The sequence below is a fragment of the Carica papaya genome, chromosome 6 (genome assembly GCF_054855325.1).
Source record: "Carica papaya isolate Zhongbai chromosome 6, ASM5485532v1, whole genome shotgun sequence".
Taxonomy (NCBI): Eukaryota; Viridiplantae; Streptophyta; class Magnoliopsida; order Brassicales; family Caricaceae; genus Carica; species Carica papaya.
This window is the reverse complement of record NC_142314.1, coordinates 18,004,534-18,126,229: the sequence shown is the minus strand read 5'-3', so window position 1 is coordinate 18,126,229 and position 121,696 is coordinate 18,004,534. Positions and strand designations below refer to the sequence as shown.

Here is a 121,696-nt window from a genome sequence, read left to right as displayed (position 1 = left end):
TTGATCACTTATGTACAATTCGAGCTTTTTTAAATGAGCTTATGTACAAAATTTGGATTATTTTTGGCTATGTATTTTTAAACTCTTATCTGACTCTTCGAATCAAAGGAGGATGGAGGCAAAAAAAGCTCTCCTCGTTAGAGTGATGTATTGGAATGTAGTTTAATTAAGCCTTCTTAAAAATATAAACGTTTTTAAGGAGTTATATCAGATTTCATGAAAATTGAATTAGATTTTATGAAAAATCGGTGAATAATGAGAGAGATTGATGAAACTAAAGAGTAAAATAAATGTTCCTTGGGAAACTTCGAGAGAAAGAAGATGAGGAAAAACTGAGATAGCTTGAGTTTAGAAATTTTGGTAAATGATGATCTAATATTAGTTGAGAGAACTTCGAATATTTATGCACAAGATTTACCTTATGAAAAATTATGAAACAGACCTTATATTTGAAAGCGATTACAATTTTCACTCAATATCTATGAGAAATTGCATAATCTAATAGCCCTTGTCAAGTTGGACAGTACAAATTTTGAATTCCCAGCTTGATTGTAGCACTTTGAAATTGAGAAGTAGCAAGAGGCTTGGTAAATCAATCTGCTAATTGATGAGTGGAAGAAACAGGCATGGGGTGAAGAAAGCCATCACTGGTCTTTTGATTAACCACATGAGAGTCTATTTCAAGCTGAGTACACTCGTGGAAGATTTGATTCTCAACTATTTTTATAGCTGATAAATTATCATAATACAACAAACTTTTTTTATATGGGAAAACTTGAAGATCATCGAGTAAGTGTTGCAACCATTATAACTCACAAGTAACATTAGCAAGTGCATGGTATTCAGTTTTCAAAGAAGAACGAGAAATAATCTACTACTTATTTGTCGTCCAAAAAATGAGGGTCTCACTTAGGAAGACATAAAACCCAGTAAGTAATTTACGAGAGTTTGCACAAGAAGTCCAGTTTGAATCACTACACGCTTTTAATTGAAACAAATTCTTAGTATGATAGAAAGGGCCTTGATCAGGTGCCTTTTAAATATCTTAATATCTTGTGTCCAGAATGAATATGAGTAGGTGTATTAAGAAATTGAGATAACTGTTGTACATGAAAACTGAATATTGGTAAGATATAGCAGCTTACTAACCAATTGTCTATATGTAATGACATCAACACCAGCAGACCCATCATCTCTAGTTAGCTTGATGGATGAAGCCACATGAGTTGCAGCTAGTTTACATCCCAGAAAACTTATATTCCTCAATAAGACCAAAATATACTTTCTTTCATATAGATTAAGGCTTGCAAATGAACGAGTTACTTCGAGGCCTATAAAGAACTTTAAATCACCCAAATCTTTTATTGCGAATGCCTTATAAACATATTTTTTAACAGAATCAATCCGAGACATACTATTACTAGAAAGAATGACATCATCAACATAAACAAAGAGACTAATAAAGTTTGAATCAGATTGTTTGATAAACAACGATGAATTTGAATATGTTTGTACAAAACCTTTACTTTTTTATCTCATAGTAACCTTAAAATTTCCACTGCTTATTAGCTTGTTTTAGTCCATACAAGCTTTTCTTTAGTTCACACACCTGATTTTCTTTAGTAGTTTGAAAACCAGGTAGTAATGTCATATAAACTTCTTTATATTGATTACCATGGAGGAAAGAATTATTGATGTTAAGTTGTTAGAGGAACCATCCTTAGGCAGCTGCAACAACAAACAAAGTCTTAATTGTGGTTAACATAGCAACTGATGAAAATGTTGATAGATAATCAATTCCCAATTGTAGCATATAACTCTTAGCCACTAGTTGGGCTATGTATCTTTCTATAGAACCATCAGCCTTTATTTTATCTAATAAATCTACTTGCATCCAATAGGTTTTTTATTGGTAGGTAATTAAATCCCAAGTTTGATTCTCTTTGAGTGCCTTTATTTCAGTTTGCATTGCTTCTTTCCATCATGGCAAAATGAATGGCCTAGTTATATGTTTAAGAGTCAGGTAATTTGATAAATGTGTTATCTACATGCCTACAAAAATCAAACATCTCAAGTGAATTGACTATATGGTTAGTAGCATCGAAATAAGTAATCCAATTTATTTAATTTGACACTGAAAAAAGGAAGAAAAATATTACATGGTTCAAATGTAGGCTAAAAATTGACTGCAAGAGTATTATCTTGTGGAATGCTTGTTAAAGGTGTTAAAGGTTGAAAATAATGCTAGTAATTTGTCATATTGATCTTTGGTAAAGGAAAAGAGCAAGTCGTTTGAAATATTACTTTGAGAATTGAATCTCATAGAGCACTCAGGCGTTTACGAGTTACTGTTAGATGTCTGAGAGCTTGCTTGATTGATGTTTGATACATTTCTTGGCTTAGCCTTGTAACCTAGTGGATAACCAAATTTCTTATAACATTTATCTATTGATGGCCAACGAATCCATAATGTGTACAAGTCGATCGTTTATTTGTAACTCCTCTATTATTCTTCTTATTTCCACCACAATTATATGTATTTGTCACTCTTTGCTATTGACCAAAATTTTTATTGATATACTTACTTGACTCATATTATATAGACACTCCTGTATTGAGATTTTTACTCATGTTCTAACACCATTTTAAAGACTTTATTAAGAGGAAGTAATGGCTCAATGAGTAAAATTTGAGATTTCACTATAATAAATGACTTATTTAGTCTTTTGAGGAATTGAATTATCCTATCTTCTCTTGATATTTTATGTTTATACATGTTACATTACATGCACACTTTATCTGATACTCACATGAACACACAAGTCTCAAATTTTAGAGCTCGTCCCATAATATTTTCATCTGAATTATGATTAAATGTGTGTCTTGCTTCAGTGAATAAATTTTATCTTGAAGGTATGAGATTCAAACTAGATCGCTTTACAAAAAATTATCACACAAATCATTCCATAAGTCTTTTGATCCTCTATCCAAACTACGCTTCGCGTTATAAAAAGTGACAATTATCTCATGATCTATAAAACTACTAAAGTATTGCATCATTCCCACGCTCCATACAGAGGATCATCTTTGTTAGGGACAAAAATTGATCTATCCATAAACTTGAATTTATTCTTCGAAATTAAAGTCATTTGCATGGATCATGACTAGGACTAAAAGTTGTTATTTGTAAGCATTGTCGAGGTGAGCTGGAGTGAATGATTCTCGTTCAAATGCAAATAGAAAAAATTTGAAATAGCGTCTTCAAGCTTTAAAAACTCAACATTGTGGATTAATAATAACAAAGCAAGTTTTCCATTCAATTTATGAATGGGTCATCATGACAGGTAATATGCACAACCAATTAATAATGAAGAAAAATCTTTCATTCATTATAGTTTTCATTCTTAAAAATATAACATAAAATTTCTTTGAGAAACAAATTCATCATATCATAGAGGGTGATGATATGTTGTTCAATCTCACTCACATTTTATAGGTTTAACATAATCTGTAATTATAATTTATCTAATTATTTAGTAAATTAATATGATTATTAACAAACTATTCCTAACTAGATACTGAACCTAATGGGCTAACACATTAGTCTATATAATTTTTTTCCCTTGGCTTTAAAGTAATGGAAGAAACTTGTAATTAATGCATGAGTGAATCTTAGATATTGACTAATGTGATTAATTAATTTTAAAATAATGATTTGATTAAGGAGTCTAATCCAGTTGAGGCCATTAAAAATACAATATAATTAATTAAATTAGGACTATGATAAATCAATTACGGATTTAGAGTTACCATGAATAATTATAGATTAACCAATGTTAAAATATTGATTAAAAATGTCTAATGAACTTAATCATAGAACACAAATTTAAGGTCTAATTTAGCAATGAGTATTTAGTAAATCTATAAGACATGACTAGCCACCATGGAATTTTCCTTCATCTATATCATGCGTAGTGACAAGAATCTTTCCTCCTCTAAACACTGTATAATAATTATTAGAAATTAACAGAGAAATTATATACTTTAATAACTTTGTTTCAATCTTTTATACTAGGGACAGTTAAATGAATTACTATTTTTAATTAAATTAGTTTTAGTAATTTAATTTTGTCTAAATTTAATGTTCATATAAGCAATAAACAATGAACCTATACATAATTTTCATACGAATAAGGAAGAGATAAATAAAGAGAAAGAAGGAAGACCCTAAAAGAGGAACTTAAGGTGGAGATATGCTCTAAATTTCTGCCGATGGGTTGGTTAGAAATGGAACTGCAATAAGTTAAAAGAACTGAGAACCATAAGAGAAATCAAAAGCTGCATCAAATGGGGGCACATAGGCGAGAAGAGCAAAAATTACATAGATATGTTTTCTTGAGTGTGTTTCTATGGGTTTTTTTTTTTTTTTTCTGTTTTGATAAAATTGAGAGCTGATGTGAAAAAGAGTTTCATGTTAGTCTCTCATGATCTTTTTAAAAACTTAAATAGAGAACTTTTACAATTAGAAGAAAGGTGTTTTTTTTACGAAAACAAAAGAAGCTGGAGAAATTTATTTTGTAACAAGAAAAACATAAAAATAAAAAAGGCTACTTTCAAAATCAATTTTACAATACTTGTTTAATAAGATTATGCTTAGCCCATAACCTAATCTTGAGGAACAAATATAATGTTTTCTATTTGAAATTATCTCTCTAATATCACCGCTACATGCAACTAATTGCTTAGTTAAGATTTTTAGAGAGGTAATCTATATTTAAATCTCTTGTTCTTTGAATGTTGTGGATGAATTACAAGATGGTTAAATTGTACAATCAATTGACTCCATCATGGGAGATGTCTAGTTATGGTTTGATTGTTAACATTGTATTGTTCTATACTATTGTTTTAAAGAAAATCCTTAAAAGATGTTTATCTTGTTATGATCCTTTGTTCTCATATTTTCTTTTTGAGTCGATTTTTGTTTCATAACATGGTCTTTACGTGGTCTAAGATCAGTGTTATGAATTATGGAGTAAATAATAAAAATTGTTCTCTTTTTATGTAGTACTTTAAGCAATTGTGTTTACTTACAATTGCTCTAGTAGTTTTCAATTTCTACTAGTCTACTCTATAATTTTATTTTCTTAAGATGTTCATAGAAGTTGTATTTTAATTTGAACTACCATAGACATTTTAAATCTTTTAGTTCATAAATACTAAAAACTCTAACTTATATATGATGACTGATCAGTTCTATACAATACTAACAAGTGCACTAGTCGTATCATTAATACAGATATGAGAATCTGAATATCATCCCACAAAGGCCAAATTTTATAAACCAATTATTATACTAAAAACTGTTATTTGAAAAATAATAATCGAATGAAAGTAAATTATAAAACTAAATAAAAGTGCAGAAAATTAAATAACCGCAGTAAATAAAAAATAAATCAATCAATAAAACAACATTAAAGTCCACAATCCCCTAAACTTGTATAAATATCAATATTGATAATGAAATCTGAATTAAGATTAATGAGTTAATTCTAAAGCTTGGTTAACCTTATTTAGGAAAATAACCTTTCAGATTTAAATAAAACTATTATTCAAGCACTTTCATAAAAATCTACATATTATCAACCCAATCATCTAATGTTATTCAGGAACACGAATACATGCCACAAGTCAATTTCAAATTATCTATTCGAACAAATATGTTATTAAACATGTTATACAAAATATTAATAATCATGTATTGAAATCCCATTGATTAAAAACCCTAACTTCTTTATTCGACATATTATTAAGGAATTCAATCAACAAAATATCAAGTATTAAGCTCAATGAATTTGCATAAAACTAATTCAAATATCATTAATCAAAATCGATACCCATCGTAGTTTACAGTTCATGTTTTCCCTAACAAAAACAAATTTACTTCATAATTAAATCTAAAAAGCAAAAACTAAAACTAAAAGTAAAAGAAAACATGATAAAATAAATTCAAACATTGAATTGTCTTCATCTTGAGCTTGATCTCCTCTCTAATGGAGTTTTTAGTCTTCCAGCAAGAAGAAAAATAAACTCTCTAACTTAGAACAATATCTCTCATAAGAAAAGTGCAACTCCTTAGAATACTAATAATATGTCCTATATATACTTGGGTAATAATAAAATACTGTAAATACAAATTCTAAGTGAAATAGGAAAGAAATTAAGGCATCTTAAGAAATTTAGGAAAAGTAAAAATTCTGTTATTCTCGCATGACCATACACCTACTGATGTAGATTTCTGCCTTCAAAATTATGTGTGGAGAAACTCCAGAACTGATGTGCATCACCATCTACATGAGCATGCATCTGCCAGTGCAGGTTTCTGCCCTTTTATGTCTTCATCCAAAACTTTTCAAATTCTCCCAAAATTATATAAAATTCATAAAATAAACTAAAATGACTAAATAAACTGAAGTTAAATAAAAACTAATGAAAATACTCAAAACTAACAAAAACTAAAGGAAAAACAATCCTGATTGTATATAAAATACATAATTATCAATGACTTTTTATAATGTTCACAAATATGGCATTTTCTTTTTTGATACTTGCTTATAATATGTCTTAAATTCACTTACAAAGTAGTTAGATGAGGAATAGTTACATAATAATCTTCAACATTAGTGAGGAAAAATACATGTGACTTCTCTTTTTTAAATCACGAGTTTATTTTCACATGAATAACTATAAGACCATTATAATAATTAAAGGGTCTTTAGTACTCATGAATATAACTTATAGTTATCATACATATCACAAAATTGGAGAGCTAATTTTTAAGCCTTTAAAATGTTTCTTGATAAGATCTTACAAATTGAGAGCATTTATGATCTAAATTAAATTGGTGTATATTGTGCTTATCTAGGGGGATGTGGTTGTTCTTAATTAACGAATTGCATAGTTAGTACATGAGCAAGTATATAGGTGAAATAGTTCACCAAGTTGGCCACATGGATTGTGAACATAAAAGGCTATTTACGTTTCAACCTTTTTGGATTGATCATGACAAATGAAGAATAAGTTCTTAAACTCAAAGGTTATCACGGACCATCTCTTAAGTTTTCCATCATACTTTGATAGTACTAAGATTTGTTCACAAAATAGGTACCAAAGAAGGTGGTTATTAGGTGCACTATAAAACTTATGAAGCTAAACTGTCGTGGCATTTCGTATTTGATTTCTATTTATGGCCACCTTTGCGAATGAACAACTGTGGGATTCTGTATTTCTCTTTTCTGTGAACCATCTATATTGGTAGCAGAAATCCCTTCTGTCCTCCCTGGTACTAGTTCAAAAGTGGCATCGTACGATGATTTGTAAGTGTTCAATAATTCTATAAGTGTTCAATGATTCTGCAAACATTCAATAATTCTGTAAGTGTCTAGTAACTTCATAAAGTGTACAGTGATTCCGTAAAGTATTCCGTGTAAGTCTAAAGTTTGTGTTATGTGAAAATTAAAAAATCCTTATGATGTGATATTGGGTAGCCCAAATTTGGTGTCGAGGATGTCAATCTGCATCAAGGAGGGATCCAACAGGTCTCAACTCAAATAGGAAAGTAAGTTTCGATTTTTTAAAAAAGGAACGCCTAGAATAGGAAAGTAATTTCGTCCCTCACTACTTACCTAATTGGGATTATTTTAAGAGATGGGCCAACTTTGTCCAAGTTAAAAGGCTTAAAGCCAAAGAACGATTAATGGGCTTAAAAAACCAAAATGAAGTCCAAGCTTTAGGCCCAACTCGAGAAGGCCTTAAGGCCTTATGGCCAAGATGGGCCACGACCTAAAGATGCCGCACCCATGGGCAACCCACACCCGAGGAAGATGGTCGATATGTGCGCACCAAGTGCATATGCGCTGTAAAGCTCGCACGTATACAAGATCAGGCTGGGCAGCAGCCTCGCTTGAACGGCCTAAGAGACCTGCGGGCCCCACATGCAGAATCAGCCGAGCACGCAGGCCCAAGAGGCTGAATGTGTACCCCGCGTGAACGAACTCGCGGATATTCCAAGCCCAGCCTGCAACTCTCGCAAGCTTCCTCCCCCACCACTCGCGCGAATCAATCGACCCAGCCACACCGAGTAGCCCAACCAGCCGACCCCTCTTTTCCTTTATTTAAAATATTATTTAATATTTATTTTATTTTAAAACCATTTTAAAAAAGGCTTTTGGGACCCACTTTTAATTACCCATGTGTTAAAATTAATTATCACATATATTTTTTTTATGAATTTCACATAGGATAAATATGAATTTAAATTAAATATTATTTTAATTATAACTCTCTCTCTTAAGATTATTTAATTAATTTATTTAGGATAGAATAATTATTTTATTTTGTAATTATCCTAAATTAAGATAGAATTTTATCTAGGTTAATATTTTATTAATTATCTTAAGATTTTTGTACTCATCTAGATTGTCGGAGAAATGCTATAAATAGACCTTTGTCCCTATGATGTAAAACACATATTTGAGAATAAATATGATTGAATTATTGAGAGTTTCGGCTTTTCTTTCTTTTAGCATTTTTACTAAAATTAGCTTCTTTAAGTTCTTCAGGAAGCAAGAGTCTTCAGAAGTCTTATTGAGTTAAAGAGCGGGGATCAACTTATCGGTAATTCTATGACACTTTTCCTTTCCTTGTTTATTTTTTTTAGTCTTTATTTTTGCTTTTCTTTTAGGATTTTAGATTCAATTATAGGAAGGGATTTTTAATTATAGGAAGGGATTATTCTAACGGTTATTTTTTCAGTATTGCATAAGTTGAGTGGATTTCAGGAGTTGATTTAGTCATCCCCATACCCTCCCTCGTCACTTGAGAACCTCTAAAAGAAATTTGAAAAGTATATTATGCAATTAAGAATATAAATCTGTATATTTTGAAACACAAACAAAACAAAATTGAATGGCTTGGGGAAAATAATTGTTAAGAGATTAATTAAAAGTAAAATCATAGTGAAATAACATATCAAATAAATCAAAAGTTAGGATTAATAGACGAGTAAAAAATGAGGAAAACATGCCGGCCTACATACACAATAGGTTCATTTAAGAAGTAAATTTTAGAATATTTTCTCAGGAGAAATTTTTTTAAATATTTCTCTTCAGAAAGCTATGTTTTCTTTTAATTTATCTTTTTATGAAAAATGTTGTATATCTGCATGTTAGACTTACTATCCCTTTCATACTGAGTTTGTAAAACTCAGCCCAATTTACAACCTTATTTCAAATTAGGAAAATGAAGAGTTAACCCTTGATCAATAAAACAGGCAGGGATGGGACTATATTTGAGTATTTTAAAAAGTTTATTATGATGTTGATTAGACTTCCTAACCTTAATCTATTGTAATATTTATTTTGCAAGTCGATGTCTCATGTATTTATCTAACAATGATTTATTTTATTACAAGGAATGAAAAATGATATAAGGTAACCGTTGCATTGTTTGAAATTTAGAAAAATTTTATTTAAGAAATTGTGTCCGCTGATGTCCATGACTTCACTGGAGCACAGGACCTTACAATTTCTATATATCTTGATGGTGAATTTCATATAATACATTTCAGTTGTGAGTTGTTTTGGCACATAACACATGCATGTTACACATCCCTTGTAATGCATGACTTTCTATGTTTTGCAATGATGTGTTGTATGTGACACATCACGTTATGTGTGTAACACTAAAATGTAGCTTTCAAGACATCAACCGCGATACATGACGTACTTTATTTTGGAGCAATATATTATCTGTGACACCTACACTCAAACACATAATTCTAAGACTTTGATTTTGATTATGTAATTTTTCTTGAATTATAAAATTCATTTTTGGAATGTTTTTCACACAAAAATATTGCAAAACAATTTTAAAATGTTTCACTTTAAACAATCATAAAAAATCTCATTAATCAAATATTCTAAAAGTTCAATCCAAGGATCTTTGACTTCATATAACAATATTAATTTGTCAAATATTAAACTTATTTAGAAATTTTTGGCTCCATATGTATTAATTTGTCAAAGACTTCTAAAATCATTTCAAGAGTTTTTAGCTTTTTAAAATATAAAAAAAATCAATTTTTAAATATTTTACAAAACATATCCAAATTATTTTTGCAACGATCTGAAAATTCTGAAGGAATTTTTAGAAGCTGATATTGTTATATGGATGAAAGCAGGTACATAAGGACCTATAATAAGGGCGAGAACTTAGTTCCAACAGAGACAGGGTAACAAAATTCCCTTAAGGTAATGATTTTCCAATTAAAAAAATTGATTTTCTTCAGCTTAAGAACGTATTTTGAGGCCATAACAACATCTTAGGAGGTTGAAAAACATCTTCAGCAAGTGAGAAAGATATTCGGGTTAGAAACTAGGAGAGACAGATAATTAATATTAAGTGGGTGAAAAATCCCTCGGGTGAGAGAGAAGTGAACTTTTGTGATTAAGACACTTCCCGAGCTTCCAATTGGTGGAATTTGGGGTTAAAATTTTAGAGAGTGATAGTTCACATGTGAGAAAAGAGAGTTGTAAAGAGAAATTTTTAGAGAAAGAAAAACAAGAGAGAGATGAAGTTCAAGGAAGTTTTTCCTCAAGAAACCTTAATTTTGCCTTTTAAGATAAAATTGAGCCCCGAGACCAAAATACTAGGAATTTGAAGATGAAATTTTTCATGAACAAGTTAGTATATGAGGGATAGAAATGTTAATAAAGAAAAATTTGCATAGAATAAAATTTGGGAGGAAATGGTTAAAACCTAAGAGGTAAGGGACTGAGTGGTAATTTTAACCTTTTGGGCCTTAAGTTCGCCTTAGATGGGCCAATAGAGGTCTAATTGAGCCTAGGATTATAAGCTATTGAAAGGATGAGGCACACATGAAGTAAAGATTGGTTAAGAACTCTCTAGAGTCAAGGGAAAAACGGCAACTTGAAGTAGAGGAAGAGACACGGGCTTATGGTTACTTGTAGTTTGGACTTTTTAGTATTTGAGTGGACCTTAGATGGGCCTAATGATGTTAAATTAAGCCTAAATTTGGATGATAAGTAGTTAAAAGTACGAAAAATATGTAAATAAAAAATACACTGAGAACACCTAAGAATTGGGCTTGAAGTGGTAGCCTGAAAAATGGCAACTTGAAGTAGATGAAGAGACATGGGCTTATGGTTGCTTGTAGTTTAGACCTTTTAGGATTTGAGTGACCTTAAATGGGCCTAATGATGTTCAATTAAGCCCAAATTTAGATGGTAAGTAGCTAAAAGTATGAAAAATATGTAAATAAAAAATATGCTAAAAACACCTAAGAATTGGGCTTGAAGTGGTAGCATGAAATAGAGACATGGCCAAGGGTTGCAGTTTTAGGCCTTACAAGCTTATGTGGGCCTACGGTGACTCTAAGGGGATCCACATGAACCCAAAATTAGTTTGTAAGTTGCTGAAAGGTGGATGAGGCGATGCAGTAAGTGGATAAGAATAAAAGCACCTAGAATTAGCATAAGGTGGCATGAAAGGATAAGGATAATGCTTAAGGCAATTTAGGTGGCAAAGTCACGACCTACCTCATGTTTTCCCTCTTGCCATCATATTAGATCCCCCTGACTTATCAATAAGGGATGAGGAGAAAGGAAGAGTGGCAAGAGAGGCTGAGATGAGAAAAAGAGAGACAGGTTTAGTAAACCCATGAGGTGCACGTGTTGTGAGTGAGGTTTTATGAGTTTTTTTTATAGGAAAACTCTGCCAAAATTATGAGGGAAGGAAGGGGAAAGAAAGAGAAAGGAGGAGGAAATAAAAGGGAAAGGAAAGGGGATAACAAGTCACGACCAAGTAAGACCATAACTGTGAGGAAAGGGGTATTTTTGAGTCTAAAAGTGATTAAAAAAATCTTGAAACTCTATCAAATTTCTAAGAAGAAAAGCTCAAAAACTAAGGCAGAACTCTACCAGAATTAAGGTTACATGTTATACAAGGAAATTGAAGGAAAATAAAGGGATACTTTACCCAAAAAAATAGAGGAATTTAGATATCTTATAAAGCAGGACTCTGCCCATGTCAACTTTTGCTTAAGACCTGAGGTAAGTGGATATTGTAACTTTATGGACTATGTAGGTTTTGGAGTATTTTCAAGTACTTTTTGTACATTACAGGTTCTAATTTACTTTATATGTATTTAATTAAAAAGTTTCATTTTTGCAAATTGCATTTTCAAAAATGAATTTTATTATGTTCTGATTTAAGCACTACGTGATTTTAATCTTTATGTATATTGCTATCTGTGTGGTTTTACTCTTTTTGTTATCTATGTGGTTCTACTCTCTATACATCTTGTTATCAAGTGCATCGTTCCATGCCCCCTATATTGTAATGGGCCTTTGTATGTGTTTACTCATACATGTCATCGCGAGTGCGGGTGTATTAGGCCCTTTGTATTCTACTATACGTTATTTGTTTCCCTACACACAATTGTAGCCGGTGGGTTACTGATCGTCCTTATATAATAATGTTCTTTAGTTTACAATGCAACATATTGTACTTGTTGTGATATCTGTTGCATGTGAGAGTGTAGCTCATTATATAATATAGCAAAGTGCATCCATTTTCTAATTGGTTGTTCTACAATGTAGCAGAGTGTACCTACTATGTGGTCTGATATATGCGAGAGTATAGCTTATTGTACAATGTAGGAATGGGAATATGTTTTTTGATTTTCGGACATGTGGCTCATTGTACAATGTAGCACACTATAATTATTGTGTAATCTGGTATATGTGAAAGTGTAGCTTAGTATACAATGCAACAATGTATTTTATGAATCGTTTATCTGTATTCTGACTACACATTCTAATATTGTGATTTTAACTCTAAGCTTTGATTTTAAGATTTTGATTATCGTTTCTGAACTACGAATATTTTTTCGGTAACATGAATATATTTCTGAAATCGTATAAGATACATGTGAGTTTTGATGTGTATTTTCTTAATATTGCATGTATTAGTTGTGTTGTCATAATATCTACTTACTGGAATAGTGTATCTCATCTCTTATCACATTTTAGATATCGAAGGGACTACTGTAGAATAAGTGGCGATAGAGCAAAAGGTTTTAGAAGTTAGGCTCTGAAGAACTTTCAGGTTGCTGTTTTGTACCTTTATATTTTGTAATGTGAGAAAGAGAACAAAAAAAAATTAAAGGTTCATTTTGTATCTCTTCGGCGTATTTAGTTATGTTTATTTAATTAAGTGTAAGTATATCTATGCTTTGGCATACCCTATAACAAGGAGTGTGGTTGTGGAGTTTTTAGCATCTAAAATTATTTCCAAAATTATTTAGCTCCATAAATATTAAACCCATATTAAATTTGAGGCACTTGATATTTCCTAATTTTTATAACTGTGAATCTTGTCTTTTTACTTTAAGTGGTGTATTCTTCATTCTTGTAATCTCAAAGCTTGACTTTAATGCAAAACCTTGTTCACATTAATTAGTATTTTTATGAAATCATAACTAAATATGTCAACGATCTCCATTTTTTTATTGATGACAAAATGACAATTTTTGTGTACTATACTCAAAAAAAGGAAAAAAGTTTTTAAAATTTTTAAAAATAACTTCATTTCGTGTATGCCTCTTATTCTTTATACACATTTTTTATTAATCGTTCACAACTTTCAAATCAAAGACCTTATGCCAAAAACCTTGTGTAATATCATCATGTGTCCTCAATTATCAAGCATACAATCCCATTATCCACAACATTTCATGTTCATATCCTCAACATATTCTAAATATTCATAAGGTTATCATATTTATATTCTCAACATGTGTAAAATCAGTCATTAAGAACGTCGTCTACAAATTTACACTATATTCCAAATCATTAAAAAACATTTTAAAAAAAATATTCACACAAATATACATACATATTCATAATATTTAAAAGTTTCTTTAAAGACACTTAAAATTGTTAAGACCTTTATGACCTTAATATTTTCCCTTTCTCCCCTTTAGTACTTTTTCTCTGTTTTTTTTTTCATGACACAAAAAGAAAGGTGAAATACAAAATACAAAAAGTAGGTTACATTATTTGGATAATCATAAATTGCATCCTTCAAGCTGCCACTCCTAAAAGTAGTTTGAGTTTCTTAGTGCAATCATTATCTAAGCATGATGGAGAAGGCAAATCAATGATTGAAAGAGAGGAGAAAGCATAACACGATGGGTAGTTAGAGGAGATGAAAATTAGAGAGAGTTGATAGATGGTGGTTGTAATGGTAAGGATGATGGTTAGTGTTAGAGATATGAAGGTGAAAATAAAGTGGAGGAGGGTGAAATGACAGCATAAAGAAAAGAGGACAAAACAAGAAGGTTAGGGATTTTTAGCTTTCTAGAGGGCAAAACAAAATCTTATATTGTGTAACATGGTGAACATATAGAGTGTATTGTATCAAATATAACACATCTTCGTGACATACAGTAACCACTCAACTTTCAACAACATATCTGTGCAAGACATATTAGCCTCTTACTTTCACATTTTATGTTGTATGCAACATATTTGTTATGACACATAGTAGTTCCTAAACCTCATGTATTGTATCGCACGCAACATATCTATATGTCGGCTCTTATCATCCTATGTGTTGAGTCGTGCACAACACATCTACTCGAGACATACTAATTCCTTTCTTTATTCTTCTTTTTAATTTTACAATCTTATTTTATTTTATTTGAAGCTTAAATTATCAGTATTTTATTTCTCAATTATTTAAAGGGATCACACATGCTTAATTCTCTTTCAATCACGTGAAATCATTCTATGTTCAAATGTTTCTAGTTAATGTTGAGTTGTAATCTATTGTGTGGGCTTAATGTGAGATTTATTATGCATAAAAGGCTACCAATTTGATTGGGTTCGTTTAAAAGTAATCTATTAAGATTAAACAGACATTGGACTTTAATGTATCAAATAAAGTGTGTTTTTTTATTTGCTTACACTAAAAGAGTTATTTCTGATTTTATGATAGGTCAAATTAGAAATAATAAAAAATTAAGCATATAAAAGGCAATTATGGTCCCCAAATCATACGTAAGGTTTTTTTAATTCTGTAATCTCATCACTAGAAAAGAAAGAGTGTGAAAACTCTAAATAACCACGTGTTAATTTAAAAAATATACTGCAGAACATGTATATTTCTTCCGCTATGGATTTAAGTACGGTTTCATTTCAAACATAGCCTTTGTAATTTATATAAGTATGTTGTATTATTTTCATATTTAAATTTAGATCTAGATCTGTATATTGTTATTTATGTAAAAATCCTACTAGTATTAGAGCTTCTCATTTTGAATTATTGGGGTTAAATAATTTTTTTTAAAATTTAGGATTTAATTTTGTGGTGACAAATTTTTCCAAATTCGGTACTTTTTTTTCATATATAGACCTAGAAAATGTGTTTTTAAAAATTGGAAATATGGAATTCAGAAATCTAGATATAAAATATGTAAAATTAATTTTTAGTTTTTTTTTTTTTACAAATAATTCCAGAAAGAATTAAAAGAAAAATTTACTTAGATTTTTTTTTGAGGTTGAGGCTTCACAACCGCGACCACAAGGTGATGCATGACCATAACACAATGAGATGCGACTGTAAAGCAGCGATCAAAAGAAGAAGTGGCGACCGAAGCAGTCGTATGAAGGAAGAAAAAGCAAGTAGAAATCGAGTTAGCCGCACGTGAAGGGGAATCGCGACATCAATCTTTGCCATGAATGGATTGGCGCGGTCCCCTAACTATGTTGGTAAGGAAGCCGCGACCATCCTGCTGTAGCAGCAAAAACAAGAAGAAAGTAATGGCGACGACGACAACGTAGATCTTCTTTTTCTTCCCTGAAGAAACCCTAGGGTTTTGAGCTTCGGGCTCATGCCCGAGGCTAAAGGAAAAAAGAAAAAGAAGGAACATGAAGAAAGAAAAGGAAAAAAAAAAAGGAGAGGGGAGGTCGCGTTCGTGTCGACCCGAAGCCCAGATGGGTTCAAGCTACGCCCAAATTAGTTCAGAACCCAATCTGGTCAATGACTTGATCAACTTAACCTGACCTGGCCAACGACCCGATCAATGCGACCTGACCTTGTAAACGACTTGATCATCTTTATCTGACCTGATCCGGCCTAGTCAACATTGACTGATCAACACCGTTGATTGGACTTAAAAAAGTTAAATTTTATTTTGTATTTTTAAGGATTTTTGGATATTTTTTTCCTTGTAGAGAATAAATTTGATATAATTTTGAATCTAAATATTGGTGTATGTGTATACATTTTGAAATTAATTAATTTACACAACATGTTACTACAGTGACCTCTCTTGTGGATAATTAATTTATTTCAGAATATAAACAATTGTATGGGTATGAGTTATGTGAATGTTAATCGGTCCAAAAGAAGGTTAATGTTTAACATGATTGTATTCCTATTTGTGGTAATAAATACGTGACAGTTATTCGATTTTGCATGTAAACTATAAATCGGCCTAAATAAAAATTTATTGTTTAGTGTGTTCTTATTATCAGTATTTAATTATTATATTAAGATATTATTTACAAATTAATATTATGTCCAAAGATATAATGTTAACAAAGTGCCCGGTATCTTAAGATGATATTTATCTTTATTTAAATTCATTACTATTGTTTATGCTTTAAATACTTATGTGAGTTTTTGTTTGTTCTCTGTTTAGTTCTCAGTTTTGCTGCAAATATCTTAACTAGTGTTAATTCAATCCCAATGTTAAATGGCATAAACTTCAAGGCATGAAAAGAGAATGTTCTCATTATTTTTAGAGTTATGGATTTGGACCTTACTTTACGGGTCGATCAACCCAGTCCAGTTACTGCTGATAGTACCACTGATGATAAGATAGAGATGGAATGGTGGGAACAGTCGAATCGTATCAGCTTGATAGTCATGAAACGTGTCATTCCAAAGCCTTTTCGAGGCGCCATATCTGATGAGACAACTATAGCTAGGGGTTTCCTTGAGGACCTCGAGAAATGTTTCGTTAAGAATTACGATGCTTAAACTAATACACTCTTGCGAACCTTGTTTCCATGAGGTATAAAAGAAAAGGAAACATAAGGGAGTACATTATTAAAATGTCTCATATTGCTTCTGAACTCAAGGCACTTAGATTAAAATTATCATAAAAAACAATGCACCAACTATTATGCATGGTGTGCAAAGAAAGCTATGCTTATTAACTTCATGGATAGATTTTGGTGCAACAACTCACCTCAGTATATCTACGCAAGGTTGCTTGAATTACTGAAAGTCAAGTGAAAATGTCGGATTCATTTATCTTGGCGATGATAAGTCGGTGGAAGTTGGGGCGATTGTCACATTTCGATTATTGTTAAGAACTGATTATTATTTGAATTTGAATGAGACTTGTGTTGTACCATAATTTAGATGAAATTTAATTTCTATTTTTGTTTTGAAAAAATTTGGTTATTCTTGTTCTTTTGAAAATAGAAAGTTTAGCCTTTTTTATGATGCAAAATTGGTTGATACTAGTTTTTTTTATCAGGTCATGATAATTTTATTTACTTGATACAATAGCTTCTTTTAATGAGGCCTTACATGTGAGTACACGAGATGTAAAGTATAAACTAACCAGTGAGAATTCTGCTTCATTATGACATAAGAGATTAGGTCATATCTCTAAAAAGAGAATCAAAAGACTTGTGTCAAACAAAATTCTTAATCCCCTTTATTTTTCAGATTTTGACATGTGTTAATTGTATCAAGGGAAAACAAATAAACATTATTAGATTGGGTGCCAACAAGGCTATGGATATATTAGAACTCATATATATAGACATTTATTGACCATTTCCTACAGCTTTTTAGAATGGTCAACAATACTGTATAATGTTCACAGATGACTATTATAGATATGACTACCTTTATCTCATTCATGAGAAATAATAGTCACTGGATGTATTAATTTTAAAGCTAAAGTTGAGAACCAACTCAACGAAAGAATTAAGCCTGTCAGATCTATCTGTGACGATGAATACTATGGTAGATATGACGGATTAAGTGAACAATATTCATGATTGTTCGCTCGATTCTTAGAAGAATGCAGTATTATCCCACAGTACACCATGCAGGGGTTGCCTAGCATGAATGATGTTACTGAAAAGTGAAATCGAATACTTAATGATATGGTGAAGATGATGATTACTCATTGTAAGTTGCCAAAATCTTTATACGTAGAAGCATTAAAGACCGCTACATATGTATTCAATATAGTTCCAACTAAAGCGATTGCAAAGACCCTTTATTAGTTTTGAATGGGCAAAAGCTTATTTTAAAGCATTTACACATTTGAGGATGTCTAGCTGAGGCCAAACCTTATAAACCAAATGAAAAAAAAATGGGATTCAAGAATTTTCAGTTGCTATTTTGTTGGCTATTATGAAAGATCCAAGGGTTACAAGTTTTATGATCCCACAACTAAATCAATTTAAAAATGCTCGATTCCTTTATAATTGAGTTTATGGTGGGGAACGCGAGTTCGAGACCTTGTCTTTAAAGAGGAACATACGGATATTCCCTCAGTTGCGATTAACAATGTTCAGGAATAGATTATTATACCTAACATCATTCAAGAAGCAATTTCAGATTTAGACAATGTCATAGTACATCCCGTGCATGCTCAAGAAGTTATTTTAGAAGATCAAACTCTATAAACTCAAGAACTAATTCCATAAGAAGATCCATTACAGAGAGGAGAAATGCAATTCTAGAGTATTACGTTCTATTTCTCCAAGAATATGAGGTTAACATCAGAATGGTGGAAGATGATACAATCAACTTCTGTCAAGTTATGGAAAGCTCTAACTCACAAAAGTGGATTGATGTCATGAATGAAGAGATTAAATTCATTAGGATAAAGACGTATGAGATCTTGTCCCATTGCTTGAAGGTGCAAAATCTATTAGTTGCAAATAGATATTTAAGACCAAGAGGGATTCAAAGGGACATATGAGGAGGTACAAGACATGTCTTATCACTAAGGGGTATATACAAAAAGAAGACATTGATTATAAAGAGATTTTCTCTCTGATTTCATCAACATACTCTTTTAGGATTATAATGACTTTATTGGCACATTTTAATCTTGAGTTGCATCATATGGCTGTTAAGACAACATTTCTCAATGGTTACGTTAATTAGACAATTTTATGATGCAGCCAGAAACTTTGTATCGGGCGATGCAAAAAAAATAGTTTACAAACTAAAAAAATTCATCTATGAACTTAAGTAGGGTTTCCATCAATGGTATCATAAATTCCATCAAGTTATGTCTCGTTTGGTTTTGAGATGAATGTAATGGATGATTGTGTATACCATAAGTTTAGTAGGAGTAAGTACATTTTTTTTGGTTTTATATGTCGATGACATACTATTTTCCAGTAATTATATAAGTTTATTGCATGAAACCAAGAGATTTTTGATAAAAAATTTGAGATGACAGATCATGGGGATGCCTCTTTTATATTAGGGATTCAGATATATCAGGATCGCTCTCGGGGTATTCTTGCATTATCACAAACGAGTTATATAAAAAATGTTCTTAAAAGATTTAGTATGTAGGATTGTAAACCAAGTGACACCCATGTGTGTAAAGGAGATAAGTTCACCTTAAGTCAATACCCTAAGAATGACTTTGAGACTAAGGATATGCAAAAGATTTCTTATTCTTCTATAGGGAGTCTTATGTATACATAGGTTTGTATGCATCTGGATATTGTGTGTGTTGTTAGGATAGTAGGGTGATATTTGAGTAATTCAAATATGGATCATCGGAAAGTAGCCAAACGTGTTACGTGATATCTACAGAGAACGAAGGACTACATGCTCATATACAGGAGGCCTGATAAGTTAGAGATTAATGGTTATTCTGATTCTGATTTTGTCTAATGCCAAGATAGAAGGTAATCTACATTAGGCTATATCTACTTACTTGCTAGGAGAGCTATTTCCGAGAAGAGTGCTAAGCAAGAACTCATAACCTCTTCCACAATGGCAGTAGAGTTCATAACATGTTATAAGACATCTAATCATGGAATATGCCTATGAAATTTTATGATTGGGTTGTGTTACATCCTGATACTCGGCAAGGTAAGGGAGTCCAATAACAGAACAGATATTAATGCTAAATAATTTATAAGTGAAAGAAAATCATTATTTACAAAATATTTGATGTTCAAACACATAAGGCCAAGAAGATGACTGATAAAATATATACGTAATATTGTTTAAGTCACTTTTTTCATTATAAAAAGAATATTTCATTGGAGTACAGTCATTCAAATGCACTTAAATGTGCACTACAGATCCGTGAATGGATCCAAATAAGCTTTAAATAGTAGCTCGAGAAAAAATTCCTTACTATCATCATCGTCTAGGAAGAAATGGGTTGGAGTGAGTTCCATAAAACTTAGTAAGGGAAATAACATTTAAACTACGTTACTAAAATTTGAAAAGTTATTTATTTTCAAAACGTGTTGTTACCTTCATAATCAGTGATGTACCTCTGGACTTGTTGCAGACTATATTCATTTGAAATACTAAGAAAATATTTACTTTTTAATTAAATCCTGAACATTTAATTGCTAGTCTTAGACATAAGTAGTAAAAATAAAATAGTGAGACACATAATGAAACCAATGACGTAACAGAACAGTGAGAAATATAATAGAAACTACTTGAACCAATAATAACATGACATGACATGATGGAACAATGAGAAACATAATTAAAACTAGTTCAACCAACAAAAACATGGCATAACATGATGGAACAGTGAGAAACATATTCAATTCAAGGAAATTATCTAAGCATGGGAAATCAATCAACAGTCTTGGCAGTCAAACGATTTGATCTATTTATGACTTTTACAGATCTTCGCACGAAACTATTTTAACTTATATGAACATAGGGCAGAAGGGATCCTCGACTACCACTGTGAATGGAAAATAGTTTAGTTTGATATACAGTATAACAGTTAAAAACGATTGACCATGGTTGTGCTTTACCACTGTGGCCCACAATCAGTCATGACTCTACTCTCGTCAGAGGGAACACCAATACTATTCAAAGAGAGCGGTTTACCACAGTCGGTAGCAGTTATAATCAGTAACCCCTCGGTAATAACGTTGAAATGGATTTTAAGTCTTTATATTTTTCTTATCAGTTCGAAATCATTATCAAATTTATGGTTCAAACCTGATGGAGGTCCATTAACCAATCTTGGCCCAGTAAGGGCCCATATACCCATATTGGACCATCGAGTCACCTTCTCAAGCCCAAGCCCAATTGAGTAACCCTCTCAGCCATCACCCTAAAGGCGAGGTTGTGGGCCTAGCCCACACATGACGTATCATACAAAGCAATTCCTTTTATTTCAATCACTTAATATACAAATCATATCTATAGATGTTACGAAAATAAAACACCTAAAACCCATCAAACATTATGCAATATACAATCCTTAAAAACACAACATCATTTCATACGTTTCGTTATCCTTAAACGTTTTTAATATTTAAAAAACACAATAAAGGAGTACATAAAAATACTAAGACCCTTAACTAAACTTCCAAAATTTTGGTTTCCAAAATGAGGTTGTTTATGGATTTAGAGGAGAAAGAAGATTGCTCGGCAACACATAGTTCTTAGAAGGAATTTCTGAAAATTAAGGAAATAAAGAGTTCCAAGAATGAGTTCTTAGGAATCTTAATGAAGAAATGAAATCAAGAAAAAAAGAAGATGGTTTACCATATAAAAGGAAAAGTTTTCTCGATCTCCTTTGATTCTGTCTCTCTCTCTTTTTAACGCGTTCTCTCTCTAATTTTCTAGCACGAAAGGGTATCGGAAAGATCATTTTGACTCTCAGAACCTAAACCCAATCGTATACAATATCAAAACTCAACTTCCTAATTAAATCCATCTCTCTAATTAAATCTACGATTCTAACATTAGGAATGCAAAAGCAAAAACTAGAGAAACAAAACGAGAAAAAGAAAGACACCATAGACTTATCCAATAACTCGATCCCAACTCTTTGGCTCAATCAAGACTTCAGCAAACTCACTTAACTTGGAAGAACTTGAAGAGAAAGAAAATTAGCATTAAGCTAATTTAGATAAAAAAAAGTCAAAGCTTAATTTTTATTAATTCTCAAGATGTGTGTTATAATGCTTGAGGTAAAGCCTTTACGTAGGTTCTTGATTTCTAGTTTTACATGGAATAAGATTTAGGTTTCCTATCCATATTCTAATTCCTAATTTAATTGAAAAATAAATACATAATCGATTAAATAATAAAATTCTTTATCCTTATCCTTATCCTAATTTAATAATTAAATAATCATATGGATAAGGTTTAACATAAAAATATTAATAGAATAATGTTAAAATAATGGTATTCTTTATCCAAGTCTTTAAGAAGCATGATCTCCCTTGATCTCCCACTTTAAATAGACTTTTTCTTCAAATTAATCATAGTTATCACATAGGATACATTAGATAGAGTTGTTGCAGCTTGGAGACCTTGTAGAAGTAGGAACAAGGAAGAAAATAACTCCTAAAGGATTTAGCAGAGGCAAGCCATAGGGGCTGCCTTTGCGAGTTGCTCAGGTTGGGCCTGGTTCCCGCGGTTGTTGATTATAGGCTTAGGTCATGGGTCATGCAGGCTAGGCCGCTGATCACACTATTGGGCTAGGTGGGCCGAACAGGTCGTGTTTATGGGCGCGGGTCACTCAAATGGTGGTTAATGGGTGTGCGACTGGCTACTCGCGCACATTCGCATTGCCACGCACATACGAGGCACTTCCTGCGCACTTACATGCGCGTGTCGGGCGTACGAGAATGTGTGTCTGCGTGCCTCACATGCTATCTCACACGAGTGGTGGACTTGCATGTGCGGGTGGTCCTTCTCGCACATGTGACAACCCGCACATGTGAAATAAAAGGAACATATGTGTTGTACATGCTATACGTGGATCTCTTTTGTGCCTTGACCCACTTTGGCCATGAGGTCTTTGGGCCACTTTGGGTTGGACCATAAATGGGCCTTTCTTCTTGCCTTATAACTTCTCCCAGCCCATGAAGCATTACATATACTTCAAGTTTCCTTTGGACAAACTTGGCCCACTCCTTCGAATAGTCCCATTTAGGAGAGTAGTCAAAGATAGAGTTACTTTTCTGTTAAGGGTGTTCCCTTTTAGGAAACTTGAATTTACTTTTCCATTTGAGATGATCCCATTTAGAAAATAAAAAAGTTCGAGAATTACTTGTATCTTTGAGACGAAACTTACAGGAATCCTTGTGAGAAAATGGATTTCTTTTTTTTTTCTTACGCCTACACTTACTCATATGTTGTATTGTATGGGTAGAATCTTGTGTTACAGTGGATCGCAGGAAATTATTCTACAGGAGTTCGAATTTCTATAGGGTTCCTTCTTGATGCAGGATTTTATCTTTGGAACTAAATTTGGGTAATCCAAGATCACATTATTTTCTCTTTCTCACTCTCAGCCAAATGAAAAAGAAGAAAGAAAATGGAGAAATGGCAGAGGAGAAGAGAAGGAAGGCTTTAAATAGCCAAAAAAATGGGGCATACACAAGCACCACGTCGCGGTTGACATGCATGCCATGTGGTGGCTAGCGGTCGGCAATGTGACACACTAGGTGGCTAGTGGCAACGTGATGTGTAGTAGGTGCGTGGGAAACGACAACAGTGTATGATGGGACAACAGGCCAACGGGCGCATGACAAGTGACATGCAGCAAGAGCGTAAACGCGCAGGCATGCAGCAGGTATGCAGATATGCGACGTGAAGTGTGCAGGCATGCATGTATGTGACTCAACATGGACGTAGGTGTGCGCAAAGTGATGTGTGTGTGCGACACGCGTGATGGGACGGTTCGATGTGACATGTGCATGCAGCGTATAGGCGCAATGTGACATGCATGCATGTGCACAGATAGAACATACGTGTAGTCTGTGGGTGCACGATGTAACGCACGTGCTTTGCACTCACGCAGGCAATTCTACTCGCAGGTATGCAGGCATATGTGTGTCCTCCCCCATGGGCTTGTCCATAAGTTTCTCTTCAAATTTTCTATTTTTTTTTCTAAAAATAAATTTTAACCATTCTTTTGACAAAATAACAAATTAATTTATGCATAAAAATATTTTGAGTGTTAAAACTACTAATTAAAAATACAATAAAATAATTTCAGCATCAAATTTAAGATAAATTATAAATAAAACCGAATAATTTTACAACATTAACATTTAAAGGTTCAGGGGTGTCACAGGCTGCGTATTATAGATAGAATTAAAAGAACAATAAAGATATTTTGTAACAATAAGTTTATAGTTATGTATTCCAATAATAATAGGAGCTCATCGAAGTCAAAGCATATAAACATCAAGTTCCTGGTTGTTAAAGAAAATGTTTAGAGTAAACAGATATTAGTAGAGCACATCAGGACGAATTCCATGGTTACAGATCCACTCAGTAAAGGATTACCAACCAAGGTCTTTCATTAGCACATTGCTCATATGGGTGTTGCATCTCTTGAGGATGTATAGTTTTAGTAAGAATTTTATACTATAGTTGCTTTTATGATACAAACATGTCTTGAGTTTTGTATTTCTGATATGGTTTATGTATTTGGTAATTAATTTTAGTTATATTGATTTGGTTTATATTTTATATATGAATTTATTTAAAGTTGATCTTGTTAAGTTTTAAGGTATGACCAGTTGGAAATACGCATACTCAGATCACATAACATGCAATTTTCATGTTGCACATCCATGATTGATCCAGGTCAATCAAATGTATTTATGTACATGACTATTAATGGGTTTAGTTACAACAGTTGTAGCGAAAACTGCTTTGATCCTATGTTGATATGATTGATGGATCAGATTGTTTAGGGGATGCATTCAGGTATTAATAGCAAAATTTTAAGTACACATAAGGTTGTTAATAGACAATTATAAGGTGACGTATATAGCCCAAGTAGGAGATTGTTGGATTTTAATTAGTCGTATGGGCTCAATGTGTACTTTATTTTGCATAAAAGACTATTAATTTGATTGGACACATTTAAAAATGATATGTTAAAGCTAAATGGATATTAAGCTTTAATGCATCAAATTAATTGTGAATTTTTTTATGTGCAAAGATCAAAAGTGTTATTTCTGATTTTATGATGAGTTAAATTAAAAATAATAAAACTTAAGGATATAAATAGGCGGTTAGGTTTCCTAAATCACACAGAGAGTTTTTCTTATTATGTCATCCCATCACTTGAAAAGAGAATGTGAAAACTTTAAAACACCACGTGTTGATTTGGAATATCTACCGCAGCACGTGTAGATTTCTTTCGCTATGGATTTAAGTATGCTTCCATTTCAGATATAGCTTATGTGATTCACATGAAAGTGTTGTATTATTTTTAGATTTAGATATAGATCTTGATTTGTAAATTGTTGTTTATGTAAAAATCTTATAGTTAAATATCAACAAAAATTCTATATGAACAAATTCAATTTTTGAATCTTTATTTTGAACATGAATCTAATGAAATAATGTCTAATCTCAATATATTTTGAATGGAAGTACTAGATATGATTATTTTATAAGTTTATGATACTCTAGTATTTCACACTTGACTAGTACTTATGATGTGAAAATTATCGAGGAAAAGATCTGCAATAAACAGGAGGTCCATGAGACTCTTGAAGGGAGGAAAAGGCTAAGCAAGGATGAGCTTCTTGTACATATTCATAAGCATTCCCGAACAAACAATGACCAAGAGAAGCCCCTCATGCGCGCGACAATGCACATGTACGCAATCGGCAGGTTGCACGCCTAACGAGCTCCACATGCTCAATCCGCATATTGAAGATCGACCAACGTGGCCTAATCGACCCAGCAACGTGACCCACAGCCTAGCTTACGTGACCTGCAGTCCAAGCCCGCACAACAGCAGCAGACGCATGAGCCCGACCCAGCTTGAGCGCCCTGCGCAAGCTCAACCTAAACTAAGCAGCTCCCAAAGGCAGCCCGTGCAGCTTGCCTCAAAATCCTTCCAGATTTAGGTTTCTTCATTTTCCCAATCTCTTCAAGACTCCAAAAGCTGCAACAACTCTACCTAATTTATCCTATGTGCAAATAATGCCAAATTTAAAAGTGAAATTCTATTCAAAATTAAAGAGAATATATCTTTAACGAATTAATGTAAGGGGACTATTATTTAATATTATTTTAATATAAATCCTTATCCGTACGATTATTTGGTTAATTAAATTAGGATAAGGATAAATAATTTATTATTTAATTAATTATATATTTATTTTCTAATTAGATTAAAATTTAGAGTTCGGAAAGGAATCTTAAATCCTATTTCAACTAGAAATAGTAATCCAAAGTCTATATAAATGTAGCAGCCCCGGAAATTCATAATGGAATTTATATTATAAATATCAAATGCGGAAGCGAAGTCAAAATTTGAATAACATCCCTTACACTGAAACCGAAACGTGCTCACAAAATATAAAAGATTAAACTACCTAAAGGAGAAACTTGAAAGTAAAAACTACGAATGTGACTATGGAGTCTTTAGGCGTCCCCTTCGTCGTCCTCCTGCGGAACCGGCTCGGGAACGATGTCCTCTTGATCTGAAATGATTAAATAAGGAATGAGCTACACTAGCCCAGTAAAGACATCACGATATCTCACCGTCACGGAGGTAAAGGTGGGTAGAAAACACAAAAAGACCAATGGAGCATAATTTACAACAAATCCTTTTATCGATAATAAAACCTTTACCATTTACTTACCTCGGTGAAATTCATAAAACAATATACGAAAGCAATAACATCATCATCATCATGGAAACATATATAAGAACTGTATAACATAATACCTATCAAACTTTTCGTAATTCAATTGTTACACAACATATTTTCCTGATTCACCAGCCCACTAGTATCCATGGGGATCCATAGGGGTCCCGTTACCCGTTAATCCTTAACACTTGACATCCATTCCAGGGCCGTCCCCATACCCCGTCCGGTATGGGCGCCAAACCATAGACCTCATTACCCCGTCCGGTATGAGGGTGAAACAGACCGTCCCCATACCCCGTCCGGTATGGGCGCCAAAACATAGACCTCATTACCCCGTCCGGTATGAGGGTGAAATGGGTCGTCCCCATACCCCGTCCGGTATGGGCGCCAAAACACATAAGATCTCCATACCCTGTCCGGTATGGGAGACCACAATCCCGGTAGGGTTCCCTACGGACCCGGTCCGTCCACCATCTCCCAGGATATCTAGTCAGGCTGACCACATTATACCATTACCCATTTACATAATTTTTCATTCTCTTTTTCCTCAGTCAGCATCATTAATCTACATACAAGCAAGCAAACAGTAATTTATGCTAAACAGACAACATACAGCATCAATATCCCGGTCATTTAATCCATAATCAATAAAACAGTAAAATATGCACACGAATCCATAAAATGAAAACATCGAACCTCATGCTGCATTTAAAACTGTAAAACAGGTCAATTAACAGTTAACCGACAAACACACTAGACTCGGGCTCCATTAGCGACCTTAAGCAGTTTCACACACTCGTTGATTCATGAAATACCGTTTTATCATTTATTGAACTTTAAAACTATGATAGGAAATAGGGTGAGGGGTCCTTACTCGTTTCGGGGTCCGAACACGGCTTCACAGTGCGCTTGCAGACTGTCCCTAATTTTCCCTGAATTTTTCTCGGGGAACTGAAACGCACTACTGGTACCTGCACGTGTTCCAAAAAAATCCCAAATTAGGCTCAGGGCCCCTTTCGGCCCAAATCGCAACTCCGGCACGGTGGCTCCGCCGTGCTCCAGCAAAGGCGGCGGCGATTCGCCTCGGGTTGGCTGTTTTCGGACGTTTCCGGCCGAATTCGGCCACACTCGCATCGGTCCCTGCGAGAAAACAACCCTAGGGCCCTCGGGGGGCAAAAAAGTCACGGAAAAACGGAGCTTACCGGCGGTGGCGCTCTCGGGTGCGGCGGCTCTCCGGCGAGGTTCGTGTTTTAGTGATTCGGCTCTGGTCAACCTATAGAGAAAAGAATGGTGATCACGGTGATATAAAAATTGCATCAAATGGAGGCCGGGAAGGGCCTCATCGGAGGCAAAAACTGAGAAGGGGCGCGGCGGTGCCGCTGGGCTTCGGCCGTGTATTCCGGCCGTTTGGCCGGGATTTTGGCTCTGATTTGGCCACAGGAGGAATCAGCGTGGAAAAACAAGTCGGGAGTACGAAATTTACCTCAATCGGCGGTCGGAAATTCCTCCGGTGCGGCGGCGGGTGGCGGCGGCCGGCTTCTGGTTCGTTTTCTCCGGCGAGCGGCAGGTGGCTAGGGTTTGTGGTCTGGTGTGGGGGTTCTATTTATAACCCTTTGCCTTTTGATCTCAGCCGTCCATTTTGTTTTAATCTGGGCCGTCCGTTTTTGATTAAATCTGGGCCGTCCGATCGCGCCTACGCGGATCGCCAACGTGGCCCTTTTTGGAACGACGTGGTCTTGCCACGTGGCAGGTCCCGGTTGGCCGGGACTGCTGACCGGGCCTGCTGACGTGGCTGCCGACGTGGCTTTTTTTTTTTTTTTTTTTTTTCGGCCCCTTTCCGGGCGCTACAATAAATGCCCTACCCCAAGCATTGTAATATACATATTGCGAATTGATAAAAGTTAAGCTTTAAGCTTTGTTTAACCTTGTGCCAAGTCTTCTCTTCAAGTCCTTCCAAGTTAGGTGCGTTTGTCAAAGTCTTGATTGAGTTAAGGAGTTGGGATCGATTTATCAGGTAAGTAATGGTGTCTTTCATTTTCTTATTTTTGTTTTCCTAGTTGCTGTTATTGCATTCTTAATTTTAGAATTATAATTTCAATTAAAGGGAGGGATTTTAATTAGGTGGCTTGAGTTTTGATATTGCAAACGATTGGGTTGAGGTTCTAAAAGTCAAAACGATCCTTCCCATACCCTCCCATGTCAGATGGTATTAGAGTTTAGGCTCCTAGTGAACCTATGTATGTTAATTGTTTTAGCATTCTTGTGAATTAATTAACAATTTAAATTAGTTTTTTTTATTAATTCATATTGAATCCCACTTAAATTCATATTTATCCGTTTAATTCAAGTGGTTTATGTTTATTACAAATAAAAAAAATTACAAAATTAAAAATATAAAATTGCACACCATAAGGCAATTGACATGATGTTTATATGTTGCATTTAAAAGTAGAGTAACCGCTTAGTAAGTGAGATTGGAAAACCTTTGTGGATTCAAAGGCAAAGTACCTCACCCAATAGGTATGCGTGAAAACTTTTATTTTTCATTTCTTTTGCATCATTGATTTGTATAAAGCAAAAAGGTATATTAACTCATCCACTTTGAGCGAAAACCTTTTATGCTTCACTTTTAATTGATCGTTTTGCATCATGAAATTTTGGCTTAAACATTGCATAAAGAAACTTGACTATTCATAGAGTGTAGCTGATATTAGGTAGTATAATTAAGATACACCTTCCGGTTATATCCATCAAGATTAACCGGGTCCATACGCGGTAGAGTCCATCTAGTTTTCTTTGTGATCTACATTTCCATTATTTCATTATGCTTTTGTTTCATTACATAAGTAAGTAACTAATTGTTCCTAATTAATTGGCGTATAATAAAAGCACATCAATCTTTCTTTTGTGTGTTTGTTTTGAGTTTCTATAAAAATTAAATTCCTTTAGGATTCCTTACATTTCAGGAAATACTAACGTGCAGATCTGAACTAAAGTGAGTCCTACTCTGAACGCTCAACTTGACAAAGGAAGCTATAGTCTGAGAGATTGTGAGGTGAACACAAGTGAAGGTAAGGGAGAGTTTAATTATTTCCACTAACCTTTGTCCTTGTATGAACCTCATCATGTCTCACCACAGTGCAATAGTAGGCCCATCACCATGGAGGAGAGGATCATGGACATGTTTACCCAATTAAGTGTCCAAATGGGGAACTTGATTGCACGAATAGATCATCTAGAAAGGGGAGGCCATCACAGCTATGCCTGATGCCATGTAGTGCAAGAAGAAACAAGGTCTTGTGGTGATGATACTGACGATCGATGGAGAGGTCATCAAGAGGAGATGGGTGGGGATATTCATGATTTTAAATTGTAGGTACCAACATTCTAGGGGAAGAATGGCCCGAGGCATGAATGGATCGTCTAAAAAGAGGAGGCCATCGTAGCTGTGCCTGATGCCATGTAGTGTAGGAGGAAACAAGATCTTGTGGCGATGATACTGATGATCGACAGGGAAGTTGCTGAAAGGAGACGAATGGGGATCTTCATGATTTTAAATTGCAGGTACTAGCCTTTCAGGGGACAAATGACCTCATGGCCTACCTTGAATGGGAACAAAAGGTCGATCGTATTCTCAATTGTTAAAACTACAGTGAAGAAAAGAAACTCAAGTTAGCAACTTTTGAATTCACAGAATATGCCTCTGTCTGCTAGATCAGTTAGTTGCTCTCAAGGATCGGGATGGTGACACATCGGTCACCACCTGGAGAGAATTGAGATCCATCATGGGGAAGTATTTTGTGTAAACCCACTTCGACATAAACATAAATCTAAAACTTTAATACTTGACTCAGGGTTCCAAGACAGCAGAAGAGTACCACAAAGAGATAGAGATGACTGCGATTCGGGTTATGGTAGAGGAATGCCCGAAAACCACTATGGTTCGGTTCCTAGAAGGTTTGAATAAGAAAATTGCCAATATCTTGAAATTATAGAATTATGTTAACCTGGAAGAGATGGTACACAAGGCTATTAAAATTGTGAGGTAATTAAAAAGAAGAAGGACTAACAGGGGTTTTTTCAATGCCAATCCTTCAACAAGTCAGAGATGGGTTAGAAAGTATAAAGTCAAGAGGATTGAAGATAGAAAGAGCAAACAATCTGCCATCAATCCCATAAGTAACCCTAACCCTCTATTTGGATGATGGTAAAATGTGGTTCGTTAATGTAGGGTATGGTAGTAGGATGGCGAAGTCATGTTTGTTTGGTGATGGTATGGTTACCTTAGAGTTTTTAATGGTATTCTAAAGGCATAATTTGGACAACTTTTTAAAACAATCGATTTGGTAGTTTTTGACGAGTTAAAATTTGTATTCCATTTATACCCTCATTAAATTTTTATAATTCCTATTTTACCCTTGAAAAAACCCTTCTCAGCAGCCCAACCTACTTTTTTTTTTCTCTTATTCTCTTCTTTTTCAGTCTGTTTCTTTTTAGATTTTTTAATTTATAATTATAACTTAAAAATTTTAGTTTTAAATTAATTTTTTATACTAACTATAAAAAATAAATTTTTATTCTTCATAGCAAATTTATTTTTTGATATTTTAAGAAAAAAATTTAATGAGAATTATAGTTTAAATAATTTCTCAAGTTAAATAACTTAATTATAATTTAAATAAGTATTTTTGTTCTTTTCTTTCCTTCAACATTAAAATATAGATAATTTGATAATTTGACTTAATATACAACCATATCAACTTATCAATCGAAATAAAACAGTTTAAAATTAATGTACTAATGTTGCTAGCACATTAATGTACTGATGTTGATATCAACCATATCAACCTATCAATTTGGTAATTTGTACTAATGTTGCCAGCAACTTACTAGTTGAAAGGGTAAGATTGAAGTGCATTTCGCACCCCCATCCCTACAAGCTGTATTGGTTGGATAACAATAAGGAGATCAATGTCACAAAATAGGTACGAGTTTCGTTCTTTGCTAGAAAATATGAGGATGAAATACTGTGCGATGTCGTTCCTATGTAAGTAAAACACTTACTGCTAGGACGACCATAGCAATATGACCGAGATGTCTGTTATGCTGGTGGGAAAAATCATTACTTCGTATGCATGAGAGGTCTCACCCATATCCTACCTCCCTTGCTCAGGAGGAAACCATACGAAGACTAATTTAAAATTAAGTCCTATGAAGAGTTTTACAGGATGACAAACCGAGGGAGCTAATAGCCCCAGAGGGACTAAGAACTGCTTCTTCGTATATGAGCAAACTGATGTTTTCAGTTTTGCTGGAGATTACTTTGTATTTTCTTTAGTCTTTATGTCCTTGGATGAGAAGGTAGCAGAGAATACATATTCGAGAATGAATCCTCTCGAAGAAAGAGGGGGATGGTTTAAAAATAACTAAGGAAAAGATTTGCGATAAATAGGATGTCCATGAGACTCTTGAAGTGAGGAAAAAACTGAATAAGGATGAGCTTCCTGGACATATTTGTAAGAATTTTCGAACAAATAATGACCAAACTAAGTCAAACCTGATACAAGTTTTAGACTACAAATCAAAGTTGAATACACTAAAAATTCGGTCTAAAGAAAGGTAACATCAGAAAAGTTAAGAAAATAAAAAGTTATCGGGTCTAACAACCAAGAAAAGACTTGGCCCACGAATCACGACCCAAGAAGAAGCCCAAAACATGATATGAATATGGGTACCCGTGATCTATACATGTGTTGGCGTTCCCACGTGTGAAGTATGGCCCCCACATGGGTGGGTTCGCCACCTGCACGGCTGAGCATACCACACAAGCAAGTAGCCAAGCCCACATGACCCAACCTACGTGATCGGTAGCCTAAGCTCGCATAGTAGCAGCAGTTGTGCGAACCCGACTCAACCCAAACAGGTCGCACAAGCTTGGCCCAACCTGAGTGACTCCCAAGGGCAGCCTATGTGGCTTGCCTCTAAATCTGAATAGATACAAATTTAGGTTTCTTCAATTTTTCCAACCTCTCCAATACTCCAAAAGCTGAAACAACTCTACCTAATTTATCCTATGTGCAAAATATGACAAATTTAAAGGTAGAATTCTACTCAAAGTTGAAGAGAAGATATCTTTGAAGAAATAGGATAAAGGGACTATTATTTAACATTATTTTAATGTAAATCTTTATCTTTAGAATTATTTAATTATCTAAATTAGGATAAGGATAAAAAATTTATTATTTAATTAATTATGTATTTGTTTTTTTTAGTTAGATTAAAACCTAGAGTTTGGATAGGAATCTTAAATTCTATTCCAATTAGAAGTAGTAATCCGGAGCTTACATAAATTCCCTAGCTCAAGCATTTTAAAATACATTTTGAGAATTAATAAAAGTTAAGCTTTGAGCTTTGTTAGCCTTGCTTCAACTTTCATCGATTCAACTATGATATCACTTATGATTAGTCCATTGCATTTTCATTTCCACTTTATCATCACTAATATCTTTTTTATGGGCGGGGAAATTAAGGTATCATTATATCTAAAAAAGTAAAAGAAAGAGTAAATAATTATTGACTAATGTAATAAATTTATTATATTAATATGAACTAAGTTGCACAAAAATTTACAAATAGATATTATTTTAATTTAATTTAAAAATAAAATAATTTTTTTTGTATATTATAGTAAGATTGATACCAATTTTCTATTTTTTTTATAGAAAAATAAACTGTTAGAATAAGTTTTTTTTTTTTAACTCGTTGTGTCTATCCAATTAATAAAATCTAACAACCCTCAAATATTTTTCTTTCCTAAAAAGATAATAATCTTATTAAAATTTAATCCAACTTATTTACTATAACTACATTAAAAACTTAGCAAATTGAATTATTAATTATACTGAATAAAGTATTATAAGTTATAATTTATCAACTTAGATAATTGATATAAAAGGGTGAGTACTATATTCTCAATAAAATAAAATTTGTGACCTTTAAATAAACATAAAAATATAAACTCCAACAATAATTTTATAATCACCTGGTGTAAAATATAAAATATGTTCGAAAATAAATTATTTGTTCTAGGAAACAAAAAAGTGTCTAGAAAAATTTTAAATCACCTTAAAATAAGAAAAAACAAAAAAAGCCACCAAAAGTGATATAACGGTCTATTTTAACCGGTTCTCTCACTTCTATTGGAAGAAATGATTTTAGAAGCCATCAAAACCCTTTAACCGAAAACAACACAGAATCAAAACCAGCCTCCATTCCTTTCTCAATCACCCGGTGCATCTGAGCTTTCTGCACCATCCTTCTTCTTTACCAAACTTTGAACCTCTGTAAACCCTAACAGCTACTGTTTTTAGCGAGAATACGCTTTTTGGCAAGTCACGCACAAGAAGCCCAATTTTAAACTTACCTGAGAAAGACATAAAAAGGGAGAAAAACGCCGAATTGATGCTGCAGATCAACCACTGTTCAGGCATTTCGAGAAGTAATCCACCAAAAACCCTAAATCAGAACCATTCCCTTTTAGGGTGGTAAACTGAAGCCGTATCAGAATGATTAATGGTTGTATTCACTATGCAGCAGCAGACACCTTCTGCACTATCCTCACACCAGAATCCTCATCCCCCCGCCATAGTTAGGTCCACCACATCCGCCACCCACCCGTCTCCTCTCTCTCTAGCTCCTATTTCCGTGCAAACAGGCCCCGGTTTGTCTCGCCAGCCGCCTGCATCGCCGGCTGTCGATCATGTAATCATGCCGGTGGCCCCGATCGTGGCCGCGAATCCCTCGGGTGACCCCGTAGTGAGGATGGGAGCTCCACTGGCGAGGGTTAGATTATCGGATATTGTGCCTTATGATGGGGTCCCTGTCGGTCCCTACGCGAGGGCTGTGGAGGCGCTGTCGGGGTCTTTGATGAGGCACAATGCAGCGGTTATCGAATTGGGGAGTGACGACGCGGCATTGATGAGGTGTGGACTTGAAGCTGCACGCTTGTATTTCAGAAGTGTGCCACAGAGTGTTTGGAAGGCCAATCGGGGGCTTTATATGTACAGGGCTGGAAGGTAGGTGCTTGTGATTCGTGCATGTAGCCAATTTAAAGAAACTTGATTGTGGTTTTTGCTATGTTATTTGAATTCTTTCCTCCCAAATCTTTCTTGCTTTCTCTCCTCTCACTTCTTGGTGTTGTTAAGTGATTCTTTTACTTTGAGAAATTGGTTTTGTAAAAGCTGGCAATTTGGTTATTAGCAGAAGATAATCAACATTTACTATGGTGAATTATTATTTCAGATTGATTTTTTAGTTTTTAAATCTGTTAACCTGTGCATTTCATGTTACCAACGTCTGGTTATTTACTTTTTGCCCTTTATCCTTGTGCTAGACAGTGCCACTAACTATACTAGTTGTCCTTCATAACCTTCACACACATAATGAATTTTTAGAAGTGGCTTTCACGCATTAGTTAAGATGGCATATCATCTTTTTATTATAATTTAATCAAACATGTTAATCCCATCTCCCCTTAATAATAGGCAAGTTTACTTATGGTCTTTCCGAAAAAGAAGTTTGTTTAGGATCTTAATATGTGGCAAGGTTAATCCACTAAAGACGTGAAAGAAAATGTTCATGAGATCAGTGTAGCTCTTTGGATAGATAATCAGTGGGTGTTGTTAATTCTGCCAGCAAACTTCTCAAAATTTTAGCAATATGGTGCCAAACACTAGTTTCCTTGCAGTCTGCACCGAAAGGAGGCTGAAGTAGCTAATTTGCAAGCTACTGGGTATGCAACCGAAAATGTGTGTGAACTGATTTCAGTCCACCATTCAATGGATTTCCTCACTAGTAAAACTTCTTATCTCCACGCCATCTAGACGTCAATTTCTATCACTGAATCTTCCTTATGTCAATCAGATTGCCCAACTTCTCCTTGCTCCACCTTTTAATATTTCTCCACAATATTTCCACCTTTTAATATATATGCATATATGCTTATATTTATTTCTTCTCCTCCAGAATCTCAATGATTAGGGGTTCAACTATTTGATTTCCTTTTTGGCTCGGATGGAAATCACCCTACTGAGTCAAGCTTAAATGATGCTCCTATCTGGAAGCTGTTTAAGGATAGAAAGTTTTTGGAGGTCTTATGTCTGGGTACTGACTCCTTAGCATGCTAGGCCATGATTTATCAGTTATGATGGCTGTGTGAATATGGGATAGAGTAGAAGGCAATAGAGGAAGAGAGGGAGAGAAAGTGGAAGAGAAAATAGAGAAGGTAGATTGCAGAGGGAGGATTAGAGAAATATCATAAGACTGAATTCATTGCATTCCTTACAATTTACATCCATTATAGAAGGTACAGCTGTCAAATAGGCTGGCAGTAACAGTAATATTCTTACTGTACAGTGACAGCTGTGACTGCAGCCTGCCATATTCTTTGGTTGTCCTACTAACCGAAATAACAAGACAAAATGCCAATAAAATTCCTAGCATGAATTAATTTCTTATTTCTTCTTCTTGCTACTAAGGTGATTCTTGACATCTTATAGTTATTTTTTTTACCGTCAATGAGACTTCAGAACTTTTTTTTAAGAGTATGGATCTACTCTTTTACCAAAACTATCATTACCCAGTTAACCCCTAAAGGACTATAGACAATAGACCAAGTTCAATGAGGGAATGGGCACCAGAAAAGGAGAGCTTGCTCAATTCTTCATCTCTTTTACATAGATAATACCCATTTAAAATGATATTTCCCCTTGACATAGAAAGCACCTCATCTTCCAAATTAGTTTCCATACGATGTCATATCAGTTCTTCTGCTCTTTGATGAACGGAGATAGTGGGATTTCACCAAAAAACCCCTTTCAAATCGAGCTTCCAGAATGGCTCTTCCAAGGCTTCATTTGCCTTTAACATTCGGACAAGCATTTGAATAAATTAACATATTCTTTCACCTGCGACCATAACATTTGAATAAATTGATATAAGAAAGTTCTCCATAGAACACATTTGGAAAATGAAAAATGGGCCCAAGAATATTATAAATATATAAGCTCTATAGGCTGTAAAACTAGAAATTCAATTTTTAATAAATTCTATATTCTATCTTACTCTTCAATGAATACTTTCTTCTTTGTGGATGTTAAGACTTTCTTATTTTTTGGTGGGTTCCACTGAAATTCTAATGGATTATAGGTTGTGTGTCTAGCTTGGACGTTGTTAAGATACCTTTTTATGCTTGAATGAGATCATGCAAATCTATCTTTGCTTCGGTCGTGCATCAATTGGTATTGGTATTAAAGTATAGTGCACCTTGATCCATTAACATCACACTTCTACAGCCAAGCACAGCCCTATCCCCTTTTATTTTCTAAAAAATTGTGGCTAATAAACACGAAATCACAGATAAAAGTCCCCAAAATTGACAGTCTCCACCAATAGCTCCAATGATCAATGCTTAAAGGCTCACAACACGCCCGAGTATGGCCCTTTCACAGTGATGATTAGGAAGGAAAATACTTCACTTGCATGTCTTGTTCAAAGAATTTTTCTTTCCAAATGTTTTCCAATTTTTCATTTTGTAGAGTCAATAAATTGGTACTCAATTATATCATTGAGACTCGTATTAATGATAATATTGTGTCTCAAGCATTGGTAGATTACTTGGAATTACGAGTTGAGCCACTTCTTGACCTTATACATTGGATGGAAATGCGGAGTAAGTAAATTTTGTCACGTTCCTTTTTTTCTATTGGAGAGTCTTATGAAGATGAAATGTGTCTTGATGTGATTGACATGAAAGCTTGTTATTGGTACATATTGGAAGTTTAATATAAATGTCCTTTGTAGTCATAATTGAAATATCTATGTACCATGTGGGGATGGTAAGAAACTTACTTTACGAGACAATTCATAAGAAGCTTCTGAAGGAAATGAGCCAACTTCTCAGATAATTCAAAAGAGTTAATAACTGATGCAACAAAAAAGAAAAAAATTTAAACGTATATGCAAAATGAAGAGTCATGACTAGAGCCTAAACTGTGCAAGGAATGGAAAACCAGGTGGAAGAAATAATAGAAGAGCGAGTAGAGGAATAATATGAGTGCCAAGTCCTGAAACAAGAAAAAGAAATTGAAACATAGGTTTTAGTGATGATCAAGTTCATGGTGGAGATAATTTTGAGATTGATCAGCGTATATCAAGAAAGATAAAGCTACTATTCCCTAGAAGCAAACTAAGGAAAAATTGAATTTTTTGGAGCTTGTCATACTATCTTGGTTTTATCAACCTTTCATGATGTCGTCGCTGACAAATATCTTTCCTAATAAGGGCTATTTTATTCTTCAAAACTAAAAAACTCGAGGAAATTTTTTTCAAATAAATCAAAGGAGCTCCAACAAATTTTTTTTAGATGATTGTCCATCAAGTTATTTAAATTTTCAACACTTAAAAACTCGAAAAAAAATTTTGTTTAAGTGGGAAGCATGATCTAGAAGAATAATTGACGTGATTCTAGATGGCTCAGATGTAGTTCTAATGATGCAATCCCGTATCAAAGAGGAATTTCCAGGTTCCGTCCCAAACAGGAAAGCAATGCCAACATCATTTTGTTTCCTAAATGAGATCGCTCAGAACAGGAAAATAATTTCATCTTTAACTACTTTTCTAATTGGGATTATTCTAAAAAATGGGTCAAGTTTGCCCAAAGGAAGCCTAAGGCTCAAGTAAGTTTAATGGATTTGGAGAATAAGTCACGGTCCAAGAAGAGTCAAGACTCACAGCGAGGAGGCCCATGGCCCAATTAGGAATCAGCCTTGGAAGGCCTTTGATCGTATGCACAACTTGTGCACCCGTGTGGACCAAGCAGGTTGCATGCTTGGTGCGCGCACGTGGAAGGAGGCCGACATGCGCGCACCCCTACGCGTGTGGCCCAGAACCCATGCTCAACAGCAGTCCTACGAGGCCCAATGGCCTGTCTGCATGCCGAACTGCCCAATCCGAGCGGCCCAGAAGCCCGAGCGGCACCTCCTCTTGGATAATCTTTAGGATTTAATTATTTTAATCTTTCCTACACCAAAATGTTTCCACAGCTGCAGCAATTCTAAATAATTAATTTAATGGGATAAATATGAAGAAATTAGAGGAAGAAGTCTACACAGGGTGGATGTCCAAGGAAGGTAAGGCTATCTTGAAGATTTGGATAAAGGGGAGTATTATTTTACTATTATTTTAATTTTTTAGGAGCCCTATTAATTAGGATAAGGATATATCTTAATTATTTTAATATCTTTTTAATTCTCCATGTTTTAATTTAAGTCCCACATGCCTAAATTAATTTTTCCATGTGTTTTACATGGAAATCAAATGAGATAAAACCTTATCTTATTTTTATTATTATTTAAATATAAATTATATCTTTAGGATTATTTAATTAATTATCTTGTATTTAGACGTGATAGAATAAATATTTTATTATTTAATTATCCTAGAATTAGATAAAATTTTATTTACGATATTATTTTATTAATTTTTTTAAAAGATTGTAATCATTTAGAATTATCCCGAGAAAGGTTATAAACAGACTTTTATTCATAGGTTGTAAGTACACAAATTACAATCAATTTGAGAGAAATTCTTGAAAGTTTAGACTTTTTTTCAATTAGTATTTTTGCTAATTTAATTTTTTCAAGTTTTTCGAGGAGTAGGAGTCTTTAGAAGTTTTATTGAATCAAGAAGCGGAGATCAACTTATTGGTAAGTCCGTGACGTTTTTCCTTTTATTATTTAATTTATCTAGTTTTTGTTTTTACATTCCTTTTAGAATTGTATATTCAATTAGAGTAAGTTTTCTAGACGGTTAAGTTTCAATATTGCATAACGTTGAGTGGATTATAAGAGTTGATTTGATTCTTTCCATATCCTTCTGCATCATCTGGTATTAGAGTTTAAACTTCTAAAATCCAAATCTATCTTTATTGCTTTCAGCATTTTTGTTTTCAAATTAATTTTCAAATTTATTTTGATTGTTAATTCGTTTGTTTCAAGTAATTATGTGTTTGTTCTATTATTCAAAAAAAATTATATATCAAAATACAAAAATATCTCAATTGCACTACATAAGGCAATTGACACGTTTACATTTTGCATAACACAAGCAGAATAACCGCCTACTTAGTGACTGAAAATCCTTTGAAAAATCGAAGGAAAAGTACCTCACCTTGCGAGCGAAAACTTTTATTTTCATTTCGAACATTATTCACGTTTAATTTTCGAATTGCATTTTAATAATATTTACATCAACATTGCATAAAGAAACTTGACCTATTGTAGAGCGTAGTTGACAAATCGGGGATAGTGTACATAGGTACACCTTCTGGTTATATCAATCGGAATTGATCGAATCCCTACGCATTAGTTTTTATTGTCAATCTTTGTGATCTATGTTTTTTTTATTTTATTTCTCTTGTTTCATTCTAAAATTAAGGGACTAATTGATACTAATTCCTTAACACACGAAAAACACACTGTTCTTTTTTTCGTGTGCTTGTTTCTGAGCTTTCATAGAAATGAGATCCTTTTAGGGTTCCTTGTTATGTCATAAATACTAACGTGCAAACCTGATTCAAGTGATTTTGATTTCGGATGCTCAACTTGACAGACAAAGTTGTCAATTGAGAGATTGTGAGGTAAACATGAGTGAAGGTGAGAGAGAGATTTTCTTTCATTAACCTTTACCTTGTAGGAAAATTCACTATGTTTTATCAAAGTGAAATACTTTCCTTCCGGGAAAGTATCCTTGTTATTCAAAGGGTCATGAACCTGCAAGTCCAGGAGAGGACAACGAGCAGAGGGAGAACATATTGCACATGTGATGCCTTATCAATGGTAAGGTATGTGGAATGATCATTAATGGTGGTAGCTGCGCTAATGTGGCAAGCACTCTATTCATGGAAAGAGCAGCGTTAACATGCATCAAACATCTAAATCCCTACCGGTTACAGTAGTTGAATGAGTGTGGCGAAATCTAAGTTACTGAACAAGTCATAGTATCATTCTCCATCGTAAAATATCACGATGAGATATGTTGTAATATTGTACCTATACATGCCAGTCAACTGATATTTGGGAGATCTTGGCAGTTTGATCAGCAGGTACAACATAACGGCTGCACCAATCGATATTCATTGCGAAAAAACGACCTGGATCATGTCCTTATGCTTCTATCACCAAAAGAGGTACATGAATCTTTCTGAAGAAGGAGTGGATCATAGACGACTTAGATTTAGTTCCAATGATGCAATCCTGCATCAAAGAGGAATCTTTTAGGTCCCATCCCAAACAGAAAAGCGATGCTAATATTATTTTGTTTTCTAAACGGGATCCCCTAAAACAGGAAAGTAATTTCATCCCTAACTACTTTTCTAATTGAGATTATTCCAAGAAATGGGTTAAGTTTGCCAAAAAGAAACTTAAGGACCAAGTAAACTTAATAGATTTGGAGAATAAGTCACGGCCCAAGAAGAGTCAAGACTTACGGCCAAGGAGGCTCATGACCCAATTAAGAATTAGCCTTGAAAGGCCTTTGATCGCATGCACAAACCGTGCACCTGTTCGGACCAAGTAGGTGGCACGCTTGCTGCACGCAAGGGGAAGGGAACCCACATGCGCGCACGCATGTTTGCCAGCCATCCAGCGCACGCCCCACATGGGCCTACGCGTGTGGCCCGAAGCCCACGCCCAACAGCAGCCCTGCGCGGCCCAACAGCCCATCTGCATGCCAAAAGGCCCAATCCGAGCGGCCTTGAAGCCCGAGTGGCACCTCTTCTTGGATAAGCTTCAAGATTTATTTATTTTAATCTTTCCTACTCCAAAAAGGTTTCCACAGCTGTAGCAACTCTAAATAATTAATTTAATAGGATAAATATGAAGAAATTAGATGAAGAAGTCTACACAAGGTGGATGTCCAAGGAAGGCAAGGCTATCTTGAAGATTTAGATCAAGGGGAGTATTATTTTATTGTTATTTTAATTTTCCAGCAGCCCTATTAATTAGGATAAGGATATATCTTAATTATTTTAATATCTTTTTAATTCCCCATGTTTTAATTTAATTCTCACATGTTTAAATTAATTTCTTCATGTGTTTTACATGGAAATCACATGAAATAAAGTTTTATCCTATTTTTATTATTATTTTAATGTAAATTCTATCGTTAGGATTATTTAATTAATTATCTTGTATTTAGATATGATAAAATAAATATTTTATTATGTAATTATTTTATAATTAGATAGAATTTTATTTAAAATATTATTTTATTAATTTTTTTAAGAGATTGTAATTATCTAAAATTATCTCGGAGAAGGCTATAAATAGGCTTTTTGCCTGTAGGTTGTAAGCACACAAATTACAATAAATTTGAGAGAAATTCTTGAAAATTTAGGCTTTTCTTAAATTAATATTTTTGCTAATTTTGCTTCTTCAAGTTCTTTAAAGAGCAGAAACTCGAGGAAAAATTTTGTTTTAGTGGAAAGAATGATCTAGAAAAATAATTATATAAAATATTATTATTATTACTATTACTATTATTAATACTATTTATTATTATTTGAAGTATTAATGTTTCTTAGGGGCTTAAATACTTTTTTAGTTATTTTATTATTTTTTTGTTTGATTTGGTCTCTGTCCTAGTTTTGCTTGTACTTTCAAAAAATATCCAAATTAATTTCTCTCAGTTAGTGTCTACTAACTTTGTTAATGCCTGTGTCAGATGTAAGTAGACATGACACGTGACATAATTTGACTTGCTATTGTTCATGTTTGACGTGTAAAAATTAATGTTGGACTAGTTAAAAAAATAATTTTGGACCTCTATGAACCGATCCAAAATTTAAAAAATAAAACCAGAAAGTATCTTCCCTGTCACACTTTTCTCTCTTCCTTCTCTTTTTCCTCGTCTCTCTCCTCCTCTCTATTTGCTTCTCATTTCTACCGCCTCTCTATATATCCATATATAAATAGAGAGAGAGGATATTGTTGTATTTTACCCAGAAAACAAAAAGGAAAATTAAAAAAAGTGAGTTTAATTTAATTTAATTTGGATAGATTGGAAACAAGAGAGAGTATAGTCTGGAAATGGAAACCCCTTCCATGGTTTTGCTGCTTTGGTCATGGATTATCCAAAGTTAATTTAATTTCATTTAACTTATGTTTAGATTAAGAATGAGAAAAAGAAGAATATTGTGATTGAAATTTGAATAAATAATATGAAATAAAATGAAGAATGAGAAAAAGGTGAATAGAATTAATGATATATGAAATAAAATGAAGAAGAGGGAGGATTAGATGTCCCCACTTGATTGTATTCAGCAGGGAGAGTATGGAAGGGCGCCCCTACTTTTCCAATTATATGCTGTCAATATATACATACATATATATTGAGAGTGGGAAGAAAGGAGAAGCAGATACAGAGGAGAGAGACAAGAAGCGCACACCTATTTAAGTATATACTATATATACATATATGTATATATAAAGAGTAGGAAGAAAGGAGAAGCAGATATAGAGGAGAGAGACAAGAAGTGTACACCTTTTAGTTATATAGTCTCTCTATTTATATATGTACATATATATGGAGAGAGGAGGAAGAAGGAGAAAGCTATAGAGAGGAGGAAACAAGGAAGAAGCGAAGGAAGAGAGAGATGCGGGAAAGGGAAAGGAAAACATTTTCTGTATTTTTTTAAAATATAGATCAGTCCATAATTTTTTCTTTTACATCCAATGTCACATGACATCTGATTTGAAAATACCAAATCAAATTATGGTACCTGTCATACCTTCCCACCGCTAGTTCTCCACTAAAGAATCATAAATCTGAATGTTTTTCTGTTGTGCAATTGCATATATATATGAGGAAAACGTGCTCTCAAAGTGCCCTCTTCCAGCCACTGATCCTCCCATAGTCTAACTCCATCCCTCTTACCCACCTTCCACCGTATATACTCCTGGAAATTTTCTTTCCTTTGGGTAAATTGTTTCCACAAGTTTTTCCCATGTGGTCTTGAACTCTCTCTAGTGAGCCAAGCTTTTCCCAAGCTATTCCACAAGCTTTTCCCATGTTGTCTGGAATTATTTTCCTTCACATTCAAAATGAAAGAATGGAGATTTGCAAGAAAAGTTCATGAAAATTGTAATAAACTATCAAGCATGCGGGTGTAGAAGGCCGTAGTCTCTTGAATGTTGCTAAGGATTCTCTTGTGATCTCGTGGGGGCAAAGGACCAAAATGCAATCCTAGCAAACATCCCAAATTTTTCATCATATACTCGCTCCAATAATTCCTCCACACTTTATCTTCCCATATTAGATTTGCACAATAATGGGGATTTGATAGGCAATATCATATAAGAATGCCATACCATACATCTTAAAAAGACAATAATGGTTGCAATCAATGTAAAATTTCACACACTCATCCCACATCACTGCAACCCGACTTGTGGTTCTAACATGTGAATTGTTTACTCGACGACCACCTTATTGCTCTGCATAATTTGTAAAATACCTTTGAGAGGGTGGTTTGTCACAAAATGATTCATGTGGTTGAGGTATGTACACGCAAGTCTTGTTTCAAGGAATTGAGACAATTGATGGGATGGGGGGTGAGGTTGTTTTGGCTACTGAAGGTTTGACTCACAGAGTATCTTTGAGAATTGAATTGGCTAACAGGTTACAAATGGAGGAGATATCATGGAGATAAAAATCGAGAGCTAGATGGATAAGGAGGGGGGTAGAAACATAATATACTTCCAAAGTATGAAAAATTGTCATAGGTGGACCAAACATGCGGAGGAGATAAAGATTGATGACAAACTGGTGAAGGCAAGAGGTCAGAGATTTTTTCTGCAGATTGTACCGCAAGGAGTTTAATTGAAGGCCTAAGTCGGATGGTATCAAGTTTAGATCCCTGGATGAGATTTGTTGAAAGAGAGTTCATAGAAAAGGAACTTTTTGAGGGACTTATACATTGTAGTAGGGATACAATTCTTGGTTTTGGTGGCTTTAATATGCGGTTTTTTTTTTAACAGAAATTTTGACATATAATGAAGAAAGATATTTTAAAGTTTTTAGAAAATTGTTTGACGCAAGGTTTTTTGTTAAATCCTTAAATTCCTCTTTCTTGGTGCTAATTGGTAAGGTGGAGGGGACGAGATGCAAACATTAAAGACTTCTGACCTATCAACTTAGTTAGGAAGTCTACAAGCTCATCGCGAAGGTGTTAGTTAGAAAGAGTGACAAAATGATGTGTAAGTGATAGGTGAATGTCAACATAATTTTATGGAAGGAAGTCAAATTATGAATACGGTAGTGGTGGCTAATGAGGTAATGAGTGATCTGTTATTTGGAATAGAGAAAGGGTCCTATTGGATATTTATATGGAGAAGGCATTTGATCGAGTAAATTAGGGATTTATTGAATATATGCTAACACGAATTGGCTTTGGAAGACATGAAAAAAAAGTATCCAAACGTCTTAGACAAGGGAGTCTATTATGACCTCTACTCTTTGTTGTTGTTATGAAAGAATTTGAACAAATTGTTGCTAAAGGACAGGGAGTTGAGTTTGTTTAGAGGACTGAAAGTGGGAGAAGGAGAGCAAAAAGAGGAGGTAACCTATTTATTTTTTGCATATAACACTTTAGGGTTTTGTGAAGCAGATGAAGGTGCATTATCAACCTTAGATGCATTTTTTTGAGTTTCCAAGAAATTTTGGGCTCGATATTAACCTAACAAGTTCAAATTGGTGAGATTGGATGATAGGAGTGATGGTAATAGATTGGCAAAAGTTTTGAGATGCAAAAAGGTAGAGTTGCCAATCGAGTACTTGGGCATGTCCTTTGGAGCAAGTTATAAAGACGTGAGGACGTGGGATCCTATTGTGGTAAGGTTTGAGAGGAGACTGATGGGGTGGAAGAGAGTTTACTGTCAAAGGGCAGGTGACTTATACTCATCAAAAGTACGCAGGCCAACCTTCTCTTTTATTATATGTCCCTTATGACAATTCCATTGAGTTTTACCAAGAGATTGGAAGCAATTCAATATAGATCCATTTAGGTGAATTTCGTTTGGTGACATGAGATGAAATCAAAAGATCATTGTATCAGGGTAGTTTGGGATTGATATCTATTGTAGAAGTCAACCAGGCACTAAAGGATAGATGAATTTGGAGGTTCGTGAAAGAAAGTGACACACTGTGGCGGAGAGTTATAATGACAAAGTTTGTTATTGGTGGGTAGAGGATGATATTCTAGACTACATGGGGATGTGTAGAAAAATAATGCATGGAAAGGAGTAAATTTCAGGAACACATTAGGTGGATTGTTGGCAATGGAGAGAGGATCAACTTTTGGATGGACTCTTGGCATGGAAGGGAAGCTCTCAAAGTAGATTGCCATATATTTTTGCTATTGCATGGTGGACGTTTCAGTCTATGAGTCATTCAGAGACATCAGAGGGAACAGGAGTGACATGTGGAGGTGATGAGAAACCTTAATGACCGGGAAATAAATGAGTATGAGACTCTTCTGAGTTCATTATCTTGTGCATCTCTGAGTGAGAGTAATGACCAACGATCTAGAGCTTCAAATCAGTAGGGACATTTATGGTTAGGTCTTTCTATAACTACTTAGCCAAGAATGAATCCATAGAGGCCAATTTTCCTTTCCACCAAATCTGGAAGGTGAATTCTCTTTCTAGAGTTGGTTTTTGTTTTTTTTTTGCTTGGGAAGTAGGACATGGATCTATTCTTACTATTGACAAGCTAATGAGAAGGGGAAATATTATGGTGAACGGCGATTCTCTATGCAGAAGGGTTGAGGAGTCTTGTACCCATAATTTGTTTTGGTGCTTACTTGCCTACAAGTTATGGACCATGGCGTATGAATTTCTGGGGATTAGTTGGGTAATAATTGGTATTGTAAGGGATAAGATTTGGGCCTGGAAGGGTATTGCTGGTGTGAAGAAACATGTGGACCTCATTTCTTTTGTTATATTTTTGGTGATGCGGAAAGAGAGAAACAAAAGAGCGTGTGAGGGAGTGGGAGATGATTTTGTAGGATTAGAGGTAGATAGCTGCAGATCCTAGATTTTTTATTTATGGGTCGTCCTCTGTATTTTAGGGAGGATTTTTGGGACATTATTTAAACATCTTGATTGATTTTCGGGTTGACATCCATTGGTGCTTGTAATTAATCATACATACCGTACTTTTTAGTTTTAAAAAATAATTCATGTGGTTGAGTCTTACCAGTTCAGATTTCTGGCTTAGTTAAGCTCGATTAAGGATGGAGAATTATGAGTTTTTTTAAAAATTATTTGAAAGTAGTGTATGTTCCATTCTTTTTTCATATGTGAATTTTTTTCAACGTTGTGCAGAGCTTTAGAAGATTGGGACTCATCGCCACCATGCATGGCTGATATTTTTAGGTGTATGGGAAGAGCTGCTCGGGCTGCATTGTCTGTGATTGCAAGGCATCTTCGTTTGCGAAGCGAGTAAGGATGGTCATGGTGTATTTTCTTCTAAAAATTTTTGATTTTCTAATGCTCATTGGTTTTTTATGTCAACTCTGACAAAATTATATATTTGGCAGTGTTTTTAATTATTTACTTGATGACAATCCATTACCTCCTAATGAGGTATCGTCGTCGGTGCTTGTTGCTACATATTCTCATCCATCCTTGCAAAATGGAAAAGGGGCTATTGGGGGAGGGAAGCCAGCTATTAATGGTGAAGTTGAGAAGGGATTGCTGACACTAATTTCTTCTGATGGTCCTGGGCTTCAGGTTCTTTCAATTGCGCCTTATGAAAACTATACATAATATATCTATAAGAAATTTGTGTTTTATATTGCAATATTTTCAATTTTATCTAGGCAGTAGTTAAAGGTTATGTTTGGTTCAATTCCTATTATATCCTAATCAGTTTTTATTTCTAATTTTTGGTATAAGCCTTCATATGTATAACTAGAACATAACTTGGTTTTTTTGAGCTACCACATCCAATTTGAACTCTTTTGTAATAGGAATTCAAATCCTACCACCTTTCAAGGTAGGAATTCCCACATCAAAGATTCAAGATAGTGGTGGTGATAAGTCAAACACAACAAATTCTGTTATATGCATATTAAGACTAGTGTGAAAATTAGAGCTAGGAATTGACTAGAAATTGTATGGAAATTGAACCAAATGCAGAGAAAATGTATCTCTGTATCATGTTGTGATAATTGGATGTTCTATCCTGGATGTTGACCCGCTTTCTTCTGAATCTAAATCTTCTCGTGTTTAGTGGGTTCAGCTGATGTTGTAGCATTTTTAGGGGTTGTTTTCTTTATTCTTTTCCTCAACTGCTTTTCTCTGTAGGTTTGCGATCCAAATGGTCGTTGGTACCTAGCAGATGATGGGTCTACTCCTGGGGATCTTTTGCTGATTACCGGCAAGGCGCTTAGCCATGCCACAGCTGGCCTTCGACCTGCTGCCTTGTACAGAGGTGCTTCTGATTTCCCTATGGGTTCTAATGTTGTGGGCAGGTACATGTTTAATAATTTGTGCATGTTGAATAAAATTGTCCTAGTTCTTTCTTTAGTTTTCATTTCATAGTGAACTATCGTGTTGGTGTTTGTAATTGCAGGACATCTCTTGCATTTCGACTTATGCCACAAGCCAATGCTATACTAGATTGTTCCCCAATAGCAGCAGCAGGTCATGTCATCCCCCAGAGCTATGTACCAATATCTGTTAGCCAGTTTATGGATGACCTTTCTGCTGAGGATGATATGCTATGTAATCATCGACCTGATAATACTTATGTAAGTTATATCTTTGAGCAATTTGTGTGTGATTTTTGAGGAGAAAAATTGGAGTATGAAATCGAGTACCCAAGTAAATTGTTGAGGACTGCTATGTCCCTGGTAACATATATGTATATTTATATCGTTTAGTTTTTCTGTGTTCAAGGTAATGAAAATGGTGATTTGCTGGATTAGACTAGCAAATCCGTTGATACTACTATTTTTTTCTTCTTTAAAAGGATACTTTGGTACCAATAATTTTCTTGGGTTTTATTAAATGAAAAAAATCATATTCTCAGTTTTAACTCTTAATTAGCATATTTTATAGTTAATCAAATATTAGAGGCAAGATTTTTCCCAAGTGCACTCCTTGAATTTCAGGATTTAAAATTTTTGTCTGCATCTTATTGGCGCAGTTTAAGCTAGGGGAATTGAAGGAAGAAAAAAAGGATTCTCTCTTTGTTGGATGAACTTCAAGCAGAACCTTATTGTTCTCTGATTGATGAAAATAGAAAGCTTCAATTTGCACAACTTAATACTCATAATATTTTGGAAGGAATCCATAAATTTGAAATGCTGCAATGTTACAGTACCTAAAGAAGGATCTAGTTATGGGTTTGTTGAATGGAAAATTCAACTAATACAAAATGGTTACTTGATTTCCACCTTTGTGAACTATATTTAGTTGTAGTATGGTATCATTAAATGGGAACTTTTTCATCTCTTTTACAAGGAGTCATTAAGCTATAACCCTTTGATCACTTGAGTTAAGAAAGAAACTCCCACTTTTCCTGAGACAAATTCCAGTTATCTTCTTATCCAGATCCTTTTTGCACATATATGCACTATATTTAAACTGTTGTTAGAAATAGATAACTTCTTTTCATAAGTAACCAGCTCCCCATAGGATAGACTCATTATACATAAAACTGTCTCAACCTCCACAACCATAGGAAAAACAGACGACAACCAACCTCCACAACCGTAGGAAAAATTGAATTGAAATGTAACTGATGAAATGGAATGAAGAAAACAAAATAATCTAGTCTGCAGACTGCAGTTTCCTTCATTGAATTTACTATTTCTTAGCTTTGGAAACCGTCCACCTGCAATTCATCCCACCATCCCTTGAGTTTATCATTGAAACCAAGGACTTTGTGCCATTTGTTCTTAAACCTAAATGATTATGGACCCAACTTATGCTGTTCAACTCCAAGGTTATGGAAAAGTAATATGAGATTGGGCATTGCATGGTCTTTTGAAATAATTGACACCACTGAGTTTGGAAAATGTAGAAATGATGAAATGGTCAATTCTAGAAAAAGAGGGCCTCTTCCTCGAGTTAGACCATGTCCACCTCTTCGCAAAAAGAGGCAGATTGATAAGTTCAAGCCTGTCCATAATACTAATAAATTCTTCTACGGAAGTTCTGGAGAAGCTTTCCCTAGACCTCTGAAATCTTTTTAGGATCATATTAAGATCCCTTCCAATCAACCAATTGTAAATCTCACCTCCTTTTGCACTCCTCCAAATCCCTTCAAAGTTTCTCCCTCTCTCTCTCCTCCCTAGACCCAAAAGCCTCCTAAAGTTTCCACAAACGGGCTACTATTTGAAAAATCAAAGAATAGTTTGGATCTTTTTTCTGTTTAACTATATAATTATGCTTAATTGTAGTTAATAAAGACTTGTCAATTCGATCATCATTGAGCAATCATTCACTCTCTTATTTACGGTTCCTCATGTTTTAAACTTTCTCCATCACAACTAACTTTTGTGTAGAGACTACAAAATAAAAAAGAGATGAAACACCTAAAATTATTTTGAAGTACTAACAACTACTCTGAGACGGGTAATTGGTCTATGTGAACCGATTTGGTAAAACCCAATTCAAAAGTCAAAACAAAGCTTGATATTACAGAGACCATTTAGGGTTTTATGATAATTGGGTTTTTTTTGGGCCAGGGGTAGGTTTTGATATTTTATGTACAGGATTTTTTTAGCTATGATACCAAACCAATGTCAGATTTATGTTTGATTTGTCCACTTGGGGATTTGGAGATAAATCTAGATATCGTACTTAGGGTTTTGGCACTCTAATATTTGATTGATTCACATAATCAAGTATTGAGAAATTTTTGAATGTCATTAAATAATTGGATCTCTCGCAAGACTTGCAATTAGAAAAATATTTATGGTGCTTCTTAAGTGATCCCATAGAATTAAACTAAGAAATTTTGACATTAATAACGTTGAAAATACTATTAATTATATTATTTAAAAAAAAAAGAAAATACTACTAATTATAAGATAGAAAAATATTACTAATTGTACTAGGAATGCTACTTCTAATAAAAATAAAGAATACTAATATGAAAAATAAAACTAAATACTAATAAAAATAAATCTTAAAACTAGTGAAAATATAATAGACTGCTAAATAGTATAGTAACTTTACTTGAATAAAATAATAACTCTAATCTATTTGGCTACTCTACTCTAGATCAATTTTCCTACTTAGAGATTTGAGGATAAAAAACCTAGATATCACACGTAGAGTTTCTTGGACATCACATATAAGAAATTATAAGCTCTATACTTAAGGTATAATTGTATCATACAACCTGAAATTTGAGAAATTCTTCGAGTATTTTATTGAATAATTTAACTCTCTCAAGAAGTAAAATTGTAAGAATATTTATAAAAGATGAATAACATTTATTAAAATAGAGACTAATACTAATAAAATTAGGAACAGTAGTTCTAATAAGATAGAAAATACTAGTAATACAAATAAGAAAGCTATGTACTGATAAGACTAAGATTCTAGTGTTATTAAACTATAATAATAGATTCCTAAATGATCTCTTAAATAGTATATTAGTTTTGTATCTAATAGAATTGTAATTTTTAACCTATTTAGGTAATCTGTAGCTACTCTATTCTAAATCATTCTTCTTTAGTTGGATAAAACTTGACACGAGTTTGAAGTGACGAATGATGTAAAACCTTGATCTTCAAATTTCGAATGAAAAGTCAACTAACTCTGTGTTCAGTTATTCTCTTCAATAGCAAACATAATGGAACATATAGTTTTTTAGGATGTAATGAACATATCGACCAATTTTTGCTTCAACTTCATCTTTGAGTTGAATGTCTAGTGACACACTTATTGGCTTGAGTTCCTTCTTGCATTGAACTTCAGAATTCTCCTTAGGTACTAAAATTGTTGGATTAACCTTGACCATAATGCCTGGGTATGAATCGAACCTCCAGATTTTGTTGAATTTTCTTTTTCTAATTTCTTTCTAATATCAGTCTCAGAATTCACCATGACCATAATGCCTGGGTATGAATCGAACCTCCAGATTTTGTTGAATTTTCTTTTTCTCATTTCTTTCTAATATCAGTCTCAGAATTCACCATGACCGCAGAGGGAATGTGTGGCCTAGAACTTTCATTTCCCCTGCAAACTATCTGATAGGGAGAGTCCTGAAATGCAAAATCTGCTGGTCTTCTTAGATCCACTAAACATATCCCCTCAGCCTGACACCAGAATTTGGTCTTTGCATTCCTTGGGTCTGTACATTTATAGATCTTTCTTTAATCACCTCATTAAAAGCTCTCCCTCTAGCCTTTTTCACATTGCTGAAGTATTTTGGAAAGCTCCTGCTTCTTTGATGATAAGAAGTTTAAATAGACACGCATGTATCAAAGGCTCACTACCAACAAAGATGCTACGAGTCCATTGCCGTAATGGTCCCTTATCTCTTAATGGCTGCCTCATGTGCTATAGTGACAGAGAAACACGCTCTCCATTCCTCCACTTTTAATTAGTATAGAGGTTATGAAAAAAAAAAGTATTCAACATGTTTAGTCGTAACTTGTTGATCCCACCCATAGTAGAGAGTTTCGTATTCTTATACATTCAAGGAGAGTGGGTGAGAACGGAGCCAAATCCCTGTGACCAGGGGTGATTTTCTCAGGGCTATGGAGCTTACGGATTGCACAGAACATTTTGACAACCAGTTTACCTCCTTCAGTGAGTTATAGAAGAGAGTGACTTTTTTGGCCTCCTTACCATAGGAACATCTTAGACACTGTCATTTGCAATCTCCACCGAATTGGGAGAGCAGTATTTATGGCCCTTAAGTGGCCACATTTACTTTTCTTTTTTGGCTATTATTTTGCTTGTCGGGGTCTCTTTGAGGAGGATGTCTCATTCTTTCTGTATGTATTTCTTCTCTGAGTGAACTTCCTTTTTCTGTAAAAAAAAAGACTGCTTCAGTGTACTTTAACACTTTTTTATGTTATTCATTTTCCATTACGTATAGAGAACCGAAAGAAGAGAGGAATTTATTGATAATGACAGTAATTATGACTTTGTGCTTTTGAGAATGACAAGGCAATATTTCTTGATGAGGGTGATGGATATGCAGGCAAGAATATGTGTTCATATTGAAATTTTATAGGAATTTCTTTTTGTAAGATATTGTACAGGAACTTAGAATTTAACCCATTTCTTATTTCAGTTTACATGTTTCCTGATTGTTCAAATTTGGTATTGCCCAAACATGTGTTTGCTATTTCTATAATTTATGTTAACATTTATGTTGTAGCACAATCAGGCTGTAGTGATGCTTGAAATAGGTGTCAAGAGTGTGTTTCTTGATGTTTTACATATGGAATTTCTCAAACCTGTCTTGCCATGTCAGTCCTTTTTATTGAATGTGGAGGTTTTGTTCTCTAGAAAAATATATTGTATGTTCTGTCCTCCAACATGTTATTGAATGAAGCACATTTGTTTGCTTTTCAGATTGCATCTAAATTTTATGACCTTTTTCTTCAAATGAGCCTGATTGTTTAGTATGCCTAAGAATCTTTAGTTGCAGTAGACAGAGATGCATGATCTTATTTCAGTATAGGGCTATTTTATGCGTTCTTTTGCAGATCTCAAAACTGCATCCTTAAAATGTATATATATTTTGATGCTATTTCATATGAAGATATTTTCATGGATTTTTGTTTTTTTACCACAGGTAGCTCGAAACAATTTGAATAAAGAGCCTTCATTAAGAAGTGTCCTCTCAGATCCCATATCGTGAGTCCCTCTTTATCTTCTTACATTTCTTTCTTTTTCTTATTTCAGCTATTAAATGATTCACTGTTTCAAATCCTGGTTAAAACTAAGCATGTTGCCTGTTTCTGATTGTTTTTATTTCTTTTTCTTAATAGAAAAAGATATTAGAAAGAGAGAAAACAGAGTACGAGGGAGGATAAGCTATTCTTCTACCAAATGAAAGAGTGAAAAAATACAAAATAAGGAAAAGATGGCATACATCATCATAAAAATGTTTCCTTTGCTCAATTTCCTGGGTTCTTCCTTGCAAGCATGCATCAATATATAATGTAAGTGGTTATTCTTTTTCTCCAGAAAAAGGATGTAGCATTGGAGGGCACCAAGGGGTGTCACCCGAGAACAACTGTACAAGGTTACATATTTCTCAAAGATATGAAGTTGATGAGATAGGTTACATATTTCTCTTGAATGGGACAGCCTTTAAACAAAATACAAAGGGTTCTATGACTATGATCTTTGATAGACGAAAGACAAGGCACCATTCTCAAGAATTCTTCTGGGCCTCTCCTTCCAAATAACCTGAAAATGAGGAGGGGGATAAGGGAGATGAGCTTCATTTCTAGGCTTCATTGTTTGGATACCATTCCATGTCTGAATTTCATCTTTAATGGTGCCACCTTTGACCCAACCAAGGTTGAGCAGAGAAAGGATGATGGGAGAAAGGGCAGAATCTCGAACGCTTCTGGTTTCAACTCACTGAAGGAGGTGGCTGGTGGGTCCACACTCAGAGGCAGAGAAAGTAGCGATTAACCAGAATTTTGCCTCTTGTCATAGGTTGTCCAAAGTCAAGATCCTTTCTCATGCTGCCTCCCAAGCAAGAAACTCTATGTGTGGTGTTGGAGGTCAGGGCTTACTTTCCCAAAAGTGTTCAAGTGGGCAGTAATCGATCACATTAATCGATCACTCCCTCCTAGATTCATCACCCTCTTAAGCATCCATAACCAACATATTCTTATCCTGAGGAATGGTAAAAATCTTTGGAAACTGGACCTACAGGCTTCTTTGCCCCAACCAAGTGTCATGCCAAAAGAGAATCTTATATGCTCTCCACACCTCACCCTATAAGGCCTCCTCAACTCTCTCTTCATCCCATCCCCCCTCCAGGACCCCCATCTAGCCTTTATCACCCTCCTCCAAAGGTAACTCTCATCCGCGAAAAATAAGTGTGAAATCTCGATCTGAGTACCCTCCCTCCCTACCTGAATACCTTTCACCAAGCCCACCTCCTTAGCCTTCTCAATCAGCTTATGTTGAGCCTCCATAACAAAAATAAACAGCAAAGGGGACAAGGGGTCATCACCTTTTCTCAAACCCCTAGTAGACTTGAAAAAAGACGAAGATCCCCCATTAACCATCACAGCAAAAGAGGGGGGAGAAACACAGGTGTTCATTCATTTTCTCCATCTCTGTCCAAAACCAAGTCTGCCCCAGAGAATGTAATCCAGAAAATCTCAGCTTACATGATAATATGTTTTTTCCATATCAAGATTACACAAAACCCTATTAATTTTTCTACAAATCATATCACCAACTGTCTCCGTAACTGCATCCAAGATTTGCCTACACCCCCAATAACCTGACCTAATACTTCAGCCATTCTCCTAGCCAATACCTTTGCCAACAACTTGTAAATGCAACCCATAAGACTAATAGGTCTAAACTTCCTAATGTTCTTAGCTCATTCAACCTTTGTAATGAGAACAATAAAGGTGAAATTCACTGATTTTTACATAAGTCTCTGCCTTGTGGAATTCTTTAAAGAAATCCACCACATCCTCTTTCACAACTAACCAGAAATCTTGAAGGAATTCCATGTTAAAACCATCGGGTCCCGGGGCTTTATTGCTGTTACACTCCTTCAAACCTTCTAAAATCTCGTCTTTAGAAAACTCCCTCTCTATATCAATCCTGTTGGTTTCGTCAAGCTCTTGAAACTGAATCCCATTCAGCTTGGGTGATCTGCTGAATTCTTCTTCATACAACTTCTGATAAAACGTTTTGGCTCCTTCCTTGAGAATTTCATTATCTTGTATGCCCTTCTCATCAATAACTAATTCTTTCACATTACTATGTCTTCTTCTGTAGCTAACCAGACAGCGAAAAAATTTTGTATTTCTATCACCTTCTTTAATTCATTTCTTTCTGACCTTCTGTCTCCAGGACACCTCTTCCCACTAAAGCATATTGGCAATCTCAACCCTCAACCCGTGCAACCTCTCTCTGTCGCACTGAGTCAATCCGTTCTCACCTTCCAATTTATCTAGAGTCTCGAGTTTCTGCAAAAGAACATTCGTTTTCTGCTCTTCCACCTTGCTTTCCAACTCTGTCCACTTCTTTTTTTGGGTCTTCAAGATTTTTAACTCAGTCGCTACCCTGAAGCTGGCACTTCCTTGCACTTCAGTGTTTCCCAAACCCGTCTCACCATGTTTCTGTAGCTACTCACTTTCAACCACTTATTATCCAATTGGAACAACATCGGACCCCACTGGATACCTTCAGACACAATGCAAATAGGGAAATGACCTGGTATGATTCTAGGCAGGACTTTATGGTATAATCCTGCAAGATGAAATAAAATGTCAGAAGAAACAAGAAACTGATCTATCCTCTAGCAAGTAGGAGTGCTCATTTGGTTGCTCCGTGTCCATCTCCCACCCATCACTGGCAAGTCAACCAAATCCAACTGATCCAGGACTTCTTTGAATTCCTCTGTCCCAACGCTTGAAAAAGACTCTCCAGACCTCTCCCCTCTCCTTAGCACCATGTTCAGGTCTCCTGTAGAATCCACCTCCTTTTACTCTCTCCCTACTCTCTCCACAACACCTCATTCCCAATGTATTTACCCCTATAGTAGACACCTGTAATGACTCACTCCTCTCCCCTTTGGCAATTCTCAAATAGGCAAGAGATAGAAGTCTCACCCACTAAGGAGACTTATAGTTAAATTTATACTTCCTCCACATTACAACAATGCCTCCCGCCATGCTTCTTGCCCGGATTCCCGTCCACTTGATCTTTTTCACTCTCCATAAACTCTTAATGATATTCTCATCAATAGTTTCCATTTTCGTTTCTTGCAAATATACCATATCAAGGGCTCATCTACTAAAACAATCTTTGATGATTTGCCTTTTCTTCATATCATTAATCCTCCTAACATTCCATGATAGAATTTTGTTAAACATTGGCATAATCATTTATTTTCCCACAACCCGACTCTTCTTCTCCCTTTTTCTCCTGCAATCATAATTACTTGTGGATGGAAGTTTTTTCAGCTCCCTACTCTCATGCTCTCCCTGTTTCCTTCTTTCCTTACTTATGATCTCTTCCCTATCTTCTTTGCCATCTTTCTTCTTTCGATTTCAATAAAGAGCTCCTGCAACTGATCTTCCAAACCATCAAAAGTTACTCCCAGAAGTTACTAATTTTTTGATTACTTCTTAAAGCCCAGACCTAGTAACAGTACTCCCCCTCTTTCCTTGCAATCACCATTTGTTAATCAGATATGTTTTGTGTCTCCATTTGCCTGTCAAGTGGGCTAACTTCCAACACTCCTCTATCCTCGTAAGCAACAATTGCTAGAGAATCCTCATGTTCACACTCCTTTGCTGCCTGGGATCCGACTCCATCTCTTTCCTCCATATCAGAAATGATAAGCTCTTCTCTCACCCTGATCTCCTCATCTACTTCTGCTTCCTATTGAATAGCGAGGACCATCGCAGTCCTACGATCGACGAACTATTAACATCTTAGGGTTTCTTGTTCCTTCACCTCCTTCCTCCTCTCTATCGCGCGTTCCTCGTCTCTTCCACCTCGGATCCTTTTCCGGGTTTGTTTTGAATCAGTTTTTATGCTCGGGTCAGGCCAAACTTGATAGGCCTCCAGACCCATTCTGCGTTCGAATCCTGGTTACTAATCTTGCTTGGCCCAATGGAATCGACCCACTTCCCCTTCTCCACCCGTAATAATCTCTGTGCCTTCATTGGCCCAACCTCCTGATTCGGCCCAGTCTAGCTATTTTAAGGTCCAACACCCTTTTTGCCGAAATGACCTAACCTTCTCGCGTTTTGGGCTGAAAATCCCTGGTTCCTTTTCACCTTTTGAAATTCAAATCGGGCTCGACTTGATTCTCTTCCGGATCTCATATTCTTTGCCCGATTCGTCCCTGTAGCCCTACTACGAACTATTTTCGCAAATGATTTCTCAGCCACTCTCACCCTTGCAACATGTTTCTCCCCCTGGTAATTTGGACACTTAAAAAAATTACTCTCCTTATCCTTTTCGTTTCAACCTTATCCCCTCTTTCTACTGTTGGTCCACCCTTTTCCTTTGGCTTGTTTGGATTTTCAATGGGTCTATGTACTAACTTGAAAATGACTCTCATCAGATTCCAACAACTTCTGGCTTCAGTTCCCTCTAGAATGAAAATGTACTTGATCCTTTGCCTCCTTTCCTACTACAAAACCAAGTACTCACTGCTCCTATTGCAGCCCAAAGCCACCCACAGCTTGTGATTCCTCCCGGTTCTATGTTTCTCCCACATTATCTCACCCTTTCTCCAATAAAAATCCTCAAGAGAATCCATCAGCCACTTCACATCTTTATCCTCCAACAAGATGGATATTTTAAATCCCCTTCCATCTTCACAGATGCGCAATTCGTCGTTGTTCCTCCCTTCGCAAATGATGTTAAAGGTTTTCCTATCAATTCTTAGAAATTTCTGTTTATTCAAAGCCATAGCTCTATTCCCTATCGGTCAGCCCAAGCCCACTAACCACCTGCAACGACCCCAACTCCCATCCCTTCTACTTCTCCTGTCTAATCCAAGCCACCAAACCCCCGGCTCCCATCTCTTCTCTCTCTCTCTCTCTCTCTCTTAAATATAATAATAAAATTAATGTGGTAATATATAGTAGTAATCAATTTAAATTTTTTGAATACATTTAAATTTTTTAAAATACAAGAATAGTATTTAATTTTTAGTTAACTACAAAATATGTAATAAATAATTTTTAAATATAAAAATAAATTAACGTGATAATATATAGTAGTTACCTAAATGTTCTAAATATATAAATATAAAAGTATATTTTAATTTTTAATTGATCTTAAATTATGCAGCATATAAGTATTTAATTTAATTAGTACAAATTTTGTGGTATAAAGTAACTGTGTATATTATCGATATATAGATATAGTAGTTTAGCTGTAATTAAAAACTAGCTATAATGGGTCAATTTTAAATAAAGGTGGGTCAGTTTTAAGTACAGATGAAGCTACCTAGCTGAAGTTGGGAAGTGATTCCGGTGGATGTATTTTGTTGGTGTCCTAATTCTCATCAGTTTGTTGAAGTATGCTACTTCTACAAAGATTATGATGAATTAGTGCATCATCCCTTCTCTCGTGATTCCATTCTTTTTGTCTCCCAAAGAAAAGACTCTTTAAGTGCATTGTTTGTCACGACTTGTAACCACCTTATTTGCTAGGGAGGTTTTGGGAGGATGAATTCAGTGGGCATGGGCTTTTACTGCATCAATTTCTTCTTGTGTATTCCTTGGCTAGAAGGAGGTTTTGGTGTCTTGGTGCTTTTCTATGGATATGGCCAAGTGGTGTGGGAGATTGACCTTGTGGAAATTGAATGGCTAGGAGGAAGATAAATATGTTACCCTCTTGTATCATCTTTCCTTCTGTTCCATGGACCATTTGAGGCTAGATGACCTTTGTTGAAAGTGGGTGCAAATGGATCTTTTTTTTTTTTTTTTTTCTGAAATAGCAAATGGATCTTTTGTTAACAAATTATACTTGTACCTCCTTTGCCCCCTTTTTAAGTAGTGTGGTTTTCTTGGAGACAAATTTGGAAGATGAATGCATTCCCATAATTCCTTTTTGCATGGGTAGCTGCTAGAGGGAGAATCGTTATTATTGACAATATCCAACAAAGAGGGAAGGTAATGGTGATGCCTGTTATCTGTGCAAAAGGGCTATGGAGTCCCAAAATTATTTAATCTTGTGGTGTTCCTTCTCTTCCCTCTTTGGAGGTTGCCCTTGCCTTTCTTAATTTGTTACAGGTTCCTGATATGCTGGTTTTGGATGAGCTTTGGGCTTGGCAAGGTATTTTTACAGTGATAAGAGGAGGAAAAGATCTATCTTGGTTATCCCTTGGCCTACCTTGTGGGTTATAAAGGAAGGAGGGAAATTTTAGGCCTCTCCAGGTTGTTTTTTTTTTCTTTTTTTTTTTTTTTGGTGTTGGGAGAGTTAATGACTTATAGTTCCAGGATAGATCTTTTATGCAATATCCACCAACAGGCTACCTGGCTTTTCTAATTTGTTACGGGTTCCTGATATGCTGGTTTTGGATGAGCTTTGGGCTTGGCAAGGTTTTTTTTTAGAGTGATAAGATCTTGGTTATCCCTTGGCTACCTTGTGGGTTATAAAGGAAGGAGGGAAATGTTAGGCCTTTCCAGGTTGTTCCTTTTTTTTTTCTTGTTTTTTTCGTTGGGAGAGTTAGGAAGTGAATGATAGAACAACCAAAAGGAGGTAGAGAAAAGAGGAGATCAGGAAAAGCTCAGGTTGAAATTCTTATGTGGATTGCTGTTTTGAGTAGGATTGACACCATTAATATTCTTGAGAGTTGGAGATCTCATCAAGTTCTTTCTCTAGACATTTGTTGGATGTGTTTTTATACTTCAGGGAGCAAATGTTGCCTTTTTCTCTTTTGTTCTGAGACATGGAATTTGCAGAACAGATTGTTTTCTTTATTTGGGATTGAGTTGGTGTTTGTCCCTAATTTAGAGATTTTTATCTCTTCTGCCTTATGGTTATGGGGAAAACCAAGGAGCATAAGGAGGCATCAGAAGGGGCTATTCTGGTTTGTTGGTCATTTGCTTAGAATAGTGCTATTTTATCCGAAGGCTTTTTACTATATTTTTCTTATATTTCTTGATTCTTTGTTTTTGCATAGATGATTCCTTATCCTGTGCTCTTTTGTGTATTACCCTTCTCTTAGATTTTTTCAATCAAAGAAGAACAATGGAAATATAAATTCAAGTAGTTGAGTTGCTAAAGGAAATTATGCGTAAGCTGTATAAGCCTTCTTCTGTTCTCCTCTAATATGTAAACCACATTACTTCAGAAAAAATCTAATCCCCATTGCCATTTAGGAGTCAAGACCAAGATTTCCCTACTTTAGAAAGAGAAATATTCAAAATTAAGTATTGATCATTTAAGAGTCCAGACAAAGATTATATTTATTTAACAGTAAAATCAAATTTACCATAATATCCTTCATCTCCTAAATGAAAAATTTGTTAATGACCCAAAATTTACCTAATTTATTAGTTTTCCACGTTAAATAGTTTCATTCAGTACTTAATTTCTTTATAAATTGATTTTTTTTGGTATCAATTAACGAACTAAAGTTTATATAGTTTATCAGAAAAGTTATCTAATAATTTTATGAAATAAAATTACTATGGCAGTCTCATCTCAGAGCTCTTTCAAAATTGGGACCTTTACTCAATTTTTGTAGCCTCATGATTTTGTGGTTCTTTGAGGATGATGTCTCATTCTCTTATTTTGTCATGCTTTTCTTTCTCCTATTAATAGAGCTTCTTTTCAATAAAATATATTTTTTAATTTTTTAAAAAAGATTTAATAAATAATGAAATAAAGTAATATTCTTATCTTAAAAAAAGAGGAGTGGAGAATTTGCTCAAGCACTTTGGTGGCCATTTCAGCTCGGAATTCTGTAAATTTTATAATTCACTTAATATGTCTAATGGTAAGGGTACTTTTGTCATTTTGTTAGAAGCTAGTATGGCAAGAAATTGAGGTGATATAGCAAAATTAAGTTGATGTGGCATAATGGAAATTTGATAGTGACCAACACTAAGATAAGATTTTGTTTAAAAGATGGTTAATATTGTATCGGATTGTGTGAGATTTTTTGCCTAATTTGTTGCCACAATATAGGTGCATGATCTTTTCATAGGTGACTAGGTTGCCCACAAGGAAAGTTCAATATCTTGTGCTAGATCTTTTGTGTACAACTAATCCTCCATAATCTGCATCAGCATAGACTTGTATGAGCTGTTTATCATTTTTTTAAGACATAATTCCTTTTTCATGTGACTTTTTTACGTAATGCAGTCAGTATTCTGTAGGCTACTTGTAGGTGTACTTCTTTCGAAATGTACATGAATTGACTTATAACACTCATTATATAAGTAATATTTGGTTCATGTGGGTTAAGTATGTCAATCTTCTAACTAATTTATGATTCATTTCATTGTTTAATAGATCATTTTCTTCTTTTATTTCTAATTTAAGGGTGCTAGTTGGTTTGTATGCTAGATTGCCTGAGTCTCTCAACCGGTTATGAATGTATTGCTAATAAGAAATAAAAGTCCCAAATTTTTTGAGCGGATGACTTCAATTTCCAACTAATTTCTGACATGTTTCCTTATTTACTGGAGTATTTTCTTCTACTATTCCTAACTAGTGATTAGGCTCAATGGGAGTGTTAGCTAGTTTGCATACTCTCTTGCCTGAGTCTTTCAACAGGTTATGAATGTATTTTCACTGAGAAATAAAGATCTCGGGATTTGAGCAGACAAGTTAAATTTTCAGAAAGTACTTCAACATACCAAACTTTTTTATCTCAAATTCTTTTGTTAGGGAGTATTTTACTATTATTTTTTCTTTCTCATCATCTTCTATTATGATAATGTAATCAACTATATTAGGAGAGTTGTAACTCGTCTTGTTCCTGAGTGTTTGATGAAGAGAGCATGGTCTCCTTGAGCTTGCTTAAATCCTAAATCTATCATTGTTCTTGTGAACTTGCCAAACTATATTCTTAGCAATTGCTTGAGTTCATATAGAGCCTTGTTTAGTTTATGTATTCAAATCTTTGCGAACCTCTATTCATCTTTACTTATGAATCCTACAAATTTAAATGTCCAGACTCAAGTGCTATTAAAGAGCCTTATGCACTTTATTAATCTTCTTACCAGCCTTGCTGAACCAGATCCCACTTCTTATTCTTTTTCCTAATTTCCCATCAATCTGTTTCTCTGCAAATTAAAGCATCAATGACAATAAAAGAATAGTACTAACACGAATGAAAATGAAAGAAAACGTTTCATCATCTTTCTCTTAGAAGCCAATTCCAATCCCAAATTCTTAACTTGTCATCTTCATTGTGGCACCATTACCTCTATCTTTTCCCTTCTCCTTTTCTCTCAATCTCTCTACCAAGTAGTTCAATTGCCTAAACATCATATCTTCTGCATACCCACAATCACTGAAATTCATACTCGCAATCTCTGAAATTCCTAAGCCTCTTGAAATTCATACATGCACGGTACATATATAGTTTTTTCTTTAGTTCCTTCACAAGCGAAACACACTTCAGGTGGTTCTCTCTCTATGAATGGTGATAACCATCTAGTGGTGGAAGACAGCTTCAAGAGGCTTAGGATTTTGCTGAGAAGTGAATACCAACTTCAATGTGGATTGTAAGCTAGAAGAAAGAGAATAAGGAGGAAAGATAGAAAATGGCTTCATAGAGTGAGGGTGATTTAGTAATTTGTTAGCACACTTACACTGTTAATACATAAGCTAACAGAATAGTTAACAGAAATGTAATATTGGTTCAAGTATTCTCACTTGGTGGATTTGCTATTGATTTTTAAACGCATAACAGTACGAGAAATAATTACTGGAATTTTACCTGCAGCCTTTATCTGAATCTGCAACTTCAATGGCTTAAGATGTGCTTTTTAACAGCTTTTTCTGCCTAATGTGTTGGTTTTTGTTGGCCTTCTAAATAAAGCCTTTTTTCTCAATTCATATGGTGAATATTGTAAAGTTGTATATTGCTATTGATGCTTCAATGTAGCATCAACTTCGACAATCCATGCTTTCACATGTAATGATCTAAACAAATTGTATTTATGATGGTTCCTCACGTTTTATCTCTCCTAGTTGAAATCCTGCACCATTTTGGAACTTAACTGTTGGCATCAAGTTCATGAAATCTTGAGCAGAGATTTCAGCATGGTGTAGCTAAATTGCAAGTCGAATAGGAAATCCTGCACTGTTTTGGAACTTAAACTGTTGGCATCAAGTTCATGAAGTATTGAGCAGAGATTTTGGCATCGCATTGCTAAATTGCTAAAAAAATTGCAAGTCAAACTGTTACCTGTCCTCATTTTGGAACTTAACTGTTCACTCCTTAATAATAATCTATTTATTACTATTTTCTCTATTTTAAAACTAGACCTTAATATCTGTAACTTAAACTTTAGCTCTTCGTATTATCTATTTGTTATTATTAGGGCTAATATCTTAAAACGGTCTTGCAATTTTCAATTTCTCTCAACTTACACCTTGTATTTTTAATTGTAACAATCTGGATGCTGCAATATAAATGTTTATCAAATTGCACCTTCTCTTGAAATTTTCTGTCTAATCTAACCATGATTTGGAAGTGGCAATTTACACCAAGAGATTTATGACATGTGCAAGGGTAAAAATATCCCAAAGGAAATTCCTAAAATAATCTATGTTCCTTTTTTTTTGCTCCTTCCTCTTTATTCTTCTGCCTTACTCCTTCCTCCTACCATATTTTTGGTAGGCTTTGGTCTAAAAGAGATTTTAGTCTTTGTTTTCATTGATTCATTTTCTTTGCTCTTGCCAAAGCTTAGCTGTAAACTTTTTATCAGTTTGTTTTTTTGGCCCCTTCTTTCTCATGGTCGTCATCATAGCTTATCTGTTGGATTGATTGGGAGAATGGTTCGCATATGATCTCTTTGCTTACAGCTCTTTCTTGTACCGACGATGTTTGTTTTCCATCTATTGGAAGTATCTTCTTTTCCTGCCCCCTTGGATATGATGTGTAAGTATATAACATAAGAAGATGCTACTCACAATGGCTGGTGGGAGCCAGAAAGGATTTTGGAATTTGGCATTTTTTTTCTTGGAATAATTGGAGAGATCACGTTTGACTTTCAGTAACACATGAAATTTATTGAAGATTCATGCAAGATCATTTCAGAAGAGGCTAAAATAATGAAGAAAGTCGAAGGGAAATTTAAAAAAAAGTGGATACGAATGATGAGAATTTTCTTTGGTCTCATACAGCTTTTTTTTTCTTTTTTTTTGGGTTTGATATAAATCATGAGCAATTTCGACTTTGATCCTTCTTTTTGTTTACCTTTTTTGGCTGTTTTGAGGTTTAAAATCTGGAGATGTTTTCCATCAAGAATCAGTTTCCATGAGAAGGGATCTGTTTGAAAAGTTTGTGGTGGTCTTGATTAAGGCTATGGTATTTTTGCAAGATTTTCAAGGATTCTGGGGGTCTTATGTCATCAATGATATTTATGAGGTAGAATCAGAAAGAGGAGGAAGAAAAGAAAGAGAAAGGAGAGTGGCTTTTTTAAGCTTTTAATTTTCTTTGGATGTTTTTGCCCATGGAACATGTCGTAAATTTATTGGTTCAAACTAATGTTTAAATCACAGTTAAATTTGATGGAAAATTTTAACAAGTGCGACATTTATATGGCAGGTTACAGATTGTTACAATTGAAAATGCAAGGTGCAATTAGATACAAATTAGAAATTGCTGTGGTGTTTTAAGATATTACTCATTATTTTCTTCCTTCTAAATCTGTCCATCAAGATGGCTATTGAGTTGATTTGTTAGATGGTTGTTCGTAAAAGCGGAACTCTTGTATTCTTTTGGATTATTTGTGATTATAACTGTTTTTTCTTTTCTGTTCATTAACTTTTCCATGCATTTTTAATATTTTAGTGGTGCTTTCCTTGAAGATGCTGTGGTTATTTCATGTGGACATTCATTTGGTGGTCTCATGCTAAGAAGGGTCATCGAAATGGTACATAGCACTATCTCCTATTCCTTAATGAAACTAGAGAAACATTCCCATGATTGCTTTAAAGATGTCTTCGCTAGTTTTTTGAGAGGATTTTAACTGTGTAGTGTGGTTCTCGTATGATCTTGTTTTTTTGCTTTCCTCTCTGCTTTTCATAGAATTACAACAAGAGTATTTATTTTGATAATGAATGAGGTAAACGAGATAACATACAGCTTTGAAGTGAGGATATTGCCTCTCTTGGTCATTGAGAAATTTATCCCTTAATTGAGAATGCTGTAGATTAATCTGTGGATCTCATTATTGTATTGATCTTGTGGAAAATTGTCAAGAGATAGTGGTAAAGAAGAAATAAACTCTAGTAGGAATGTGTTCTATCATAGAGAATTATGGCTGACTTTGCATAATCCACTTCAGTGGCTGCCCTTGACATTTTTTTAATCTCATGCCACTTTGCTGAACACTCCTACCTGTCAGTCAGTCCCTTCTTGCCTTGGCAGTTTCTTTTGGATAAGCTCTTTCCTAGGTTCATTGACATTTTCTTTCCTTACAACTATACCACAATCTAAGCTACGAACCTGCAAATAGACCAGCTACTCGTGCTTTTCCCAGTCTTATCGGTAAGGGTCATTGGATCTTACCAGCCTTTAGCTTGAAACTCCTTTGGTTGCTGATAGGGATTTCTCACTGAATTTCCTATAGGTGGAAGTAGGAGTGTTCATAATTTGATCCAAGTCTTTGATCCAAAGGTGGGAGGACCGAAAATTTCGGTCTAGTTCAGTCTGATACCCAGCCCGGATCCACCAGACCGACATGTACAAAAAATGTTCCAAATTGGGGATTGGTATTGAATAGATTATTGTTTGTTTTTCTTAATTTCATTAATTATGAACTTGACAAATGATTATGGTTTATTGATATGTTATTTGTTTTAATTTTAATTCATTTCATTAGTTATTTTTAATTAAAAAAGATCATTTGAGAAAAAAAGCCCAACTTGGTTCGACTTAGTTTGGACAGAATATTTTGGTCCTCTCTTCAGTTCAAAACTTGAGGATCAAAAGATTTTGGTCTAGTTTCAGACCGATGAATACTCCTAGGTGGAAGGGACCTTGTGGTTGGAATCCCCTAGAAATGATATGCTTGGATAGTCGCGAGTAATTTCTTAGGTTGTTGTGGGTACATAAGTTTTGAAGGTTTCTAATTGGATCCGGTGGAACTCAGTTGTGGAAACATGTGCCTAGCACAATCAAAGAATGTCGTAAAGACCATTGCTTCAGCTTCTTAGGCTCTTTAAGATTATTGAGCCTATAGGAGTTGAGCCATGTAAATAGGCCAACTAACTCTATCCCCTCTAGTAGGGCTCTGATCCAGTCCTTCAAGTGAAGGAAAATTACCCATCTTCTCTTCATAGAATTTCCTGCAAAAACCAGTAATTTCAACCTCAATGCAAAAAGAAGGGTCTCTAAAGCCTAATCATCCTACCGTCCTCAAGCTCCAATTCCTTGACAACACTTTGTGCTCCTTCCTGCTGTCACACTATGAAAAAATTTAGAATTCGTATCCCTGTACTAGCCCTTTGAATCTTATATTTTTGTTTCCCCATTCATTTGTTCTTTCACAAAGTCATCCTAATACTTGGTTTGAGCATGAAGGTCAACCTGTTGGAATTCTGTTAAACCATTCTAGGCCTCCAGCCTATCCTGGAAACTAACTTGATTAATAAGATTCTGCTTTTTAACCGTAAAGTCCCCAACACCTCCTTTTTCCAGTCTTGTAGCTGCTTTTGATAAATTTCAGTTTCCTCATCAACTTAGAGCTTTCCCATCTCTCCCTTGAAGCAGTATCCCACTTTTCTCTCCCCTGATTGAGAAAATGGGGGTGTTGCACATCTTTTCAAAATGAAATGTGTAAGATGCCACTTGAGGTGATTAGATTCTAGAAGGATGAGAATATCAAAGACAGGCCTAGGTAGACCCTCATGGGACAAGTCAAGAAAACAATTTACCTGAAACTAATCGATGTGAGACAATATGACTCTACCTCTAGAGATTAACCAAGAAAAGAACAAGAAACAGACTATTATCTAGTTTTCCATAAATAGTTGAACATTTCTAAACCAAATTGCTTTCTCGTCAGAGATAAATGGAAATTCACGAACTGTGCGATGTGTAGCATTATTCGTTATGTGCATAATTGCAGTAACTTCTTTTTCTTTTTGGGGTATTTTTGATGATAGCTGGCAATATGTTTCAGTTCAAACTGAAGTTCTGGAAACATTTATGAAGAACACTGCTGTATTAGAATCCATTTAATTTTGTTATGTGCATAAATGCAGATTCATCTATTTTTTTGGTGTGCTCAATAATAGGCCCATTGCTCTTGAGATGCCTTTGTTATCTAGCATTATCATATCGGCTTCATTACTTTGTATAATGGGCTTATTACCTCTAGATGGGAAGAGACCAGAATGATAACCACAATTATTGTTTGCATAACAGTCGAGATGTACTCTCTGCAGTGCTGAAGTTGAGACTGGCTCTTTGATCCCTAATCTTGGTACATTCCACTAAACTTAATCAGCTTTCTCTTAAATTACTGTCCTTCTATTTCTTTCTACTTCATTAATTTTGTCAAGAACTAGTGGCACTTCGTGATGCTATAACTGTGGTAGGTTTATTGTGTATTCTTTTCTATGTTGTATTAAATTTGCTTTTCATCCACAGCTCTCAGAGCTGCTGCTGCAGCCGTGAAGCATGAGGATGACAAAAGGCTATTCCATAATGCAGCTCTTCGTAAGCGTCGGAAAGAAATGGGTGATCAAGTAGATCCTACAAGAAGACCAAACAGGGTACCTTTCAATTGACTGACTGATTCATTGATTTGATTCTTAATAGTGCTGGGGCATGTGCACTCACTAGACATCAGAATCTTAGTTGTTTCTAAGTCACTGATTTTTGTCCTGGACACATATGTACATTGGCATCTTATTTTCTTTCTTATACTTTCTTATTTTCTTTTTTTTTTTTCCAAAGAGAAGATATTGTTAAGAGATAAAGAAAATATAACGAGAGAGAGGTTATACTCTGCTAGAAAACAGTGGGGGGAATGAAATAAGATTGAATATTAGGTTCTGTTAGTCTTTTGTTAGGGTGTTTATAAGAATCCTTATAATTTTAAATTTCCACTAGCATACTAAGGGAAGGACAGCTGCCAACTGTGTTGTACCTGAGGAATATTACCAATGTTACCCACCTCTGATTGGCTGCGGTATTCTATATATATGTATGCTAAATCTCTAATGAAATAAGTGAAGAATTATCAGAATTATCTCATATTTTCCTTCTGTCCTTCCCTATTCTATCTGTTTCCCTCTTTTCTTCCTCTCACTCTCATTCTCTCTCTTTTCCCTTGCTAATTAATTAATAATAATAAAATGAAATGAATATAGAATAGAAAGATGCAACCCAGATAAATGCAATGCTCATTAGAATTAAACATTCTCCGTTTAGTTTTCTTTCATGGAAGCTCAGACGAAAAAAAAAGAATCGATCGTTTGAGTATTTCACTAAATTGCAAACAAAAATGAGAATAAGAGGAATATACATATATGTTATGTAGTATATATCCATCTATATTGAATGGGGATATTCTCGAAACTCACAAAGAAAAAAGGAAGTGAGTTAGACAAAAAGAGAAGTAACTTGAACAAAAAAAGAAGTAACTTGGACAAAAAGAAACGAAGTGACTTAGACAAATCTTTTTTGTCAATAACCTCAGACCAATCAATCGAATATTGATTAATACGTAATCGATCGAACACTACTTGAAAACCCTCGGCTAGGGTTTACCCATGAGCCAGTACTTTGACAAACTGGTATGACAGCCACCTAAACCTGTTGAACCGCCTCTTCCACCATCAAATTGGCTATGAACAAGTGCAAATCCAATATGGTTGACGCCTAAAAGATGAGCCAGGTGGAGAATTCGTTGCATGGCATGGAGACCATAGGACTTCATGATAGAGAACAAGAGGGGCCTCATCAGAATGATGCAGAAAGAGTGGTAAACAGAGGGTTAACTTCCTCGATAGGAGGAAGGGCAGAAACCAAAAGAGACGAAGAACCTTGAAAATCAGCCCCTTCAAAATCCTATTGCAGCAGTAATAAGGACTATTTAGCGAGCCAAGCTCCCTCCTTTCTCTGACAGAATTGGACAATGCCATCCCACTGCTACTACGGTTGGGGCCAGTTAACTTAAAGCCCTTTTGCTACTCACCCTAAGAAAGAAAAGAAATAGAGAAGCAAGTAGCCCAAATGCTTGAGGAATCAATAATCAGACTAAGCCACAGCCGCTTCTCCTTGGTACTGTTGGTAAGAAAAAAAGATGGGAATTGTAGATTTTGTGAGGATTATAGGCTACTGAATTCAATTACCATTAATAATAAATTCCTTATCCCGGTGATTGATGACGTTTTAGATGAACCCCACAGGCTACTACATTCTCTAAAATAGACTTGTGGTTAGGTTACCACCAGATTAGAGTCAAGCCATGTGACATTCCTAAAATGGCCTTTAGAACTCACCATAGCAATTTGATTTCAAGGTCATTGCCCTTCAAGCTAACAAATGTCCCTACCACCTTTCAGGTACTCATAAACCATATTTTCCAACCTTATCTTTGAAAATAATGCTGGTTTTCTTTGATGACATCTTTTTTTATATAATTTCATCCAAGCAACACCGGGAGCACTTGGAGGCCGTATTTTTGAATCTTGCAGCAGCATCAACTCTTTGCCAAGCAGTCTAATTTTTGCTTGGAAAGAAGAAGTTAGGGTACTATGGCCAACTGATTTCTAAAGAGGGAGCGAAAATAAACTTGTCCAAAGTTGAGGCCATGGGTTCTTGGACTTGGCCAACTAGTCTGAAAGCACTGTAGGGATTCTTTGATTTGACAGGATACTATAGGAAGTTTGTGAGAAATTACTACACCATAGGCAGTCTATTAACTGAAATGTTGAAGAAAAATGGGTTTGCTTGGAACCCAAGGCAGAAGTAGCTTTTGAAGAAATCAGGACATCTCCTGTTCTTGCATTACTGCATTTCTCCCAATCCTTCATCTTGGAAACCAATGCATGTGAAAAGGGCATAGGTACAGTGTTATTGCAAAAGGGAGGCCCCTTGCCTACTAAAGGAAACCTTTGAGTCCGAGGCACCAAATACTATTCATATAAAAACTGGAGTTCTTGACAATCTTAATGGCTGTCTCAAAGTTGTCACTTAGAAGAGGTTGTTTTCACTATAAGAACAGACAGAGAAAGCACCAAACATCTGTTTTTTTTTAGATAAAAAGTATACGATATGAATTAACATGGTACCAAAATGGGGGTACCACCCATGTACAAAAGATTTACAATAGTGTTAAGGTATCAATGAGATTCTCAAAATTTTTATCACTAATAATGTCATGACCAAACAAAATAGATCCAAAAGAATGAGTTTACCTATCTCTTATTTTATACAAACTACTCTCAACACGTTCAAAAGTTTTATAATTTCTCTCTTTCTCAAAGACCCAAAAAACAGCCAGTGGAATAAAATTAGCAATATTTTTTTTACACATAAACCATCTCAAGCCCAAATTTCATACCAACCGAGTCAGCAATAACTCACTCAACCCCCAAAAGATCATAAACCATACACCATAGATTGTAAACCATATGACACTACAATAGGAGATGATTGAACATTTCCTCCGCCTAAAGAAAACAGTAACAGCCATTAACCAGGATCTGTCCCTTTAGTATGAATTTATCGATAGTTAAAATTTTCTCCCAACAAGCTTCCCAAGCAAAAAATGCAATACGCGGGGGAGCCTTAGTCTTCCAGATTTGCGCAGCCGGAAAGCTCAAACTGTCATTCTCATTCCCACCACACAGAAACTTATAAAAAGAAGTAACAGAAAAATTCCCCTTTTTTTCCAGTTTCCAAACAGCCTGATTATCACAAGTCTTCATCTGATGTGCCTCTAAATTTTTCAGTAAATCTTCATATTCACCAATCTCCCAATCATTCAGATTCCTTGAAACATCAACGGGCCATTCAACTTTCTCCATATTGACCCGCCTCACTAACAGCCATTTTCTTGTTTTAAGCAATAGCATAAATCCTGGGATATCTCCTCCTAAGGCAACCCTCACCAATCCAGTCATCCTTCCAAAAACTGATCTTGTTTCCGCTGCCAAGATTCCACTTTATGCATTGCTGGAACTGAGGCCACAACATTACAATTTATCTCCACAAACCTCTTCCTTGAGGAGTATAAATTCTGCTGCCAGCACTTTTACCCATGTAATCACCTCAACGGGCGTTCACAATTTTTCTCCATAACCTGTCCGCTTCCACTAATTATCTCCACAACCACTTTCCTTGCAATGCTTCATTCATTTTAACTATGGATCTTATGCCAAGACCACCATGGTTGATCGAGTTTTTGATATCATCCTATTTTGCCAAGTAATATTTTTGATCTCCATCTTCATCACTCCAATGAAACCTATTTTGTATGGCTTCCAATCTCTTAGCCACATTCATCGGAATTGTGATGGTAGAGAGATAGTAGATTGGAAGATTGACCTAGGTATTTTTTATTAAGGTATACCTACCCCCTTTAAAAAAGGAAGTTTCTCTTCCAACCCGTTAGCCTTTTTTCGAACAATTCAATCACCGGTTGCCAAGAGATTTGATCTTTATATTTGGCTCCCAACAGAACCCCAATATATTTAAAAGGGAACTTGACATCTCTGCTGCCCAACACTTCAGCAAACACCTCAGCACTACCATCACCGCCAATCCTGGCCATTTCAGATTTACTGAAATTAATTTTAAGCCCAAAGACAGCTTGAAAGCACAAAAGCACACAATGCAAATGCAACAAATTCCTCAAATCTGGTTGGCAGAAAATTAACGTGTAGAAAGCACCAAACATCTTCTAAATAAGCAGGTGCATACTTTTATCCAAATGGAGAGCATTGTGAGGATGCTAAGGCTGAGTTACACCACTGAGTACAAAAAAAAATGAAGAAAATAAAACAAGGTGGTATTGCACATGATCAAGAAGGAACCAGAAGGAAGATGGAGAACCAGCAGGCTTGACCAGTCAATAGATTTCATTGTGCCCTCCTAAAATCAGTAGTTAGAGATACAACACTGGTGATGGTTGACAGATACGCCAAATACAGCAATTTGTAGCTCTCACACACCCCTTTACGACCCAGAAGGTGGCCTGAGTTTTCCTTTCTAAATCTGCTGGTTACATGCATGCCAAGCTCCATTGTCTCAGATAGAGACAAGATCTATACAAGAAACTTCTGGCAGGAACTTATGAGGATGGTTAGGAGTAGAAGACACAGCCTATTACCGTCAAACAGATGGCTGAACTGAGAAGGTTAACTAATGCCTGGAGAACTACTTGAGATGCATAGCTTTCCATAAATCTAACTCCTGGATGAAATTTAGGGCTAGCCGAAGGGTAGTATAGCACTACTTACCGCTTTATCATCAAAATGACACCATTCACAGCACTTTATGGTTATCAGCCTCCCTAATAATGGATCCTCAAGAGTAGAGCACACCTGAGGCAGTCCTGGAAGACTGGACGGGAAAGAGGCAGGAGATGAACTGAATTTTGAGGGAGAATCTTCTGGGGTCCCAGAACAGAATGAAGCTGGTGATCGACTATAAGAGCACTGAAAGGGAATTTCAGGAAGGATATCTAGTTTTTCTAAAACTTCAACCATTCAGTTAATTAACAAATACAATTTGAAGGGGCTTGAAGTTAGCTCCCAAGTCCTATGGGCCGTTCAAGGTAGAAACGAAGATAGCTCTTGTCATATACAAGTTGAGCCTTTCACCAGGAGCCACCATCCACCCGGTTTTTTATGTATCTATGCAGAGGAGGTATGAAGGCAGCTCAGTTCCTACCAGTCATGACCTTTCTATCACAAACACAGAAGGGAAGATTTGAGTGGAGTTTGAAATGATTATGCAAAGGCGAGTAATCAATTGCCGCAACAGACCAGTGGAGTAGTTTTTGATCAAATGGCTCAATTAGGTCCAGATTCCACCTGGAAGGACTGGGCATTTCTCAAGAGGCAACTCCCATCACTCAAACTCTAGTATTTCAGCAAGGTAAAGGAAATGTTAGCAAATAGTGTTGGGGGGAATGAAATAGAATTGAATGTTAGTTTCTGTTAGTTTTCTGTTAGGGTTTTTCTAAGGATCTTCATAATTTTCTGTTCTGTCCAAGCGTACTAAGGGGTGGACAAGTGACAGCTATGGTGTACCTGAGGAATATACCACTATCAGCCACCTCTGATTGGCTGCGATATTCTATATTTATGTATGCTCAATCTCTGATGAAATCACTTGAAGAATTATCAATTAGCTCATCTTTTCCTTCTATCCCTTCCCTATTCTTTCTGCTTCTCTCTTTCCTCCCACTGATTCTCATTCTTTCTATCTTTCCCCTCTCTAACCTCACTAAAGCTGATGCATGAGCAAGTACCTTGACATCCTCATACAAGAATTTTGGTTCCTATAGCCTCTGGAACAGAGTCCAACTATCATAATAGATAAATAATTTCTTTTTGAAAAAAGTAGGAATTTGCATGCGTATATGGGGGATAACGTTTTAATATTATTATTGATGAAACTCTCATTTTGATTGGGAAAATATCTTGTTTCCTAATGCTATATATACACACACACATGAATTCTGTTGGGTAATTTTGTTTATGTCAGCTATGTATTTTATCTAAAAGGAAAATGGAGAAATTGCTACTGATGATGGACTCAATAAGGGTGTGCAGTATCCCTTTTCTGTTAATGAGAAGGTGATAATAATGGTGAGCGTTCTTTTTTCATTTTTATTTTCACTTGTTGATATTGACCAGTTCAAGTATGCTATATGATCTATGAGTGACAACTGAACTGTGCAGGGAAACCGAAGAACACCAGTGAAGTTTGTTGGCAAAGAAGCAGTCATCACATCTCAATGTCTCAATGGCTGGTATATTTCTGACACTGCAGCTAAATGTTATCTACATGTAGGGCCTGCTATTTTTTTTTTGGTTGGAAAGTGTACTTCTATAGCTCTGTAAAGTTAAAAATAGCCTGCCATTATGGATTGAATTGGAACTTATGTCACAAGTAGTGCCTGCATCCTTGGGTACTACTAGGAAATTTTGGTTGTAGATATCTTTAGTTGGCTAATTAGAGAAATGTTATACAGCCTTAGTTGATAGTTTTTGCTAAAATCATATCAATATCTGTAATCACGCTCGTGCAGGTATCTGCTTAAAATCATTGAAAGTGGTGAGAATGTTCGCTTGCAATATCGTTCTCTTAGGAAGATCTTGAACGCAAACTCTATCGAAGACAGAGGTGCCTTACAGCCAATCCAGGATAGTAGCTCATAATTGAAAGTCGTTTTTGCAATATTAACAATTTCATCTCCGCAGGTCACCAATAGTAATATAACTATCTCCTGCAGCTTTAGTCCAGAAATTCTGATATGCATTGTAAGTTGATGTCTTTGAAGGCTATCTATTAGCCAGAAGTAGAGGTAGGCTCCTAGAACCCCTAGGTTTTGTTAAAAAGCTTGTAAAGGAAAAGGAAAGACGGCCCAAGATAATAGGGCTCTTGTTCTGATTAAAATGACAAGTTTTGGATGATTCTTGTTAATCATATATAGTTTTTCCTCATAGATATATGTAACGTAGTGCCGCTTTTGTAAATACTCGTTCACTTTCCTGATGAACACAATGCTCTTTAGGCCCTCTTGGTTAGAAGTTTTAATCTCTATAGATTAGGACTCAGAAAGACAATAGTGTTTGTAAGACAAAAGGAGAAGCAGTCTTTTTGTTTGTTTTTTTAGTTTTGTTGGGCTGTGAACAAGCTTAACTATTTGTGCTCCGGTTTGATATTTAGATTATTATGAGGTGAATGTTTTTTATAAGTAACAGAATTACTATTTAAAGAAAAGAATAAAATTTATCAAAGGCACTTAGAAACTGAAGGACTAGTTGAATAAGCTGGTCCAATTAGAATTGTTTACACGATATCTAAAGTTTTTGTTTCTATTTAGTTTACAATACTTTCATTTTTTATTCTTCACATGCCATTTTGAGGTTCACGTTTGATTTAAAATTAAGATTCAGTTTTTTTTAATTAAAATAAAGAATTAGAAGAAAATAGAATAAATTTTAACCAAATACAATTATAAGAATTTTGAGGTAATATGTGAAATTCCAGAAAAATTAGAAGAAAATGTAGCTGGAAGCATGGGTGCACGAAGATCTGGGAACTAGGCATAGAGGATCCTGGCTAACCACAAAAATTGGGTTTTGCTAAAAACCATTCCTTCATTCAAGTGAACTGCCTGACTCTCTCTGAACCGTTTCTTCTTCACACAGCCGACTGTTCATCTTCTTCCTCTATGCAATGCAATCGATGGGATGGAAAGGTTCATCGGGAGGGCGACTCTGGTGCATGACAACAATTGACAGTTCAAAAAAACGATTCATAATAATAGATTGTAAATCAAAATTATCGTGTAATTTTTGAAATAATATCTCATATTATTTTCATCTTCTCTTTCTATTTTCTTTCTCTTGGGTTCTCCCGATCTATCTCTCTTCTCTCTTTAAGAGCTTATTTCTCTCCCTACAATTTCTCTCTCTCTAAAAATTAGTCTCTCTCTCTCTAAAACGTTCTCTCTTTCATAAATTTGTATTCTCTCTTTCTCTATCTAAAGATTCCTCTTTCTCAATCTCAAACTCTCTTGTTCTCTCTCCTCGATATCCTCTCTTCTCTCTTAATAGATATCTCTTCTTCTCAATTCATTTTTTGTCCCCAATTTTTAAAATTTTTCATAATTACCTCAAAAACCATTCAAACTTTAATATTATTCTTAAGTTAAGGTTCTGGTAATTATATGTCAAAGTCGGGTCCTAACAAACTTGGTTACTAGAGCAACTCGATGCTGACGAAACCCTTGCAAGTTTCATGACACCAGGCTAAAGCCACAATGTTCCTAACGCAAAAGATATAGATGTCGGGGGAAAATCTACGTGAAATAGATAAAAAATTCTTAAAATTTAGATTCGAAATGCATAAATCACAACAATAAATTTGAGTTATAATAAACTAACGACTGATTATTTTTTTACCAACAACTGAAAAGAATCATAGAATTCTTGCAAAGTAGTATGCAGATTGGTGAAATAATCGTTGGGATAAGTTCCTCCACTTCTATTTTAATTATTAATAGAAGAATATTATCGAACCCGAAAACTAAAAAAATTGAGGTTGATAGTTTGGATTAGATGGGTAATCAAATTGGTAACCCTATCCAAAAATTGAAGTTCTTATTTTGATGGACAAAATTTTAGAATATAAATAAGAAGATGCTACAAGTATTTTCATGTTTTGAACATCCTATAAGACAATATAGTGGAAATAGACTCAATGTATCTAAAAGACAAAGTAGAGATTTGGTTCCATGAGTTAACAAATGATCCAAATATGTTTGAATGAGAAGTATTTGATGTGGAATTGTGTAGAAAATTTAGAGGATTATTGGAGTTGATATTGTGAAAGAATTCAACAAATTGATTAATGAAGATACTGTTAGTCATTCAGTATCAAGAAAAATGTGAAGAAATGAGGTCTCTATTATTATTTGAGAACTTAGACTTTCTCAAAAATATTTGATCTCTAGTTTTATAAGTGGTCTGAAAGATGAACTTTGACCGATAGTAAGGCTGCATAGATCGCACACCTTGAATCAAACATTTGAGTTAGCTTTATGGTAAGAACAAGTAGATGTCATCAATTGTCACAATACGCCGAAGCACTCTACAACTTCTAAAGGGAGTGTTTCCATCACTGAAAATTCCTCTAAAATTCAGAATTTTCAAGAAGTAACACCCTTAAAAAATTTAGATAATACGAAATTAGAATGAATAATTTTTGCTAGCAATGTGGGAAAAAATACTCTCCAAAGTATTAGTGTAAAAGAAAAGTAGTCATGACAATGGAAACATGTGAAGGAGAGAGAATAAAAATGATCGACCTCCGAATGGCAAACAAAAGAATAATGCATAAGGAACTTGACAACACAGTAAAAATATATATAAAGATATATTTACATATATATATTATTATATTATTATATACATATATACTAAGTGGAAAAAATTGTCAAGGTTGATACTTAAGTGGAGGGAATTGTCAGATCCTAGAAAAACTGGAAGAAAATATGGTCAAAAACATGGATGCACGAAGAGTATCATGAAACTGGGCATAGAGGATCCTAGTTAACCCCAAAAATCGAGTTTCACTAAACCACTCCTTCATTCAAGTGAATTGCCTAACTTTCTTTGAACTGTTTCTTCTTTACACAACCAATTGTTCATCTTCTTTCTCCATGGGATGCGAAGGTGGGATGAAAAGGTTCCTCCGAATGGCGACTCTGGTGCATGGCAACAATTGACAATTCGAAAAGACGATTCATTTACTATTTCATGTCTATAAATAATAGATTGCAAATCAAAATCACAATGCAATTTTTGGAATAAAATCTCATATTATTTTTATCTTCTTTTTCTATTTTCTTTCTCTCTTGGGTTCCATCTCTCTCCTGATCTATCTCTCTTCTTCTCTCTCTAATAACTTATTTCTCTCTCTTTAAAATATTATGTCTTTCATATATTTGTATTCTCTCTATTTCTCTCTCTCTAAAGACTCCTCTCTCTCTCTCAAACTCTCTTCTTCTCTCTTCCCAACACCTCTTCTTTCTTTTTTAAAAATTTTTTTTCTTTTAAATTTCTTTTCTGACTCCAACTTTTAAATTTCTCATAATTACCTCAAAATCATTCAAACTTTAATATTATTCATAAACTAAGATTCTGATGAAATTATATATCAAACTTAAAACATAATACTCATAAAAAGGGGTATTGATAGCTCTTGAAATGCATTTTATTTACGTATTAAATACTTACCTCATTTTTATAAAAGTTAAAAATAAATAAATATCTATATATATATAAGTTATACGGAAAAATGTTACAAAGTATTTTATTATTTTTTGAAATAAAAACAAATATATGTGATAATATTAATTATAATTATATATTTCATATCAAAATAAAATTTTCAATTTATTATCTACTTAAAATTTAAAATATAAAAAAATAAATGCGATACTAATAATAATACTTTTTAAATATAAAATTACAGTTTCATTTTTAACTGACTAAAATGAAAAAATTATAAAATTAATTTTGATGATTATATAATTAATTTTAAAATTATAATTCACATGAGGAGACAAATATCTAGTTAATAAATCATAGACAAATAAGACAAAGAAGTATTGCAACCAACACATCGAAAGCATAGCGAGCATCAATTAGATAAATAAATATTTATTGATTGTTATTTATATCACAAACAAACATATTTGCACTATCATATGAAAAAATAACTTCTACAGTATTTTTTGGACAAAATATTATTTAAAACAGCACTAAACAATAATTTTGGATAGCATAACTTGAAAAATTATATAGTAAAACTCTTGTAATTTAAAATATACATTAGATAGGCGGAACAAGATACAAATTTTTTTTCTCAACTTTTGTTATGAATTTTGATAATATCTTTCAATCTTCATTAAATCCTAAATATACATTTTAAATGGGTGGTGGACAAACTCATCTAGTTATGTTAAGCTTAATCAAATTAAGAATGTAATAATAACCTTGTGATGACATCCAGAATTTTTTCATCCTCCCTCATCATGCTATAAGTGTTTGAGGCCATGATAGAGGGAGTTAAAAGTAATTGAAAGTAAAAAAAGTAAGTATCCAATAGCAAATTAATTAAATAATCTAAAATTGATTTACAACTTGTAACTAAATAGAATATATAAGTTAAAAGAGATTACGAGCATAATTTATAATTTATAGAGATTTGACCATTAATCTCGTGTCTCGACCAAGCAACTTGAGATTTTTTTTTTTTTTAATATTTTCAAGTAATAAATATATACCAGTTTAATATCTTCAAAAAAAAAAAAAAAAAAAAAAAAACTCTCACAAAACATCATTCATTCCAAAAGGTAAATTTCTACATCTTTTACAAATCTCGTAATAAATAAACAAATAAAATATAAACAGAAATTTTTTAAAATATTATTTCAAGAATAAAATATTGGCATAATTGTAGGCTATATACCAGTAGTGAAATTTAACATTTGTATTGATTCAAGATACAAATGTAGGCTATGACCAGTAGTGCTATTTTCATTGATAAGATTGTCCAATACTTTTCATATTAAAAACAATTTTTTGTAAGAGCCATTCTCGGGCTATCCAAAGGAAAATGACTAAGCAACATTTAAAAAAGAAATTCAATGACTGAATCAACAAATTAACTAATTACCATACGAAATTAAAATGATTGACTTCAGTTGCAATCGGCAACAATGGTCGACCTCAACCTCCTCTTCTTCAAGTTATAATAGCAGCTTCTCAGTTCCTCCCATAAATCCATCACAAAAAGCTACCTCCATTTTTTGTTTATCAAAGACGTTAACTAAAATATTCATTTTTCCAAGGACAACAAATTTTCCACGAAATATGTAAAAGTTCAAACAAACTTCAAACATTGAGAAGAATAATAAATTCTCTACTGGTTACATCAACTCCAATTTTCTCCCAAAAAAGTTGTGCCTATTGGATACACCATGAATCCTAAGCAAGTTACTATTATTGAATAAATTCTTGTGTTTACACTTTTTACCAAAAGAGAAAAATTTATGATGTTTACAAGTTTACGATTCACACGAAAAATTGTTCTAACTACCATGACAAAACGGAGATGTCATTCTCCCTCCAAAAAAAAAGAGAAACAATTATCAAAGAAATTTAAGTTAAAACATGTCAGATTTAAAACTTCTGACAAGGGCTCATTCACAGAGATAGAGCTATATACACCGAACTTTATTCTGGGGGAAGGAGAAAAACTATTACCCATATATGGCCAAATAATCTAGAACAAAATGGTAAGGATCTCTCACCAGCTGAGTGAATTGGACAGCATGAGAATTTGGGTCTTCAGTAATGTGCTTTGAACAGCAAAGTGTTGTTTCTAGACCCAAAACAAGCCTTCCAAGTAATCATCAATGTAAGCCAAGCATGGCCAGTTATCAGTTCTGACACGAACTAAAGTTGAAATGTTACTAATTTCCATCTGGAAGAGTAAATGGAATCTTGGAGGAAGAAAAATCAATACATTAAAGCAACCTATATTCCTCTTGCTTATGTTGACAGGAATTTCTTTTTCATCTTTGTCACTAGTGTAAGTAAGAAGATGAACAGGGACCCGATCCACATCCGAAATGGAGACAAGGAAAGATTCTGAGGGTATTTCCTTCCAGATGATGTCCCTGATTACTCCTCTATCCTTTACCCTATTAATAAGCTCTTCACCACTCACACTTACAACAAAGGGTGCCAGGAATCGCTCTATAGCCTGGATCAGAACCTCTGCAGGAACTTCAAGAAGTTTGACTGATTGAGTTCCATTGATTGCTGCAGCTCCCTTTCCTCCCTTCAATGGAAAGGTTTCTCGTCCTGTGCTGGAAGAAGTGCCACATGCCTCCCATAGAGCGCTGAACAGATCAGAGTAATAACTGGGTATGTGATTTTCTAGGATGCCAGATGGGACCATTGCTTTGAGAAACATGTCTTCTATACCCACAATGATGCTTTGAAGCTGACCACAGATTATTTGACCATCTTCTGCATTTGTTTCAATAGAAACATCAACCAGACCAGGTGTTGGTTCCCTTGGTTCCAAATAAATTATAACAGAAGCTTTGAATCCTTCCTTGAATTCTCCAGAACCATTTTCCACCGGAACAACGTCTAGAGAAACATTTTCACCAGAAAGATAACTGTTTCTGGGAGGTTCACCAAGAAGAAAAGGCACACGCCATGGGGGAATAGATCCATATGGTGCTGAGGATGAAAATTTGAGTACAGTTCCATATATAGCAGGAAAGGCATTGACTCCATCTGAGCTAATAGTAGAGGAGTCACCTTCCTGTTTGCAATTGAAAGGCTCAGATTCAAATCTCAAGATACATGGTATTCTAACCTTAAGCCCTGACATATGCCTAAAATCAGGAATACATGAAAAGTATCTTCTGAGTGTTCCTAAGATCTCTGAGATCTTTGAGTCCATAACACGTAATGGCTCCCTTGACAGATTACTTTTTTCATTTTCTGATGACTGAAAATTTAGACTGCTTTCTAGTTCGCTTTCATCGACAGGATTTTCGCTATCCCTCATACTATCCAAATAACAACTTTTGTCACCTCCAATACCCAAAGATGACAAGGACAATGACCAAGATTGTTTGACAAGAAGGGGAATCACTCGCTCAAGGTGAATGTAGGACAGGATACTACTAGATTTATTGAAATCATGATGACGATGTCGAGGTGACTGAATATTGAAGAACGAACTGGGATGTGCAGCTGGTGAAATGCCAAGGAGTTGCTCACCAACGTTCAGCATGTCTCTCAGTTTTAATCCTGGAACACAAATCAGCATCCTCAGGTATATCCTGCAATATAGCATGGTCAATTGCAAAAAAAACGAAAAGGAAAAAAATCATAGCATCCAACTGTAAGTCACTAATTATCTTCTTGAACACAACTTTTGTTTTTTTTTCCTTAAGTTGTCATCCGAGCATGCTAAAACTGCATCAAGTGCCAGGGAAAAGAAGATCAACATTCAGAACCAAAGGGAAGACAGAGCTAATTCATTTGTTACCATACCTAGCATGGTCACGAACTTCCAAATCAGGGAAGTAAAGACATGTGAATGCAAGAAGTCGAGAGAGCCCAAGGAACAATCTTGAGCTCTGATGGTGCATCATCATGGTTCGACAAATGCCTAGAACTTTACTTCCTCTAGACCAAGACTTTACTCCCGTATGAGGTCCATGTTTATCAACAAGGAAAGCCATAAATTTTGTAAGCAGATCCAACAATCTACGAGGAGGTATCGTATCATTTTCAGCAATTCGATCAAATATTGGGAAGTAAGAAACTAATCCATAATCTATCGGGACTCTTGAAAGTAAATGCTTATCGATTGTCTGAAGCAAGCATTCTCCCAACCATTGATGCTTTAGACAACTTAACAAGCGATCAACAAAAGAAACGATGATTGGAACCAATCTCTGAAATTCAAGTGTCATGTCCACTAGCATCCCCTGAGAAAACCAGTTGGAAAAGAAAATAAGCCCAAATGCAGATTCTATAGCTTAAAATGATCAGAAAGAATATATAGGTCATAAACAAAGATTTTAAAAATTGAAAATAGAAAACAAGGAACAGAAAAAGAACATCATAACTTATCCAAATCGCCATTCCCCAAAAATAAAAGATAATAACTAGGAAAGAAAAGACATGAAGGAAAAACTTTCCTTGTTGATAAATGTTAGATGGTGAATCATCCAAATCAAGCAAGCATGATGTACTGCAGGCAATAAAAGTATTAGAGACCTAAGAAACTGAGTTGTAAAATTACTCTTGGGCTTATAAGATATAGGAAAGGATAAATTTCATAGTGGGAGCTGATTTATTTTTTACATTAGAAAGTGAAGATCGTAACTAAATTTTCTATTTATTAAATTTTTATTCATGATATTTAATTTACGACATGTACATATGTATAGAAGAAGATTAAAAAGAGTTTTAGTAGGAAATTAAATACAAATCAGTCTCATAAAAACAAAAGATCTTCTAATTATGGAAGTCAATTACAATTCTTTTTTATAGGGATATATTCCTAAAGGTACCAATCTCGATAAGAATTGGACTTTTACAAGAAATCAGATTCCTACACTTCCCCTCAAGCTGGTTTGAAGATGTTGAGCAAACTAAACTTGAAACTCAACTCTTCAAAAGTCTTTTAGGTAATGCATAGGTGAAAATATCAGCGGTTTGAGGACAAGATTGAATGTGTCACAAGAATAGTGCTCCTAGCTCTATTTTCTCTTTAAAAAATGTCTATCATTCTCAACATACTTAGTTTAAATCATGATGAACTAGATTCTTTATTATACTTATTGTGGACTAATTGTCACATAACACTTTCATAGGTTCTGAAGAGAGAATTCAATAATTCACCCAATATCCTTTATAGTCACATTTCTTCACAGATACCATGTGCTAAAACTCTAAACTCAGCCTCAGCACAACTTCTTGATACAATGACTGCTTTTCCCTTCTCCTAGTAACTAGGTTTCCTCATAAATACGTACAATATCCAAAGACGGATCTTCTCTCAGTTATATAACCAGCTCAATCTGCATTAGTATATATTTTAATTTCTTAACTTATGTTTTTCTTGAAAAATAAGCCACATCCATAAGTTCTTCTGTTAGGTTCTCACGAATAGACTTATCACAATAGCAGCAAAACTAATATTTGGTATAGTATATAAGAGGTAAATCAATTTACCTCCTAGACATTAGTATCTTTCTTTTACAATTGAAGTACTATCAATTTTACTTCCCAATTTAATTTTGGGATCTACGGGTGTGTCTGCGAGCTTGCTTCCAAGCATTCTAGTCTCTTTTAAAAGACCCGACATATATTTCCATTGAGAAACTGAAATTCCTTTCATTGACCTAGCAATTTTCATTTTCAAGAAATATTTGAAATTCTCTAGGTCTTTAATCTCAAATTCTTTAGGTAAAACCTTTTCTAATCCAAGCATCTCCTTTGTGTCATCCCTTGTAACTATTATGTCTCTATGTATACAATAAGGATTGTCTTTTTCCTGAAAGATAATGCTTGACAACCAGAGAATGATCTGTTTGGCATTAATTATACTCAAACCTTTTGATTGTCTTAGAGAATTTATCAAACCATGCTCTTGGCGATTATTTGAATCCATGTAGGAACTTTGAGTCTACAAACCTTTCTTAGTGACTTGATTTTCAAAATCTGATAGTATCTCCATATAGACTTCTTCTTCCAGTTATCCATTAAAAAAAGCATTCTTCACATGTAATTGAAAAAGTGGTCAATCCAGATTGGCAATTAGGGACATTAGTATCTGAATTGTGTTAAACTTTGCTATTGGTGCAAATGTCTTCTAATAATTGATTCAATAAGATTAAGTAGTCTTTGGCTACTAATCGAGATTTAAACCTATTGACACTGCCATCAGCATTATGCTTGACTGTGAACACCCATTTACAGCCAATTGGTGTTTCCTATGTGGTAATTTGCTATCTCTCAAGTCTCAATCTTTTCTAAGGTTTTGATTTCCTCTATGATTGCAGTTTTCCATTCCGGTACTTCTAATGTTTCATGCGTTGTCCTTGGTATTTGCATTTTATTAATATTGCTAATAAATACATACTCCTTTTTGTTTTTTTAAAATAATAAGTTTATCATTATACAGATTATCAAATGAGAGATCTGAACTTCGATTACCTAAAATATTCAGTGATTCTGTATCTCGATTCAGATTGAATTCATGACTCAAATTAAATAGTTGTGACTCTTTCTCTTCTTAGCTCTTGTTCCTTCTAGCGTAGACTCGAAGTTCAGCTTTTTCAATATAATAAGTAAGTTCAGGTTCAGGTGTCTCATCTCAATCTCTGTGTTCTAGAGATTGAATAGGTTTAGTTGGAGAATGAAGATATTTAGTAATAGAGTCCCAAAATTGAGATTCTTGTGTATTCTTTTTCCTTTGAATACCAATTTTGTAGTATAGTTAGTTTTTAGATATTTGGTCTTGACATATGGATTGAACAACAATAAAAGGTGATTGGAAATTTTGTTTTTACTTAAGCATGAATCAATTTAAATTAACTAATTTCAAGAAAATCCATTAAAACCATTTTTGTTACTAATTCATCTTTCCTCTTTTTGTTACCATTTTCTTTTATTCTTTATCAATTTTATTTTTTGTAATTTTTTGGATATTTTTTATTTTGAACCAAACAAAATTGGGATATCATAATAAATACTGAGCCAACAAAGATATGTTTTAGAAATTAGATTGTCGATGCCCATACCACCATCTTGTTTAGAAAGACAACTTACATCCCAACTAACCAAATGATCTCTTGAGGATTCACCTGCCCCATAATCCTCTCAATAGCTTCAGCCACCCTACTGGTCAAAGAGATAATAACGGGGAATACTAGACAAACCTGGCTAGATAAATATTATCCTCCTACCTCAAGAGAACAACTCACTTTTTCCAACACTAAAGGCTCTATAGATTCTACTCACCAGAGGATCCCAACAAAAAACTACCCGAGTTACCACCTGATGAACACCTAGATAGTTACTAGGTCAAGACAACACAGAACACCCAATCATCCTAGCAAGTAAATATTTGTTCCCACATAATATGCATTACAATTAGTTAAAATATATAAATGTGCACCATACAGTAATCCTCAGCTTCATTGCTTCCTTTATTTACCTTAAATCCTAGGAAGATCCAAGGCATACATACCAATAGTCAACAAATTTCTAAAATAATCACTATTGCCTTTGAAGTATACAAGACCACAGAAGCATAACTATACCAGAATGCCAAGAAACTGGCCATCATTTGGCATAGTTACTGCAAAAACTGTTATGTACAACTGGAAGGAAAAGGCCAACAGCAAGGAAAATAGAAGCAACAAGAGTCGATTTCTAAATCAAGTGGTGATATTAATATCAAGTAGGCAAGCTAGAATATATAGGAAATAAGAAATAAGAAATAACAAGAACCAGATTTCATATCCCAGTTAAATCTCAAATACCAAAATTCTACATTTCATCCCTAAGCATTTCTGCTGTGAGTTCTGGGTCCATATCATAACCAATTAAATCTTTCAAAAACCATAATTTTCACACCATCAACTGACATAGAAAGAATATTTTGAACCAAAAAGAAAAATTTCACAATCCCAGTTTTTCAGCATGAGAAGATATCTCGTAGTAATGATCACAGGAAAGTAAGCCAAATCACAATACAATTGCAGCATTGATATAAATATTCAGAAAATCCAAGGCAGCTTATTTTCAAGCTAAAACCTCCTCATTTCTTAAAATAACTGAAAGTAAACTGTTACTTGTGAAGTTACAACGAAAAAGGGGAAAACAGGCAACTACCTGCAAAGAGCGGAAGATGTTGGACTCCATGAGAGTTCTAGTTGTGGAAGGATCAGTATCCGAGTGAGATGATGCACCAATCAAAAACTTATGGAAACTGCGGAAAGCCACTACAGTTTCTGCACTCCAAGGAGGCAACCATTTGAAAGCCGAAACACAAACCAAACCATCTTCAAACAATTTCACTACAAAGTTTCCATCATCAAAAATCTCCTTATTCAAATTAATAGAAATGGAGCAGCGAGCCAGCAAATCAAGCTTCAGTGCTTTCAAGGCAAGTGAGTCAAACACACTTGGATAAAACCTCGAACCCATCTCAAGAATCGACTTCTTTTTCCCTACCTCTCCATTGAACATCAATTGATTCAGCATACCCAACAACCAATGCACTGCAAGCAAGCGAAAGACTAAAAATTGTTGCGTCTCCCTCGAAAGCAACATAAGGCGTCTCACAATATCCGCCTCTTGCCCATCGAAGGCATCGGGGAAGTGAAAATACATCATCAAAACAACATGACACAACAAAGGATCAAACGAATAAATCATCGTAAAGAATTGCACCTTCAACATAGACACCTGTAACTCCAGAGCCACAGCCAAAGGCATTATCATCCCCGCAAACTCTACCATTCCGCAAGGCGTCAAAACCTGCGGCCACTCTAAAAGAAACGACATAGCCCGCCGTAGCTCCTTGTGATTCAGACCCGTAATAACCTCTTTGCCGGAACCCGAAATCAGCCACTGAGGCGCATTGAATGGAACCAAAGGGGCAGCAGTGCTCAAAACGGAAACGCTCAACTTGTGAGTGACAATATTACACACGACAGTAGTAAACAACAAAAGATAAGACTGAGAAGCATGGGTACGCTCGCTTTGACACAATGCCCACAAATGACCAGTAACATCAGACAGCAGACAAGGATAACACTTCTCGAATTCACGCAAGCACTCACATGCACTGGCCCGGGTGTGGCGGTCGATGCTATGATTAGGTCGATTGATGAGAGTGAGCAGAAGCTCTACCATGCTTTCCACGTGACGAACATGGAATCGGCGCAGGGCATCGATGGAGATGAAGATAGAGGTTGCAGAGACCAGGAGCTGCTCCTTAAGGGCGTAAGTAATGTGAAGATTATCAACTGGAGACTGAACAACAGAACGAACCGCTTCATTTAGGCGGTCGAGGGAGCTGGTCTCGCCGGCGGTGGCGAGTTCGTCGAAAAAGGTGAGAGAGAACTCTTCGAGGAGGATTATGAGAGAGAGCTTGTGGTAGAGAGGGAAGTCCTTTTTGAGGAGAGAGGAGAGAGCAAGATCGAGAAGGGTGGAGAATGGGTAGACTGAGGTCCATTTCTGGCGGCGTGAACCACCGTAATGGAAGTCATCGATGAGGGAATCCCAGTCTTGCGGGGAGAGGGGTTTGACAGGAGGCTTTTCGGTCATGGTTGCGGAGAGGGGGATTTGAATCGTGAGGAAGAAGAGAGATCGAGTTGGGGAAGAAGAGAAAACCACATTCTGCAAGGTCAGTGGGCGGTGATGGGAGCTGCCGCCCCCTTTTACTTTTTCGCGATCCGCCGAGCTGTCGCTGATGAAAGTTTCATAAAAAAAAAAATCAGCTTTCCCTCTTTCTCTCTCTCTCTTTTTTTTTTTTAATAGAATATATTAAAAACAATATTTTATGATTTTCTTCAAATCAACTTGGTAATTTAATTAAATCCGTTGATATAAATTGTGATATATTTGTTGAATTATGATGGTTGTTCTTTATGCAAAATTTGAGTATATTTAAAAGAATGATTGATAATTGTAGAACATATTTTAGGTTTATTGAATTTTTTTGAAGTTTGGTATTGATTATGATGACATCCCTTCTTATCTTTTCGATTTATGATAAAAATAAGAGTAGAATGAGATTTTGATGCACGTATAGGTAACATTTAATAAAGGTAGATGTTTTGAATTTTAATCCTTATTACATAAAGATTGAGCTTTAAAATAAAATTAAGTTAAGTTTTGTCATCCATCAAAAAGAAGAGATTGTTAAACTATATTATTGATTTTGACAATTGACTAAAAATTTACTTTACAATGATATTAGTTAAGCTTTTGAGTTAGTAAGTGCAACATAATTCAAGAGAGTAATAAAATAGTAAAGGATGTGTTACAACCAAAGTAATAATGAGATGCAAAAGTAAAAAAAAAAAAATACAATTCAAAATTAAAATTCTATATAATTACTGATGATTTTATTAGAAGCGGAATTAGACATTAAATAATGTACGAGTCTAAATCAAAGATTCAAAGTCCAAAATGATGGAGGGCAAGAAGGTGGAAGACACCTACTTTATTGTGTAATCAATCTACCGAGTGTGCTTTATATGCATTTTATTTATTTTTAACTAACAAAATGTGTGTTTGTTTGAGTATTTGCATGTGTGCGTGTAAAAGTGACATTCATTTAAAATAAGAGATTCACTAATACATTTACAAAATACATAGGGAACTAAAAAAACAAATCAAAATAAATAAAAAACATATAGAAGATAAGAAATAAGTAATTAGAAATGAAATAAAAGCACACTCAAGATCTCAACTCCATTTTTATGCAATGATTCGCCTAATAAGTCTTTAACATTTCTCTTTCATGAGAAAGTAATCTATTTTCACAACCATTTATATCTTTTGTATAAAGTAAGTCTCTTCCTTTCTAACCCTTCTATACTTAAGCATAAGAATGCAACAAGCAAGAGATATGTTCCAACCCTAAACATGAGTGTTATACAATCTTGAAGATACGACATATAATAAAAGAAGTTAATGCCATATAATAAAGGAAGTAGATATATTCCAACACTAAACATGAGCGTAACAGAATCTTGAAGACAAGACATATAATAAAAGAAGTAGATGAAAGAATTTTTCAATAATGCCACATAACAAGCCAGAGGTTTCAAATAAAAGCATGTGTATTTCTTGTAAAGACAATTGATAAAAAGAATATATTAAAGAAGTTAAGAACAAGTAATCAATAAAGCAAATGAAGTGATCTGGCATGATAGAATATGCATATTTGAAAAGAAAATCAAACTTCTATTTCATTTAAAGTCAAAATAGTTATAACAAGTAAGAGAGAATCCATGTATTGTTTCAAATTGTAACTTATAATGCCCATTAACCAAGTGAACACCACTAACAAGCATGCTATGAACTCGAAAAAATGGAAAACTGAATTGAGAAAGTGTACGTTGTTAATAAGGAAAAATTATTGGGTAAACACCATATCAATGAGTTTGTTTAACATTTTTCTTAAACAGTAGTAACATAATATGATATTTACGAGGACAACTAACAATGTATTAATAAACAAACATAATAGAAGTGAAGAACCCAAACCAATATGTGTATGAAACCTCACAATCACCGAAGGAGTATGTCAATGGAAATGAGAATATTTAAATAAAATACATGGCAAATAAACTTATATTTATTTACTTTGATTGAAATATTGAAACGATTAAAGAACCATCTACTATTGAATTGGATTGGGTTCAAATAAAAGTTGTGCTTAGGTTTTATAATTTCTTTCTGGGTTACAGATATTTAAAAGGTTGTTTTTTTTAGATCTTTTATGAGTATAAAAAAAAAATTGACTTTTGAGTTTAAATTAACAAAGCAAAGAATTTGAATTTATGTTCAAAAATAAGATATTGTTCTTTATCACAAAATGATTTATACATAATAATAATAATAATAATAATAATAATAATAATAATAATTAACAATAATAATAATTAAAAATAATAATAATAATAATAATAATAAATTAAAATTAATCAAAAAAATAAAAGATAATTTGGACCAAATTAGAGTATTACAAAACCAAAACAAATGGAAGAAGAAAAATAATTGAAGATTGATGAGTAATTATTTTTCCATTTTACTGCCTATGATTTATTGTAATTGGTTGTTCTTTATACTAGCGCATGAGTGTGAAATATGTTCATTTATTTTATAGAAACTACAGATAATAGACAGACTATTTGGATTGCCAATATCATATTTAATTTTTTTCCTTGTACAAATTTAAAAAATATATCACTCAAATCTTTAATATCTTTTTTTTAATGAAAGATGTTCATCAATCAAATTTGCACATTATAATTTGTTCATCTTTGTTCTAATTCATCATTTTCCTTTTTTAGAGTTTCTACCTCTTTAGAAAGAGATGATACTTGTTTCTTGAGTCTAGCGTTCTTTGATCCTAATTTCATTAATTCATTATAAAGTTCCTCAAGACATCTTATAATTCATCATAAAAGTAATGAAGGTGAGATTGTACCTCATCTTTTTCTTTGTTCATGACCATGAGGCACAAGTTTGTAACTTTATTTTCTTCCTCTTCTTCAGAGCTACTTTCTTCACTATCACACTCCATGTAACTAGTATTGCCTTCTTTTTATGCTTCTTTCTTTTTATTTGATTCTCCCTTCGGTGGTAGCTTTTTTTTTATTTTGTTTCTTTCTTTCATGAGGCTTTTAAATCTTCTTGTGAAGAATACCATTTTCTCATCATTCTTTTTATCTGATGTGGGAGCTTTAAGAGTAATGACTTTATTCTTCTCGTTTTCCTCATCTTTTAACCTTTTTATTATGAGTTCATAGGTAGATAATGATCCTAAAAATTCATTGAGACTCAAATTATTCAGGTCCTTAACTTCTTGGCAGTTAGCCTGACATCCTAAGATCTTGGTAGACACTTAAAAACTTTTTTTATTGGTTTATAATTATTATAAATTTCTCCAAAAGATTTAAAATCATTTATGATATTGGTTGATGCAAGCAAAAGTAGGGGACAAGACACTAAGTTAATGAGATCCCACGACCAAGATGAAATCAAGCTCATATGAAAGGCAACATGGGAGTTCATGGTAAAATGGGAGCTTACTTGGAAACTCATGGCCTCAAGAAGAAACATATGGAAGCTCACAGCTTCATGAGCTCAAAAGGCCACAATTTAGCCATCATAAACCATAGAAGTCGCGACTTGCTTTATTTAAGTGGAAAAGGAGATCCAATTCAAGTTAAGTAAAAGTCCATATAGAGACAAATCTATGATGAGTCCACTTCAAGCGTGTAATTAGGCTTTATGGATGAAATATCACAGGAAAATGAGCCAATAAACTCAAGAGAGACTTCAAAGTTTATATCAAGGGATAGATCCATAACGAAGGGAGACTTGAATCAAACTTTAAAGTCCTTAAGAGGAAAAAACTGAGCTAACTAAGTCAGGGAAGAAATTAGCCACTAAGGTGTCCAAAACTTCAAGCAATTCAACCAACCGAGAGTCCTACACATTATGGACTTGTGGAGAGCCCTTTTCAATGATTGTTTATCATTAAAACTGAGTCTCAAGATATCTCAAAGCTTAAGATCACTAGATCAAGTAATTATCCACATGATAACTATCAAGAGTCATCAACATCTTGGACTCTCGGCCAAGTAATCTTCTTTTCATTCACTCCTTTTATCATGGAGAATTTGGATGAAATTATAATACATATTAAACACACGAAGGATCAGGAGTTCTTATTTTATAATGATATGGTAGATTCACTCATGATAATTTGTCTAAAAGAAATCCTAAAGATTAAGAACAACTTGGATTTGCACATGATAAATTTTCTCATCACAAACAACCAACTTTTTCTTAAGAGTTTTATCCATGTAAAAATCATGTTAATTCATCAAAAAAGGAGTCTTACACGTATAAGAATTCTGATAACAAATATCCTAAAAAGATTATACACAATCGGTTATAAAAAAGAGTCCATAATCCCTTAGACTCCATAATCCCTTAGACTTTTGGGCTTTCATATTCTTTTTACAAGTGGAAGTTAATCACCCACTTTGGGAGAGTCCTATATGAGTTTAGAGCTTATTTCACAACTAAAATTAAAATATTTTATTCCATAAAATCTGGTCAAGATTCCAAGTACTCCAAGCCTAAGCTTGGATAAAATATTTGCTACACATTACCTTCATCAAGATGTGGAGTTCAACTTCAAATCAAATTTGGAATCAAGAGTTCCTACCATGGCCGAATACCACTCCAACAAGTCATCTAATAAGTCTTCATCACAGTTGATAAGTCAAGGATAAAGATCAAAGATATGGCCGACCACAATTATTGAAGATTCAAGTTATTATTCAAGAGAGAATAGTCATGTTTATGTAATTATCTAATTCTTTATTTTATTAATTTTCTTTAAAGATTCCTAGATAGGAATTTAAGATATGTTTCCTATATTTTAGAATTTGACTTTTAGTGCAATTATTTTTCCCTACAGATAGGCCTCATTTTTAAGTTTTAATCATTTAAGTTCAAGTTCAATAAAACAAAAGCTTTTTGCTTTGGTGAGCATCAACTTTGAGTACTCTTTGGAGAGGTTTTCTTCAATATTTTTGTTGAGTGAAGAATTGGTTTAACTTATCAGGTTAACTCTTGGTGGTGTTTTATTAATTCTTATTCTTTTTATCAATTATCTTAGTTTTTAATTATAGGTTGATTATGAGTTAAGTAGGGAAGATTTGTTTAGAGGTTAATTTTTTATGTTAAATTGTGTGTAAGTTTTTTATCACATTAGTTGATCCTAGATCCTGCATCATTAATGAATCTAATAAACATATATGTGATGGATTCATTTTCATATATTTTAAAAGCTTATAACTATACACTAACATATTTATTTTGGATTTTTTTACTTGGTTTATTACTTTTATGTGTTACTTCTAATTAATCTAAAATCTCTTTGGCTAACTTATAAGTTGATATTCTATTATATTTATTCACATCAAGCCCACAATACAAAAGGTTCATTGCTCTAGTATTTAATTATACTACCCCCCTTATCATTCTCACGCCACTCATTTTTTGATTTCTCTACACTTTTGTCTCCTCTTTTAGTGGCAACATGTGGTCCTTACTATGATTTTCCAAAAATCATAATTAGAAAGTTGTATAAATATTCTCATTTGATTCTTCAATAGTTGTAATGACTATTATTGAACGAGGGTAGTCTATCGGAGAATTGACCTTCGTTTAATTGGGTTGCCATAAATGATCTTTGCTTTAAATAATTAAGTCATTACTAAGAGATGCACTCTGATACCAATTGTTAGATTAAGATCCAAGACAACTGAAGAGTGAGGTGAATTGAGTTTTCGAAATTCTGAGGCCTCTAAAGGTACTTTCTAATTTTTTTAAGTGCTACTTGGCCTAAGATGGAAGTGTATTCTTGTATGAGAATTTTTATTGATCAATTTATGTAATATGCTCTAAATGATACTTAAGCAAGATAAAGAATTCATTTTATGATCATGTATGGTGAATATGCAATATCAAGTAATGATAAGTAGCAAATATAGTATAGAGGAAAGAGAATAGAGTGCAAATCTTTTATAGAGATTTATCCATATCACGTGTGACTACGTCATCTTTTTTATTTCAACCACTTAAGATTCCACTAATTTTTTTGAAGTATTACCACTAACTTGTGTTCTCTCGAACACTACTTGTTTGTTTATTGAGGTGCAAAGCTCACCTTTCTCTCGTGTTCTCTTAAACAGTATGTGCTTATTTATCAAGATATCAAACTCACTTTTAACTTATATTGCTAGGACAATATATGCTTATTTATCAAGGTGCTAAGCTCATATTCCATTTATGTTCACTTAACACTACATGCCTCTTTATCAAGATGTCAAGTTTACCTTCCACTCGTGTTTACTAAAACACTACACTTCCTAAAGGATCCTCTGAAACTTTCTTACAATGCCCCAAAGAGTATTGATAAAACATCTACAACTTTCTATCTCTTAAAGAGTAGATTTATAGATAATAAGCATACTTAGGGTTCAAGCTGGATCAAGATAATAATACTTTACCTTTTGTTTTCACAATCAATTTTTCTGTGACATCTAGCTACCCAATGGACTGCAATGTCCATTGCAGAGTAGATACAAGTGCAATGAATTTAAATTTATATGTTGAACTTACATTTATCCCTTATAAAATGCAAGTGTATTTATGAGGCATCAAAGTTAACTATTAAATAATTATAAATAATGTCTAAGTTACTCCTGTAAAATACAAAATAATTACCTCTCAAAGTATAATGCTTTTTTTACACTCATCTCTTAAGGATTAATGAATGGATCCAAGTAAGCATCAAGGAGCAGGTTGAGGGGTAGATAAGTTTCTTCTACATCATTTGGAGAATAGATTGAAGTGAGTTCCATGAAACTTAGTAAGGAAAATAGTATTTGATCCATACTATTAAAGTTTTAAAAGTTATTAATGCAATCAACGAAAACACATATTTATCATTTTAAAACATCTATTTATATAATAAAGACTGGTGAAAATTTTATAGTAAAATACTTAATATGAATTCATTTAAAATAACATTCATGAATCAGTCCCTCACCATGGTGTCCAGTATAGTAACGATAAAATTATTCAAGAAAATCACAACTGATCAACAATATAACAATTTAAACATTCTTTCCCAATCTTTTCTATTTCAATTATTTGGACTCAATTAGGTTTTAACTGTTTACATACCTTCGTGCGAAACAGTTTAAACATAATATCAACAGAAAGTAGAAGGGATTCCCAACTACCGTTGTGAATGAGGAAACAATTCGATTCACAGTGCAGTAAATAAGTAAGATTATATTGTCACGACTTACTTTACCATTGTGACCCCTACGATCAATTGCAATTCACTCTCGTCAGAGGAAAGACCAATACAATACCTATTCACAAGAAGTGGTTCACTAACGATCGATAAGTAGATAGATAACGGTAACCCCTCTGTGATAACGGTTAAATAGATTTAAGACTTTCTTTGTTGATTTAAATTTACATCATAACAACTAATTGTTTTTAAGGTTATTATCAAGACCCATCATCTATTTACAGATAATCCTACAAGTTTTACTGTCCGGTCCATTAGGTTCACCAAAGTATTTTTTAAATATCCTTCGGCCCATTAAGCTTGTTAAGTAAACCAGGCCCAACAGGCCCATTATACAAATTCCCCATAAAACCTATTACAGATCATTGAGGCCCACCAAACCAAACCCAAACCTTATCAAGGCCAAGAACCAAATTCTAAGCTTCGTAAAGCCCATTAACACTTTCTAGGCTCCTTAAAGCCCATCATATAAGCCTGACCCAATAGGGTCCATATCCAGACCAAGGGCCCATAAAGGAATACCCTCCCTGCCCTCACTAATTGGGCGAGGCAGAGGTTAGTCACATGGCCCTTTCGACACGTGGATGTGGTTAGCAAGGCTGCACAACACAGGTGGGTTGCACGTTGCAGCGTGCCCAAGGCAAGCTATCCTGACACTCGGGCATGTCAAGACAAGCCCTCATGCCCATCTCTATTTTATTTGGCACAGAATGCTATCGAGCATGCCATCACACACTCTCGTGGCACTTCATGTCTGTATGCGCTCATATGACATAACATGCTCGCGCACACTTGCACGACACAGCATGTCCGCACGCACTTGTGCAAAATAACATGTTCGCACGTGCTTGCATAATATAGTATGTCAAAGCGCTTGCATTCCCTTGCACGACACAGGGTGCCATCACGCACACTCTCTCAGTGCGCAATGCCTAGTAGAGTGGCTCACGTGCGCGTGCGCTGTTCATGTCAAGGACCACCTTGGCACTTCAGGCATATGTGTTAGTCCCGCGCACATATGCGTGTGTTCTCTTAATGCTCATACACACTTGGCTGAGCCTCTTTGATGTGAAAATCACCAACAATAAGGCTTGTAGAAAACAAGAGGACTATGAGACTTTCGAATGAAAGAAAATGCTAATCAAAGATAAACTTCCTACACATATCCGTAAACAATTCTGGACAGATAGTGACCAAGATAAATTGGTACAAGTTTTACACTATAAATCAGAGTTGAATATACCGAGAATTTAGTCCTAAAAAAGGAAACATCGGAAGAGGAAAATAAGAAGTTGTTGGGCCTAACCACCAAAGAAAGACTCGGCCCATAAATCCTAGTGCAAGAAAAAGTCTAAAGAATGGTGTGTGTCTGGGTAACTGTAGTCTACATATGGGTAGGCATCTATCTGCTCGATATATGATTTCCAAATATACCGACATACAACCCACACATCTCAACCCCATGGGCACCCGAGTAGTAGTGGCCACCTGTACCTTCATCCGCACCAAAGAGCACTAGGCACACAGGTTGCACGCATCGTGTGACATCCCAGGTGCCAATTAAGGTAAATGGGTGTCAGATACAGATTCAGAATAACGAGTGCAAGATAATATTTATGTAGTAGAATCAAAACTTAATAAATTCCTTACAGATATATATATATATATATATAATGTTCTAAATACATACATCACTGATGCTAGAAGTTGCTACAAAATACAAACCATAAGGGCCACTTCTTTCAGTATGCTACTAGAAATCATTAGAATGCAGAAATAGACATGTACTCAGACTTGTGGATCTACGGGATCCTCACAGACTTCCAAGGGTAGGTCTACATGTAGTTCTTCATTTTCTTCCTCATCTGGGGAGGGGATGGAAAAAGTGAGTTCCATATGCTCAGTAAGGAAAACAATATGAAATTAACATCGTAAAATTTCAAAAGTTTATTATTTTTCTTACCGTTCAACTTTCTCATTTACCTAACTCATCATTAGGAAAAACTATTTATTTAAATATCAAAATAGTACGTTAGCACAGAAAATCAAATATACATATATCATTCCAAATAATAGAGAAAATTAAATAAATTATGAAATGCACAGATTTTTCGTGTCATGCTTCGTGAAGTCGTTACAAGCTTCCATCTTTGAGGGCAGATATAGATATATATTTTTAACTTCCCAAGTATAATGATAAGGGTGAAGTGACGGACGGACGGCCCACCTGCATGCGACAGGACATGCACGTAGATCCTGACCCCACACCGTGCATGCGGAGTAGATGTGTGCACTGTGCTCACATCCCATGCGTGCGTGCGTGCGGAGGGGACATGCGCACTGTGTGCTCGTCCCGTGGCCACTGTCCGCGCATGTGTGCACGCACAGTTCCTAGCACCCATGTCAGCAATTATTTTCTCCCAAGATTTTTCCTGCGAGTAGGTTTTCTCTCGTTTCGCTTTTTTTTTAATTTTTTTCTAAATTTTTCTTTTAAAATAAAATAAAATAATTTAAAATAAAAAAAATAAAAAATTATAAAAAATTATAAAATTAAAAAAAATAGATTAAAATCACGGATCTCGAGGACAATGTAAATTAATTTAAATTTAAGGCGCCCAAAGACTTGAATATATAGAGTTTCCAAATAATTTTAGCACAGTGATAGGCAGGTGTTACATCCTTCCCACCTAAAAAAATTTGGTCCCCAAATTTTTCTTGAATAAGTCTGGATACTTCTTTCGCATTTCGTCCTCCAACTCCCACGTCGCTTCTTTCAAGGTGTGATGCTGTCAACGTATATTCACCGTGGGAATTGTCTTATTATGTAAGGCCTTATTAGTCCACCAGAGAATTTCCACAAGAACCTCCTCATAAGTCACGTCGGCCTATACCTATACCTCATCATGAGGAATAATATGAGAAGGATCAGAATGGTACTTCTTGAGCATCGAGACATGAAAGACATCATGTAAATCCGCGAACTCCCGAGACAGAGTGAGGTGGTAAGCCACGGGTCCAATACACTTGACATCAGAAAAGGTCCCACATATCGAGGGCTCAACTTCCCTCTCTTTTCAAACTGCATCTTGCCTTTATGGGGATAGACTTTCAGGAAAACTTGATCTCCTACAGCAAACTCTAAGGGTCATCTACGATTATTGGCGTAGCTCTTTTGGCAGCTTTAGGCAGTTGCCAAATTCTTGCGGATGATTGCGACTTTCTCAATGGTTTCCTGAATAAGGTCTGGTCCTAAGTGGCATTGGTTCTCGACTTCACTCTAGCAAGTAGGGGAACAACAAGACCTTCCATACAAAGCTTCATACAGGGTCATACTAATGCTGGAATGATAATTGTTATTATAAGCGAATTCACAAAGAAGAAGATACTCATACTAGTTATCACCAAAGTCGAGAATGCAAACAGGTAACATGTCTTCCAATGTCTGGATCGTACACTCAGACTGGCCATTTGTCTAGGGATGATAAGCGGTGCTGAAGTACAACCCAGACCTCAAAGCTTCTTGGAAGTTGTCCTAAAAGTGAGAGGTGAACTAGGGGTAACAGTTGGATACAATAGATGAGAGAACTCCATAAAGTTGAACAATCTCATCCACGTATAAGTAAACTAACTTATTAGTGGAGTTCGTGGTTCGAATAAGCAGAAAATGAGCAGTCTTGGTCAGCCTATCCACAATGACCCAAATGACATTTCGATCAGAATAGGTCCTAGGCAATCCGGTGACAAAATCCATAGTTACATGCTCCCATTTCCATTCAGGAATCAGAAAACCCTATAGCAAGCCACCGGGTCTCTAATATTCTGCCTTTATCCGTTGACTAGTAAGGTATCGAGAGATGTAGTCGACTATATTCTTTTTCATTCCTGGCCACCAACATTATCGCTTCAAGTCTCGGTACATCTTGGTACTTGTGGGATAGATGGATAACTTAGAAGCATGGGCAGTCTTGAGTACATTTATGTGTACTACATCGGGAACTTAAATTCCATTATAGAATTTGAACAATCTGTCATCAGAGATCCTGGAATCAGGAGATTCATTCGAAGTAAACTTACCTAGGCTCTTAATGAGTTATCGGTCTGTGGTTGTGTTTTCCATATCTTCATAAAGAGATCTGGTAGGGCTCAAATTTGGGCAAGGTAGGTGCCTTTGCCATAATAGCTAAGGCAGAGTGATTGCACAGTGTCCATCATCCTCAAGCTAGAGGTCATGGTTTGGGCTAGCACAATAGACTCTCGTTAACTTAGGGCGTCGATGACTACATTGTCTCTCCCGGGGTAATAAATGATATGATAATCATAATTCTTCAAAAGATCCATCCAACATCTTTGCCTCATGTTTAACTCACGTTGCGAAAAAATGTATTTGAGACTTTTATGGTCAATGTATATTTTGAAAGTCTGGCCATACAGATAATACTGCCATAACTTCAGGGCAAAGATAATGGCTGCTAGCTTCAGGTCATGGGTAGTGTAGTAATGCTTATGGACTTTGAGTTGTTGGGATCCAAAGGTGACTACTCTGTCATCGATCTTCTTCCTTCACTCTCAACAATGACACCCAATTTTGAGATCGATCTTAGAGAAGACTACAGCTTCTTGCAGTTGGTCGAAGAGATCATCGATTCGAGGTAAGGGGTACTTACTTTTAATGGTCACTTGATTGAGTTCCCTATAGTCCACGCAGAGTCAGATGGTACCATCCTTTTTCTTTACGAACAACACCGGAGTGCCCCAAGGTTCGGCTAAGGCGAATGAATTTTGGGGTGATAAGATCATAAAGTTGATGTTCAAGCTATGTTAACTCAGTGCGATATGCGAGCTTCAAAATTGGCTGGGTTCTGAGCAATAATTCAATCAGGAACTCTGCCTCACATAGGGGAGGTAGACTAAGGAGTTCGATGGGAAAGACATCAGAAAAATTGCAAACAATGGGCCTGGAACACACAGCAGGATCAACGTCCATATTCCTGTTTATTCAATTGTTAAAAAAATGATAACAACTTTTATTTCTTTTTCGGGAATCGTAAAGTTACAATTTTACTTTCATTGTCTATTATAACTCTATACTTTTCCAACCAATCCATTCCTAATATTACATCAAATCCTACAAAATATAATAGTATCAAGTTTACACATATTTCTATCCCTGAAGTTTTTATCCTACAGTCCTTATATGCGCAATTAGCCTCTAGTAGTCCCCATAGAGGGAGTTTTCAATACTAGCATTTTTTCTAAAGCTTTTAGTCTCAATTTTAGGTTACTAGCAAATGCATAGGAAATAAAAGAATGAGTTGTACCAGTATCGATCAAAGCCTTGGAAGGAAATATTATGAATAGAAAGCATACCCTGAATAAGAACAAGAGTAGGAAGGACTTCAGTTTCATCTAAACGGTACACTCGACCTTATGCTATGGGTTGGGCTACATCTTTTGATCGCTGAGGGCTATCTTTTATAAGGTACTGGGTGCTTTCGCACCAATAGCAAGCATGATTGATACGCTGACATGGTAGGTCACCATATGAGTGACCACAATGTTGACAAGGTTGGATAGTTCAGGCAGGTGCGGCTGTAGGTGGGGGCAAGGCAAGAGGAAGGGCAATTTTGGTTCGTTTCTCTGGGGGGTTACTTACTGTGTCAAACAATCTCTTTCTAAGCTGTTAGAGTAGTTATTGGGCTCGAACTAGAGCACAACATTGGTGCTTTGCCAAGATAAGATCTTTGACCAACTAGAAATGTTCAAGCACCTCTACATATGAGCTGTCTCAACATCGTGACCCGATCATAAATGTCAGTACAAAGGTCGTTGAGAAACTTCCTAACTTTTTGGCTTTCGGGGGTGACCATTAGAGGGGCAAACCTAAACAACTGAACAAATTGGGCTGCATATTGGGCTACATACAAGCTTTCTCTACGGAGGTCCTGGAATTTCTCCTTTTTTTTTTTCCTGAACATAAGCAGAAAAGAAGTTATCAAAGAAAGCATCCATGAAAACTTCCCAGGTAGTAGGGGTAAACATGACTTCTTTCTTAAGTTGCCACTAGTGTTTGGCTTCAACGTTTAACATGAAGGCTGCAAGAGGGACTTTTGTTCTTTAGTCAGGTTTAGTACAAAGAAGAGCTTTTCTATTTGTATGATCCAGGCTTCAGCTACTAAAGGATCAGGGTCACCTTCAAAGTATGGGGGGTTAAGTTTCCTAAACTCTGCTATATTATAGGGGATAAACCGATTTGGGTTTCAAAACTCAGGGGCAGGGGGTGACAATGGTTGGCCTGGTTTTGTCCTATTGTTGCGGTTAATCCTTAAAAATTTTGGAAAAGTTCTGCAAATTCAGCTCTGGTCGGATGATTCAGGGCTTCAGGTCGTTCAGTACGTTCTATAAATGGTCTTTCCCACGTCATTCCTACAAAAGAAAGGAAGACACGAGTTGGAGATTTAATCTTTGAAAGGAGGACATTTATCTTTCTTATGTATTCTAAACGGTTTATCTATCCTAGGCCTCAGTGTAAGGGATTTATTCCCCAATATTCTGTTCTGATACCACCTGTGACATCCTAGGTGCCAATTAAGACAAATGGGTGTCAAATACAGATTTAGAATAACGAGTGCATAATAATATTTGTGCAGCAAAATCAAACCTTAACAAATCCTTTACATCTATATATATATAATGTTCCAAATACATACATCACTGAGGCCAAAAGTGGCTATAAAATATAAAACATAAGGGCTACTTCTTTCACTATGTTAGTGGAATTCATTAGAGTGCGAAAAAAAACATGCACTCAAACTTGTGGATCCACAAGATCCTCAAAGACTTCCAATGGTATGTCTACCTGCGGTTCCTCATTTTTCTTCCTCATCTGGGGGGATGGAAAGAGTGAGTTCCATATACTTAGTAAGGAAATAATATTAAATTAACTTCGTAAGATTTTAAAATTTTATTATTTTTCTTACTGTTTAACTTCCTTGTTTACCTAACTCATCATTAGAAAAAACTATTTATTTGAATATCAAAATAGTATGTTAGTACAAAAAAATAAAATATACTTATATCATGCCAAATAATAGAGAAAATCATATGAATCATGAAATGCACAGATTTTTTGTGTCATGCTTCACAAAGTTGTTACAAACTTTCATATATGAGGGCATATACAAATACATATTTCTAACTGCCCAATTAGAATGATCAGATCAAATACAGATACGAGAATTTGCTCAAGCAACTTCTGGCTGACAAAACTATGGTATGATCTATGACCACGGCCGTAGCAACCATAGTGGTCCTAACAGATAGTCTATAGTCACGACATTACTTAGCCACGGGTGACCCCTACAGAGAGTGTGATACCATTCTTGTCAGAGGGCACGCCGTCATTCACTAGGAGCAGTCCTCTTACATCTTTCAAGACCAGATAGGGGAGGGAGAAACAGGTACCCCGAAGGGTAAGGGAAATAGATACCCCTAAGAGATAAAAAGTCTAACAAGACACTTGATGCAATATGTATGTCAATACAAATACACTTCAGACCATACAGGCTTCATTCTATTTTTTTCTTTTTCTTTTTCATTTATTTTACTTTTATTATCACGAACTATATATTACATTTATTACATGCAAATTCGTCAAGTGTTAGTAAATCACACAACATGCTTGAAAATAAGAACAATTCGACTCATTTGAATGCAGAGGCATGCCAAACAGGCTAAATAACTATCATATTAAATTTTCTTATCTAAAAATACTCCTTAAGACGTCGAAAGTAATACTAGATTTTTTACCAAAATTTTGATATTTTTTCTTCACCGTTTTTTCTTTCTTTCTTCTTCTCTCACTAATTTAGTATCTCTCTCTCTCTCTAAAACTTTAAAAAATGGAAGTGTGAAGAGGAAGGAAGGGGAGGACAATTTATAAAATTTCAGAACCGTTGTATTCGCGTCAAGTGGCTAAATCTGGTGAAGAAAGAGGAGAAAAAGATTCTTGGTACGAAAAATGAGAGAGGAAATTTTCCTTCACCGGCAATAGTGGAGCATTGCTCGAGTGGCAGAGCCCAGCCGGCGCACAGGTTTGCTGCCTTGCGCACGGGGGCTAGCCTACACGCGCGCAGGCCCTAGGCGCACAGAGCTTGTCCGCGCAGGCCTGCTTCGTGGACGGCGCGCGCACAATGTGTGGCGCTAGTCCGTGTGCGAAGTGACGCACGGATGGGCTCGTCTTCGTGCAACAAGACATGCGTGAAGGTCTTGACCTCGCACCGAACGCGCTGTGTGCACGTCCCATGCATGCTGGCGTGCGGATGGGTCGTGCGTGTTATGTACACGTCCCACGGCCACTTTGTGCACATGTGCACGCGCATAGTATTCAGCACCTGCATAGGCATCCGTTTTCTTGGGGGATTTTTTCCACGAGTAAGTTTTCTTCCGTTTCACTGTTTTTTGATTTTTTTCTATTTTTTTTAAATAAAATAAAATAATTTAAAGTAATTTAAAATAAAATAAAATGAAATAATTATAAAATTAATAAAATAAATTAATTAATTAAAAATAAAAATAGATTAAAATCATGCATCTAAAGGACAGCGTAAATAGAGTTTCCAAAAATTCTGAATAAATAGAGTTTCCAAATCATTTTAGCAAAGTGATAGGTTGGGTGTTACACACTGTCTGCGAGCATGCATGAACATGTTGCCTCGCACACCCCGCGCTCGCTGGGTGCGCGACATGCGTACAACCCCACTTATGTTCGCCATAAACAGGTCCCGCACCCCGTCCCTCGATCGTGCGTAATCCAAGTACGACCAGCAGGCCCGAGCAGCCGAACCAACACAACCATGAGGCTTGCAAGGCCAACTGCCCAAATTGCACCCAGCCCGATCCACTTGTGTGGTTGGGTTTCTTTAGTCCTTTTTGGACTCCAAATCACCATTTTTTCTAATTTTACAAGGTATCCAGGTTTCCTAATTTTCTCATGTGCAAAAAATGCTAATTATGAAGATGGAATTCTACTCAAGGTTTGAGAGAAGATGTCCTTAAAGAATTAGGAAGAGGAGACCATTATTTAACATTATTTTATTAGTACTTTAATGTTTGCCTTATCTATAGGATTAATTAATTATTATTATTTTAGGATTTGGATAAGGATAGGTAGTTATTTTATTATAGGATTTTAATTATTTAATTAATTAAGTATTTATTTTCTAGTTAGAATAAATCCTTGAATTTGGATAAGATTTCTAAATCTTATTCCATGTAAAAGTAGTAATTAAGAGTCTATATAAAGGCCTTAGCTCAAGCATTGTAAACACAATCTTTTGATAATTAAGAAAATCAAGCTTTGAGCTTTTATTAGCCTTGTGCTAATTTTTCTCTTCTAGTTCTTCCAAGTTAGGTGAGCTTGCCGAAGTCTTGATTGAGTCGAGAAGTTGGGATCAATTTATCGGGTAAGTCTGTGGAGTCTTTCTTTTCCTCATTTTTTTTTTATATTCCTAATTTTTAGGGTTATGAATTCAATTAGAGGGAGTAGTTTAAATTAGGCGGTTTGAGTTTTGATACTACATGCCATTGGGTTAAGGTTTTGGGGAGTTAAAACGATTCTCCCCATACCCTCCTACGTCAGGTGGTATCAGAGCTTAGGCTACTAGTGAATCTATTTATGTTAATTGCTTTAGCATTCTTGTGAATTAATTAACAATTCAAATTAATTTTTGATTTGTTAATTCGTATTGTATTCCGCTTGAATTCATATCTATCCGTTTAATTGAAGTGGTTCATGTTTATTACCAAAAAAATTATAAAATTTAAAAATAAAAAACTATCCCAAATTGCACCCATAAGGCAATTAACACACTGTTACATATTACATTCAAAGGTAGAGTAACCATTTAGGAAGTGAGATTGGAAAACTTTGAGAATTCAAAGGTAGAGTACCTCACCATAACACCCCAAAAAATCTTTGCACTTAATTTGTAATGTGAGTTCCTATTTATTTGGGCCCTAAGGCTACTTAAGCTCCGAAATATTTCATTTTTTTTAATTTTTCGAATGAATATCGTATTTTATATTTTAAAATTTTGTATTTTATTTGATTGAATAATTCTTAAAATTTATTATTTTATTTTGATGTAAAAAAAATTAAATTATATTTATTATTTAAATAAATTTCAGGAAAATAGAGAAAAAGACTGAAAATCCCGCTGGACGGATCTCGCTCGCGCGGGCTCTGCACACCGCGTGCGCGACCAGAAAAGGACGTGTGCACTGTGCGCACGGGACGTCCACACGGGGCACGAGGCACAGTCTGCGCGCGTGTCCCATTGCGCACAAACGAGTGCGACTCCTTGCGCCCTGTGCACGCACTGTCTGCGTGGTAGGCCAGTCTGCACGACAAGCTAGGCCTGCCACACGCAGCTAGCTGGTGCAGCATACGCTGCCTTAGGCAATGTGTGACCTTCAAGCAGCAAGCCGCGCTTCGACGATGTGTCGTTGTTGTTTGGATGACGTGCATTCGATTTTTATGCTACTGTCACGTCGCGTCGTCCATTCAGTGGTCACATCCATCAGTCATCAAATCTCACCTTTTTCATTAACTTTTTCTCTGCTCACTAGATTTTGCTACTTGGCGCAAATCTAAGAATCCCCATTTTCTATAAACAATAACATTCCTTCACCATTTTCTCATCATTTCCATTTCCATTCTTCCATCCTCAAAGAGCTTTAGAGAGAGGGAGTGATCTAGAGAGAGAGGGAGAAGAGATGAAGAAGAAAATGTGTAGGAAGCATCGAGGTTTTGATAAAAAATTTAATATTTACTTCTAACATCCTAAGAAGCATTTTAGACAAAATCAACAAAATTAAACTAAATAATTGCATGATTATTTTATATGCTTGAGTGAAATGATTTATGTTGTTAATTTACATGTTTTATGAATATATATGAACTAATTATTTTGCATGTGAAATTTAAATGGATGAATATTGATATGTGATGCAATTGACGGTGAAGAAGTGATTAAGCATGAAATGATGTATAAACATGAGAAACATGTATTGGTATTGGCATGCATAATTCATAAAGTCTTTCGTTAGATTTTTTATTCATGAGGAATTTCTGTTTCTCCCCCTTCTAGTATGAAAAGACGTGAGAGGATTGCTTCCTGTGAATGACAGCATACCATCTGACGAGAGGAGCAATGCGAAATGATTATAGGGGTCACTTTTAGTGAAGTACGGTCGTGGCCATAGTTAAATATAGGACCACTGGTTGGCACGACTGTGGCTATAGATCGTATCATGGTTTGGTAAGCTGTAAATGTGTTGTTAGTTTGACAAGCCGTAAATGTGTTATTGGTTTGGCACGCTGCAAATTACGGTTATAAATGAATTAGTCATTACATATGGATAGTTAGAAATCCGTATTGCCCTCAGTAGATGGAAGTCAGAACAACTTTGTGCAAAGAATAAAAATAAAATACAGTGGATATCATGATTTATTTGATTTTCTCTATTTTTCAGTATGATTGATTTGATTGACATGACTATGACATGATGGATATTTATGCTTTATTTAATAAATTATTTTCATAATTTAATAAAGAATCCATTGTAAGTAATGATGGTACTTTTAATTACTTTAAAAATTTTATAATGTTATTTAAATACTATTTTTCTTGCTGAGTATATAGAACTCACCCCTTTCTATGCCCCCTTCCAGATGAGGAAGATAGTGAGGAACCGATCGCTGACCTACCCCTTGAAATCTTTGAAGATCCCGTGGATCCATAAACTTTTATGAATGCATGATTTGTCCTGTATTTTAATGAGTCCTTTTTCATAATAATAGAAATGATCCTTTTTGTATTTTGATATTTTGTATTTTGTTGCTACTTCTAGCCTTAGTTATATATATAATTGGAAACTCATATATTTTGTAAGGAATTTGTAATAAATTACTCCACTGCATACATTTAACTATTATGTACTCGTAATCTGTTTGTATATCAGACACCTTTATGCCTTAATTAACATTTGAGATGTCATATCACCCATAGGTGCATGTGAAAACTTTTAATTTTCATTCCTTTTGCATCATTCATTTGTATAAAGTAAAAAAAAGATTATCCCACCCACTATGAGTGAAAAACCTTTTTTTCTTACCTATTAATTGATCATTTTGTATCTTTGAATTTTGGCTTAACATTGTATAAAAAAGCTCAACCATTCGTAGAGTGTAGTTGGTATTAGATGGTATAATTAAGATACACCTTCCAGTTATATCCATCGAGATCAATTTGGTCCCTACGCAGTAGAGTTTAACTTGTTTTCTTTGTATTCTACGTTTTCATTATTTCATTGTGCTTTTGTTCCATTACATAACTAAATGACTAACCGATCCTAGTTCTTAATGCATAAATAAAAACACAACTATTTTTCTTTTGTGTGCTTGTTTGAGATCCTATAAAATTAGATTCCTTTAGGATTCTCAAGAAAGACTAACGTACAGATCTGATCTAAAGCGAATCCAATTTCAAACGCTCAACTCAATAGAGGAAGCTATAGTTTGAAAGGTTGTGAGGTAAACCCGAGCAAAGGTGAGGGAATGTTTAATTGTTTTTACTAACATTTTTCTTTGCAGGAACCACATCATTTCTCACCACAGCACCCATAATAGGCCTGTCACTATAAAGGAAAGGCCTGAACATGTTTACCCAACTAAGTGTCTAGATGAGGAACATGATCGCATGAATGGATTGTTTAAAGTGGAAAGGCCATCGCAGCCATGTCCGATGCCATATCATGCAGGTGGAGACAAGGTCTTGTGGCAATGATGCTAACAATTGATAAGGAGGTCACCAAGAGGAGACAAATGGGGATCTTCATGATTTTAAATTATAGGTACCCGCCTTTTAAGTGAAAAATGACCCCGAGGTCTATATTGAGTGAGAATGAAAGGTCAACTGTATTTTCAGCTATCGGAGCTACAATGAAGAAAAGAAGCTCAAGTTGCCTACCCTTGAATTCACAGAGTATGTCTCCATTTGATGGGATTAGTTAGTAGCTCTCAGGGAGTGGGATGGTGACGCACCGGTCACCACCTAGAGAGGACTGAGGTCCATCATGAGGAAGTGCTTTATACCAACCCATTTCGACAGGGATATGAACCTAAAACTACAACACCTAACTCATGGTTCCCGAACAGTGGAAGAATTCCACAAGGAGATGGATTTGGCCATGATTCAGGCTAGGGTCGAGGAACACCCGGAGACCACTGTGGCCCCGTTCCTAGAAGGCCTGAACAAAAAAATTGCCAATATCCTCAAATTGTAGAACTATGTCGATCTAGAAGAGATGGTAACCAAGGCTACTAGGATTGAGAGGCAACTGAAAAGTAAAGGACTAACAGGGGATTTGGTAGTGCCAACCTGTCAGTGACTCAAAGATGGGTTCGAAGGGAAGAAGTCAAGAGGCTTGAGGATAAGAAGGGAAAACAACTTGTCACCAATCCCACAAGCAACCCTAAGGCACCAGCCACTAGGTAAAGCACCATTAAGTGTTTCAAATGTCTAGGGGTTAGACATATTTCTTCCCAATGTCCCATTCAACATGCTATGATCCTATGAGATGATGGGGTTATCATCAATGACTGTGAAGATGAATCGAAAGACACACCATCATTCGGGGCCAGTGAAGAGAATATTGTCCAGTAGTACAAGGAGATGTGTTCGTAAGTTAGTGAGCTCTGAATATGCAGGTCTAGTCAGAGGATAATGACCAAAGAAAGACCATATTCCATTTAAGATGCCTGATGAACAAAAAAGTTTGTAGCGTGATTATTGATGGGGGCAGTTGTACTAATATTGCTAATACCTTACTAGTTGACAAAACAAGGTTGACGTGCATTCCACACCCCAATCGATACAAGCTATATTGGTTAGATGATAGTAAGGAGATCAGTATCACAAAATAAGCACGAGTTCCATTCTATGTTGGTAAATACGAGGATGCGATACTGTGCGATGTCGTCCCTCTGTAAGCAGGGCACTTATTGTTGGGGTGACCATGGCAATATGACCGAGATGTTTGTCACATTGGTGGGGTAAATTGATATTCCATACGCATAAGCGGTGTCACCCATATCTTGACGCCCTTGTTTAGAAAGGAAGCGTACGAAGACCAGCTCAAGATCAAAAAGTCCAATGAGGAGTTTGTAGGACGACATACTAAGGGACAAAGTGTTCGCATAGGGGCTAAAAACTACTTCTTTGTAAAGGAGATGACCTAGGTTCCCAATTTAACTGGAGATTGCTTGATATTTTCTTTAGCATCTATGTCCTTGAAATAGAAGGTAGTAGAGAATACAGATTCAAGGATGAATCCTCTCAAAGAAAGGAGGGATGATGTAAAAATTACCAAGAAAAAGGCTTATAGAAAACAAGAAGAAAATGAAACTTCCGAATGAAGGAAAAGGCTAAGCAAAGAATAACTTCCTAGACATATCTGTAAGCAATCCTGGACAGACAGTGACTAAGATAAACTGGTACTAGTTCTATACTATAAATCAAATTTGAATACAATGGAAACTCGATCCCAAAAAAGACAACATCGAAAGAGAAGAAAAAACACGAAGTTTTTGGGCCTAACCACCAAAGAAAGACTCAGCCCACAAATCCCAGTGCAAGAAAAAGCCCAAAGAATGGTGTGGGTGTGGGTTCCCGTAGTCTATACGTGGGTAGGCATCTATCCGTGTGACACATGGTTCCCACACATATTGGCATACAACCCACACATCCCAACACCATGGGCACCAGAGCAACAGTGGCCACCTGCACCTCCGTTTATGCCCAAGAGCACCAGGTGCAGGCCACATACACCACCCACAAGCATTCGTGGGTGAGTCGCCATGCACCGTGTGCGCTGGCCCACGTGCCAGGTATACGTGGCATGCGTGCCACAAATGGGTCACACTCCCCACCCCTCGCATGTGCGCTACCCAAGCATGACCAGTAGGCCCGCGCAGCCCAATCGGCCCAACTGTGCAGTCTGCAAGGCTTAATGTCCAAACCATACACAGCCAGGCCCACCCGTGCGGTTGGGTTTCCTTAGTCCTTTTTGGACTCCATATCACCACTTTTTCTAATTTTACAAGGTTTCAGAGTTTCTTAATTTCCCCATGTGTAAAATATGCTAATTATGAAGGTAGAATTCTACTCAAGATTGGAGAGAAGATGTCCTTAAAGAATTAGGATGAGGATATCATTATTTAATATTATTTTATTAGTATTTTAATGTGAGCCTTATCCATAGGATTAATTAATTATTATTTTAAGATTTTGATAAGGATATGTATTTATTTTATAATAGGATTTTGATAAGGATATGTATTTATTTTATAATAGGATTTAATTATTTAATTAATTAAGTAATTATTTTCTAGTTATAATAAATCCTAAAATTTGGATAGAATTTTTAAATCCTATTACATATAGAAGTAGTAATTAAGAGTATATATAAAAATCTTAGTTCTAGCATTGTAAACACAATCTTTTGAGAACTAATAAAATCAAGCTTTGAGATTTTGTTAGCTTTGTGCTAATTTTTCTCTTTAAGTTCTTCCAAGGTAGGTGAGCTTGCCGAAGTCTTGAGTGAGTTGAGGAGTTAGGATCGACTTATCGAGTAAGTTCGTGGTGTCTTTCTTTTTGTTATTTTTGTTTCCCTAATTTTTATTTTTACATTCTTAATTTTTAGAATTGTGAATTCAATTAGAGGGAGGGGTTTAAATTAGCCAGTTTGAGTTTTGATATTGCATGCCATTGGGTTTAGTTTATGGGAGTCAAAATGATCCTCCCCATACCCTCTTGTGTCACTATGCGAATGTGCGCAGCTTGTTGTGCTCACATACCATGCCTGGGCAGTGACCTGCGTGCACTGTCTATACGGCATGGCTGTACATGGTAGTTGTTCTGTCAACCTTTCCCACTTCCATTTCAGTATTATTTCTTTCCAAAATCATTTCAATCATATTTCAGGCATTCGATAATTAACATGCAATTTTACCAAGCATTCCAAAACTAGTAAACAAATCAAAAATCACTTCAAATATGTACGTGCATCACTGAAGCCAGAAGTGAACATGCATGCCAACACTTTTAACTATCTAAAAGTTATCTAAAAATTCCATGAAAAACATGGAAGGAATACTCCATTCCTTACCTAAGTTGGAGGTGATGGTTCTTGCCTTTAAACATAAGAAAAGGGCTCCCTAAAACAGAAGAAGTTGTTGCATCAGAGGAAGTCTCCTTCTAGAAAACAGAAGCCGTTCATGTCTGGGCTTCAAAAAGAAGGGCTATTGTGATGAAAATAATTACTAAAAGAAGAATCGAGGTAAAGAAGCAAGGGGGTTCTCTTAGTCTTCTATGACCCATTCCTCTATCAATTCCTTTTGAATAAGCTAATAAGAGAGAGAGTCCTTTGGAATTGAAAAGTCCCCCTCCTTAGTTACTAGAACTAGAGGACTAAGCCGTAACTTGGAGAAGAAAAGGCAGATGGAGCAGCAAACTTGCATTAGTAGAAGATGATGCAGTGCAGCAACCTCATGGTCTTCTCCCAAGAATCACTCGAATTTTTCACGGGAATGCTTGTAACTCTCTCGGGTTTTCTCTCTTTGAAGAATGGAAGAGAAATAAGGAAGAAAAAAGCTTAAATAGGCAAAACAGAGCGATGTGATATGTTGGATCACATGCAGAAAAAGCTGGTCATCGATCAAGTGAGTGGCCGACCAAGCTGGCTTGATTTGATTGCGGGGCTACATGTGCTAGAGAGGAGCTATGAGGAAAGTGATGGCCTACAGTGGGCAGTTTGCTGGCTAGTGAAGCTTGCCTAGAGCCTACCCTTATTCGTGGGTACGCGCATGTTCTGTCGTGCAAGCAGGGAGAAAAACACTTGCGTGTCTTATGGGTTTTGTCTGCATGTTGTGCTTGTTGCAAAAGACTTTCGTTGGAATTGGCTGTATGCAGGGAAAACCATTTCGCAGATCGAGTCTATTATCTGCAATACTGGTGCCTGCAGATGGGGGATCTTCTTCGTATGCAAGTCGTAAGGCATGCCCGAGGGTGTTATCCTGCCACTGGGGATTTCTAAAATCATGCGAGCAATTTAAGAAATTTTTGGTGGTTTTCATACATTGAAACATTTTTAAATATTATGAAAACATAAAACAAATAATTTTCATAACAAAATAAACTGAAAATGCTTCAAAAGTTAAGATTAGAGAACGAGGGTTGTCACATCTTCCCCTCCTTACAAAAATTTAGTTCTCTAAATTTGAAATAATTTGGGATACTTGTGCCACATCTCGTTTTCAAGTTCCCGAGTAGCTTTGTTAGGTGAGTGATATTACTAGAAAACCTTAACCATGGGGATCTTGCTGGACCTGAGAACTCTCTCGTTGATCGATGATCATAATGGGATACTTCAAATAGATCATATCTTATCACACTGGGAGTCATTGGTTCATAATGATATGGGAGGGATCATGATGATACTTCCGAAGCATCGAGACATGAAAACTATCATGAAGATTAGTGAACTTGAGCGATAAGGCAAGACGATAAGTCACGGTACCAATACGTTCTTGTATTTCAAATAGTCTTGTAAAACGAGGACTTAGTTTACTTCTCTTTGAAACCTCATTTTTTCTTTGGCTGAAAAGACCTTAATGAAAACATGGTCACCTATTGCAACATCTAAATCTTTTTTTAGTTATCGGTGTAGCTCTTCTGTCGACTCTAAATAGTAAGGAGATTCTTATAAATGATGGCAATTTTATCCACAACGTCTTGAATAAGACCCGATCCAGAGTGATGTCTGTTTCCAACTTCATTCCAACATGTTGGGGATCAGTAAGGCCTACCATAAAGGACTTCATAGGGAGTCATCCCAATACTGGAGTAAAAGCTGTAGTTTTAGGCGAATTCTGCCAATGGTAGATGTCTATCCTAACTACCACTAAAGTCCAACACACAGACCCTTAGCATACCTTTCAAAGTCTGAATAGTTCTTTCAGACTAGTTATTAGTTTGGGGATGATAACTAGTGCTGAAGGAAAGATTGGTACTGAGAGTGTCCTAGAAGCTTGTCCAAAATTAAAAGGTGAAACGAGAATCTCTGTCGAACACCACAGTAACTGAAATACCATAAAGTTTGAAAATCTCTTTAACATACAATCCGACCAGTTTACTAACATAGTTTGTGGTCTTCATTACTAAGATATGGGTCGATTTGGTCAGTTTGTTAACTCTGACCCATGTAGCATTGTAACCTAAACTAGTCTTTGGTAATTTTTTGACAAAATCTATAGTCACATGTTTCCATTTGCATTTAGGAATGGGAAGGCACTGTAGAAGACCAGTGGGTCTCTAGTGTTCCACTTTAACCTCTTGACAAGTAAGACACTTGAAAACAAAAACAATAATGTTGCGTTTCATACTTGGTCACCAGAAGTGGAGCCTCAGATCTCGGTACATTTTAGTGCTTTCGGGGTAGATGGTCAACTTGGAGGTATGAGCTTCCTTCAGAATATCCAATTTGAGTTCAAGGTCATCGGGCACCCATAAACGATCTTGAAACCTAAGACTTCCATCATCAGACATTTTAAAATTTGATTGATCTCCCTATTCCATTTTGTCCATCTAGCTTTCCACACTAGGATCCATAGACTGGGCTTCCTTGACTCTCTGAATGAGAGCAGGTTGGATATAAAGTTGGGAAAGATAGGCACCATCATCACGATGATTCAATCAAAGGTTCTGGACTACTTTAAGCATCTTTTATTTTGAAATCATCATTTATTCTAACAGGGATGAATTCTTCCTACTAAGAGCGTCAACAACAATGTTTTCCTTTCTAGAATGATATGAGATATTACAGTCATAATCCTTTAAAAGATCCATCCAGCATCCCTACCTCATGTTGAGTTCCTTCTGAGTGAACAATTACTTCAAACTTTTGTGATCAGTATAGATTTCAAAAATTTCATCGTACAAATAATGTCACCAAATTTTGAGAACGAAGACAATAACTGCCAACTTGAGATCATATACGAGATAGTTTTGTTCATAGGGCTTTAACTACCTTAAACCATAAGCTACCACCCTACCATGTTGTATAAGCATGCATCCCAAACCAAGACGCCATGCATCACAATAAACTCATAATCGACCGGTACTGTCATAAATGATCAATAATGGAGCAAAAGTTAAATGACACTTCAGCTCAAGAAAACTTTCTTCACATTTTGTGTCCCACAGAAATTTAGCTCCCTTCGTGGTTATTCAGGTAAGTGGGGCAACAATGTTGGAGAAGCCTTTAATAAATCGACAGTAATACCTTACCAAACCCAGGAAGCTACGAACCTCAGAAGCATCAGTTAGTTGACTCCAATTTGTTACAGCTTTAACTTTAGAAGGATCTATAGAAACACCAACAGTGGAAATAATGTGGCTAAGGAAGGTGATCCGATCTAACCAGAAGGTGCACTTATTAAATTTAGCATACAGTTTACGTTGTCGGAGGGTCTCTAAAACATGTGTTAAATGGGTAGCATGTTTCATTTGATCCTTGGATATATGAGTATATCATCGATAAAAATAATAACATACTTGTCTAGTACGACCTTGAAAATTTTATTCATAGATTCATAAAAATTATAGGAGCATTGGTATATCCGAAATCCATAACTCGAAATTCATAGTGGCAAAACCTAATTTCGAATGTTGTATTAAGAATGTCCTTAACTCTGACACGTAGTTGATGATAACCAAACTTGATGTCAATCTTCAAAAAGACATCTACACCCTGAAACTGGTCGAATAAGTCATCAATACAGGGGAAGGGATACTTGTTCTTTATAATCACATAGTTTAGTTCCCTGTAGTCGATGCACAACCTAAGGGTCCCATCCTTCTTCTTAGAAAAAAATATTGGGGCACCCTACAGGGAACTCCTGGGCCTAATCTGCCTCTTGATTAGTAGTAACGATAATTGACAGTTTAGTTCCCTAAGTTCTGTACGACCCATATGATAGGGAGCCTTGGAAATTGAGAGCATCCCTAGTAACAAGTCAATAGAGAACTCAATTTCTTGTTTAGGTGGCATACCTGAAAGTTATTCAGGAAACCATCCAGATAGTGACGAACTATCGGTATCACTTATATGATGTTTTTAGAATCCGTGACTTCTTATATGTAGAAAAGATATTAGGAAAGGACAATTGTTTTATTTAAGGTTTAATACACATGCTTAGAAAAATTTAGATAATAAATTCAATTCAAAATACCCGTTTTAATTATAAAACAAAGGTTCATATAACATGTTAGTGAAAGAGTTTCCTATTGGGCAGGTGAAGAGTAACAGTTTTGTCATAATAGACTATGACAACACGATAGCCTTCTAACCAATCTATGCCTAAAATCACGTTGAAACCTTGAAATTCTAGAATTATAAGATCTATGGCTAACACTTTACTTGAGATGTTCACTTTGTAAAACTTGCATACAATGTAACGGCCCCGGAATTTTAAAATGAATTGTATATTAAAAATATCAAATGCGGAAGCGAAGTCAAAAATTGGATTAACATCCTTTACACTAAAACCAAAAACGTGCTTACAAAATATAAAAGATCAACTACCTAAAGAAGAAACTTGAAAGTAAAAGCTACGAATATGACTATGGAGTCTTTAGGTGTCTCATTCGTCGTCCTCCTGTGGAACCGGCTCGGGAACAATGTCTTCTTGATCTGAAATGATTAAATAAGGAATGAGCTACACTAGCCCAGTAAAGACATCACGATATCTCATCGTCACAGAGGTAAAGGTGCGTAGAAAACACAAAAAGACCAATGGAGCATAATTTACAACAAATCTTTTTATCAATAATAAAACCTTTACCATTCACTTACCTCGGTGAAATTTATAAAACAATATACGAAAGCAATAACATCATCATCATCATGAAATCATATATAAACTGTATAACATAATACTTATCAAGCCTTTCGTAATTCAATCGTTACACAATATATTTTCTTCATTTACCAGCCCACTAGTATCCATGGGGATCCATAGGGGTCCCGCTACCCGTAAACCCTTAACGCTTGAAATCATATTCTAGGGCCGTCCCCATACCCCGTCCGGTATGGGCACCAAAACTATAAACCTCATTACTCTGTCCGGTATGAGGGTGAAACGGGCCGTCCCCATACCCCGTCCGGTATGGGCGCCAAAACACATAAGATCTCCATACCCCGTCCGGTATGGGAGACCACAATCCCGGTAGGGTTTCCTACGGACCCGGTCCGTCCACCATCTCCTAGGATATCTAGTCAGGCTGACCACATTATATGATTACCCATTTACATAATCTTTCATTCTCATTTTTTCTCAGTCAGCATCATCAATCCACATACAAACAAACACAACGGTAATTTACGCCAAACAGACAACATACAGCATCAATATCCCAGTCATTCAATTCATAATCAATAAAACAGTAAAATATGCACACGAAACTATAAAATGAAAACATCAAATCTCATACTGCATTTAAAACTGTAAAACATGCCAAATAACAGTTAACCGACAAACACACTAGATTCGGGCTCTATTAGCGACCTTAAGTAATTTCACACATTCGTTGATTCAAGAAATACCGTTTTATCATTATTGAACATTAATACCATGATAGAAAATAGGGTGAGGGGTCTTTACTCGTTTCGGGGTCCGAACACGGCTTCACAGTGCGCCTACAGGCTGTCCCTAATTTTTCCTGAATTTTTTCCGGGGAACTGAAACGCACTACTGGTACCTGCACGTGTTCCGAAAAATCCCAAATTAGGCCCAGGGCCCCTTTCGGCCAATATCGCAATTCCGGCACGGCGGCTCCGCCGTGCTCCGGCAACGGCGCCGCCGCAAACGGCGGCGATTCACCTCGGTTTGGCCGTTTTCGGCCGAATTCGGCCACACTTGCATAGATCCTTGCGATTAAACAACTCTAGGGCCCTCGGGGGGCAAAAAAATTACGGAAAACCGAAGCTTACCGGCGGCGGCTCTCCAGTGAAGTTCGTGTTTTAGTGATTCGGCTCTGATCAACCTGTAGAGAAAAGAATGGTGATCACGGTGATATAAAAATTGTATTAAACGGAGGCCGGGAAGGGCCTCATCGGAGGCAAAAACCGAGGAGGGGCGCGGCGGCGCCGCTGGGTTTCGGCCGTGTTTTCCCGCCGTTTGGCCGGGATTTTATCTTCGATTTGGCCATAGGAGAAATCAGCGTGGAAAAACGAGTAGGGGGTATGAAATTTACCTCGATCGGCGGTCGGAAATCCCTCCAGTGCGGCGGCGGGTGGCGTCCGGCTTCTGGTTCGTCTTCTCCGGCGAGGGCAGGCGGCTAGGGTTTTATGGTCTGGTGTGGGGGTCTTATTTATACCCTTTTGCCTTTTGATCTCAGCCGTCCATTTTGATTTAATCTGGGCCGTCCGATCGCACGTTTGATCTGGGTCGTCCGATCGCGCATACGCGGATCTCCAACGTGGCCCGTCCCGGATCGACGTGGTCTTGCCACGTGGCAGGTCCCGGTTGGCTGGGACTGCTGACTGGGTCTGCTGACGTGGCTCTTTTTTTTTTTTTTTTTTTCTCTTCTTCTTCAATTTCCCGGGCGCTACATACAATGTGGGCTTCTAAAGTTAATTGGGAAGGAGTTTTTACAATTATACTTTGCTATAAGGGTTCTGGTTTTGCCAGTAAATTTTTGGTGAACTTATAAAACATAAAAGAATGAGTGGCGCGAATATCAATTAAAGCACGAGCTATAGAATCATGTATAGAAAACATGCCTTGAATGACTGCTGGTGTCGTTATGGCCTTTGGTTCATCAAGGTGGAAGACCCATCCTCTTCCAACAGGTCTAGTAGTGTCATTCAACTTATCGGTGCAATCCTTTCATGAAATATTAGGTACTCCTACATTTACAGCAAGCATTGTTTAACTTGTAGTAAGGGTGATTGCCATGGTTCATACCGTAGTGTTGACACACCTATGCAGGATTATAATTATTGCCTGGGGGATGAGGTAGAGGCAGAGAGGCAACCACAGTGGGTGCCATCCTAGGTCACTTATCAAGATGACCTTGGTCGAGCTGCTTTCGTTTCTTTTAGTTCTGAGCCCTATCATGGTTGATTTATTAGTACCAGGCAGCTAAGATTTCCACTACTAGTTGAGAATTTTCCAAAGCCTCAGCATAGGTAGCAAGTTTATCATTGGTACTCTATCGTAGATATCAACCCTCACACCCTTCATAAATTTTGGCATTTTTGCTTTCAGGGGCGATCAATTTAAGGGTGAAATGGGACAACTATGTAAATTTGAAAGTATAATAACTTACTGACATGCTTCCCTAATGAAGGTCTTGAAATTCATCATTCTTCTTGCAAATGTATAATGGAAAAAAATTCCCATATAATGCATCTAAGAATTTATCCCAGGTAGTAAGAGTGGGTAGGGTCTCATTCTTGAGATGCCACCAGTGTCCAGTTTCACCAGTGAATATAAAAGCCATTAAAAGAACAAATTATTCCTTAATAAGTTCGAGAACTATGAAGAACTTCTCAATTTGCATGATCCAGGCCTCATCTACCATGGGGTACACCATCAAAAGAGGGAGAGTTTAATCTTGAGAATTTAGAAATGTTGCTAGAAATTGTATGAGTAGGTTACGTTGGTCCTTAGCAGGATGAGGATGGTCGTTTTAGGAGTACGATTGTGGCTGACGACAATAGTTAAACCCTATATGGCCCAAAATAACTTAGTGAATTATGCCCTAGTTGGGGCATCATGGACTTCAAATCTTTCAACGAATGATCTTTCTCAGGTCATGATCGTTTACAAAAAGGAGACAAGAATTTAGTAAAAAGCAATTTGTCTAGTTTTCTAGATTACTATTTTCCTAAGGACATTTTCCGAGCCTTCTAACCCTAACCCTAAGCCTCAGTGTCAGGGGCAACCTAGGAGTTTCGCTCTGATACCACCTGTGACATCCGGCTACCCAGTGGGCAGCAATGTCCAATATAGGTCATATATAAGTGCAATAAATTTAGATTTATATGAGAAAGTTACAAAATACGACTTTATTTATGAGACATTGAAGTTAGCTATTAAATAATTATAAATACTGTCTAGGCTACTACTATAAAGTACAAAATAATTGCCTTTCATAGTACAATGCTCTTTTTGCACTCATCTTCTAAGGATCAACAAATGGATCCAAGCAAGCATGAAGGAGTAGGTCGAGGGGTAGATCATCTTCTTCTACATCATCTGGGGGATAGATTTGATCCATACCATTAACTTTATGCTCACGATCACGGCTATACTTCGCCACTGTGACCTTCACATTCAATCACGATCCACTCTCATCAGAGGGAAGGCCAATATGATACTCATTCACAGAAAGTGGTTCACCAATGGTCGGTAAATAGACAGATAACGGTAACCTCTCCGTGATAATGATTAAATAGATTTGGACTTTCTTTTTTGAATCAAATTTACATCATAACAACTGATTGTTCCTAAGGCCCATTATACCTATTATGCCCCCTCAAGGGCCTATAAAACCTATTATGGCCATTGAGGCACACGGTCTATGTGTGTCAAATTATGTGCAGACGGGCGCACAGCCTGGTGCAATAGGCTAGAGGCAACGGGTGCTGCATCGAGCAGTGAGTGCTACTCCTTGGGGGCATGTGTCACTGTCATTTAGGTGGAATGCCTCTGGTTTTCGCACCACTGTCACAAAGTCATCATCTTATTAGCCATCGATCAGTCGCATCCTCAGTCATCACGTCACATCAAGTCACATTTTCCTTTCCTCTCTCCTTACAAGATTTCACTACTTGGTGTAAATCTAACGGTCCCCATTTTCTATAAATAGAGACTCTTATTCACCATTTCCTCACCACTCTAACTTCATTCTTCCATCCACCAAAGAGTTTTAGAGAGGGAAAAAAAGAGAGCTAGAGAGAGCTAGAGAGAGAAGAGGAAGAATTAGAAGAGAGAAAGACATAGGACAAACTCCAAGATTTTGGTAAAGAATATAGTTTTTATTTTTACATACTAAGGAATATTTATAGATTAAATAAATGGAATTTTTAATTGCTTGGTTGTATGCTTAGATTTTATATGCTTTAATATAATTATTATGAGTTAATGCATGTTTATATGAATGAATATAAGCTAATTATTTGCATGTTTAACTTGAATAATTAATTTGCATATGATAAATGTTAAGGCATGTTATATTGTATGATGACAAGATGAACTAATAAGGCATGATGTTGTATAGTAAACATGAGAAATAGTTATTGATAATGGCATGCTTGTTCATAAATGATATGTTTCGTTAGTTTTTTTTTTTTTTTTTTTTTTATCTCTGAGGAGTTTCTATTTCTCCTCCATTTCGTATGAAAAGATGTGAGAGGATCGCTCTTGTTGATGACGGTGTACCCTCTGACGAGAGTGGTGATGCGATATGATTGTAGGAGTCACCTTTGACGAAGTACGATTGTGACCATAGCTTACAGGTCGGACCACTGTGGCTGGCAGGACCGTGGTCATAAACCGTGTCATGATTTAGTAAGCCGTAAATGTGTTGTTAGTTTAGCAAGCCGCAAATTGCTGATATAATATGAAATAAATTGGTCATTCCACATGGGTAGTCGGAAATCCGTATTGA

The 121,696-nt window shown here is 35.3% G+C and overlaps 2 protein-coding genes across 4 annotated transcripts; one reads left to right on the top strand and one right to left on the bottom strand.

Annotated features, from left to right (window-relative positions):
• Nucleotides 1-34,173: 34,173 nt before the first annotated feature.
• Nucleotides 34,174-75,806, top strand: LOC110813652 (RING/U-box superfamily protein). 3 transcript variants are annotated; one of them, XM_088206364.1, is made up of 13 exons: nucleotides 34,926-35,062; nucleotides 39,704-39,751; nucleotides 47,429-47,545; nucleotides 47,644-47,836; nucleotides 48,413-48,579; nucleotides 48,681-48,858; nucleotides 53,877-53,938; nucleotides 65,793-65,874; nucleotides 68,373-68,430; nucleotides 68,598-68,722; nucleotides 74,693-74,776; nucleotides 74,870-74,940; nucleotides 75,220-75,806. In XM_088206364.1, the coding sequence occupies exons 3-13, from the start codon at nucleotides 47,463-47,465 to the stop codon at nucleotides 75,347-75,349; spliced, it is 1,233 nt and encodes a 410-aa protein (XP_088062490.1). In that variant the 5' UTR covers nucleotides 34,926-35,062; nucleotides 39,704-39,751; nucleotides 47,429-47,462; the 3' UTR covers nucleotides 75,350-75,806. The 3 variants fall into 3 exon arrangements, 2 of the variants coding, with proteins under 2 accessions (XP_088062489.1, XP_088062490.1); XR_015812822.1 differs by lacking the exon at nucleotides 39,704-39,751 and having other exon boundaries at nucleotides 34,174-35,062; nucleotides 74,673-74,776; XM_088206363.1 differs by lacking the exon at nucleotides 39,704-39,751 and having other exon boundaries at nucleotides 34,175-35,062.
• A 4,880-nt stretch (nucleotides 75,807-80,686) lies between these two features.
• On the bottom strand, nucleotides 80,687-88,771 carry LOC110813654 (AP-5 complex subunit beta-like protein). The gene is made up of 3 exons (XM_088222830.1): nucleotides 87,146-88,771; nucleotides 82,787-83,226; nucleotides 80,687-82,572 (listed from the first exon to the last, which is right to left on the bottom strand). The coding sequence occupies exons 1-3, from the start codon at nucleotides 88,583-88,585 to the stop codon at nucleotides 81,090-81,092; spliced, it is 3,363 nt and encodes a 1,120-aa protein (XP_088078956.1). The 5' UTR covers nucleotides 88,586-88,771; the 3' UTR covers nucleotides 80,687-81,089.
• Nucleotides 88,772-121,696: the final 32,925 nt, after the last annotated feature.

Excerpts from the sequence above, each read along its gene's own strand:
- LOC110813652 (XM_088206363.1), top strand. The coding sequence starts at position 34,560 with ATGGTTGTATTCACTATGCAGCAGCAGACACCTTCTGCACTATCCTCA. Across the intron at positions 47,837-48,412 it reads CTGATGGTCCTGGGCTTCAG|GTTTGCGATCCAAATGGTCG; the intron begins GTTCTTTCAATT and ends TTTTCTCTGTAG. Across the intron at positions 68,723-74,692 it reads CTACAAGAAGACCAAACAGG|GAAAATGGAGAAATTGCTAC; the intron begins GTACCTTTCAAT and ends TTTATCTAAAAG.
- LOC110813654 (XM_088222830.1), bottom strand. The coding sequence starts at position 88,585 with ATGACCGAAAAGCCTCCTGTCAAACCCCTCTCCCCGCAAGACTGGGAT. Across the intron at positions 83,227-87,145 it reads ACATCTTCCGCTCTTTGCAG|GGGATGCTAGTGGACATGAC; the intron begins GTAGTTGCCTGT and ends TGGTTTTCTCAG. Across the intron at positions 82,573-82,786 it reads GAAGTTCGTGACCATGCTAG|GATATACCTGAGGATGCTGA; the intron begins GTATGGTAACAA and ends GCTATATTGCAG.